Genomic DNA, 144,179 nt, shown 5'->3' with positions numbered 1-144,179 from the left:
CTCGAATGATTATCAACGATCATCTGCTTTTAATTACATACTGCCACCGGCAGTTTTAAATAACGCTTTACCAATCAAGGTAGTAGTCTACGTGAGGTTAATTAGACTGATTATACCTTTAATTAAAACTACATAAAATTAAAATATATATGCACAAGAAAATAAATGGGATAAAAATGTTCTATTATCAATCATATTAATTAATTAAGATTTACTGATATCATATCTAATCGCAAGTAATGGTGCGGAAACCAATCATCTTGGAGTAAAATTTTTAACCTAATCACTTCGATGCTTAAAGCACTAAATCAAAATTCATCTATACTCATCTAAAACTACTTAAAATTATGAATATAGTTTTTACCCAACGTGATATTTAGATAGCTATTTTTAATCATGGTGTATGAAACAATAGCTCTCGTAAATTTTTTTGTCTTAACACTAATGGTGATAATAGATTAGATATTAAGGCAGACCTTAACCTTATCATTGAATAAAAACTGAGCTCAGCCAACATTTTGTACACTGAGTTATGTATATCTAAAAGCAAGTAATGATGGGGAAAATTGATCAGTTTGGAGAGATGCTTTCATCTCATTCAATTTGACAATAAAATTGTTACCGCATTTATTAAAAAATCCGTCATTTTACAAAATTACTTGGCATTTTGTAAAATCACTAAATCAAAACTCATCAAAACTAAACTAAAACTGTCTAAAAATCTTAATATTTTTTCACCCTAAGCGATATCTCGATAGATATTTTTAATCCAGATGTAATTTAGCATGACTATCATAAACTTATCTATCTTACCACTAAAGATAAATTAAATATGAAGATTGGCTCTAATAAGAAGAAAAACTGAGCTTAGGCCACATTTTGTACACGGAATCACACGCTTAATCAATGGTGATAGGAACAAATAAATTAATAACATCGTTTGATCAACGCCGCCGCAAAAGTAAAGGTTTACCATCAGATCGATAAAAAATTAAATCTAAGTACTCGTATGTGCTGTCACAGAGAAATATCCATGAAAGACTAAAGATGGACGGTCTATTATTTGCAATGTAGGCCCATAACACGATGATTGGACATAGAATTACTATCCGATATCTAAATTCTTATTGATTTTAATTCGATTTATTGCATCAACGTGCTGTAGATACATCTAACCTTGTTTGTGAGAGTCAAATCAATAATATTAGCGTGCATAACAGTGAGCAAATAACATCTTCAATTATTTCCATGGTAACGTCTTGTCCACTCCTTCATCATAATGCCTCTTTATAGTCTCATTCCAACTTGATTATCTTATTAGTAAATCTACTTCTGCAACTGGCCGTCCAACCACACTGTTTAACTTTGAGGTTAGTCCAATATACTTACGTGATGAACTTTTTTTGTTCCGGTCCATGCAATCAAAGTTCTATCATGATAGGATTTTGATAAATGGATTGTCTTTTGAATTTAATTTAGCTAACTAAAGCAACCTGCGCATCATATCGATAACGCGACAGATTACTTTTTACAAGTTCAAATTGATCAATTTAAGAATAGAAATTTCTTATTCATCATGACTTTGATTAAAATGTTTACTTAGCTCATCTGTCAGTTATTTTTCAGGTCCTATGAGGCCTAACTTTTATTGAAAGAGTCGTGCATTAAACTCCCTCCAATTCCTATCTACTTGAAAGCACGTTACAGAGTAACATTAAAATGTAGAGTTCCATCTACTTTACTAACCATGTTATCCTACTATTCCTTGAATCGAGATTATAAAACTCTATAAAATAGATTGATTTTTTAAATCAAAATTAGCTTGCGAAACTGACCTATTTGAAAAACTGATTCAGTCTATATACACTTTTAATACATTACTAGTTGAAAGAATATCATTAATCTAAAGTGGATGTTCCTAGTTTGATGAAGTCAGATTTATCCTGAACTGAATAAAATGAAAATCACCCAAATTCGATATCATGTTCGTATAGAATTATCAAAACAATTTATGGCTATAACATTTTAAGGTTGAAGATACGAGCCATTCATAATTGCTTATTTTAGACATGAATAACCATCCTTTTCGGAGTATGATTACATAAAGGATTTTTGAAAGAAGCAATTTTCCTATATTATATCATCACCGTGCATGATGATCAAACTTTTGTAGATCATGTCCTTGATCATAGACCTTTTTTTACAAAAGAAATCCGTATTATTACGTGATGATCTGTGCTGGCGAGCAAAGTTAAGATAGCAGTGAAGATCTATTTTAGAGCGAATAGTCAAACGAGCCAAATTCTCTTTACATATACCTTGCTATGTTGAGGCAATACTATTTTACCTATAAGATATCATAAAGATAGTTTCCTCGAAATAATTCATTTTAAAATAGGAAAAATACATGAATCAATAGATCATGTTATCATAGCCTAGTTTTGAAGCAATGTTTTAAAAATAATCACTTTCCCTGATGACAGTTTCTGCCATTTAAAATGATATCAAGCTTATAGAAAGCTATAATGGCTTTCAATTAAAGTGTCAAAAATTTATCGTTGGCGTAAAATTTCAAGATAACATGTCTTTCTTAAAATTAGTTCCCAAATGTAAGATTACGGCGAATCTTTATTGATAGTAACATCGTTAATAATGAGGGAAACTAACCAGGAATACAATATTTTCGTATATTGATACTGCTAGAAATTTTTTATCAATTCTCATTACTTGGACTACAAAACATCGATAAAATCTTAGGGCAATAAGAAGTTAAAGTATTTCGATTATTTAGCGCTGCTTTTAATCCTATAAGTCGGATAATGTCTCTAACGCCTAGCTAACTTTAGAATACTTTTATCTTTCATTTCAATTTCATAGTCTTATTTCTAAGAAAGGTTTCCTATTCTGCTGGGAAATTGTTGCAACCAATCATGTATTTAATGTACTCGTGTATCACAAATTCGATACATCTGCAAATCTTTTTCCTATTTATTGATGATTAATAGATGTTAGTATTTGAGATAGTTTTCATTTTAAAATTAATAAAAAATCTTAGTCATTAATAATTAATTTAGGGTGATTCCTTCAGTCTTTACTAGCTTGTAGCCTATGCAATGAGAGCTTGATATAGATAACAGAATGATTAAAAATGTTGTTAGATACCAGCATAGTGCAAAATTAAATTGTGAAAGAGACTATACTAGTGGAATGGCCATTCTACTAGCTACAGTAAATTTTGGAAAATTAACGTGAAATCGATCGCGAATATTAGTAGTTGAAAATCTAGTAATGGCTATTTGGGCCGTCTAGAAAACGATTGCAAATTATTTTCATAATTACTATGGATGATTATCACAAATTTAATGACAGTTTCACGCCGCATTAGGCCAACATGATTTTTCTCAGCACTATTTTGAATCATAACAGTAAATCTATTCCGGCAATTCCGTTAGCAATCTTCAATTGTTGTTACTTAGTACTGATTTACTCTGGTAACACAATCTAAAAAGACCGCATGCAACAAAAGTAAAAGACATCGTTTCATCATTTTAAAGAGCAACTTCTATAACTGACAATCTCTAATTATACATATTTCTCTAATACTGTTTTTCTCAGGCACAACAATCTAAAAAACTAACAATCTAGAGACCCTATCCAATAAAAGAAAGGGCATTCTTCGTTATTTTAAAAATAATTTCTATTGCTGATGATGTAAACCCTAAATAAGGCCAAGGTATCCTATACCGGTGTCACAAAACAGCTTTGCAACAAGATAACGCAATATACGATCAATAAGTCAATTCCTTGAACCACGTATCAAGGAACGATATCTGCACTATCACGAACACTTTTGCTCTACTAGCAGATTACACAAAGACTTGAACGCCTCGTATTTTACGTTAAACACTAAGTTGGAGAAATTCTCTTTATTTCACGATATACTGTATTTATATACTACTCCTCAATAGTTCATGAGTCATAGTTAATACAATTAACATTGGAATCATTTACTGAATTAGATATTAATTTTAGCTACTGCTCCCTTAATGCAGACAACAGTATTTACGAATATAGACATGTAATGACTAATACAGAATAGTCAGATTACGATATGTCCTATCACGGAACATTTCCATGATAATTTACAGTCTACCATAAGTAAATTACAATCACAATGATTCGAATTGTAAGTAGATGATTTGCATTCCCTATTATAACTATTAATTTCAGTATGTGTATAAGTGTCACTGTCATAAAAAGTCAGTGCTATATTAAAACACAGTATACCCAAATTAGAAGTTAACTAAATAAGGATAGTCTAACAGAATTATCCTAACATAGATATTTCTACTGTAATACAGTATTTAACACTGTAACAACCGGCAATGGAAGAAAGTTTACTAAAGTAACGATATGAAGTATGTAGCTCGGTTTCAGTTATTTAAATCAAATAATTTGCCCTATGATTATGAATGCAATCAACTTTACTCATGCATAATCATCAAATTTGCTATTGAATCAATTCTATAATGAATTAGAGCTACAGTTTGATTATCCAGAGCAACCAATCCTTTCTGATTTCATTCTGACGCCCATCAATATCAAAATTTATTCTTTTTTACACAATGATTACATGGATTCTGTATCGTAACTCCGGCATTATTAAAATAGTCCACATTAAAACAAATGTATATTAAAAAAGTCCATAGCCAAGCATCTTTTCATGCATTGCCTGCAATGTACATTATTACCTCGTTCTAGATTTCCGTCTAAATCAAATTCCTTGCTATAAGATGATTATAAGAGCTGGAAGATGTCTTTGTAATTATTGCAATTGCTTCCTAACGGCAGTTTCACAATATGATGAAACAGTAGTTCTATATATATATATATGACATATATATAAAAATCATGCGTAGCTTTTGATTCTCCTATCTCGACCGACATGGGCTAGTGCCTGTAAGATGATCATTTTCAAATTTTTAGACGATTTGAATTTCAGTATTCCACAGTGATACTATTTATTAGTTAATACAACTATTTAATTAATTATTTCACCATCTACGTGATTCATTATAGATAGGCTTAAAATTATATATGCTTTAAGATTAATTTTTACATTTCTTACCTTTCAAATCCAGTATATACCTGTAGTGCGTGGATTTTGCAGCCCTTTAAGTTTGCAATTATCTAATCTAAACTGAATTGTTAAAATTGAGCTAATCTATACCGTGATACAAGATCAGGCAAACACCGTGTTTAATTTTAAAAGTATTGCTTATTAATAGAAGGCTTGACAAAAAAAGAATCCACGTTTCTTCCCTCGAAGTAACAGTCGTAAGCGGCTAAGATAAACCGCATAAACGACTTCATCTCCACGATAACAATTCCATTTTATCTAACAGTTATATCAAGACATTACATAAAAACATAATTTTATAAGTCGACTAGAGCGGCCTTACATACACATAGTACGATTGGTATAGGTGCACCGCTTCGTCATCAACAATCATAAAATTGCATTATAAGTATAGTATACACTATTCTACTTCTTAATGCTACCGTACTTCAATTACTGCTGTAATTAGCTGAAACTACTACAATACGTTAATTGAACATTGTCCTATCAAGTAGATAGAGTAAAAAGCGATCTGTAGTTGATATGCCATAGAAAATAAGCTGGAATCTCTATCATATGTTTGCTTCTAGAATAAGAGTTGCAACTTCGGTATGTTTGACTTGATATGCATTAACTAAATTTCTCTTTTAATTTTGGTAATACTCTAGCATAGACTAATTAGCAAGTATGACTGAAGAAAGTCCGAAGCCGTTCTTTTCTGATAGCAGCAATTTATTCAAAGCTGTTCTCTTACTGGTTCCTGTTATTCTTTTGGCTTTCTTTATTTCAGTATTCAATTCTTCTGCAGCGAAGGTTAGATAACACTCGAAATTTAAATTTTGTCTATTTTAATCTTGTATAAAATGTCATGATGCATCCTCCAGCTTCTAAAGTTGCTAATTTGTACTATATTTTTAAAGAAATAGCCATTTAGTCCTAAAATTTAAGATTAAATAAGCTCCAGATAAGCTAATTTTAATTGATTATTTTCACGAATAGCTGCCATCATGGTCTGTCTTCGAGGATGTTGCGTAATTCAGGATTAGATAGAAAATAGTCTCATTTACTTGACGAAAACCATCTTATAACATTACTAAAACTAGTTTATGATCAGACATAAGCTAGTATAATAAACAGAGCTATTCAATAGGAAAATAGATAAAATTTTGCAATTTGTGCATCATTATTTAAAATTATGGTGATGACTTACAGTATATGAGAAAAATTTACGGTGTCAATCAATAATAGCTCATCTTGATCAGTTTAAGTCATTCAATAAGACTAACCACTAAAACTTGAACATTTTCATTTCATAATCTTGTAGGATCGGCTACCCTTACCACCTTATTCTACATCTCCCTATCTACAATGCGTTGAACAGCAATTGCATTTGGCACTGTCAGAACAATTTCAAGAAGAATACAAGGGAGATTTTTATACCTTGGCTGAAAATTATCCACAGAAACTAAATGAAATAGTCAATGCAACCTTTATCAAGTGCAGTCCTTCCCTTGATGAATCGAATCAGCAAGCTAATAGCGATAACCAACCACCCGTATCAACAGAATTAAAAATATTGCTACGTCGTATGCAAACTATACGCCGTGAAATCAGTATAAAAAAAGCTAAAAGTTCTGGAAAGCGAAAAGCTGCAAAACGTGAAAATGAGGCTTTGAGAAAATTAAAAATGTATAACTTCCTCCTGTGGGCTAATGAAGACATTTTTGCTGGTAGTGACAATCAATTGAAAGAGCTTATTGAACTGATCAAAAAACAACAAACTTACTACCAGAAACAAAATCAGTTGGATCCTGAATTAACACTAGCTGTAGATAAATCATTTCAATCACTAGGCGTTCAATTAAGATCATGCTTATCGCCTCGATCGCGATATTCTAAGATTACCCATAGCTCTAATCCAATTATCAATTTTTTTATTTCAATCATTGATAGAATATTTAGAATGATATAATGATGATTCTATCAGGTTCCAAAGTAATTTCTGCTCTTTAATTTTATATAATGGTTTCCTTTTCCTTAAAATTCAGCGTAACATCTTTTCCGTTTTCAATATCAGCAAATTCTTTACCAAGTATCTCAATTTTTTCTTCAAATTTGTACTCATAGGCTAATGAATTATTATAAGATTATTGCATACTAACGCATCCAAAGTGCAAATTCTGTCCTCACGATCTTTTTGACAAGCAATTGCAATTAATCAACTTTCAAAATTTATTTCAGAATTTAAATTTCTTTCGATATTCATTGACGCAATGCAAGAATTCTACGAGTTTTATCGATATTAAACAGGCGTAAAACGGGAATGCTCTAATCAGCATTAAATAACTACTGCTATTCTACAAATACTCAATGGAAAAAAATTTTCCTTGCAAGTAATTCTTTAAACTATCGCTAGAGTTTTGCTAAGATTACGGAAATAAAGAGCCGTGATAACTGTTAAAAAATCATTCTCCCGCTGGCTTATTTATAAGTACTGTCTTGATTGCAGTCGAAAATTTTGATCATTAATTTCGAATTCGAGCTTAAGCATGCCACATTTAGAAATGGAAAAGTGACTCGAGCTTTTACCCAAGCATAGATAGAATTCGATTTATGCAATCTTAATGTCTTATGCTTGACAGTATTCTGTAGTAATAAGTACTAATTTCAGCCCTACAGTTTTCCAGTCACATAATGAAGTAAGCCCTCAAAGTAGCGGTTAAAAATAGTTTATTACCTCAAATGTAATTGCTGAATATTACAGTAGTAGAACTTAAGATAACACAACTACATACACAGCTAGCTCAAGGCTACTAACCTATCTTCCCTTCAAAGGAGTTGGCCTTTTATACATTCATAGAAAGGATTATTAACAAACATGTTGATTAAATTCCCGTTTCAGTCAATTTAAGTAAAATCCTACTTAATCTTCCCTGTACTATTCCTTACTCTACTTAGCGTTCAATATGGCTCCTGCAAGTGCAGGGCTCCTAGTTAGGGATGATTGTCATCCCTCACTTTTGTTTGTGATACCCATAACACAAAATAGGGTGTATCTAACACCGCTAATCTACTATATTATTAACCCGAGGTCTCAACATAATCTAGTTTTCCTACATTTGTATAAATAAGCCAAGAGGGTAACTATGTTCACCAATTCTCCTAGCCAAGATTTTTAAATGCTGAATAGCTTGCAACAAAAGTGGCTAATATGCAGGACAGCTAAATTTATATAGATAATTATATATTAATTATTAATGATGAAGTAAGATAGACCTATACTAGCCTACCGTTCTAGCCAATATTGTAATTTCCGAATAGCATGCAATAATAAAAGTTAATATGCACTACGGCTCAATTTGGGTAGTTAATTAATTATTACTGTTGAAGTAAATTAAATTTTGAACAGAGACAGCAGTTTACAAATATAGCTAGCATATCAATTTGGATTATCCCCATTTAAATGAATTTTATTACGTTTTTAAGTAAGCTACAGGCTTTACATAAATAGTCATTGTCATTTAATTATCACATGCTACGTTTTTAACATATCATAAAACTTGCTTTAGTCGACAAGACTAATCTAAATGAGAGCAATATGTTCTTTAACTGCAATAAGCACCATAAGTATTATCTGTTAACTTAGTCATTCGTACAGAAGATCGCATCGTTGAGATACTGCAAACCCGGGGTAAACTAGACCACTATCAAAATAAAGAAATGCGAATAGCTAAAGCAGATTAAAAATAGATAAATCTTAGCTCATATATTATTGAATTCAGATAGAATTATCTTAATCTGTTCTCTACAGATGCTTACTGTAAAGTAACCGTAGTTACAGTAAATTAAACAAAAATTTTTGTCTTACATATGGAGGCCGTAAAGCGAACGATAACAGTGTATAGAACTTAAATACCCAATTTAATGACTCCAAAATTTATTGCGCTAAGGCTTAAGCACTTATAATAATTTCTTCAGAAATGAAACGGCCATCGAAAAATTTAATATTAATCATTACATTTATTAAGCAAGAATATGACAACTATGAATCAAAAGACATCTGCGAAAAATTTAGAAGCTTCTTTTGTGAATTAGAGTAAATTTGACTCTTGAAATTCATTTATTAATCAAAACGTGCGATATCTGCTAGCATTACTCTATCATTATATAGTTCTAAGTGGTTCGAAAGCCCCTTTTATCTTAAATCTCATCTAAAATTTTCTCAAATTCTCTAGCAGATGAGGTAATTACATCTACTACATTGGAACTATACGGTTATAGAATACTTATTAGCAATATTTAATTTCCGGCGAATAAATCAAACTACAAATGCGTGGATCATAATATCTAGTACATCTATTTCTTAATATTTTCGATAGGATTACTCACTAGATGCTAAAATTATTGACCTGTAGGGTAAACTTGACGAGAGAGAGTAAAATTAACTTGCTTGGTAGCTCCGGAGGTAACTGTCACCGTTTTAGTGACACTAATATAACCAGGATAGGATACTGTAGCCTTATATGTTCCTGGAAGCAATAGTCTCCAATAGTCACCATACTCTGTAGCATAAATGATTTTATTTCTACCCTATTAGACACAAGAAATAGAAAAATGAGCCTAAGATGACTCCGAATTAAATTTTCCTAATTCTATAAAGCATCTTATACAGGCATGAAATATTTGAAATTTTATTCTTATTTCTTGGTATAATTTATAAATTAAAGCTAATGCATAGGATTTTTATGTAAGACAAGAAAAGTGCACGACATTTTTCAATATTTAAATAATTTATCAGTTTAACAATTTTAAGGAGTTAGGAGGATTACTGTACCACTTTATGCGCAATATTTGGAAATTAAAGTTATGCGCTATCGAATTTCTCTCTAGTTCAAACTTGGATACAGATTATCTTAACTAACCTGGATTACGAGAGAAGCTCCATAAATTCCTTGATTACTTGAATTAAGTATAAAACCTTTGATGCCACGATGTATTTGCTCGATATACTTTAATAAGGCATTTTTATGATTCAACCATTCTTTTTGTAGACTTGTTCCATAAGGATACTTTTGACAACCCGTTTCGATGGTAATTTCAAAGCAATTGGTAGTTAAATAATTTACATCTTGCATACCACCTAGACAGATGATAGTAAGTAAGAAAGTAATATTTTAAGCATTAATTAATACATGATATTAAAATTGATTATGCGATGCAGATCCATTTTATGAATTCTGTTGAAGCAATCTATCTTACCGGATATGGCATACCATGCAGCTCCATTGGTAATTCCGTTAGAGAAACTTTTATTCTGGTGACTACGAGAATTACGAGAACAACTTTGCCCTTTCCACATAGTAGGATGAGCATAGGAGTAAGTTTTAGCTAATGATCGAAAAACATCATCATCAGGGGTTGTACTATAGACACTTTGGCCAGACAACGTGTCATCTAAGGGATAGCTAGCTACCAATGCACCACCATGGAAATTTGCTGATAGAACAAATGGATAAGCATTCATCCAATTCATAACTAAGGTTGTTTCCTGCTGTCTTGCTTTATAATCAAAATAGTAGCGGCCTTGACGAATAACTATATCATGTAGTGTAGGAAAATCACGATTTAAATCTACCCCACGTGAATTATAACGGCCTGTAGTACCAGACCAATCGCCTTCTACTGCTTTTTCCCATCCATCAGGATTCATGGTCGGCATTATATGCATTCGAACCGAATTGATTAGCCGTGTAACACGAGAATCGATGTTATAATTGCTACAAAAGTATTCTATCAATAGTAATAGAATTTCGCGACCGGTGACTTCGTTGCCATGCATATTACCGACATACTTCATTTCTGGTTCTCCAGCTTCATGATTGCCCGGATGATCGGAAATTTCCATAACCCACAGTGTTCTACCTTGAAGAGACTTACCGATATCATATAAACGCATAATGGAAGGGCAGCGTGCTGCTTGCTGTTTCATAAATGATGTAAGCTGATTATAATTATGATGCTGGAAATGTGTCGGCTGTATAGCTCCATCACTAGCGGAAAGGATGGCAACTAGGAATAGAACGATCCAGTTCATTTTCTGCTTCAGTCAGTGTATATCAATAAAAATCAGAATCTCAACAATTATATAAACACTTCGTTCTTATTCTAAATCATCGATGTATTACTGCCTTTATATAATATTTTACGGACTAAATTTGTTGTCGTGAACTTATTTGTCAACATTCAATTTCATGAATGGATGCTCTTATATATACATACTCATGTAACCACTGTAAATTGATTACTTCATCATTTGAATAATACTCGTTATCAACAACGCATGATTTAGAATTCTGTAAACACTTTGAAACAAATTCATGTCAATATGATCACAACATCATAACCACACTGAATAGGATGATTTTTTAAATTTTCCCATGCAGCAAACATGCTAAACTTGAACTGACCTTGCAAATCTTGATTATTTACAAAATTGACAAAGTTTTCTAAATACCACAGGATTTTATGTCAACATCACGTCATTTTCACACCTTTCTCTTGAAATTCACTTGAATAGAGATGCTGCGTAAGTATGCATATCTGAATGGTTTTCTGATCCAATCAACGGTAGTAATAATGCTGTAAAGATGTTATAGGCTGAAGGCTAAATCGAGTTCTAAATTATAGCAGTAGAGTCACCGAATGAAAGCCTGTTTACCAATAAATGATGAAAACATTCCTTTTTATTATTTTTCCTAGAAAATTCATATCTTGAATGCAATTTGTTATATTGCTAAACAAAGTCTAATGATTAATACTATTTAAGAGTTTTGCTTTCTTTAAATTTAGGCATCAAAACTTATCAGTAGTAGATCCACTAATTTTTAATGTACACAACGTATGTATAGTCAGCACTAGGAAAGATTCATTTTAATCTACGCATTACTATAGAATTAAAATTCTCAGTGATCAAATTTCTTGAAAAATTATGTAGAAACTTGAATTAGAGAAGTAATTAATATATTTTTCAATACCTAGAATGGTGTTTTGAACGAGAGTTATATTGCGGTAACTGACCAACTAAGTAGAAAATCAAAGTACCATGCATGCTCCAAAAATAAAAATCTTTTGAAAACTAAAATGGATGCTTGTGCATAATAATTGAATGTTATTAAACTAAAGGATAATAATTAGAAAACATTAAAAATTCCACCACAACTCCTCAGAATTGAAACTTTAGGCTTAGACGCCTATTTAAGAGTTACTTTCTTTACAGAATATTACATCACTGATAAAAGGTTTTATAAATCCTCCATAGAAACTTAAAAAACAATTGTAAAGCAATGTGAAATTTTATGTGCTTGAGGATCAAACAGAAAAATAGATACTGTAAGTAAGAAAATTCAATTAATATTAATCTATGGTCAAAAATAGATCTAAATTCATAGCATTTAAACTAATACGGTTCTAGACTTATGAGTATCATTCCATATAATCGTCGAAAAGCATCTTGCTGTTTGAGGTGAGAAAGACTTAATTGTCACAAAATAGATGAGAGTAATAAATATGCAAATTCTGTTATATTCAATCTAATATAACACAATTTTCATCAAAGTTTTTAATATGAATTCTGATTTATAAATATCTCCGAAATTGAAAACAGAACAAAAAGCACTATTCCAATTAAAATTTAAGACTCATTATTATAAAACTCAAGTACATATATATCATTCTTAAATTAAATGAAATCTAATTTGAAAAATCACATTGGATAATTTACTGCAATTTCACTATATACCTTCGTAAGTATAACTCCAGCCTAACATAGTTTAATAACCAACGAAGTAAGATATACATGCACCTGCTATTTTATGTAAAACCGCTTCTAAATAAATAATTTGAATGACAAGCTGTTCATTACGACCATAATTTCCTGGGAAAGCAAATACCACCAACAACTTTATAGTTTAGTTTAAGCATGCATATGCTGACATGAATACATTATATAGCGTAGGGAATGATTAATATTTAATCTAGAATTTAAGTTATTCTATTATACGTTAGTTCCTTAAAGGTCTCAAATTTACTCTATTGTCGCTAATTCATATTGGTTAATGTACTACTTTCAGTATATAGCGCCTTAAACGAAAATAAACAATAATATTATGAAGCTGGAAAGGATTAATAGGTAAATAAAATAGTCATAAATTACTTACGAGGTAAATAATTTAATTACATTGGCAAGAATATCACAAAAAAGAAAATATTTCAACAATTTGAAGTATAAATCTTCCACGGTCGTGCTAGTTAATGACTTAAAATAACGGCAGAAAGCAATTATAATAGTTTCAATATTTACTACTATCTGGTTTCTGTACGGATATTCCGCTTTACTTTATCAGTGCTCCTCCTTTTTATATACGACATTATTGAATCTAATAAATATATTTTGGAAAGAAATATTATTTAATTTATGACGTTTCAAAAATTCGCACTATTAAATAATACCTCTACGAGCTACCGAATTCATAAACTCATGAATAATATCTATCAATTTTTAGAGAAGCTTTGTATCTTTTGCAGCAATCAGCAACTTTTACACATATTAAGTTATTGTCGAACCGACTCTTACTCTTGAATGCTGCGATTGAATATTTTCATAAATAATTCTAACTTGGAAAATTACCAGCGCAATACAATAGCCGATTTTGAAACAGATTATAATTGCATTAAAAATATCAGAAATTTGTTGGAATAATGGCTTAAGAAGAGACTTTCAGGGGGATGGATTTGACTCTCCAGTAAAAATTAACCTTTATTTTGTAATGACTTAAAATAGAAGACTGCTCAGGAAGCTCTTAAATTTTGATATTGACTAATTTTACTACGTAATTTCATCATAAATTATCTATCGTAAATTTTGCATTAATTATTGGCAAAATATTAATTTTTAATATTAATTTTAATATTATTGCCCAACCAAGTTAGTCGTCATGCAGTGGTAAATATAATCAGGAATTGTAGGCCATACAATGACGTATCCATGGCATACATTCTGATGTTTGTTTAAAATGTACTAAATCATCATTTAATTAGACTGCAATCTTATCGAAGTTGTCAGTATAACCCAAACCCTAACCCTAACCCATTAATCATTTAAGGAATATCTATGCTCTTATAAATTTGTCAGAAATACCTCTAAATCTATCCTAAAGTTTTGAATCCTCACAATCTCCATCAATTAAAGTTAAATAATTTGTAGTTTATTTGATCCATTTCTTTACTAACTTTATCAAATTATCAGCCAATTAGAATGTAATCTGTTAATGTAAATCAACGAGTAGATTGATTAATTTTACTGTCATCGGAATGAAAGCTACTATACAATTAAATAATATTACTAATGCGAATCTTATCCATCCATAAGTTAATAAAGCCTACTATATTTATTTATAAGGAAAAATGTAATTTTGAATTATTCGTTTGATATTTCAGGACTTCATTGTTACAGAATCAATACTCTAGAACATATAATAAGGCTAAGGTCACTTCAATTTAGCAGTAGAGTTAATACATACTATTATGGTAACCAATTTTGTTTATTCTTGGAACCTTCAGGATAGAAATACTAGCAACGATAATTTATGGCTGAATGTATAATATTGGTGAAATCATGTCAATCTAGCGGAGAAGCTAGAAGATTCCATAGCGATAGCAATTTTTACATTAGTTTATTTAACTCTGATAGCAGCCCCAGTATTTCTAATAAGACTGATATTAGTAATTCAATCTTGCTTCGGTGTTAAAGAATTGTTTGCTTTAATAATTTCTATATCATTTCTCTCAGCTGTAAAACCAAAATTGGACTACCAATATAACACGGTACCAGTATACCACAAGGCATTACTGGAGAACCGTTTTATAACTTTAGTATATCAGCCACTACTACGCCAAAGCCTTCCCCTTAAGGCTAACATTAATACAATACATGAGTATGAGTATCGTAGAAAATTCTATTGCAATCATAATTTTATATTATTCTCTTGATTTAAATAGAGCACTATTCTAAAAATTGATCAATTACTCTATAATATTTTACGATAACCCATTTTAAAATTTTGTTATAAATGCTATACCGTCATAATATAGCCCAAACCAAATTTCACAGGCAAAAGATTGGGACAGACTTATGATTTTGATGATGTGGAACATAAATTAGTGTTGGATTTTAGATTATTAGCCTTGTTTGGTACGATGCATGATAATGAAATTTTTCATACTTATGATAAGGCGTAATTAGCAGCTCATAATCATTCATATACTGCTATTGAAGATTCTATGTTAGAATATAAATGTACATTTGCAGTACGGTGTAGGGTCACTATTGATGCTAGAAGTAAAAATAAATATTCTATTCATATATAACGATATGCTTAGCTCATCGCACTTTATTCGGTATTCGTGTCTAATTCAATGCCGTAATTTTTACCATCTAGGACTATAGATGATCGTTATAAAATGTTATTACTAATAATAATCAGAATAATTGTAAAATAAGGTAAAATACTGATAAAGAATTGTAGCTACAAACGCTACGAAAAGTATTTAAGACGAAGTGAGCTTTAGACTATTTATCAGTTATGCCTACAAGTCTTCCCAATAGTTCTGCTGGGCTACAGTAGAGCTGTGTGTACAATATTTTGTAAGAAGATCGAATAAGGTTTTAATTTGCTTCAAATTTTGAGAATTTCACAATTAATAAATATTATACGATGATCCAAACTTTAATCTTCTGAATTCGATTAATTATTCAATTAAGAGTTCAAGTAAAATATTAGCTCATTGGTTCAATCGAACCAATTAAGCCTATCAAACAAAAATAGTTATTCTTCTATTCTATTATTATGAACATTTAGATAAATACAATTAAATCAGATTAGATGAATAGATGACGTCATAATAACAGTATTGATGAATAGATAATATGTTTTGGATAACTTCATTACGCCGCTGCATTGCCCTATAATGATTTGATCGTTATCTAAAATTATTAATAATAGGATTGATTATCTTGTTGCCATGGTTAACACTGACTCATGTCGTCCAGTGGAGTTTGATGACACTTCTAAGCAAGAGCAAATTAATTTACGATAAACAGTCTTCATATGAATATTGCTACCGATTAGAAATAATTTCAACTGGCATTACTTTAGACGGCTTTCAACTCCACAACTATCAAAATTATTATAATATATATGAAATCTTATTACTAACGGATCGAAATTGTGGCCACTACCATGGCTAAGGTTACCGAAGCTATTGCTGTTACTCAACAAAATAAACAAGGCGAAAGTATCAGGAGTAAATCTTATAAAAGAGAAGTCATAATGAAGAATGGAAATGATTCAAAGTAAGATTGATCATAAATAATATCATGCATCACCTTTCAAGGCTGGTATGCTATTCATCAATAACGTGTTAGAGTAATAGTTTACAGCTATTATTACTGATATAAGATCTGCTTTACCATTCCTTAATCCGTTATGAATACTTCCCTATCCTATTTAGCGATAGGCAAGACTTAACATAATCTAAAAAGGCGTATTAATCGTGCACTGATGATCAGTCTATCTAAATCTTATAATCAATATTCCGGTAGTAAGAGCAAAGAATTTAACGTTTTTGCTGTAGCTACCTAGATCTTTTTGATGATGCAATTGATCACAAGACTTGGAGTTGATAAATGGGTATCGATATCGTTAAATTATTGGCACTAAGATCCGAGTTTATCTATACCAACACGATAAAAATGACTCTCTGTGTGGAGTCAAGATAACTATCCACTCTGTCCTATTTCTTATAAGATATCTATGACAAATATTTATGGTTTAACTTTAGTTTTAGAGGTTAGAAAATGGACGATAACAGATTTTAAAATTTGAAATTTAATACTCTAAATCCTACAGCTAAATTTTACTGTAATAGTCGCAGCGATAACGAAAACGTTTAATCACATATAGATAAATTTGTCCAAGATCACCATTACGACGATATAAAGTGAATAAGAAAATTGCATTAGACAGCCCATTGCGCTAGCTTATGGGCATATCTATTTCAAAAGCAATTGCTTTTGAAGATCTTAATCCATAGATTCAGTATACTCTTAATGAATTACAAGTCGTGTGGGCGAGCTTTGGACAAATTTTTTATCAATTGAATTGATCGAAATGAGTTAATTGAATAGCATATCAAGTTCAGCATTAATCACATGTAGGTCATTCCAGAACAGAAAACGATGATGAAACGTGATTACGTAGGGAAGGCAAGCATAGAATAGAATGATTACGTAGTACACTTAACATCTAAATATTAGCCAATTGATATGTACACATATTAGTGTTGAACTCTATCAAACTTGTGCCATAAACTCTGTAATACCCAATAAGAATTAGAATTCATATTTTATTCTAACCATAAACTAAGTTATTACTATCTTTTCACCTCGTTTCTCCAATAAATTAGCAATAACAAAACTGACCTACTGCTAGTGTACTGTAGTTAGAAATGGAACTCATCCTTGATATAGATGATTTTTTGATGTCTCGAATTACTAGTGGTTAGCATACAAATTGGATACTGCAATAAATTAGAATCTCGTCACAAAGTATTTTCTTCTTATAATTCTTCTGCCCTTGAGTACAATTTAATTAATTTTGATCTAGAGATTAGCGATTTGCTCGTGCTAGTAATAATTCGACATCAGGCTTGGTTTGGAAGATCAGTTTCGAATAATTATCGTACCTCATAAAAATCACTCCTTAGCACTCGTACTTGTTCAAAATGATAAAAATTTAAACGCTCCGTTTATACTCTAATTTAATTTATAACTGGCAAGGTCTGAGTAATAAATTGACTCATCTAAGCATAGCGTTTTTGGCATAATTAATTAAAGACAGGTTCCAAAGAGATCATTTTAATACTCTAAAATTTAAAAAATGATCAGTTAATAACCAAAATCTTTCATGTGAGTATAGTCGTAGGAATCTATCCATAGTATAAATTACTGACTGACTTTGTCAAACCCTAGAAGTAAATTATGAAACCAACGGTAGCAATTTATTTCACCTTAAAACTGAAAGTTTACTACTTGCTACGACTTTCACATTAATCTAAAATAGATTTAGTAGTTGATACGACTCGAAGTAACATCTTATAGCTTAATGTTTATAGAAGAAATTAATAAAGATATACTTAGCTAATTTGGCCAGCCTAAGAGGCATTGACAAAATCTTAATTTCGACCATCATTTTACTTTATGGATGATAGTCGATCATAATTTTGATAAGGAGATTGATTTATTGTTGAAATTGGTAATATGGGAGAGCATTGATTATAAACAAGAGGTTTATAGCATGTCGAGTGATGGATTTAGATTTTGGCTATAGTTCCGGCGATATTTGGGCTATCATAACTGAAAGAGTATCCTTAATAGAAGAGTTTCACTGAATTGGTAGCAATTAAAAACTCTTGTTAATTACTAGAAGGAACTGTTAGCTTAAATGAAAAACAGCAGAATTTCTAGAAAATCTCATTTAGCATCTGTAATTATATACATTTGCATGAGACAATTTAAGCCTCATAAACAATTGATGGCTATCCTATTATAATTCGTTATTAAAAATAAAATAATTCCTTGATTCGGGGTATATCATCTATCCAAAACACTTTAATTGCATACGTTGTATTTCGATTCATGATCTGAAACTTTTATGGATTATGCCAATTTTAGATAGTTAGAAGAACAAATTTCGATTTCTAAAGAAATAAAACTATTTCAAGTCTTTAAATTTGTATTACGTTCTATCACTTAAATTTAAATCTTTAGATCGACTTGTCTGAATCATATACCCCAGACAAAGTGTAAACCATATAAATGCGAAATTGAACCAACTTTTCTACTTTAAGATCGTTCTCTTATTTATCCAATACTGGAACGTAAGACTAATGCCAAATTAATTTAACAGATGCTGCTTATATAATTTACTTTATAAAATTATTAATCAATTCATAATATTTATTGTTGCAAAAATTAATTAAATTAATCATCCAATCTACCTTTCGGAAGATCCAAAGTGATTTACAATTAGTTTATCGAAATTTCCTCTTCTTATATATATAAGAATTGAATTTAAAGTTAGTAATAGGCCATTTAAAACCATCATCGACGCTGTTTACGATCTTTTAGACATATTTTTGAGCGGACCATCTAACTATTTAAGGATTAGATCTATCATACTATCGTTGAAGATACAAAAGCTCATCAATTATCAATCTACAATTTTAAAACTGTACATTCATCTTTTATATAACATAATCAGACACTGGACTTGATGATTTAAGACAGTCTGCTAAAATTTCCAGACATAAAGAAATTATTGAAAAAATTTGAACCAATGTCTCATTTTCATATCACCTTCTGCCCTCCAATTAAATGGTTCAGATTCTAATCGGCTCAATGATACCTCTCCGATTAAAATAATCAACTACTTCAGAGTTTATTACAGCATGCTGCTCTACTGCAAATCTTCTCTCATTTACCCAAAATACGAACGCTAAAAATTGATTCTAATTTCATTCTTACGCTCTTGTATCCGTTGAAATGGCATTTAATCACTCTAGGTGAATTCATTAAATTCCTTGCCTTAAAGATAAATAAATTAAACAGTTATTATGCGATATCCGGCGAGATGAAATCAATGGATTGAATATTAATAGACGATCTTAGTTTCTGTTAATGATTCTTGGTGCTTAATTGACTATGCATGACTTTTATTATTTAATATTGACCTTATGTTAAGGACTGAATTTATTCGATCTTTATTCGTTATGAAAAAAATGATTCAAGAACAAGACTCATCTTTTATTTAAGGCAGGCTGGTTCAAAGCTATTGTTCATTAAAGTAAAGTCATGAATACTCAAGTAGCACCTTATCTTAATCTTGTTTATATACTTTGAGTTGCTCCAGACCCTATATAAACAGCCAAAATGAATCAAATGAAAACTTTACTGTTAATAATGAAAGCTAAATTGTTTATAAAGAAAAAATTGTCCTGATTTATCAGCCTTGATCTCATATAATAAATTCTGATGATTAATTTTATAAATTCATTTTGTCAGTATGAAGGACGCTGTCTTGTCATAGCGGGCCAAGCAAATTAACGTAGAGAGAATAAAATATTATTACTGATAAAAGTAATGATATATTGATATTGATAAATATTTAAAAAATGGAAATTTTCATCCATCATTAGCTTAAATTAAGAAATAGTCTTGAAATAGTAGGCTAGCTCGACTAAATAAATTGCGTTATCGATGAAGTTTTTGATGTCGATGTGATCTAATGTTTTAATTGACAAATTTGGAATTTATTACACATTTATGATAATTAATTTGAATTGTTCCTTCTATCTTATAGCCAACCTGACATGGCTGTTTATTCCGGAAGACTAGAAAAATTTTTCACTATCGAAGACTTACAAGCTATCGAAAAAGCTTTTAATGTATGTATTAATCAGTAAACTCCACAAATTCGTCTACTGCTGACTTTTACGGGAAAGGTTTATTAGCAGTTGCCATGGATCATACCTTTTCATTCTTGCATTCTAATAAATGTTAATAAGAAATTTTCAAGGATCGAAAAAGCTTTAATTAATGTTGTATCAACTATTAAATTCCATAAATTCGTCCATTGCAGATTTTTTGTGCGGTATATATTTTTTAACAGTGACGATAAGTTACAGCTTTTCATTTTTGCATTCTCGTAAATCTTGATATGAAACATTAAAAGCTATCGAAATAACTTTTAATGTTTGTATCAACTCGTAAAGTTTATGAATTCGTCTACTGTAGACTAATTCATGATAGTGTTATAAGCACGAAGATAGATTACAGCTTCCCATTCTTAGATTATCGTAATTCTTAAATTTGAAATTTTCATTAAAGTATTTTAGTCATGCTACTTGATCCTTTATATGGCAATTAGCACGCTTAGAGGTTTTACTCTTCTGTCAGTTTACTGATAGTAATATAAACAATATCTATTGACATTGAACTTTTAGGTAGACGGCTTAATGTGTACAGGCTTTAATAAACAAAACCTAAAGTTGATATGATTTGGGGATTTGCTTTAAAAATTAGTTTAGGTATATCTTATCCTGCAAGGGCTTGCTCATAACGCTGCAATTTGACCTATTTTTCATAAAACGATCATTTGCGATCAGTATTTATTAGCATATGCCATCCAATTATGTCTACTGTATAGAAGAGTAATACTGTATATAACATATATATAAATCTGCATAAGTCACAATAATTGTGTACTTCTGTAAGTAATCTTTTTATTTTTGTTCGCTTCCAATAATTAGCTGCTATAATTGCCGTGTAAAAACGTTTAGTAAAAAATAATGATTGTGTATATATATATATATATATTAGCAATTTTTCGTCAGTTCATTTACATTAGCAATAACTAGATCATTGCCAATACTGAAGACCAAAGCGATAGTATACTTTGATTCCGCTATCGTTGAAAGCCTTATTATCCGAATTTTTTTATCATAAAAAATATCGTAGTGAATTAGAAATTACGCAAATTCACAAATGTCAAATAGTTGTTGCGTAATTTCTTATGTTAAAGGCTTCTTTAATTGATCAGTAAGCTCATTTTAATATTCTCTCTTCGTAATAGGAGGATCAAACAGGAGGAAAGAGCTATCGTAAACTGCATCGAAATGAATTTTGTGAATTAATGAATAGAGTCTTTTCACATAAATGGTCTCGATCTGAGGTAATTTCTTTAATTCTTCAAGTATCTATTTTCAGCTGGTGATTAAGATGTTAACGCATCTGTAGTGAAATTCTAGCTGGTATTATTTTCATTAGGTCATCAAAAGCCCCCGATTTGGAATAATTTTATTTCATTTTGTGTAATAATATAGCTTTTGCGTTGCTGTTATCAATTTCGGAAATGCTAAGAAATTTTAATTTCTAGGCAGTTTTCTTACTAATTACCATACGAGCATTCATATTTCCGGAAGTAAACTCAGTTATTTTTCAAATCTATCTGAATGCTAGAATCGAAACTCATTAAAAAAATGATAGTCAATAATAACTTAGGAAGGCATGATTTTTAATATAGCTTTCATAAATTTAATTCGCTTCATAAATTAGCTAGATACGTAATTGAAATCTCTCAACCTCTACAGCAATTCATGAATCAAAGTAGTACTATTTGTAATCATCAAATTTCATTGGAGTATTTAATTTAAGTTAGCTTTAGCCTATAATACTTGTTTTTTAACATTAGATAAAGAAATTTCTAGTGCCAATCTTTTTTGATTACGATACACTCAAAGTCTAAAAATGTCAATCTACTTTGATAACCTATAATAGCATGGAAAGAATTAATTTCCACTTCGGCTTTTGCAAATCAAATTCGGAACTATAATTAGTTTAAAGCATCGCTAAATATTTTCACATTATTAAATAATTTTATGATCAAACTTCATTTAATTTTCAATCATCAATCTATGTTGGTTTCAGTATACTGAACTATTTAAAAATATCGACGTTCGACATGAAGGCTACGTTGATTTTGTAAGTTTAATTAAATAAGCTAATATTAAATTTGATTGTACTACAGAAATATGTTTAATCTATTAGTAAAATATTTGTCTAGTAATAATCCGTCAAATAGTTCTAGATTAATGTAACAAACGTACTTGCATTACAGTCAATATCTAAGGGGAAAATAACTATCTATTTTTTAATTTCAATTTTATAGGGCAAATTTTGCTCTTATATGATGCACGGGTTTTCAAAAAAGCATGAAAAAGAATTACGCACATCTCAGGTAAGACCACTATCGGTATTAAGTACATTCTAGATCATGTGCTAAAAAATAATGCAATACCTCAATACCACATCTGTAGCCATGAACTAAATTAACTTTTATTAATTAATATTCCATCAAAACTATAGATTCCCCGATGGAAAGATCCAAGAATTACGCCCAAGTCAGTTTATCAAAAATATTGTATAAAATACAGCAGTAACATAATATCGAAATCTATAGGCTAATAAATTTCTTCTGGCCTGCAAATTATACGTTGTACTCTGCCCAATAACTTAAGATTTTTACAATTTAATATTAGCATTCACAAAGATACGATTCAAAGAATTAACCCGATTTATGGATCAATGGCACGTTATATTACGGTTAGCAAGGTAAAAAAATAAATAGCTGGAAGTATTTTAATGGCTTATTATTAAAGCTAGTGCAAAGAATTAAACTAGTCATACAAAATATACTGCTATTACACAAGCTTGAATATTTTTCGATTTCTAAAGGAGGGAACATTAGGGTGCTGGAATTATAACGGAAAGCTGTTAAAGCAAGGAAAAGTAAGTTACACTAAAGCTATATACTTGTAGACAGAATACTGGTACGTCATTATTTATCGAATTAAAAATTGTTTACCAAATAGAAGTAATGTTAGTAGATTCGAATTTTTTTTATTTTGGTAAACTTCTCCTGGAATCATGAGAAAACGGAATGCAAAAAGTAGCAGCTACAATATAAAGCTCTACTCAAAACTGTTATTGAACAGATTATATTATCAAAAGGCTTTTCTTTATAAATTTCCAATAACCACCCAACTAGATTAACGCTAGTCAATAACAGAAAGAAATATATCAACCATGAGCTTTCTTAGACCCTTCTGCTACCAAATACGATATGGGCTTGTCATTATATTAGAGGGAATTATTGATACTCTTGCTATTAGAACTATAACTCACAAATAATATTGTACGACGGAAGTTAAGGTAGCAGATTACTTTATTTGGTACTTACAAGATTGCAATGAAAATATTGCACGATGTAGGACTTGCACGGAATCAAGATTGTAGATAATCACTAACAACGAATCTGAGCTAGCCTAGTAAATTCTGAGCTCTAATCCAAACTGATTTATATTTACGCACGCTACTACTGTATATAATGTGTATCACTAGATTTCGATTAATTTAGTAAAATTTCATTCCAAGCCAAATCACATCAGTATCGTAAAATTTTGATGTGGATAGCGAATACGTGGGTAGTCTGACATTCAACTTTAGTAGCTTACTAAGAAATTTAGCGGTAATTTATTTAAGATTATAAATGTTTTTCTTACTCTATAGATTGAAATGGATTACATTTCCGCTAAAAATTTATGGATTACCTGCTTTTGCGTCATACCCAACCTCAACAAGATCGTTATTGCTTTCACAAGTAAAGAAATAGGTAAAAATCTCAATCATTTGTCGCTTTGTCAGCGAATATGCAATTTAACTTCAAAACGAAATAGATTAATAATTCAACGATTACCAATCCATCATATGTAATAAAGACTGATAAAATTATGAAATATCACAAGTCTCATTACAAGCAGAGGGAATTCAATACTTTAAGTTCAATTGCAGTTATAACTTTTCTGCTAGATTATCTTACTACAGATATTATCCATTCTATTCTCCATTAATTAGGTTTTGACTTTATAATATTGAAATTTAAAATAATAAATTGGTAATTAAGCACTATCACTTATTTGTTCCATTTCAGCCATTTATAACTTTGATATTAGTGTCGCAGGCGATTTTTCGCTCTTATCAAGAATTACAGATCTACCAGCTATACCACTATGCATGAATACTTGGTAAATAGAATTTCAATCTTGTATGATAACTATCACTTCCATCAAGATAGAAACTGGTTAATTCTCTAAATCTCTTAGCTTGACCTACAATCTCTTCCATTAGGACTACCAACGATTTAGCTCATGATACCATGTTGATCTATGGTGATAACACAGGCATGGTTACTTCGATCAAATTTTCAGCTGCCTTACTGCCCTCGGTGGAATGGAGGCATTGGAGCGAAGGAAAAGATGGTGATTACAATTGATATTTAATCAACTTGTCAGTATTACCTAAAATAGGATCTACTCTTATATATTTCATTACGTACTATAGAATATATCAAAGTTTTCAAGCTTCCTGATGTTGTTAAAGAATACGATCACTTAAAACTTCAAACCATCCAAGCTCATAAAGAATGGGTCCGAGAAGGTAAAATAAACTAAAAAGTCATAGAAATATACATTTCCTAAAGTCTACTGAAAATTAAACTACACAATCAATCTAGTTTGCTAATACTTCTATGAAATTATAATTTTCGTTTGATGATCTCTCATCCTTACAATAGTGCGCTATATAGAAAAATTAGAGAGCTTCCTATCCTGTGCTACAACAGATACAAATTCTCTTGTTGTTATACCTGTTCGCCATGGAACATCCACAAATATGTGAGATTTTTCACCTTTTAGGGTGGCCAATTTAACAAAATTAGTCATTACTGAGGTAGTTTCGGAATAGTCTTAAAACATGTCCAGTTCAATTCTATCTTCCACAAACAAAGTGTAAAATATTTTACGATACTCTAGAATGTTTAGAAACACTTAAAAATTAGATTTTCGTAAATTAAAATAATGACTTCTGTTTCTATTTCGATATCAGGATTAGTTTTAATATCCTTCAAGGAGTTAATACATTTGATTATGACGATGAATTAAACATTATAGGTAAGGATCCAATTTTAGCCACTTGCATGATTTTAGACTTTGATCGAATTTGCTGCTCTGCAACTGTTCTCAGAACCACATTATAATTTTAAACTCCCAAATTTCTATACTTATAATATCGAAAAAGTGATCATTTCTCGTTTTTACAGCTACCGGAGGCGTAAATCATATGGTTCATCTATGGAATCCTTATGTTAATTCCAAACCAGTCGGTGTAAGTAGCGATTACCAAATAGAATATTTGAACTGAATAGGATCTATGCTAACTTATCATACTGCGTTATATTTGGCATATAGGTTCTGAGAGGACATTTAGCAAGTGTTATCTACACTCAATTTTATTCAGCTAAAGGTCAACTGATTAGTATGGGAAAGAATAGGGTTAGTTTGTGAATATTCGCATACAATATTAAGGCATGTAAGATAGTCCTTAATAGCAATCTGAATAAACAGAAATGCCGATTTATGTGATCAAAACAAAATTGATCATGATCATGGATAGCTGATAGCATAACTCGATGTTAAATTATGATGATACAATAAAGAAAGGAAATAATTTTATTTAGGTAATAAGAGTATGGGATGCAGAATTGCACGTATGCTTGCAGAGATTAAGTGGTCTTTTTATTAAAGGCCCAACAGGTTTGTTTAAGCTAATAGCAAATTGAAATTGCAGTTTAGCTCATTAGGGCGATTGATTTACCTTACTACCATGGTTATCCACATTCAATATCTTCCTCTATCAGACAGCCTGATTTTGATGACTTTAAAATCAATTTTAAAGCAATCCATTCTTTTTAAGTTCTAGAGCAAAGTTATGTCCTATCTTAATAGCAGTCAAAATGATTCTGTTTTCATTATAGTACACTGCAACTTATTTTTTGATGCTGATTATCGCCAAATTGTGGCGGCCATAAGTAAAGAGGTTCGCTATACGATCTTATGGAATCTTTTAAGATTTATTAAGTCTATTGAAATAGATGATAACATTAAGCTCAGTATTTCTAACTGTAGTTCAATTCTTATTTGATAATTAAAGCTAGTGTTTGTGGAAATGAAAGCGGAACTTTCGGATCATGTCTTAACTCACACAAAACCAGTATCATGTGTGATCTACAGCAGCAAGTGGAAAGAGGTGAGACGGGGCTAATTTCTCATATTTAAGATTTAGATTTTGATCTATTGCATCATGTGGCAGTTAGAAAATCGAATAGCCGTAACCAATTAATATTAAATATTAAATAATAGATTATTACTGCTGGAAAAGATTCTACCATAACCATGTGGCTCGTTGAAACTGGCCAAAGAGAAAGACAGGTACAGTCTATGTTCTCAATCGTCCATTCTATCTGCAATATCAGCATTAAGAATAAAAATTATTTTATAATATTTAAATGATTTTAGTTTGTCAATGCTCATGGTGAAGCAGAAATTACATGTTTAGCCCTTGATTCACGTCAAATTCAACTCTTTAGTGGCAGTGTTGATGGAACTGTCAAGGTAAGTTTATTCGTCCTCGTTAGATTATGTTTGACCTATGTGCTAAATGCACAAAGTTATACCGTGTGGTTTTCATCTGTGAATTTAATGAGGCGAGAGTTAACATTCTATATTGAAATGCTGGTCAAGGCTATCAAAAGGATAAGCCATTACAAAATCTATTTATCAATCGCCCATATTCCTCTTGTCGAATAGAAATATCTGAGATCGGCCACTAACTGCATGTCTAGTGCAATCTAAATATGGATTTAGAATGATTTATTAGATAGATGATGGTATAAAAATGATCAACCAGTTATAACATATTTAAAGAGAGGCTAGAAGTATGAATGACGATGACCTAACTAACCAAATGCTAGTGTAAAACTTTAAAATTATCAAGTAGGGAAAACTTTAAATTGCCTATACTTTAATTAATTACGTATCAGCATGTTAGAAATCGAATAAACAAAATTTCAAATTACTGTCTGTACGCTAAGCACATTAGTTACAAATATTTCCGTCTAAAGCAGAGAAATTCGGTCCCCCATACGCTTAGAATGATAATTTCTACCCTACTTTTGATTAAAAATGGTATCAGAATTCTTGAGAGCTATTTCAGCAGTCGATCTTTCTATCGCTGCGGTATTACTATAGAAAATAGATAAAAATAAAACTGTTGCGTCATATTTAGATTGTAAAACATTTAATCGAATCTTTTATCATCTTTCTTGTTCTAACTATTCTAATTTCTGTTCGTTGCATTTTTCCTTAAGATATGGGACATGAACGGGCATTGTCATCATACACTTGTGGTAGCAGATGGAAAGACAGTAGACATCAACCAAATACTAACGCTTAAACGTCAAATCTTTGTTGTTGGAGGAAATAAGTGAGCTTTTTTATTACTCTTATAGAATTAAATTAACTGAACCATGTATGCATTTTAATATAATTCATGAGAATAGGACATGAATTTTAATTTTTGTAGATCAATCTGTTGATATTTTGCTTTATTTACAATCTTATAACAAGGTATCCCTGCGTATTCCAATTTTCTGACATCAATGTCAACAGCAGTAGAATTTACCCTAATAAGTGGTCAGCTCAGGAGGTAAATAGAAAAATTACTTTTAAAATAATGAAAAGTCCCGGTATTAGTTATTGAAATGTTCAATGCATCAACTGAGTAAAAGTGCTTTATTTATCATACAAATCGATTGGCTATATTTTCATAAATAACTTAATCTCAATCCATCCCGTAACAAAAGGAGCATCAAGATGAAATTGTTTCTGTGGCTTACCATCCACCTTTTAAAATTGCTACTGCAAGCTTTGATGGAGAAATTATCACCTGGAGTCTAACAACTCAAAAGCCAACCAAAAAGTTTAAATTACGCGATAAATCAGCTAGTACCACAACATCAAGAGATGTACGTTAAAATGAGATAAATTAATTAAACTTATATTACCGACAAATAGTCTATACTCTACGATAATTGATTGCAATAGAGTAAGTCTACATCCAACTTGTCTTCAACGAACTCGAATATCAATTCAAAAGTAATTTACTATCAAGAAATTTATGTTACAATAGGATAAACATTTTAATCGTATAATGTCTGGAAATAGTCTATACTTTACGTTAATTGATTGCAATAGTTAGTCTACATCTTATTTGCCTGGTAGACTTCAATAAGCTTCAATATCAGTTCAAATATAAAACATTATCAAGAGACTTATATTAAAATAGGATAAGTTAATTAATTAATCATAAAAATCCTGGATATGGTCTCTACTTTGAATCAATTTTTTGCAATGGAGTTAGTTCACGTCTTATTTGCCTAGTAGTCTTCAATTAGCTCTAATTTCAATTCAAATTTAATATATTAGGGTGGCGATACACCAATTGGCTCACAAATTAGCCAAATTTTATATTTAGTTAAGCGAGAGAGCTCACTTTACACCTGCGATCTCGTCTCCTGCGGTGGTAAAGGAATGGTAAAGTTTTAAAAATAATTTTATGTTCGGCTTATTGATTACCGTAGATCATGTGGTAACGCCACAAATCTAGATATTATCTATTTGCACCTGCTTTTACTAACCATCGAACTCTTATTTGTCCACTAGGTTAGTTTTTGGAATACCTCTTCTATGCTACCTCATCCATCGGTCACATTTGTTGCCCATAATGAAGGTATTAAGTTGCAAATCAAGTTGATATTCCTATGTCAAGCCTTCATATTCTAATTGTAATTTAGTTTATCATTGACTGATCCTATCGATTCTTTTTCATACTAGTCAAGACAATTACTATGGCAGTAGATGAAAGAAATGATTATTTAATCACTGGTGATAGCGATGGAACTTTGAAAATATGGGATATCCAAGATTATTATAAAGCTACCACTGAAATCAAGCGACAAATGCCACCAGGTACAATAGTTTAATTCTCAAATTTTGCAAACATCCTACCTTCGAAAGGCGATACCCAGAGATTGTTTATTGGTTATACAATGAAACTTTCTGAAATTTAAATTAAATAATAGCTCATCTACTCCTGAAACTTTTCAACTCTGCTATAGCAATATTTACCCCTTTTAGTTTTTATTTCCTCTATCCAACTATATAAATAATAATATTTGTCTATATTCTTACAGCAATGGTAGCCTCCAGTCAGCCACATGCCGACGGAATTACTGCACTAGAAATTTGCGTTTACCAAAACGAGTTTTATATTCTAGCCGCGTCATTAGACTGGACAGTATCTATTAGCAATATCCGAGGTGTTAAAATTGGTGTGTTTGGACAGGTAATCTAGAAGTTGATCAAGCAACTACAATTGAAACTACTCCATTTCTAATAGAATTGATATTTAATAAATAAGGCGCAAAATTGGAAATTAGAAACATTAAAGGTAGAAATGGAGGAAAGCGAAGATAAACCATCATTGAATCGGGATGATAGCGATGCCATGAGTCAAGTAAGAGTTTCTCAATCGTCTTTCCTGTAGTACAATTTGAGATTTATGATAACGCTCTTCCGATATCGAGGAGAGCATTTTAATCTATATATGCTGATAAAGTTGAATCATGATTCAAAATGAGCTGAGCATTATATTTGTTATATCTTAAATGGCCATTCTATTTATTAAAGGACGATGAAGATCAATCCTTACAACCTGCTGGCGCTAGTAGTAGAAGCCTAAAGGAACTTAGAAAGCAATCAAACAAACTAAGTCATCAATCAGAGGATCAAGATGACGGAGGTAATAGCAAGAGCCACTTCGCGTCGTTATAATATAAAATCTAATTTCATTCTTCTAACTTTGCTCAACATTTTATCTTTCAATAGCTCATTTATCGTAATAAATGTATGTTAATAACTGCAGTTAATTATCCTATTCTATTACAGGAATAATTTTCCTGCCACCGATACCTAACAATGACTCCATAGAGGTATAAGGCCATGGTTTTAAAAGTAGCCAGATATGTAGTGTATAGCTAACATAAAATAATTTATTTTAAACTACTAAGGTAAATACTCTAGTATCACTGCTACAAATTTATATTTGATATTCATCGCATAGACCAAGCGGAAAAGTAAAGTTTCGAAGGATAGCCAAATAGGGCCGTTGCCATCTATTGGCAGCGCTCATAAAAGATCAAGTCTACGATCACGAGAATCTGCTAAAGGCAGATCAAGTAGAATGTCAGCTCATAGTCAATATAACGAACATTTTCATCCCTGGGATAGAACTATTCTAGGTTAGTATGGAGGACGTTAATACCACAACAACGTGCTATAGTTATAAAACCTCAAAAAGATTTTATAATTTTGCACATGTCATCATTTTATAGGTAAAACCTACCAAGAACACCACCAAAATAAGATCAAACGTCGATCTAAAATCATGAAGAGTTCCACTGTACCTGCACGACTTGCTCCTACAAGTAGTCTCAGCAACACAAGTTCTTATTTATATCATGTGAGTTTCTAACACTAAATTTATGTGTTCATAGGCCAATATTAATATGTCTGCAGCTATCAAAGCTCTTATATTCATTTTTATTCAAATTTGATATATTTAAATGCGCTGGCTCATTTATTGTACGGTAACATTTCTTATTTAGATGTAAAAATTCAGATATTTATAGAGGAATATTAAAATGACTTTAATATACGATATGACTCTTGAAAAGTTAAGATTATCATTTCTGAAGATATCAACTATTTTTTTACCGTTTCAATTGATGTGCAGTATAGTTTTATATTAAAGTGCAGAAATACAGGAACATTACATCGATGTTTACATCACGAGCAAACTTCAGTTAGATTATCAAGTGATAAGCTGCATGTAGCCAGAACTCAAAGATGAAAGTAGAAGAAATCTTAGAGTTTTTTACTTTAGCTAAGGATTAAAGTTAAACATGTTCCATTCAGAACTATATATTAAGTACACTTAGGCGATTATGTGTGTATACCAATGTTAAAGAATTCTCTCATAATTAGTATAATTCTTCATCAACTATTATGCACTTATGAACTATAAATAGTTTCTTTCACTGTTAGTCTTTAGATTGTTCTGCTGAACTAGAAGAAATTCCACAAATAAGACTACCTGATTTAAAAATAAGCACTAGAACTGCTAATTCAAGATATTACTCTCCAGGTAAATTTTTAAAGGCCTAATAGCCCTCTAGCATTTCTAAATCTTACGAATACTACCCAAAAACAAGAGCCCGTTGAAATTTAAAATTAGTTATCTGTTTCCAGCTATTGCTGCCTGACCACAGTCAGTAATCTCATCTTCTAACACCAAAGGCGAAACAGATTTTAATAAATGCTTCGATATTTGTATAGGTACAAGATCGCCCACGTTAATGCCAGCAACTAAATTTACGGAGAAAAATCTATTTCCAAAATATCTATTAGAATTTGAAAGCAAACTTAAGCATATTCAGAAAGGACAACTGCATCAGGTCTTCTCTAGACGTGGAAGGCAACATTGAAAATCAAACATAAACTATACCTTCAAATAAAGTTTATTTCTTACCGTCAAATGAGCCAAAAACTTAGAGCATTAGCATAATAATTCTTTCTGCCTACCGCTGGTGTTTAACACTAACAACACGAATAGTTACTGGAATATTCTGCCTGGATATATCCTATGCAGAAAATATTTACCGAATAGAGCATTAGCTACATTTATAAACATTACGAAGAATTTATATTTTATTTTTGTAAATATTATAATTATTATAAAAAGTCAATTAAAAGCATGAGCATTAGCCATCGTTATTAACAGACCTTATCATGTTATAATCCTGATTTATAATTATTTCGGTCTCGACTTGCGGAAATTTAATTTATATCCAATTGCCTATTTAAAATTTGCAATTCATGTTTAAATTAGCCGTGTAAATAAATATTCCTATTAGATTGTAGATCGAAATGAAAGCTTAAGTTATATCTATTGTTATAATGAAAGACTTTCTAGCTATTGATTTTCAAGTAAAATCGGTTCTTGTCGAATAATAAAATCATGTGGTCTTTTGATTTTAAAATGATAATTACTACATTATAAAATTATTCTAGTTTTACTGTTCATTGCCCAAAATTAAATTTTATCCATTATACCGAGTTAAGATGCCTGCTAGCGCTCATTTATTTAGGTAGAGACTGCCAGTGCTTAACAACGTATTTTTTCGCCTTCGTGTAAATTACTTTGTTATATGAAGAAAATATTTGATTATGTAGTCTCTAATGTAGTCTACTAGATGCTAACTATTGCAAGTTATTGAACTTGTCTGCTATTAACTATATCTTAAACGCGATCTTCGACGGTATAGTTTCATCGATCAACACAGTCTTCCTCAACAGTAAACTTAAAATCTAAACTCTATGTTATATATAAACTAGTATACACAACAGGAAGACAAGTGATCATCTACATGGCTAGGTGTGATTAACAAAAATATCTTCCTTTCTATATTAATTAATCCTGTAAATAAGGCCAGCATCCATAAAATACAAATTAGAAAAAATCTTAGATTTTAATTCCAAGATCAATTAGCAGCATAGCCGTGTAATGTAACTTAGTATTGTGATTGTAGACTGTTAGCCATGTTTAGTATAATGTACGGTATATATTTATCCTAAGAGATATTTGGTAGCTATAACTATAGACTGTTGTGGTAGAGACTCTATGCTAGAGTACAGATGACTATATACAGTAAGCTGTTGAGTTACTAATAAGGCTATAGATAAAAATAGAACTGTAAATCATATATTAGGATATGGTTAATTCATTGTACTTTGGCTGGTGTGAATAATGTCTACGTAAGTACTGTAGTCGTATCCATATTGGTTTAATGATGGTCCGCAGTAGAATAGTCTTACTAAGAATAAGTTAACTATGTGTAAAATAAGGTAAAAGATTGATATGCGGATTGTAGCTGCGAATGCTACGGAAAGTATAAAAGCATGCAACTTTAGATTATTCTGTTAGTTCGTTGTAGAAGTCTTTAGTAGTAGTATTCGGCTAGAGTAGAGCTGTGTGTAGTTAATCTTTGTATAAGATTCAATAAAGCCCTTATTTTTCTAAAATTTGGAATCTCGTGATTGGTATATATCACAAGCCGGTATAGCACAATGTAATTTAGAAATAACCCGTTTGCTTAATTATTCTGTCAACTGCAAACATAAGGTAGCAGCAAAAAGATGATATTGTGTAGTCACATTAAAATTAATTGAATAACGTAAATAAGTTTATATTCTGGAAAACGATCTAATTATAAATTAATTCTGGAATAAAACTACATTCATTAAGAAAATAGATTTAATTAGTAAAAACCATGTTCGCTTTACCGGAATTAATATAATTACATAAAATTCCGGGGTGATGGTCAAATAATCGTAAAAACTAGAAAATTATCGTCAATAAAGAATAGCAGTGTTAGCAGAATCATGAAAAGATAGTAACCTACATGTCATAAAAGATGCTAAGCGGATACTTGGCAACTAGAATTGTTTATTCATAAAACATTGTAGAAAGTAACGTCTACTTGAGGATTGCGCTTTGCTACATTAGTACCCTGTATTTACAATCATAATCGTGATGCCCTCAATTAATAATGACACAAATATACTATCTCTGAAATTATGTCTCCTTACGCTTATAAAATAGTGAAATCTAAACGTATGGGTGTTATAACCAAGTTTTAATTTTATCCATTCCCGGAGGGGGAGGGGAGGTATAAATAGCAAGCATAAAATGAAAGAATTACTTGAAAGTCGAAAGTTATTTTCTTTCTTATCCAACTGATAAAGGTTTAACGAATACAATAAACATATTTGGCTGTATTCTTGCATAGTTCTGGCCAATAGTAACCTTACTAAGCTGACATTATAATTATTAGGACAAGATACAATATCACATCGCCATTTTCGATTTTATCAATCGTGTTTTCTATATAGCCTTTCTATTTTATACGTAATTCTATCCACGATAACTTAATATGAATAATGAAATCCAAAATACAAATGCAGGGGTAAATATGCATTAACTTGAAGCGTATTCTGAGTTCAATATTATCGACAATTGTGTAGCATTTCTCGCATAAACTCAAGAGTCGCTTCGGCTAATTATTTATCAGATAGCACCGTATTGTCACCTAAATATAGCAAATATTAAATCTACCAAAAACGAACTATAGTACTAAATATAAGTGGAAATAGATTTAATGAATGAATATATATGACCGCAATCATTACTTTTTTTAAGCGGCTGAAGCAGGAGAGTTGTATCCTAATGCTTGTATAAAGAATTCGCTGTATAAATCAATCTTACTCTTAAAATGTCCTGTTCACAATTAATTCGATAGATAATGCCATGGCATATGATTTTGATAATTGAATAGTTTTTGAAAATATTTACTATGTGACTTTGACTTTTATTTATCAATATAAAATTATTTCTAAATTGCTGACGAAATTAATTTATATGGTTCCTGCTAGCTATCACTCTTGATTGATGGTAACATAAAGTAACTCTTACTTCTTAGTCTAGCTATTAACATAAGACAGTAGCTTCCGTAAGGAGTGATTAATAACTGAAACACATAAAATATAGATGGAAATAAAAACCCAATTTCTTTACCAGAATTAAGTAAAGACTACAGGCTTGATGATAGCTTTGGATTAATGTATTGAGAAAGATACCGAAAAGTATTTTCATTACATTTAATGTAAAGACAGAAATGCTACGAGAACAAATGCTAATCAATGTCGAGATGAGTAGAGTAGAAATCAATCAATCAGTAGCAAGACTACAGTTAAATATGGATCCACAATTTTTAGGTCAAAATTTTATAATGTACTAGCTGCAATACCCTTTCATCTTAGGAAATTTACATCACGTACAATTATAGCAGTTTATAGTAAGTAGTGTTAGCTAAATAAGATAGTTTAATGTTAGCAGATTTTAAGAATAGCTAAATTTAACAGAAATATTGCGGACATCTATACTTATAGTCAGTCTACGCCCACGTCGGTAACTTATGTATAATTCAATGAATATAAAATGGGTGGAGTTATTCCCCTCAGTCACATATTTTCTAACCCTAATATACCATATTCGATCTTTAATCGTTTAAATTGTGCCCAGTCGATTGTTAACCGACTACGAAACCAATAAATGGATAGTATATGACCGCGAGTTAGTGGTAGCGTAGTCATGATTTTGATGGTAGGATAAGTTATAGGAGTCAATCCATAGAACCTGTTTATGGTCAGCTAATTTAATGGTAAATTATTTGCTATCTTATTCGCATATTTGCTCACCTTTTTCTACCCTATCTAATCATCAAGTATTTAATTTAAACAAGTAAATGGCCACTTAGCAATAATATTCTATATACGCTTTTGGAGATAAATATATCTATCTTAATTGGCTGCTATCAGCAGCCGTTAAAACTACGTATAGTATAAAATTAATAGTGGTAAAGAAAATTGACATAAAGACGTAAGTCAACTTTAATTAACGTTCTATATTTACCAATTTAATTTGTTCTTAGCTAGACCGAGAACAAATGAAAATTCAATTTTGCATATTTAACGGAAACATAATCCATGCTTAACATACGCCGCCATTCGTTGTCTGATCTGGATCAGCAGATTGATAGTAAATTGAGAATTGACACGTGCATTTACCAGGTGAACTGAAACAAAATTAGATACTATCTCCTTTTACCTTCACATTTAAACCTGCAGGTTAATGCCAGTTAGTAAAATTTTTATGTAGGTGTATATATTAATCAATACATAATCCATTCCGATAATTGTATTAAGTATTGAATAAAAATTAATATATCTGATAGAATCATCAGGGACACTATTTACGTACGTAAACTGATCGTAGATAATAATATAAAAGTATTATAAGCATTAAGAGAACTGAACTAATGCTAATAAATTTTGTTTAATGGATTACAATTTTACTCATTTTTATTCATTCCATCCCTTTACCAGATATATATTTGATTGATACATTAGATAGATATTAAATGATGAAATTGACCATCTTTATTTTTAAAACATCAAAATCAATGCTAAATATCAGCTACTATTAGTTATCAATTTTTAGTTACAGATTCGGAATCTACGTATTATAAAAATTTCGTGTGTATTTATGGAGATATATATCCGTGCTGCACGCCTCCCATTGGCCTCAATTTATAAGAGTAGAAAATTGAAGTAAAGAAGGAATTCTATCGCTGTGTGTTAAGAGAAGTGAATTAAGGCTAAATATTAAAGATATTCTATCCTCCTCCGATTTAATTCATTCTGGTCGATTTATGAAAGCATAGGCGGAATTCTTTTCATGCCTGTAAAAAGATTAAATTAATGGTAATACATATATTCTAATTGATAGCACTATTACTACTTCCTTTGACCTTACTCAATCCTTAAATTTTGAGTTAATATCTCTCGATCGACGATAATTGCAATAAAAGTCTATCAGTCTACTTGAAAGAGGTTAAATCAATTATTTAAATAGCCTCGCCCATTCTAAACATATGGTTTAGCACTAATGAATAATAATATGGAGATAAAAGTATTTACTGATGGAAAACCGGTTTAAACGTTTCTATAAAGTACGCTTAAAAAATTCTCTCCTTTAACAATACTAAACTACTCTTTCAATGCTGTAATAGAACCACCTGTATCAGGCAGATCGAGCTAAATATTTTAACATATGTATAGTTTGCAGTATCATACGGTATTATAATATTCATTTTCTCATTGGAAAGAGTATCTAATTTTGAAGGCCAGTAACTTTACAGGGTATATCGCTCTGCAATATCTTCATCGTAACTATGCCATGTTCGTAGTTTAATGATCTTACAATCTTAGGCCGAATTAGATTCTATGCCAGCGGTAAAACGCTTAAGCTTCAAAAATTTCGGCGCAGTCTACAAGTTTTCAGTTCCAACTCTTAACACTTGGATAAGAGCGATTGTCTTACTTTACTATTTCATCATCAGCCACGGCCCACCAATATGCTTTATTCTATGCAAACCATTACACACCCATATTTCAAGGTCAAACCAAGAAAAAGGTTATTATTCCACGCAATTGCAAAAATGTTCTCTGAGTGTTAATACTATTAGGTTTCCAATCATATACGGAATTTTCAGGTATATATTTTCAAACGGAAGTACAGTAATACTAAAGATGAAGGATAGATAGCTCAATATAATGATTACTTCAAAGTCATGGCCTAGGAAATATCATTATTAAACCCAATTTCAAGAATATTCTATATCCTAGAAGTTTGTAATGTATACTAATCATGCGTAGGATTGGCCTTCTGATGCGATTATTCGAGTGAATTAGTATCCGATATTAAGCAGATTAATCTACGTGATCTATGCTTACACAGGCAATCTTGCAATCTGTTTTTATCAGCCGCCATATGTCAAATTGACTATATTTAAATTAGCGATAAACAATTAGAGGATGAACAATAATATATTAGTGTCATATTTAATAAAAGCTCAATGGCTATAATTCCTAGAACGAGAGCATTATGCCTAGTTTAATATTGTCGTAGAAGCCAATTATTCATTTCTAGACTATGATAGACATTCCATTGGTCGATCTTTAAATGGAGAACAATAACGAAACCTCTTTGGTCTTATTACGTGCTAACCTTTAATATTGCTTGCTAGGTTATCGAATAAATTAGTAGAGCATAGGTTGTAACTCGGCCTTCGTACTTACCTAAAAGATTAGTAGCTATTCCATCGGGTAAAGATAGAATATATTTCTCTCCGCAACATACTGGTTAAAAGTATGGACGACTTACAAGTTGAATCTACCGCAGCACCTACCAATACTACAACACATCCATATAATGTGGTTACTAATGAAAATTTAAATGAAGTGTTTCATGTCATCATTGGCATGATCGTTTTCTGTAAGTTGATGCATTAAGAACACATTTACAGTACAAACATGCTAATATTGATACCAGGTGAGCAAAATCAGTCGTATTATGTCGATGACTTAATAGTTGCAATAGAGACCACAGAACCTATAAAATTGAGATTCTAGAGATATCAAATGTATCATTCCGGGCGTTAGAAGATTCCTAGACAGTACATCAATCTACTTTCAGCGAGAGCTAGGATTAATATAATCCTGGCAATGGGCATTAAATTATTCTCTCCGTTTCTTTATCACCTTTTTAATGTCCAACTTTTTATCGAAAATGTCTGTAGATAGTTTTAATCCTGTAGCGTATGTGTCCTATGTTTTACTCTTAATTTTATTTCTCTTTCACAACAGTTTACATTCTACGGTATTTCTAACTAGGAAATTTGATGAAACAAACGGACCATAAGCTAAGATCCTGATTTTTACAAGCACTAAGCTAACATGAGCATAAAGTCTTCCTATAAACTTCCAATAGTCCCAAACTTATGGAGCTAAAAGCTCTCACAAAGCAATTAACGCTTCATATTAATTTAGCTTTATTAATTATTAATGATGATCGCCTCGCGAGCAGGCAAACAACAAGCATATAATATATTCTACTGATTAATATATGATACAGTATAGAGTGTTGTAATAGTTTATTATGAGATTACTGTAGTTCACTGAAAATTTTAGATGTTATTCACACATAAAACCTTATCCTTATAATGTGCAGTTTACTCGGCTCTGAGCTGGTCTTGGATATCAGCACATAATTTTCAATAAAATAATTTGTAACTATCTTGCTGTAGGAATTGACTAGTCTGTTGTAGATCAAATATTGCTATACCGTAATGCTGATCTAGTCGCATCTAGCGCCTTGATTTAGTACTTTTATTGCAAGCTGATTACGACACCCAAGCATAATTTAACCCAAATGTTATCTGTATCTCTTTAAAATATCAGAAGCAATTTTAGGTTCCACTAAGGAACTGAAACCACGCCGTTAATTAATGTTGATACAAATATATTAATCTTCTGTAAGTTATTCCCGATGTAGTCTGATCAAAAATTAAGTAAAAGTTAATGATTAGGGATTTAACGACATCATTAAGCGAAGCCTAGCTATCAGGGTGCCAAAAATTACTTTCTAGAGTACTTGCTATAATCAAAGCTTGACCAATAGCATGCAACGAATATCCTGTATTGCTAAAATAGAATTGAACTTCATTTCTTTTGTGAGAGAATTCAATCATGACCTAAATTTACAATTTGGGCTATCACAGCTCAAAGATCATTCAAGTTTGAGCCTAGCTGAGAAATAGACATGGCAATATGGTCATAGTCTACCAACTAAAATCCGTATTTAGGAAGTTATTTTATGATCAATGCCGTAGTATTGTTATACTAATTAATGTCTAAAATGATATAATTTTCAAACAAATGGAACTGGTTCGAGAAATCGATTGTCTAGAGTGCTTGTGGATCTACACTGTGTATAATATATATATACCAATCACGAGATTCCAAATTTTAGAAAAATAAGGGCTTTATTGAATCTTATACAAAGATTAACTACACACAACTCTACTCTAGTCGAATACTACTACTAAAGACTTCTACAACGAACTAACTGAATAATCTAAAGTTGCATGCTTTTATACTTTTCGTAGCATTTGCAGCTACAATCCGCATGGCAACCTTTTACATTATTTTACACATAGTTAAATTATTCTTAGAAAGACTATTCTACTGCGGACCATCATTAAACCAATATGAATACGACTACAGTACTTACGTAGACATTATTCACACCAGCCAAAGTACAATGAATTAACCATATCCTAATATATGATTTACAGTTCTATTTTTACCTATAGTCTTATTAGTAACTCAACAGCTTACTGTATATAGTCATCTGTACTCTATCATAGAGTCTACACCACTACAGTCTATAGTTACAGCTACCAAATATCTACCGTATTTTATATTAAACATGGCTAACAATCTATAATCACAATACTAGTTACATTACACACACATTGATCAAATTTAAGATCCTGTAGATATCGTATAATTTTTAGCTAACCTTGACATTTGTTCGATGGAAAATGAAAAATTTTCCATAGTTTATCGCCAAAAATTCGTATCAAACCGGTTTGTGTAACTTAATGTTAAAGGAATTTTTAATTTCCGGAAGTAAAATGTGCAGTACATATATTACGTAGCATATGAAGGAGAATTTTCATCAGTGAGCTTATGGAAAGAAATTAGCGAATTACAAAGAATAATATATGATAGTCTCTCAACATATTAACAAAATTCTTTGAGATAGTAATCCGGTTTCTTAATAATACTCAAACTTCCATAAAACTGATGTTATATCTATGATACTAGCTTTAATTTAATAACACTATTATCAATTCATATTATCAAATTAATACCATTTTATTTTTATTTTATCAAATTGAAATCAGTTATGCAAGCAGGATTTGCATTTCTAGAAGCTGGTTCAATTCGATCGAAGAATACCACCAATATTTTAGTCAAGAATTTAATGGATGTTTGTAAGTTATTCATCTCAATAAGAAATGCTCTTGAAAACTGTTATCATAGATATCTATAATGGTAGATATTTCTGTAAAATGATATAGAATTCCAGAACGTATGAGTAAGTTTTACATGGAAATTCTATCGTATTTATGTAATGTAAAATAGAGTGCAGATAATTGTAAAATGCAGATACAGATTTTAATAATTCAGAACCGTTACTTGAAGTAGATATTATAATAAATCGTAACAAGAAGTAAAAATAGTAGAGAACTAAAATAGTAGCTTGTCCTTTAAGAATTTGGAAACATTAGTAGATATGTTAGCTAAACCACAGTATTTATCAGTAGATGGCAACTATTTTAAATATTTCAATGAAACGTATACATTTTGTAAAGCTTATAAAATTAATATTACATGGAATAATTAAAATATTGGGCATTACTAATTTAAAAATGTAGATAACTGGATAAGCATCTTGAGTTTAGTGAATTTTGAAAATTAAGTTGAAGGCTAGCTACTATTTTACAAATTATGGACAAATGATCTGGATTTCAGAAAATTGATGCCATTACTATCATCTGACAGCTTATAAATAGTAAAGTAATTAAATACTATAGATTGGGAATCGTTGTGTTATTTAGCATACTACTTAAGCCGAATCGAAACTGCTAACATATAGATAGAAAATAATCCATTTTGATCTTGCATTGATAGTTATCGGTGCTGTGTCCTTTTGGGCTATTGGCTATGCTTTAGCATTCGGTAAAGGAACTCCATTTTTTGGTACCGAATATTTTTTTTTAATTGGCCTACCATTGACTGGATATTCTTATTGGTGGTATCATTATGTATATGCTGCTACTGCATCAACAATTGTGAGTGGTGCTGTGGCAGAAAGAACAGCTTTCGGTGGCTACTTGATATATTCTTCGATCATCACTGGTCTGTACTGTTTGTAATATCATATCCTTCAATAGAATCAAAATCTTGACAAGCTAAGAATGTTCCATTGCCAATTTAATAAGAATATTTTTACGTTAATATTAGCTTTCATCTATCCAATTGTGGTCCATTGGGCTTGGGATCCTCAAGGATGGTTGCTATATGGCGTAGGGAAGGTCCACTATGAGGTTAGTTTTGCTAATATTAAAATATCTTCTACCCGGTAGTTATCTTAGCATATGAACATCCAATAGCGGTTAAATTTAACCTGCTTCCAGTAATTAACAAACTATGCAATAGTTCATTTGGTGGCGAAATCTCAGGGTTGTAAATGCTTACAAGTTATGTATTCGTAAAATATACTGTATCGCAAATTTAATCACTATAAGGAAATAGTTGCTCTTATTAAAGCACGAAAATGAATCTATATAAGAAAATACTTTACAGTTACATTCTGGAGATCTATCTTTACAGTATCTGATAGACAAAAATTATTTATAATGCTTTTTTGAAACATCTTTATCCATATTAAAGGAAAGTACTTTCTTAACGGATATCTTTACTATAAAGTAAGAGCTACTTATTCTACTACTCGAAAAAATTATTTCTAGCATTTACTGTCCAGCAAATTTTAATCCTATTTTATAATTCGTTAATGACATTTGTAATTAGGAGGTAGAAAAAGTATGATACTTTTATAAAGCCAAATTCGCGATAACCTCAGGCTATAGCACCCATCCATACCTTACTTATTTTACCCTCTATCATTAAATTTATACAGTATTCGTATGTTAAGTTTACGCTAGAGATAAATGGACCAGATTTAGAGGATGCCGTCTTTTTTTAGCTCTACAATTCTAATTTGCACGTATCAGCTGTAAATAAAACTAATAAATACCTTCTCGGGAATTAGAAGCTTTGATGGCAGGCATATTCTGTCAAGCCAACAATAATTTCTTCTACAGATGCAATAAGTAGTAAATCTGGTATCTTTCGCTATGGAATCTTTAGTTTAAAGATTCTTTTCTTTACTGCTTGTAGGATTTTGCTGGTAGTAGTGTCGTTCATTGCGTCGGTGGTGTAACATCATTAACGGGAGCCTTCATCTTAGGACCTCGAATTGGCCGATTTGATGAAAATGGCAAGCCCAAGACGATACCTGGCCACACCGTTCCGGTGCGATTCTTTATTCATTATTTTATGCTTCCTTTAATTTAATTTATTTTAAAATCAATCTCTTCACTAAGCGCCAAAGTGTCCATACAATATCCACTGAGACAAATTAAAATGCGCACTTAAGTAATATTGGCTATAAGCTTGTTATAAATAATTGCGTAATTACCTCGTTGTAAAATTTACTTTCTTCTTCAATAGATCGATTGTCACAGTTAGATATTTTTAAAATCAATTTTGTCCCTACGCTCTAAAAAATCTATACTATATTTATCGAGACAAGTTAGAATACGTACTTTAGTAATATCAGCTACTGTACATACTTATAATTTATTGCATAGTTAGTAAAAGTTTACCCTCTAGCCCAACGGATCGGACCGATTGTCACAATTAGACTTTTTTAAATCAAGTTCTGCTCTGTGCTCCAAAGTATCTATACAATATCTATTGATATAAATCAAAATTCGTACTTTAGTAATATCGGCTATACTACATACTTACTATAACTAATTGTATAATTGGTAAGAATATGTCTTCTTCTCCAACTGACCGATTTTCACAATTAGATATTTTTTTAAAATCTGTTTCTGTGCTGTGTTCCAAAGTATCTATACAATCTCCTTCGAAGAGACTATATAGTTATGATTGATTGCATAATTGGCAAAAAAGTAGTTCTTTTTTCCATCAAATTGGTTGTCACACTCATACTTTTTTAAATCAATTTCCTCACTATGTAACGAAGAGTCTACAATTCCGATCGAAATAAGTTAAAATACGTACGATATTTATATCGGGTATATGTTCATAATTAATTACATAAATATTATTAGCAAAAATGATAATCTTCTGTACTGGACCGATTTTCACAATTAGACTTTATTTATAAGCGTATATAAATTAGTTAGCAAGTTTAATGTTTTTTAATAGCGATAACTTAAAAATAAGACTTCTACAGCAACTTTCAGTAAATATTTTTACGCCCTTTAGCGGTACTAAGATATGCAATGAGTTTAACTATTCTTCAATTTCATTTGAACAGCTTGTTGCCCTTGGTGGATTTATTCTTATTTTTGGATTATTTGGCTTCAATGTTGGTTCTCAATTCCGTGTTACTTTCTACGGTGGTGGCCCAGTTGCTGCTTTAATTGCTGTCAATACCGCTATGGCTTGCTCCGGTGGTGGTTTAACTGCCTTATTGATCAAACGATTACACCCAAAGATAGGTGGTAATAGCTGGAGTTTATTAGTGTGTTTGAATGGCAGCCTTGCTGGAATAGTAAGCAAATATATACGAAGATAACATGAACTGATTTCGTTCGCATTAAATCACGATATTAATTATTGGGATATGCTAATTTTTAGTACCGGGACCATATTTATTGAAGCGCTAGTTTATCACTTTCAGATGAAAAACTAAGGAAAGATTCGAACTGAAGATTAAAATTTAATTTTACAGGTATCCATCTGTGCATCATGTAATGCGGTTTATCCTTGGGCAGCTTTACTAATTGGTGCTATAGCTGCTACTGCTTATGTATGCTGGAGTGAGATATTTCTGAGATGCAAAATCGATGATCCATTAGATGCTGCAGCCGGTAAAATAACCGCTATCGAAGCATAATCATAGCTGATTGATGTCAATATTATTCGATATAACCATTTACTTATTCAATTTTTAGTGCATATGGGTGCTGGTATATGGGGTGTTATTGCTCAGCCTATCTTTAACTTTAAAACTAGCATATTTTATACTGGATTTACTGCTTTATCGTGGGCTCGATTTGGTTGGAACTTATTAGGATTAGGTTGTATTATTTTGTGGACTGGATTGACATCTGGTTTAATGTTTTACCTACTTAATAAATTTGGAATGTTCAGAGTATCGGAAGAAATTGAATTGAAAGGTATTGTCAAGAAAAAAGCTGTTATAACTGCATCACATCAAATTATGTGAGACAAGATTCAATTCTTAAAATTTTTCCTTGTCAATAATATGATAGGCTTAGATTTGCCAATTCATGGTGAACCTGCATATCCTAGAGCTGCTTATGGTTCAGGTTGGGGCATGGATGATGATTACGACGTTGAAGAATCTATCATATTGTTAAAACAGCGTAAAACATCAGTGCCAGAGCAGGACCAAGAGGAGAAGGAATAAGCAGCATCACAAGGAATGAAACTTACTCTCGAAAATCTGAATCGTTCGGATAGTTGATAATATCCAGAATTAATACCTATATGACAATCTTTCTTCAGTAAAGTACTCTTACTAGCTAATATTCTTTACGATTAATAGAGCTTTAATTGAAGTGATTTATGAGTACAATTTAAAACTCTGAAAATTTTTAATTATCCTGGCTTAGTTCTAATTGGGGTTGTAGTTGCTTATCGCGGTAGAGTTTGTTTTTTTCTCGAAAAACTAGAATGTATTGCATAGCAGTTATTGTAATAAATTGAAAAAGAATTAACATCAATATTTTAGGCAATTTTGATTCAGGTGTGATCAATTGTAGTAATATTACCTTAATATCGGTAAAGTAGTAGAGATAAGCTTACGATATATGTTTTTGACGTGATAAACCACGGATCATCTTGATTATAGCTTTAGATTTAAGAGTATTAATGGTCTAGATTAGTTTCTGATGCTATAGAATTTGTTAATAAATTGAACTGCCATCGAAATAGCGTATCAATACAGTAGTATATCTATATAGTTTCCAATTAATATTAATATACTTTATATTTCACTGTAGCGGTTGATCTATTTCTGGTTATTCCAATCCATACTTAGATATATGAATATTAGATCTAAATACTTGTCTAAACATTTATCGGTAAAGTATTAATGGTATAAGTGATGAATATTCAATTACACCATTACTCTTACACTTTCATTCGTTCCTACAGGTAAGTAGATAAATATTAGATTTAAATACTAGTCTAAATATTTATTGGTAAAGAAATTATCGATGATATATGGTAGATGGTAAATATTTAATTAAACCATTGCTTCTTACATTTTTAGTCGTTTCTGCAGTAAAACATCTTGTAACAATTAGCAACTCTAGATGCGTTGCCACTTTTGTACAACTAATAAGTTGTAGAGCGGCTAACTATCATTACTACCAATTAAAATATTCCATCTTTATCGATAATGCTTTAAAGAGCTTATATTTAATTTTAGCAATAAACCAATTAGGAGATCATCGCTTTTAAGCTATTTATCCGTGTCATATTTCATTATGGATCAATTCTAGTAATTCTACAAAGAAATTACTTCAATATTTGAACCAAATAAACAAAACCGTTTATGAGAAATAAGTTGATTGGTCAGTATTCCATGGCCAGTACAGTAGTCAATTTTGCCTCACAGCTAGCTAGCGATGTGTAATCAAAATATAATAAGACAGATCCCATCTGCTACTGAAATTTAATATTATAATATTCTATGGACGTCTTTTTATCCGCTTCTGAACAGTTTGAAATTAACGGTAACTCAATAATCTTAAAAATGCCAATTTTTGAATTACTACCAAAGATCGAGTATGGATCCTTGGAAAAAGTTTAAATTTTAAATAAACAGTAAAATCTCAAGATTAATTATCATTTCTTAGATTAGTAAAAATCTACAGCACGGCACTGAGACAATTAATTAATTATTGCGTCATCAATGATATAACTTTGGTGAGTAATGAATCATATTTTAACACCTAGCCATTAATTAACTACTATTAGATGTGATTGAAAGTGTGCTGCAATTCTTACTATATTCAGTATGTAGATTTGGCTATAAATTTATTATTGTTTTGCACCAACGAAGTTTGTGAGCTTATATAAAAGCCTCAAAGTTCTTAATTGAGAGAGTTGATAAGTTAGTCGATAATAGATGGTCATCAGTATTTAGTAGAAGATTGCAAGTTGCGAGCTTAATCGGCCACTTAATAAATAGCATTTAGAATAAAGTTTTGATTCTTAACTTGAGCATTTTATCGTCTAAAACTCAAATCTAGAATTGGTAGATTAAAGTGTGCTTACTGTTAGTTGCTTAGATAGTTAAGATTGCTTTAGAGGAAAAATCCCGCTAATTTTTGTGCTGCAATCTCGGTTGTGACAGACGTGTATGTTGTGAAATAAACTGATGATGGAAATCATTACTAGAAAGTATGATCCAACAGCAATGACCTGACAGGATGATCAGCAGGTATCTTGATCTCATAATTCTATTACAGACAATGAAATTGAAAGAATTAGGAAAATTATTACGAGGTAGTATAGCAGGAAATCTAATTTATCAAAGACAGAGCATTCGCAGTACATAATTTAATATGTAGTCGACAAAAAAAATGAATTAAGATTCTATTGCTAATAAGATGATCAAGTTCCTTATAAGATAAGCCGATAGTATAAAATGAGAAATAATGTCGTACTGCAATTCAGTTCAATCAGTCAACGGATTTATTTACACAAACAGATATTAATATTATTATGAAACAAGGCAATAGTGTATAGTCAAAATGGAAAGGAAGTAAGTGCTACGATAATTAACTGATGGGATGGATTAACAGATAGCTAATGTTCTACTCCATACCTTTATAATTAACGACATCAAGACAATTACCTATAATACCATAGGTAGACGAAGCAATTAACGCCAAATCTATTTGCAACTACCGGAATGGCAGTAAAAGTGTATAAAAATAATAATAATAAATCATCATAATTATCATCGCTAATATCTGTACGTGGAGATCCATAATCTGACCTTCGAATTTTTATTATAGAGGAGAAATAGATATCTTACTTCTATACGGTTACTATTTATTTTTATTAACATACATGCTTCATTCACATCTAGCAAATGACTTTTAATAACTATCTCAAATATTGTAGAACTAAGTTATTTAAATTCTGTCAGTAATTGTTTAAAATCTTACAATACACGTTTCTGGATACAGTAAATGAATGATGTAAATAAAGGCTTAGCAATCTAATATTACAGTATATGGAGGGCGAAGGTCTTTCCAATTGCTTACTGTTTGAAGTAACGCATGAAGATAATATCGATTGAATGGATACACTTGTAGTTTACTGCAACGAGTACCTTCAGTAATAAATTTATGAAGTTAAATACCTTTAGTAATAGTACAACTATTCAAGCTTACAGAATAAAGAGCCTAAGAGTACATTTAATTAAGAAAGGAGGACTGCTGATAAATCCAATCATCTAATATATAATTCGCGTATATATAAAGAGTCGATGAGAGTTCTTTGTGCTTGGTTACCATGGCCAAATCTGTAATCAAAAGTGTATTGATCAAGTTAACAATATAATAACCGCTGAATTCTGTACAAATAATAAATCAATAGTTGTATTATGTGATTTAAGATGATAAAATAGATGACAATGGCGGCTGGGTTAGCTTTGTTCTACTATTAAAAAGTAAATAGGTTAGGCTAGACCAACTGCTGATCATTGGAATATAGTCATTGCATGCATTTGTTTTAATATTTATGGAAGCGGCTCTAAATAAGATTGTATCATCATCTGCGACTGATTATGTATATCCAAAGGGAATTAAAGTTTGTGGATTCTGAATTCTTTACGTTATTCTAGTTTATCAATTTAAAATTAACGTGATAGTTGATTTAACTGTAGGGCGGTGATATGATAGTTTAGCTTTAAGCATAGCGGATTAAGTCTTAAGCTATTCGTTAATTTTACAAATTGATGAGCAACCATATCTAGCCTTAATCCACTGTAAGATGTCAACGAGTGGGATATTGATCGCTTCCAACGTAACATCGACAAAGAATCCGTGGCAATTAAATACGCTAGAATATAATGTAATAGGAATCTTTCACATCGTTACTGGCCTTATCGTTTTCTGTAAGTTAGTAGGAAATACATATTTAAAGCTTATTTTGACTTTGATATATAGAAATAACATATGGCATGCATTTGACTAGTTCGTACACTGTAGATAGAATTATATCGATCTTGCTGCTGGTTTTTAAGAAGTGATACAAACACCTTACATCAGTACAAATAACTTCAAAATCAGATACATTCGATTTAACGTATTTCAACAGGGATGTGGTCCGCTTTTTTCATTAATTTATATAGTATTTTATAGGTTTTCATAAGACTACGCGTATTCTCAAGGGAATACTGAATTGATGGACGCCGCCAGGCTGATTTTAATTTTTCCCTTAAATCTGTTCTACACTTATTTGATTTCATATCTGCATATATATATATTTAATGTTAGTTGGCATGTTTAGCTCAACTATATTTCATATTAAACTAGATGTTAATATAAATAAGAAAATACAAAATACGAATAGATGGACTAGGCAGACTGAAAAACGTTTTTTTAATCAAATATCATTTACGTAAAGCCTTCTTTATTTCATTCTTACCGCCAAGATTTTATCCTGTTTTACACCATATTGTCGTGTCATATTGTTAAAAACAGATCGGATAGTACAGATTTTAAAACCATCTATGAAAATTAATATACCTTTTTACTTGAACTTAATTGACTTGTTAGAATTTTCTTATTTACACTTTATCGTCAAACTATATTATATCCCTGAAGATAAATGAAGTAGCTGACTAGATATACGAATATAAAATGATAAATACTCCTAGATGAAGCTTGAGAGATAATTAAGCATGAATGTAAATAAATGCACGGAACTGTATGTATCTATATATGTAGATCATTGCAAAGAATGCGTTATATAGTTAAATAAGAGGAAATAGATTGATATGAATTCATATGTAGATGGATAGGTAAAATTTAAACAGACAGAAAATAGACAGATAAATTGAATTGCTAAACAATTTTCTGCAGTATGGTGCATTACATATGACACGGCTATTTTGGGGATAACAGAGACTGTATTTAAATTTCTACTCAATTAATTTGTGTATCCATACTTAATCAATCACTCATTTATTGTGATTGCGAACTATATGAGAAAAATAGGCTTTAAGGTATGCTTGAAACCGAAAACTTACATACATATACGATCGTGATATTGAAGTCATCAATATACGCTCAAGATACACTTCTATGTCTACAACTATATACTTATTCAGCGTATCGTAATATTAAGAATACATAAACTTTCATTGCAACTTAAAAACTGCTTTTCTGACTTTTAAATATACATAATTGAGTGTTCCTGGAATAGACTAAAATATTACGTTCAACGTTAAGGATGAGCATTTTGCGATAACCGTTCTTTTCCTTACTCAATAGTTATGCAAACGGGATTTGCCTTCTTAGAAGCTGGTTCCGTTCGATCTAAGAATACAACCAATATTCTTATTAAGAATGTAGTGGATATGCGTAAGTAGAAAATAGATATGAGATTTTATTGGTTATAACTATACCAAACTATCAATTTTAACGTAGTTATCGGAGCTATCTCATATTGGGCTGTTGGTTACGCGTTCGCTTTTGGAGATGGTAACACATTTATTGGCACAAAATACTTCCTACTCATTAATTTACCCGGGCCCGGCTATTCTTTTTGGTGGTGTAATTACGTTTATGCAGCTACTGCAGCTAGTATTGTCAGTGGAGCTGTTGCTGAAAGAATTAAATTTACATCTTATCTAGTCTATTCTGCTGTTATTACCTGTAAGTGCAAGTTCTATGGCTGCAGTTTTTTTGGATATGATTTATTTTAATGTTGATATTGCCATAGCCATCAATATTTCGAATAAGAAATGTAGAAGTAAGAGAATAAAATTCTAAAGTAGAGAAATACTACAACCGTCTTTAAAAGGATTATCTATTTGTCGTATAGCTTTCATCTATCCAATTGCTTCACACTGGGCATGGGATCCTCATGGATGGCTTATGATTGGCGTACCTGGAGCAAGTTACCAGGTTAGACTACAAATTAATGAAACTTGCTGTAATAATTTATTATCTATTACATTATATGCAAACAAATTTACTATAACCATTCTTCTTTTGAATCTAACGATTATCACGAAGGATTTTTCTGGCAGCTCTTTAATACATGGAGTTGGAGGTATGTGCGCTTTAATTGGAGCTCTATTTCTGGGTCCACGACTTGGGCGATTCGATAAAAATGGCAATCCTAAAAATTTGCCTGGCCATACTGTTCCAGTTAGTCTTAATAATGATTCTTTCTATGTTTATAAATAATTTCTAATCTAGTTGCTATCTTTAGGAACTAATAGCGCTATAATGATTTATCTAGCTTATGTTTTGGGAGTTAATCTTTTCAGTGTCGGATAGATCCATAGGAGAAATCGATGATACTTCATATAAATATAGCGATATAAAAGTAATTATATCACGAATTATTTATCCTTTCACCGTTTTGAATACTATAGTTTGTTGCTCTGGGTGGGTTTATTCTGGCTTTTGGATTGATAACTTTCAATGTTAGCTCTTACTTTCGCGTAAATGGCTCTCTTGACGCTCCTAAAATTGCACTGATTGGTATCAATTCTATATTAGCTGGTTCTGGTGGCGCCATTGTTGCTTTATTCACTAAGCGACTCCATCCAAAACTATCGAACCATTGGAGTTTGCTAACTTGTATCAATGGACTGATAACAGGGATTGTAAGTTAGAATCGCGAGCTAAATATTTTGCTAGATTGCATATTTAGCTATTTTATGACTAAATTTCAAGCATAGAGTAATCGTTCGAAATTTTTAATCTATGTACTCTTGTTCATTAGGATCTAATACCTAGATAAATTTAGATCTTCACTTAGGATAGATTGAATCTGATCAAAGAGCTGATGAAAAATTAAATAATGTTAATGTGCACTTCATTTAGGCATCTGTCTGTGCATCATGTAATAGCATCTATCCATGGGCCGCTCTACTCATCGGAGCAATTGCTGGACTAACATTTATGGTTTGGAGTTGGGCAATATTAAAATTTCGGATTGACGATCCTTTGGATGCTATCTCAGGTAAGCTTTTACGGCTATCTATAGTAGGAGTATTTAAATACAGATAATTTTATTGAAAGTCTGAAACCTTCAGTACTGTGAATGAAATTATGCTATTTAACAAACTATTATATGCAAATTTCTCGATTTCTTGACAATTGTAAAATATGGAAATGGATTATAAAACCAACGTTTAATATTTTTAGTTCACTTAAATGCTGGAATATGGGGAATGATCGCTCAGTCTTTATTCAACTTTAAAACTGGCCTATTTTATAGACATATGGATAAAACGTCATGGTTACAATTTGGTTGGAACATGTTAGGATTACTTGCTATCCTCACATGGACCTCAGCAACATCTGGATTGATGTTTTTAATCTTGAAAAAGACGGGTTATTTACGTGTTAGCGAAGAGATAGAAATTAAAGGTAAAGATATGTTATTCACCGTTTTTATGCTATTATACTTCTTGTTTATCCCTATTATACCCTATTAAAAGCCGAACGACAACTGAAAGTCATGCTAGTTTAGTAAGTGTTTTGATAGTGTAGTTCACCAGTTATGCATATAATCAAACGATTATTTTAGGCTGCTTAAACTATTTTAAAAAATTAGTCAAATTTGCATGTGATCGATGTGGTTAAAGTACAGTTGCCATTTATATAGTAGGACTGAGTTGAATATATTGTGTTAGTAATGTCACGATAGTTGTATATTAATGTATAATTAGTAATCAAAGTATCGGATAATTATCGATAGCACATGCTATCGTCTATTTATTGATATATACATTTTGTGATTTTATCACGAGTAGGTTTGGATGTACCAATCCACGGAGAGCCAGCTTACCCCAGAATTAGCTACGGCTCCGGCTGGGGTATAGAAAGCGACGTCGAAATGGACACCTCAGTGCTCATGCTTTTGCCAAGCGATAACGAAGACAATGAAGCTCGAGTAGTAAAATCTCAAAATTAATTTCGAATTTGCCCTCTTTATATTCAATATCAGAAATTAATTTATTTATCTAAATGATGATTATCATACAGAACTTTGCAATAGACATTTATATTTGAGGATTTTCGCTCTAACGGCCTCATATTGAAAACTGGTAATCGTTTTAACGATTCATTGGGCTTTAAAATATGCAATATTTTTGCACTCTCAGTGATTCTAATACATGGCTAAAGATCAATCAGTTCATGTATTGGCAAAAAAATTACTTAATCAATAACGCTTTTTACATTTCGTTATAACATTTTATGATGATATTTTTCAGATACTGACTGTGCATAACTATGATTCGATACGAATTACTAGTGATAACATTCATAATTTGCTATCCCTATCTAAGTGAAATTTGATATATAATTCTTATTTCATCAGCAGAAAGGTAACAAGGCAGCATAAGACAATTATAATAAACTTACTGGATGGCCTGTTACTTTGATATTGGTATTAATTGAATCTGTTACCATCATTTCTAAGATCTTCTTGATAATACTACCTAGTCACAATTTGGCAAGTCACCGTAATTCGCTGTCGATATACTGTAGCTGGTATATGTTACATATTTTTAATATCGAAGGAAAAATTAAAAACTTTATGATATAAAGTGTAGTTATAATATCGATACAGCACTGCAGTGCATGAAGATAGCAATCATTTATACAATTAGCTCCACTCAAAACGGAATCATTAACACTTTTACATTTAAAAAAATATACAATCATTTATATACGGCATGTTTAAAGCTAGAAGTTGTATTGTATCCCTAACCCAATTACGTTTCTTCCGGATTATTTTTTTCTGTAACCTTAACTGTATTAAAATCACATAGCATCACAAATGTTAAGATCGGTAAAGGATGATTATATGATTGACAAGTCAATACGTGTATTATCATTATCGGCCATAGGATGCACTTACTGTCTGACTTTGGCTTCAAAACGGCCTCTGTTGCATGAAGTATTTTGGCTGTAGTAGATATGTGGCGATGCTGTTTGTCATCTAAGTTACCATTTGAAATTTGGATTAAATATTCATTTTCAAAGCATGAAATTGTCATGATAACGAAATTACAATGAATACTTACATTGATCTTGTTCGAATATTAAATTGGTACCTGTAGAATCTAATAATAGTGCAGAATATTCAAAGAGTGTAACTATGCATATTAGTTTGGATATAAAAGTATATGCTTGTACATTAAAATAGATGGTTTAATTTAACGATATTTATAAGTCAAGTCTAAAATAGTAGTAAGTACTAAAGGTAAGGCAGTAGCTTATCACATTGATATCATGTTTGTTAACCAAGTGTATAAAAATATTGTATTACGAGTTTGGCTAAGCAATTCCTAAAAAGCATGTTTGAGGATACTTACTTTTATATTCTCCAACGTACAGGTTAGACATGTGTTGTAGTGTAGGCTGACTAGTTTGGATGCCCTATTCATAAATAGATAGCACAGTAATTGATCCTTAGCAAATCATTGCTTTTTCCTTAACCAATACCGTTGATATTATCGATGAGACAGTATTCATAGTAGCTAGTCGAATTAAAGAAAGGGTGGATGGTAAAGTATCATAGGATGAAAATTACAAAATGACTTTTTTGATATTATCATCAACTACTAAAAATAATTGAACACGCTAAATATTCAGTTTTAATAGCATACAGAGACGCGTAAGGTATCACCAGCCACGGCGGAATCAGGCAATTGTAAGACGACATAATACTCCTAAATCAAGGGGAAAAGATTAGGCGTTCGCTTTTGGTCAATCAGACCACAACATCTAGCTAACTATCGCATTATGTCTGCAAAGATTGCATTTGTTGAGGGCGCATGTAAAAAGGAAAAAGTTAGGACTTTCCTGTTGATAAAATAAGGTAAGACAGACGGCTACGCTTACGTAAAGTACAGTTACTCGGGATATAAGGATAAAATGGAAATAGTTAAGATTGATTGTAGATAAGATAAGTTAAGACCATATTATACTATCAGGCTCACTAAGAGATTGTATGTGCAAAGATTGGAATCGAAAATGATAAATTAATCCATTGAATGGACAAATTTGAGAAAGTAAATGCAATGGTTGTATCCCGATACTGCTTTTATGTAAGGTTCACAAGGTAACGTAAGCCTAATCCTAATATTTTGGATTGTCATTACTAGCTAGAGAGTAAAGTTATCCATTCAATGAAATGCGATTGAACAAACATTTTCATCATTCGAGGGGTTGTCCGAGTTTTGTGCCATGGATGCACTACGTCAAAGAGAGTTGATCCAAATGAATAAGTCAAGAGATTGAGACAAGCTGCATTCGTATCCTTTAGTGGATATTCACTTGAAGAAAGTCTCGTTGTCTACCTGCGCAAAAACCTACCTAAAAAATTGAATCAACTCATTAGCATCACGAAAATGTCAATAGCATAGGGCCATTATTCGATATCAGAACATGGTAACAGCTGTATGACTTGTTATTCATTAAAACTTGAAGAAAAATTCACTTCTCTGCAACTTAGTGTCTAGTGTACGTACAGTATATCATTGATGGTGGCACTCTGAATATACAACTGTACAAGACGTACCGCCATGCTAGCATTACATCATCACAGCAATTGATTGATAATTTGCATACTAAGTGATATGAGTCTGTTTGTCCTTATTGATTTAACTGTTCACTCATTCTTATTTTGATTCCTTCCTATTTCATTTAAATAGCGAACCTGTGTCCAATATTTGTACTCTACGCTTCCATTCGTTCCAGCTAAGGTAAAATGAAGACGATCTGTCGACTGATTGAATGCATCATTATCATTGAAGGCAGTGATACCTAGTCTAACCTGTTCAAGTCTGCTGGAGATCCAACGCTAGCTGTACTTTGATTCAATCCAGATAGACCTCATGTAAATCATATCCAATTCTACTAGAATTAATTGAATTGCATAGAGGAAAACATGAAGAGAATTTCGGATTGCGTGCGTGCTGGTAACCATAGCTATCAGCCTCATCTAGCGCTGGCTTGCTGGATCGTATTGGTTCCAATGTCTCTCATCGTCCAGTAGTCAAAAGACTGCATCGTTGACTACAATACTATACAGTACAGTACTTACAGTACTACAATTCGACAGTATTACAGTATAGTCATGGACTTGGAACATTCTACAGTATACAGTGTACAGTACCTAGCCTGTACTGTACTGTACACTGTACAGTATTCAATGGAGTGGAAAGAGAGTGCGTAGTTCGTTTATATTACTACAGTATACACCGTACTGAGTGGGCTCAGTACAGTACTTAGTATACCGTACTGTACAGTACAGTGTATACTGTAGTGTACTGTACAGTACAGTATTCGATGGAGGAGAAAGAGAGTGCGTACTGTAGTTCGTTCGTATTACTACAGTACTGTACACTGTGTACAGTACTGTAGTTCTGCATGAACACTTAAAATAATACAGTACAGTACAGTACAATACACCGTAATGTACACTGTACTGTAGGGTGGGTGAAAAATTTTAAATTTTCTCTCTTGTATGTCCGCGCCAAAAAATAATAATCTCCTGCTCTGGCCTCTAGATTGGAATTGTCGTGTATGCAACAGTACTGAAATAGACAGAGTTCTGATACACTGACCACAAGCAAACGGCTTGAACTTCACTCCAACGATCTTTCAAACTTGTCTTGTCTTTCACCCTAACCGAACCTTTCACACACGACACACATGACACAACGGACTGCGGTCATCTCGCTTTCAAGTCAACACCCTCGATTGACATCATCACCTTGACTACCACCTGTTGAAGGATACCCTACCCTCATCCCTTACGACCGTAGCCAACACCACTTGAAGAACGCAATCGACTAGCTCAATCATCCGCCATTAGCTGGTCCATTTCCATCAAGATTCATCCATTATCGACTAGCAAACCATTGATTCTATTCCTAAAGTCATGACAGCATTGGTAAGGTATTTTTTATAGCGATGATGATGATGATGATTGATTCCATGACATAGATCATGAGAATGGTAGCAGATCAGCATCAATCGTCTTTCAAAACGTAGGCATGGACAATGGGTCAGGGTTGCCTCTCTCCAACTAGATAGATAAAATCAGACATCATTTTGTACATTTTCCTTACTGCTATTAGTATACAGAGGATGCAAGTGATTCTCTTTACAACCACCTATAGTATCAACAGAAATGATTGATTTCAATCGACACATTGTTCATACTTTGATCAATTGAAATCAATGTTTATATCAACACGTAGGAGGATCCCACGTTGGAGCGCCATTTCAAGGGCCATCGAGATACCGTAACTTGCATCGATTTTAATCCAAATATGAAGCAACTTGGTAAGTCCAACTATCGTTCTGCCTTATCAATCGAACTAACGCAATATCGAGTAGACAAATCGATACTTATTTCTGACAATGGAGTCAGTGGTGAAGCTTCAGTACAATCGTATACCAAATACAGTATAGCCTAGTCTAGTGAATACTTGAATAGGAGTAGTCAAACTCTTCGTTCATAAAGTATACAGTCAATGATTTACTGTATTAGATCATCGGAAACAGTGTTCATCATCGATATTCCTAATGCTTTGCTTAATAATATCCAAATGGTAGATTGTCCTTGATGCACTGTTATTGATATGCCATTAATCAACTATCTGAGCAACATAGTATGACGATCAGATTATGTATATGAGTGTCCTAGGCTTTCCACAGTACTTTTTGCAAGCTGTAGAATGTTTACAATGTTGATCATCGATATTCCCAATGCTTTGCTTAATAATATCCAAATAGTAGATTGTCCTGGATGCACTGGTATTGATATGCCATTGATCAACTATCTGAGCAACACAGTATGACGATCAGATTATGTATATCAGTATCCTAGGCTTTCCACAGTACTTTTTGCAAACTGTAGATGTGCCCAATGTTTACTCAAGTCTCATCCACCGGTTAATTATTTTTTATCCTTTATACTATAATTTTGCAAAGTTAAAAGGATGTACGCGTAGACTCCATCACTGTACATGAGATTGAAATCGATAGTCAAGAAATTACCATAGATAGATATTAGTTTCAAAAATTCTAGCTTAAATGAGTGTAACTTAAGTTTCTGTTTAGAAAGTACGGCTTGATTGCTATAATACTTTTATACGACATCTATATTATAAATAAGATCGTCCTACAAATGCATATGCTAAAAATTACTATTGAATCGTAAATACATACTCAAATAGATTCCACTTGCTTAGATATGCTCTAATGTTAAAAGACTTGGCATAGCAGTAAACGTAAATCGACTGTAGATCTTATTCCTAGAGGAAACTGAAGTTCCTTGCTAGTGTTTACTGATCTATCCTATTGAAAATAATTTACCTGATAATAGCAACCGGCTCGATGGACTCAAGTCTAATGATATGGAATTTCAAGGCACATACCAGAGCATACCGATTCATTGGTCACAAGGTAAATCGGTAGTATACTTTGATACAAATACAATCCAAATATTGAATAAATTCTCGACTTATTCTTTTAACAGGACGCTGTTATGCACGTTCAATTTTCCCCGTCAGGCCATTTAGTTGCGTCTGCTTCTCGAGATAAAACTGTCCGCTTGTGGATACCCAGCGTGTAAGAAACTTATTTCATCAATGCAAACCTGCCTTGATAATCTATAGATTACATCACCTAGCTGATATTCGCTAAGCATTACTAACAGCACTCTTATCTCTTTGAAACATTCATAGAAAAGGGGAATCAACTGTGTTTAAAGCTCATACTGGGACTGTCAGATGTGTCGATTTTTCAAATGATGGTCAGTCCTTACTAACCGCATCTGATGATAAAACAATAAAGGTATTGACGTAAACTTGATGTGCAAAGCATGGACACAAATTAAAGTCCTTATCTAATGACTTGTGCCCTTGCATTCTATCAATCCAATTAAAATTCATCATAGCTATGGACTGTACATCGCCAAAAATTTCAATTTACTCTCAATGCACATCTCAACTGGGTCAGACGAGCTAGATTTTCACCCGACGGTAGACTTATCGTGTCTGGTAGTGATGATAAGACGGTCAAGTTATGGGATAGATCCAGTAAAGAATGTATTCACACTTTCTATGAGCATTCTGGGTAATTCAATCATTCTTACTTAATTATTAGAACAAAAATTATAAAGATCAGCTTACCTTTTTATTGCCATCTTTAATTGACATTAGTAAAGCAATACATTTGAAGACTTCTTTTCGTAAACACGCTATATTGACTTGCTTCTATTATTGACATACCTGACTAATAATCTAGAATGGTTAATGATGTTGCTTTTCATCCCAATGGAACTTGTATTGCAGCGGCAGGAACGGACAATACTGTTAAGGTAATTTCTTACTTGTATCTTTCACTGAAATGTGTCACACTGTTTAAACTGAGGTATTAATCGTGTTGTATAAGTAGTCATGTAGTCATGCTTAATAGTGAATTTGCACTTTCATTTCTCATCAAATTTTATCAGATATGGGACATTAGAATCAATAAACTTCTTCAGCATTACCAAAGTGAGTATATTTATGCATTGCTAGTTTGACGATGAAACATTAACCCTGTGTTATTCGATCATGACGAATGTAATCAAACTATTCCTTACCTAAAATTAGTCCATTCCAATGCTATAAACAGCATTTCTTTCCATCCTTCCGGCAACTTCTTAATTACTTCATCAAGTGATACCACACTGAAGGTAATTTCTATGTCTCGATACTTGTAGGGCCTGCTGCTAAGATTCTATTCTACAAACGCAATCAATAACATATATTTATGCTTATTTTTGTCTTCTTTTGTAAGATACTCGATTTGCTAGAAGGGCGACTATTTTATACGTTGCACGGCCATCAGGTAACATTCTAAATCGATAATGTAAACTGTATATGAAATATTATGATGAATTAAACAACCTATTATGGTAGGGCCCTGCTACAGCGGTAACATTCTCACCGACAGGAGAATACTTTGCGTCTGGCGGTGCTGATGAGCAGGTATGATGCTTAGCACATGTAATTGTGATATTTTACAGTTGAGGTTCTTATTTTTAACTTTAATGATCGGATTATAGGTGATGGTATGGAAGACAAATTTCGATACGGTTGATTACAGTGAATGTAAGTAGCAATGATCATTACCGCACGTGTATATCCAATACTATACAAAATTACATGTGGTTCATCGGTAAGAATCTTATGATATTACAGTAGCAAGTATCCACGGTAAACAATCATCAAACGTTCAACCAAAAAAGACTTTTAGACCCCCTACTCAGGTTCGTGCATTTCTAATGTAATTAGATTTTTACCATTTGAACTCACACTGATGCTAAAATTATCACAGCTGGATGTTAAAAGAACTCCCAAAGATCTATCTGATCGTCCGCCAGAAGTTACCGATGTAGCTCCTGCAATGTTTTCTATTCCGAAGGTAAGATAATGCTGTCGTAAGAAATTTTCTTAATTGCTAACATTTCTGCAGATGTTTAAAAATGTTCATTTCAAATTATTGTAGAAGTCAAGTAAGATCGATACTCTCATGGCCGATCACGGATATCTGGAAAAGGAGGCTGCTACTGAAGATGTTACAGCCGCAAATGGTGCTGAAACTAGTCCATTAGAACCGCGTGATATCCCACCACAGTTATCGCGAACTTTAGAACATATTGTCAGCCAATTAGATGTACTAACACAGGTAATTAAATTTCTTAAGAAGGGAATCTTAATAGCTAAGTATCGTTAACACATTATCTATTGCATCTAAAATAAAAACCACCACTTCATTTTTTAGACTGTTTCTATTTTAGAGCAACGGCTAACAATGACCGAAGACAAGCTTAGGGAGTGTCTCGATAATCAGCAAAAAATTACGTTACAAATTAAACCTAATGATTAACTTAGTATTATGTTGTCAATTATATCCTCTTGTAGTTAAAATTTTAATTTTAATCCTTTCGAATTGGAAACGATGTAATGCCAAAATATTGAGCGTGTAGCCTATCACGAAATTTAAATCTTATCGCGTATTCTTGCGTTTCCATGTGAATAGTAATATACTCATTAGCGCTTAATTATCTCATTGTAAATATTTATGCCAAATAACTAGGATATTAGCAATTACTAATTTTTTACACTTTTATATACATTATAATGTTGATTTAAAGTTGATCATGAATATATGCTTTGCCGCATCTTGTGCGCGATTCTTTCTTACTTTTCAGTTCCATTATAATCCACTATTGGACTCTGGTACTGTACTACGGATATTTTAGTAAATAGATAGCATCAACGTTACACTATAACTGAACGCTATTACTATTTTTCAAGATTAGTAGCCGTGATGTTGAACACCTTATACTGGCTGACCAACGCTTATATTAGCGTTTGGAGATATTTAATCTGTAAATAAAGCGTTCTGTTGTCGAATTTTGAAATTGTTATGCTTTCGGCCAAAAATGTATTGGACAGATAGTTGAAAGTAAATAATTCGATCGCAATTGCCCAGTATTTTCTGATTCGCCTTCCTTAGAAGTTGTTAATAAATATCTAATTAGCTAGGTGAAATAACATATTAGGTATATTTGTATACCTTTCTGCTTTATTTAATTGGTAGTAATTCCTTTAATATTTCATTAAAGTCACCCTATACCTGCAGCTAATTATATTAATTAGTCATAGCTGTATCGGTAAAAGCTTGTGATCGTATCTTTAGAGTACATCCTAATATTAAAGACGATTGCATCTCGTTCATCGATTCGACAGTAGTACTTTAGTTTACTGTAAAGAAGACAGGTTTTGAACAGATCGACATCTTCAGATTGCGAAATAAGCAATAGCACCAAATGATCAAGGCTACCTAAAAACACGACGGTGTTAAATCTCACATTTGACACCTACCAGATATAAAAGTAATAACAGTACAGTAACCGAAATAGATTGCGAATTCTCTCTGGAAAAGATTATATACTTCATTCATCTTAGCTAAACCGTATATAATTTCTCTTTCCTTCAGTAGAATTGATAATGGCTTTCACTACAAATTCATTGATCGTACTTGCTTTTGCAGTCAGTTTTGCTGCAGGTAAAATTAAAATTAAAATAGTCCATTTATTAATTTCAAACTAATTTCTTTATAATTATGCAATCGCTTTTTTAGCATCGTCTTACGCAAAGCTACCGGAATATTGCGGTCATCATCAGCATCGATGTCTATCTGGAAAGTGTATCGATATAACTCTAGTTTGCGATAACGTCAAAGATTGTAAAGATGGATCTGATGAGCAAACATGTCAATGCCCCGATGAACGATTTGGACTTTTCTGCCGAGAGAAATGTTTCTGCTCAAATAATGCAACATGTCATGCAATCACTGGAAACTGTACTTGCCTTCCAGGATGGATCGGCCCGCGTTGTAATCTACCTTGTCCAATTGGACATTATGGTCGACACTGTGCAGAAGTATGCAGCTGTAGCAGTAATGGTCTTTGCGATCATATCACTGGTGAATGCAGATGCAATGAAGGTTGGACAGGTCCTCGATGCGAAAAGCCATGCTCCGCTTCCATTGCAAGATCATTTGGCTTGTCATGCAGATCCATTTGTAACTGTGCCAATAATGCAAGCTGCGATTCTATCTCTGGTTATTGCCAATGTGATTCCATTCTTGGCTATACTGGTGAATTTTGCGAGCAACCATGTAAAGAAGGACATTGGGGACCAAATTGTAATTCTACCTGTTTCGATTGCAGACATGGATCTCATTGTGATCGATTTACTGGTCGATGTATCTGCACTCCAGGCTACATTGGGCCTAAATGTGAGCAACGTTGCCCACGCGGTCGTTGGGGACTTGACTGCTCGCAGAAATGCAACTGTCAAAATGATGGCCAATGTAATCACATTGATGGCAAATGTATCTGTCTGCCAGGCCAAGTAGGTGGTCAATGTGAACGCTCATGTGGTGAGGACCGATTTGGCATCGATTGCTTTTCACAATGTCAATGTGAACCAGCTCTTGGCGATCACTGTGATATTGCTACTGGCCGTTGTCGATGTCGAGCAGGTTTTACTGGAGAAAAATGTGATCAGCCTTGTTCTAATGATAAATTTGGGCCCAATTGCCAATACGATTGTCGATGTAAATTTGGTGTTTGTAATAAGGAAACAGGCGCTTGCGATTGCCAGTATGGATGGTATGGACCAACATGTTCTATGAAAAGAGAGATACAGCGAATATTTCTGTACAAGCCACTCCCGAAAGTTTCCTTCTTGCCTAAGAAAGGGTCCTATTAAGCAGTATGATATGTGATCCAGATACTAAAGTATATGTAATTAATGACGGTTTAAACTTACTAAAAGGAATGATTAAATTAATACTGTGAATTTGTGATTTTGCTAGCTGGATGTTAAAATTCGTATGATAAGCTTTACATCTCATTTGATTCTATCAATGACAGGAGAAACTATATCCAATCCTAGCTTATGATAATTGAATTATGTTCATTCAAATACTCTGCAACTATATTGTAGGTTGTAATTTACTCGCGAGCAAATTCATAAATAAAGAAAATTGATTAAAAATACGAATTATTTATTGACGTGTTAGTCTAAAATGAGGCGACCATTTTTTAAATCTGTAAACTTAAAACTGTAAGCAAAATATTGAAAAATGGTGACATGCAGTCCATGTCGATAAATTTTGAAAAACATGCCAAAATATCTATGGCACTAGTTATTACCTGATGCTAAAACCTTTACAGATTGAGGGGGTATTTATGATAACATTTGCTTAGTGCTAACTATAATACGTAAGCACTGGCATCAAGCAGATGTTAAGGTTTGCAAATATACATCAATGTAATTGCGAATACTTAGCTCATGTTTATTATTCTTTCATTAAATAGCGGAAACTTTCTTCGTTCAAACATTTAGTTTTTTTAAAATATAATTTATTGTGCGCTGTCATGATGGTAGTTCAAATAAGGCCCTTATCCGTCAAAGCCGTCTTATGAAGTAACTAGTCATCTCTGATAAATTATGCAGTGCCAATAAACTCCTTATAAAGAACAGGTTTTTCATTTCTATACAGGCGTTCAATTTTACAGCACAATTACATCCTATTATTCTGTAATAGCAATTAATGATAAAAAAGTAAATCAGCAGAATTCTTAATTTTGAGATGTCATAACTTATTAACCTATACCTGTAATATATTAGGCGAACATGATTCTTATAATAAACCAAACCATCCAAAAGCAACTAGTTTACCAATGCAACATATTGAGCAACAGATTACAAAATAAAATAACAGAAACGCACATCTTATATACATTACAAATTTGGTAGATTTACTACATCAAACACAAAGCTTGTCAATAAGCTGATAACTAGCGCAGCTATAGAACATCAATATATAATAAAATGTCAGAATTGATCAATAGGAACAAATGTAATCCGCTGACTAACTTACCAATATAAAATTTCATGCATACGCATGGCATACATTGAACTAGAAACATATGTAAATCTGCCTCATACAGGAGGGCGATGACGTTGAGCAATGCTTAATACACTACAATACTTGCTGTTATAATGATCGGACTTTCGTCCAGGAAATAAAATACTAAATAGAAGGCCTATCCAATACTGTAATATTGTCAGCATGTTTCTAATACTGCAGTAAGTTTGGTTGAAAGCAAATATATTCTCCAAATTAATAGGATCTTAAATAAATAGATAGTCTGCAATAACTTACGACCCTCCTGATAAGTAATCTAGTATATTGGCCGTTTGCCTTCTACTAAAACTAGATAGCCGGAGTGTATGAGTATCAAAGTAGGATCGTTCTGGTCTTAAGCATCGCAAATGATAATATTTGTTGTTATTGCCATGTAAGGATGAAGCCGTCCATCGAATAGCTCCAACAGTAATAACTTGTCCGCACTTGTTGCAATTAGTCCGGGATGTCGGTGAATAACGGAGATGTAGAATAACATGACTTGGTATAATATCGAATGTTACAGCACCAGTTTCGTACATAACAAAGGGATCATTATTTATTGTCGCATTTCCTGAACTAATGTCTTCGTCGTTCTCATTATCAAAGTCAACTTCAAAGTCTTCGTCATCGGTGTCGCTATAGTCATCATCATCATCATCATCATCATCATCATCATCATCATCATCATCGTCATCGTCATCGTCATCGTCATCGTCATCGTCATCTTCATCGTCATCGTCTTCTTCATCATCTTCATCGTCTAACTCGTATTCTTCCTGTCGTCTCGCTATTGGCCTTTTATGTGCATTCTCTTTGCCAGAAAGAGACTTTAAATTAAACTTAGAGACGTCGTTCCAACGGGATTTCCAATCTGCTAGTTCACCTTCATTTAAAAATTTTTCCGCCATAACTGCAATAGCATTATCAACGACTTTTTCCGCTACTAGTTGAGATAGACGAGAACGCTTTCGACATGTTGGACATGTAGAATGATTAGATAGCCAAGTATAAATACATTCTTTGCAAAAACTGTGAGAACAAGGCAATAAATGGGCAGCAACTAAAAGTGATTGGCATATACTACAAGTAAATTCTTCACCAATTTTACTAAAATTTTCCTCGTTATGTGATTGTTTTTCATTATTATTATCATCTTGTTTCTTCTGGCTATCTAATGAGGTATTTTCACAGACAAAATCAATCAAATCCGACAAAGAATCTTGGTTATAGTTACTGCTCTCTTTCTCTAGTGACTTCTTTTCTGTTGAGGTTGATGAATCCTGGCTATTGGCGCGTTTACGTTTGGAATGCATAACTGTTTGCGCTTGTTCTCCAACGTATTGATCAATATCATCATCAACAAGATGTACAGTAGGGCTATCAACAGTACAACTAGCTTCGCCTAATGTATATTGGCAAAATCGATAGACCAATTCTGATAGAGTAGATTGCACTTCTTGGCCAACCACAGCACCATTTCCCGCACCACCAAAAACGATAATGTCTCCATGAGATAAATTGCAACTCTTGATACATTTACTATTGACCAACAGTCCATTTAAGCCATGATTTTCAATGCTGAAGTAGCCACTTTCGTTTCGAGTGATTGTGGCATGAAGTCGACTAATTAATAATGAATGATTTGAATTAATGACCACATCAACCATCTCAGCTTGCCTTCCTAATCTTGTTTTTCCTTTAAGTATAATCTTTTCAGGAATGAGGTGATGCTTTGGTCGTTGCGAAGCAGGCATTAACGTCAGCATGATTCTATGTGCATTACATATGTAGGTAGCAAATGCAATAATAGGTAGGTAGACATAACATACAATTCTACATTCCAAGAGACGAGTAGCTTGCTAACAACCTATCCCGCAGCCAGATGGGCTGACCATTGCCCTAATCATGTAAAATACTAAATACGATCACTTGACTTGAGCTATTAATACGAGAAGATTTATTGCGCAGTTCTTGACTTAGTCAAACAAAATGTACTTTGTTTACCAATGTAGCAAAATCTCTACAGTTAAAAAGTACTGAGAACTAAAGCGAAATTGTTTAACGTTCCCTTTAGCCAAGTTAACCCACCAATAAACGGATTAAGCTGACCCCAGATCAATTTATTCCTTACGCAAGTTTGAAATAATTCACTCTAATTTACCAGCCTAGCCAATCCAAAAAAATCTCTGCGAGGAACTAAACTGAAATTGTTACAAGTTCCCTCAATTCAACTCCAACCTACGAGTAAACTGATCTAGATTCAGTTATTCCTTGATTTAATAACTCTTTTTTATATATCTTTAGAGATTTGGCTAGCACAGAAGATTAATTCAATCCTTTAACCTAGACCTAACCTGAAGAAACCCACAATGTCCACTGATCTAGCTAATCCATAAAACCTCTGCTGTTGAAGTTGCTGAAAATTTAATTGAACTTGTTGTCACTTGTCTCCTTCAATTCTAACCTACAAATAAGCTGGTTCAAATCAATCGATTCCCTGATTCAATAACTATCGACTGTATCTATTTTAAAACTGTGCTTGGTTTGCTGACCTAGTCAACAATGGTCATTCCACAATGATCACAACTAAGAATGAAACTAAAGATGGACTATGATGCTCATTTTCAAGTTAATCCTCACTTACACGTTTGCATCAATCCAATATTAACTTTTTTTCTTGATTCTTTAACTAACCAATCTAGTAGGAACTCTCTCTGTGCAGATTTTAGTCAGCAACTTTGCTAAGAATATCTCGCCACTAGCTGATTTCCAATGCAAACTCGATCCTCCTTTTCTGCTCACGAATAGCTTGCAATGGTGTCCAAATCGATCCAAATTCAGCTTATTCCTTGCCTCTTGCACTCCTTGAACCGTCCAGTAAAGGTTACTTTAGATTTATGCGGCCACTATGTTGAATTCCGTTCGTTACAACAGATGAAAGTCCAAACTAGCAGCTAGAAACTCCTTTTTAGATGGTGTTGGCAATGATTTTCTGCTGCTGCTTGGATACTATGTCCGTTACATAGGAACGCTATTGGCGGCAGTTTACAGCCGATTTTCATACACATTCCAATTGTTGGCCATACGTAGTTTGTACGGTACCCAATGAGCATAGTACAACATACGGTATTGTCATCCAATGCTAATGCATTGTATTGTGTGTATATGATGATTTTCGACACATGACTCAAGGCACTAACTACGAACTGAAACAGTATATAATGCATGTATCGAGTATTTACGCTACATAGTAGTGATCTAAAATTAGGCGAAAATGGTTCAAATTCATCAATTTAATTAATTGCTGAATGATTGCAAATTACAATTTTAACTTAATACAGTTAGTTAGACTTGAAGAGAGTGAATGCTAATTGCAGCTGTATCTTTTTTTTTTCAGTATAAAGTTTCTATATAGTGATACAGATCAAAAAATACTGATGGGAGCAGTTCTTGATATGTTTATAGTGTTGCCTATCATGATCATCCACACATAAAATCTTGTGGAAAGTGTTGCATGCGCTGCTTGAAGTATAGAGACTAAGAGTTTGTTTGTACATAGTGATACAAATCGAAAAATTCTGAAGGGAGCAATGCTGAATATGTTTAAAGTATTGCCTATCATGATCATCCACACATAAAACCTAGTGGAAAGTGTTGCATGCGCTGCTTGAGGTATAGAGATTAGAAACTAAGAGTTTGTTTGTACATAGTGATACAAATCGAAAAATTCTGAAGGGAGCAATTCTTGATATGTTTATAGTGTTGCCTATCACGATCATCCTCATATAAAATCTAGTGGAAAGTGTTGCACGCGCTGCTTGAGGTATAGAGATTAGAAACTAAGAGTTTGTTTGTACATAGTGATACAAATCGAAAAATTCTGAAGGGAGCAATGCTGAATATGTTTAAAGTATTGCCTATCATGATCATCCACACATAAAACCTAGTGGAAAGTGTTGCACGCGCTGCTTGAGGTATAGAGATTAGAAACTAAGAGTTTGTTTGTACATAGTGATACAAATCGAAAAATTCTAATGGGAGCAATTCTTGATATGTTTATAGTGTTGCCTATCACGATCATCCTCATATAAAATCTAGTGGAAAGTGTTGCATGCGCTGCTTGAGGTATAGAGATTAGAAACTAAGAGTTTGTTTGTACATAGTGATACAAATCGAAAAATTCTGATGGGAGCAATGCTGAATATGTTTAAAGTATTGCCTATCATGATCATCCACACATAAAACCTAGTGGAAAGTGTTGCATGCGCTGCTTGAGGTATAGAGATTAGAAACTAAGAGTTTGTTTGTACATAGTGATACAAATCGAAAAATTCTGATGGGAGCAATGCTGAATATGTTTATAGCGTTGCCTATCATGATCATCCACACATAAAACGTAATGGAAAAGTGTTGCATGCGCTGCTAAAGGTATAGAGAATAAGAGTTTGGTTGTACTGATATAAAATATCAAAAGCTCCATGATTTAGAATATAGTATTGGTATATGCATATGCTGTACACTTATATCACCATTTAGAATATCGATTAATATAATACATCAAAGTTTTTGCAGATCCTAACGGATAAATTGGTATACTCATCAATCAATTTAATTTATTTACTACTAGATATATTTGAATTGAAACACTCCGATTGAGCAAATAAATTTTGAAAATTTTTCCTTAAAGAAGCGATTTATTTCTATTTATCAATCAAAGCGTACGTAAATATCGCTGCTTGCATCAATATCCTATTTTAGTACTTACTATCAGTTAGTGAAATCAACCAGAGTTAATCGACTAATTATTTACCAAAGCGAGTTGTGGAAAAAAGTGCAATGGTGAAGACACTTACACTATCTTAGCAACAATCACTAATACGATTGCAGCTATCTTCCTGTGTACGTGTAAACAGGATTTAAATCGATTTACGGCATAGTTAAAAGACGCTCTAAGTAACGTTATGCAATCGTTTATTTTAGCATGGCCTCATCATTAAACCGCTCTGATTTCAATTGTTTCATTCATGCTATACGAGTATCTAAACTTTCAAAAAGTATCCCTAACTTTAAAAGTCTATAGGATAAATATCATCAAAGATACGCCAGTAGTATAATGATCGTAGATTTAAACAAATCTAGGGTGCAAAAGCATGTAAAATGGAACCTACGAATATACTCAAGAAAGACTGCAGTATCTGTCGACAATACAAATATCGATTGCTATATCCCGTGGATATCGCAGTTAGCAGGTTTAATTAAGTAATAAAGACGAGTACTACAACATACTATAGAATGATCATTTTACACAATAGGTAGATTAAACGTGGAACTATATAAAACAATGGCAAGAAAATATATCTATCAAATATATTTTAAAAGATGTTTTAGTTGTAATATCAGAACCAATTAATTATGGGGGAAACTTTTGTATCAATACGAATGATATCCGAACATATAACTTACAACGCATAGAATTGAGATATCGTTCATAACATTAATTGCTACAGCACTAGAATAATTATAATCGATGATCAACGACCACATAACTTAAATTAAAAGTAGTTATCAACTAGTATTCATGATCATATTGTGAATCTTCATCGACACTTTCAATGCCGATTTCTTCATAGTCTTTCTCTAGTGCTGCCAAATCTTCTCGAGCTTCTGTAAATTCTCCTTCTTCCATTCCTTCGCCAACATACCAGTGAACAAACGCTCGTTTAGCAAACATAAGGTCAAATTTATGATTAAGACACGACCAAGCTTCAGCAATAGCAGTATTGTTAGAAAGCATACAAACGGCACGGGAAATTTGGGCCAAATCACTTCCAGGAACTGTAGTAGGAGGTTGATAATTGATACCAATTTTAAATCCAGTTGGACACCAATCAACAAACTGAATATGTTTTTTCGATTTCATATTAACAATAGCAGCATTAACGTCCTTTGGAACAACGTCGCCACGATATAATAGGCAACAAGCAATATACTTTCCAAGGCGAGGATTACATTTTACCATCAAATTACTGGTATGAAAACAGCTCTCAGTAATTTCCTGAATGCTTAATCTCTCATGATAGGCTCTTTCTGGTGATATAATAGGTGCATAGGAGACAAGTGGAAAGTGGATTCGAGGATAGGGAACTAAATTAGTTTCAAATTCTTTCAAGTCAACATTTAGTGCTCCTTCAAATCGTAACGATGCTGACATGGATGATATAATTTGGCATATTAGTCGATTAAGACTAGTATACGTTGGAAGATCCTTATCTAACTTCTTCATGCATATATCATAAATGGCTTCATTATCCATGAGAAAAACAACATCAGAATTATCGAAGCAGCTATGTGTTGTTAAGACAGCGTTATAGGGTTCAACAACAGACGTAGAAACACGCGGCGAGGGTGATACAGCGTACTGTAGTTTAGTACATTTACCATAATCAGCAGTAATTCTTTCAAGAATAAGGCTAGATAAACCTGAGCCAGTCCCACCACTTAAGGAGTTGAATAATACGAAGCCTTGTAATGCACTACATTGATCACACTATAAATTTGAAATTAATTGGGATAAATTGTAATTAGTAACTCAACCGCTAATTAGTCGAGGATTCAAAGCGAAAATCGATTCAATTTCGAATTACTCATAAAATTTTCTATCAGCGTAAGGCTATTGCGGATAATAATTTTTACTAGTCGTACAGTACATCATTTTGCATTAATAGTTATTGCAATTACAAACAAACGCTAACATGACTAAAGTACTTTTATGCATAGCCAATCTATCAAACTACACATTGATTATACTATAAATTACACCAATATGGTAGCGACAAAAAATTACCACTTTGCGGATCCTATCCATAAAAACGTCGATAATTTCACCTCCAATTGTGTAATGGCCTCGTGCATAATTGTTAGCAGCATCTTCTTTTCCGGTTAACATTTGATCGGGATGAAACAACTGTTTGTAAGGACCAGTTCGGATTTCATCTGTAATTAATGCATGAAGATCAATCATTCCATTTGTGTTACGAGCAAAACACAACGCAATAGTCTGTACCGTAAGTGATTCATTTAACATTTAGTATGACAGTCAAAAGTTAGCAACATCACGATACAGTAGCCGAAAGAAAGAGTTAGGAACTTCCGTGGTTATTAATCAATTTTATGTATGTGCACACTAAATGATTGAACACCCATCCCTGTTTACGGAATATGTCACTTGTAGACAACAGTTTCATGATGTAACTAAAGCCACAGTATATGATTCATTCTATCTGGTTTGTGCATTGGAAAAATTCTTACCTATAACAGTTGGTTCCAGATCAACAAAAACCGCCCTAGGGACATACCGTCCTCGACCCGTTTCGTTAAAGAATGTGCTAAAGGATTCACCCGAAAACCAGTGTTTGTGCTGTTTATTGGTCGTTCCCTCACAGCGCTGACCATTAGGTAGAATTCCATGTTCTAAGCAATACAATTCCCAACAAGCATTACCAATTTGTACACCAGCTTGACCAATATGAATGGAGACAATCTCGCGCTATAAACCACAAGAAAAGACGTACCGATCATGTTAAAAATTATTTATCCATTTAATTAAGTCAAAATCACACTAATTTATTATTTAAGTTATCAAGTTGAATACTACAGCATTTTGTTAAGATGAAAAATAATCGTTGTTTTATCTAAACAAAGTATACGAGCGCACAACCGAACAGCTATCCAATTTAACATTACCCAATTTTAAAGATTAGACACAACTATCCTTGTCTATTGATTAAGTATAGTATTCAAATTAAATGTCATATCGTATTGTAATTGTGAGATATTTTAATTAAGCATCGTGTAATTTATTAGGTATGCATTACAGGTAAGGGCAAACGCATATACTAATAGAATTGCTATCCTACTTGGAAATGGATCACGGGGAAATAGAAGTGTCGCGCTCTATGCCCAGTGGCAAAGAACGGAAATGGGATTGGGGCAATACGGTAAATAACAAGGTTACAAAATATATTATTTGGCTATTATACACTATAATGTGATTTCTATTTCATGAAATGTTTCGGGGCATCACAGGCTGAGTTATTAACAATAGAGGACGGCGCCTTCTAAATTCAATTGATAGTATTGCGGATAGAAAATGCTAGATGTGTTGGGTATTTGTATCACAAGACCTGTGCGCGATGACAAGTGGATATGGAAGACCGCTATCATATTGCAAATCATTGGAACTCATACAAAGATGATTGTACACTGACTACTTGTAGAAGATGACCGATTTTAAGCGCGATAAGGTAGATTAATTTTGAGAACTACGTCGATTAGCCATGCAATGTAAATTGATATCATCGAGTTGGACGAGTGAAGGTGGAGAAATTGAATATCTACAGAATTATTTCTTGACTGTGACACCATTGCATGCCATTGGTTTCATCGATTAGTCCTTGGACGGGTAGTTGGAGATGGTATCCATGAAAAGTCTGCAACCTGGCGTCATTTAATAACGATTTAGCATCCATTGATCTTCTTTAATATCCAGTAGCGTTAGTATGGCGATAGCAAGAACTACTAGTTTGAATGTGGAATTAACGGCGGTATAGCAGTATTCAAAGATCTGGATGGGTAGGTCGATATCAATTGTATTTTTTAATACCTATAGTATAAAATCTTACCATTTTTGCTAGCTGCTGTACTCGTTGGCAGTTTCACAGGGTGAATGCCAATCTTATGATTGAATTTTAACCAATATTGCAATAGTAATTTTGGGGGGGTTTAACTCTTCCTTAATGTTCGTTTAATCGAGCTCTCGATACAAGCTGCACTACTTTATACCGTCTTTCGTCTGCCTTGTATCAATTGCAAGCCTAGTACTTGTATCTTCTACTGATTCGTATAGGCACAATACTGATGTTTGGAAAGGATTTTCGATCTTATAATTCTTTCATCCTCAGTCCTGTTGGCGCGCTATGATGAAGTTTTGCTGATTACTACGTCGGCTGCCGATGAAACATGTGTTTACGATTAGAAGCTAGCACTGCCACAATTAGACTGCAACTGGCGATGCACAGTATAACTTTTGTGCCTCGATATCCCACATCAACCTGGCCGCTGATTGCTATGGAATGGGTAACTAGACCCCATTGGCATTTCATCTCCTCCTCCTTTTTGATTGCATCATATGGTGGCAATCAATCAATGTTGTCAGCAGTGGGCGGATAGATTTTGCAACATTTTAAAATCAGATTGTATGAATGTTGAATGATGGATGATACCTTGTAATTCATGTCTACAAGATGAAAAGTGTTGAAAGAGCTCATGACAGCTGGTGCCCCATCGTCAGCTCCATAGACTATGAATGGACTATGAGCGTGTAAATTAATTTCCACCACTGTTCTGGTGCAGTAATGTGCCAGTTGGCTTTTATAGTAAGCAATATCAAGACTTGTGGTTTCCAGGTTCAAGATTGTTATCCATAAGCTAAAATAAAAGCTTAGGGTTTATCAATCAGTATTTATCCATCACTATTGTCATGATACGCTCCTACTTGTTGATCTACCCAATGTTACCCTCTGTTAAGATCTTGGCATTCTTACGCCATTTAGATTAGCATTCAGTACTAATACGGCAGCAAATTATCGTGGAGAAATAAGTCGAGCGTAAAAATGCTTTACTTGAAAGGGAATCATCACTTTGAGCCATGGACTGTAGGCACTGTACTGTATTTTTCTAGAAGTCCAATCAAATTGGTCCATCCATAATTGGCAATCATGTCCAACTCGAATACCCAAGGATTTTATTCCCTCGATATTATCAACTTTCAATATCATGCATATGCACCGATATCTCATATTGTCGAAGGGCGTCCAAGAAAAGAAAAAACCATAGCTTGAGATGCTTAAGTAGTTGATTACTTTTTCAACTCCACTTCATCCACTATCCTGAGTAGATGTACTTTTGTGGAAAATAAGCTTCATCATCATCTTTTCCATGGTGTAATGTGCAACCCTCGATATTATCAACTTTCAATATCATGCATATCACCGAAATCTCAAACTGTCGATGTGCGTCCAAGAAAAGACAAAACCATAGCTTGAGTTACTTAAGTCGTTGATTACTTTTTCAACTCTACTTCATCCACTATCCTGAGTAGATGTACTTTTGTGGAAAATAAGCTTCATCATCATCTTTTCCATGGTGTAATGTGCAACCCTCAATATTATCAACTTTCAATATCATGCATATCACCGAAATCTCAAACTGTCGATGTGCGTCCAAGAAAAGACAAAACCATAGCTTGAGTTACTTAAGTCGTTGATTACTTTTTCAACTCTACTTCATCCACTATCCTGAGTGGATGTACTTTTGTGGAAAATAAGCTTCATCGTCATCTTTTCCATCGTGTTATGTGCAATATCCCCCGCGTTTACCGCGATATTATTGTACCCTTATACCGTACACTAGAGACCGTTTATGTGTACCGTATAGCGTAAGCAAAGATTGACTGGTTCGACTTGTACAAGTATTGACTGTAACGATTGATGGTAGACTTGTAGTATCATCCATTTTGCTCGATAGAAACAGGCATGGACTTCTAGAAATAGAACTTGTTCTTCTAGTAGTCTATGAAGCAGTTCATTTTATCATCTCTTGCATTTGCACTATTGATCTTGCTAGCGATTTTGCTATCACGATACCTAAAATGAACCATTTTTGTGGGATAATCAATCCATCCGTAGCAATCTTTCTACGTCCGTCTGTCCGCGAGGGTGTGTACAGTGCACAGTACAAAGCACTTTTTGAAGTTTGAATTGTACTGTACTGTACACTGTACAGTGCCGCACTAGAGTGATTTGTACTGTAGATTCTCAACATTTCCAGTACAGTACAGTACTGTACTGTCGACATTTTCCATTTTGACTACTGTAAATGTTTAGAAACGTCTCACATGTTTGAGACGTTTCACTATACTGTACAGTACAAATCACTGTAATGCGGTACAGTACATACACTACTGTACACTGTACAGTACTGTAGTTTCTTCCCTTTACCTTAGTACGCATGACCGAATTGTTCTTCACCATGCTGCCAGTGACGTCACTGGCATGCTGAAAGCCTATACTGTACAGTGTATAGTACTGCAGGACTTGAAAATTGCTCCACGGCCATGCGCACCATTGGCGTTCGTCGACCTACCCTTTAATCATTCTTCTAGATCTATATAGGCAAAGGCACACTTTGATACGCTGATACCATCAGAATCTCCACATGGACCCAAGTTGGCCAGTGCAAGCCAGCAGCTTTTGGACTAATCTGGCGTAGAGCCATCCAGTTCATCATGTCATAAATCAAGCTACCCATTCCAACGTTAATCTTATCGTATCTATTGAAAGCATACAGATTGTAACTTCTTGATGACTTGTAGGAAAGGCGTCATGAACATTTTAAACCGGAGATGGTATGGGCTAATGAGCCGAATGCAAAGGCAATACTCTATCGATGGCAAGCCATCATCATATCAATTCAAAGCACTGTCGACATTTTTTACCCATTATTCCAATGATCATGCTTTAGCCAATAAGGAATACGATCATATCAATTTATCCCAATCACTGGGTATTCGTAAAAGTAAGGAAAAGTATAGTAGTCCTCAAAGATTTCTTGCTGAGGTCATCCGTAATCGGACGGCCAATATTATGCAAGCATGTCAGTTGAGTCAAGAAGACGCTAGCCAAATTGCCTGTTTATATTCACCACTTTTTGCATTCAATGATCAAGCCATGGACATGATTCGTTTTCTATCAAAGTATGACTGCAATATTAAGACCATTGTAGCGCAGCACCCAGTTATATTGGGTTTAGACGTTAAACAGGTCAGTGCTGCTGCTGCTGCTAAATCCAGTTCCACTATTAGAATTAGAATTGACCAATTTTGAATCATAGCAAGAATGAATAACGACGAGCATTGCACAATAAACCTCCCAGTTTGATGTTGTTGTTAATCAGTCACACTACTACGCGTATACTGGCTAATTAGCCAGACAGTAGTTTTAGTTACATCGTTGTCCTATTCTATCAATTGCTTATAATTTTCTTATGCTGTCCATTGCTGAATCTCAGCCCAATGGTAACCCAACTGGAGGCTATTGTGTTTTACGGAATGTGAAGATAAATGTTGTTGTAGCGAAGATACCTCTATGCAGTATTGTTAGTTACATCACCTTTCTATCCTATCGAGTGCTCAACATTTTGCAAGCTGTCTGTGAAAACTGTAAATAGAAGCAAGGTTGTAATTTAGATGTAGTCGATTGCTGTCGGCTAACATAGTGTGTTTCTTTTTTTCCAGTGTGAAGCCAAGATTGACAAATTACGTAGTACGATCTCAGATCAACATTTCGATCCAGTACAATTAAATTTATTGGGTAAGTGGATTTAGGATAGCTGTACTTTCAAAGCATAGTAATGTACAGATAACTTACAAACTGTGCTTACCTCAGTCATTTCTTACTGCTGAAACTACATGTTACTAACGTGCTGCATGTGATACAAATTTCCTCTATTCCTTTTTAAACGATAAAATACACTAATGCCAATCATTTGATCTGCAAGTTGGAGAAATTATAACCAAAAATCCAACCATACTTGCTTTATCCATAGATAACTTTACGTCAGCACTGTTATCTAAATTTGCTGTAAGTATATACCATGTGTGATAGGGAAATATCAAATAATTGCACCATTTTAATAAAGTGTAACTTAAATATCGGATATCAATATTATTATTCAGCATTATGATTTAAAATCAACTTGGATATTAAAAGAAATGATGAATGGTGGTAGTGAATCAATTCTCAATCACTTTCCAACGTCTGAAACAAATCCCGATAACGTTAAGAAAATTGTCCGTTTTTTCTACGAAATAAATGTTATGCCGGAGGCAGTGCTAAATACTGCGCCTGCCGTCTTCAATTTATCATGTAAGTTTACTTCTTTCAAGTACCGTATATTACATGCGTATATCAGCATATAAATCTGCAGTTGATAATAGTGACCCAGACTTAAAATGATATCTAGCCAGCTAAACAATTTTGCCATAAATACTCGTATATTGTAACCATTTCTGTAAAGTGCTAGTTTTGAAAAGTCCACTACCAGTTAGATGAAATGATAGAAATAGACTAAGCAAAGTGACGGCATTCATTTATTTGCCCATATCACCGACATGCTTCTAACTGTACATTTGCTTTCACTATCCAGATGACAGAATAAATGCCATTTACCTGAAGTTTACTTCAAAACCGTTGTATTTTAAAAATAAAGATGTAAAAAATTTATTTGAGAATCACGGATTAGTCTTATCAAATCTCGATTTAGTAAGTATTGCTATTCTACTACAAACTTTAGTGCAAATTCGCCAACACCAGAAGCGACAATAATTAATCATAAATAGATATAATTAATATTTGCTACCATTGATTTTCTGATCGGATATACGTATATATATACTCTATAGGATTTTATTGAAGATCAGTACCTACGATTGGTTGAACTTATCAGTCATCGACGTGATGAAAATTTGGTTTATTTAATGGTAAATTGTGCCTCATATTAGCTAATATATAATCTTTCTTTATATGGATCAGAATTTTTACCCGTATTATATTCATTGTATATGTAGATTGCTAAAATGCCCGAGTTCTTGTTACACGAATCTGATACGCGGCCTAGAGTGAACTTTCTTCAATCTTTTGGTTTTACGCTAGAAAATATATGTAAGTTATATTATCTGAATATTCGCATTCCCTTGGAAGTAATCTATGTTTAGATCAACTTTCATTACTAAAGGCTTTTGTAACTCTCTATCTTTCGCTATAATCCATAGCAACTTTGTATACAAAATTGTACAGATCGAAAACCTTAAGTCTCCCCATTGAAGAGAATTTAAAACCTATTCTGAGGTAAAACTATATTCTGTCTATGCAAAAGGGATGTAATACAATATTTATTCTTATTTAACTGGTATCATTTTAGCTGTTTACTAGGTTATAACGATATTACAATAACGGACATTTTGAAATCACCAAAGTATTATTTTATATTATATCTGCGTACTCAAACTTCAACTCGATACTAATCCCATACTACTCACGACCACTTTACAGAATTTTATCAACGGCTCATCGTAGAGTTAAAATTAGAGTCGAATTTCTGCGAGCTAGGAATGTAAGTCGAATTCTATTTCTTTTCATTACAAAGTATATTTCTGTCCTAAGGCACTGTGTCGACTGCTGTTAGTATCTTAATATGATTACAATGTAAGTGCTTAAGAAATTGGATAATTTATCATTGCAGCCGCAAATTTTAATTAACGAAGATTTAAGATTATTAGTCAACTGTTCTAATAATGCCTTTATGGAAATGGTAAGTGGACTGATGGGAATTTGATTATTAGGAAATTAGCAAGCATATTGCTTTTTACGACATATATGCATTTCTACAGGATATAAGCGTATTGTCGTTTCATTCAGAATTCTGATTGCAATGTAATTGAAACAACCTTTATTATTGTTCCTACAGTGCCGATTTAGTGATGAAGAAATTGCCGAATATAATAGTCTATTTGATAATTCTCAATGATGCCGGTGTATGAAAAGAAACGATAGGCTGTACTTGTCCGTTATTTACAAGCTGTAGTATTTCTTTACTCTGACGAATTATATCTTGCTTTGTATGAAATGTTAGTTTATATTAACATAATTTTTTACCTGCTGTAGTACTTTTACACGCTAATGAATCATATCCTGGTATTTTTATGATTTAACTGTTTAATTACGTTAAATTATTTTGTATTTATCGATTAAGAGTGATTTGGAATAGAAGCTACAATTTATTGCTGTTTCATTCATAACAACTACAGTAAAATGAAAGTTCCAATTGCACTGTATTTATTCCTGGGATTGTTCTTTTGCAATAGGCATTTACAGTACGGTATATCGGCAGTTCTCTAAGTAACTCGATACACTTTTGATTGAAAGAGTGCTGCGTCTGGGTATAATTTAAAATTAACCTAAAGACATCAATATCACTACAGTATTCCTCTTTCTATAATATAATTGACAAGCATCATGTCCTTACTCAATTGATTCACAGTTTTTCATACGCTTATGGATTAATGAGCAGAATTATACGATTCATGCAGTCTAGGATACTTTAATATTTTATACCAGAGTTTTGCATTCAATGCGTACAGCTTCATGCATATCACTAATAACTATGATAGTAAAGTACCATCAGTACCAACCCCAATGTTTGAATAAGTAGTACTGCAACACTACATTCGTTTATAAAAAAACATTGATAGCTTTCATAACAATTACCCGGTGCAATTAAGAAGTATCCATTCTACATTTTCGCTACCTCAATCCGAACCACAACGTTGTACCTAGGGTGTCTAAATATACTACCCTACATGCTTGGTCGTTTAACACTACACTATTCACAAGAAGATGATTGCCGGGTCATTGTAAATCTTCTACACTAATTTATTGATATCATTTCGAGAACATTGTTTATTCCTGCTTAGGATGCCGTTTGTTGTGTTTCTTGGCAAATCGTAAGTTTCGTAGGAATTTAGGGTCGACCTATATAAACAACAAGTAGTAAAGTAAAAGTTGATCAATTGACGTTGCACAGTATGCAAAACTTTCTCGCTGATGCAATGTACGTTTAGCATCCATAATCTGTAATAACTAGAACAGCGCCTCCAAAAAATGACTTAATCCAACATTTATGAACTACATTAAAGCATTTCTAGCACTTCCATTGCGTAGTGGTATCACTAAATACAGTATTGTGCATAGTACTCGGCAGATTTCATTTCATTTTGAGAGAGAAACACTAACATTTAAAGGAGACATCTATATGATATACGCTATAGTGACGTTGCACATAGACTGCATAAATAAAAACTATCCAAAGACATTAAGAATAAATCTCGATTTACCCCTTTCAAAGATGGATAACGGTTGGTTTTCGGGCGTTTGATACCGTTCCTATGATTTTTAAATCCTATAATCAAAGGATAATTCAAAAGCGTTAAGCAATATTATCACACCGCAGTCCATAATGTTACTAGTCTCTTGCATTCACATAGCGATTGGATGAGAAGTATAATTAATCCAAGGGGTACAGTACAGTCACAGTCATATGCAAACTACCGTATTTCTTAATTGTTCTGCTTTCAAATCAATCTTATTCAATTTTTCATGTAAGTGTTCGTGTACAGTACTACCGGTAACGTGTCTACTATAACTATTCACAATAGGGAAAATTGATAATTTCTTAATTTTCCCTTTATTAGATCAGGAGTTGCACTCCAGAATGATCAGGCATCGAAGACGTAACGGTAACCTCCGAAAAAGCAGCATACATAGATTTTAATGAAATAATTCAATAAGCTAACCTTGATTATGATTGGTATGATTCTTGCTCTTAGCCATGATAGTCGAACAGTTTTCTGTACGTTATACAACAATTTGGTTATACACCTAGTTATCAATAATACGTATCCACTTTAAGGCGATATTCTCTGGCATTCATGAAACACGTATAATTTAAAGTAGGAATTTAGCAAGATCCAATTAGATCCATTTAATGCAAGATCAGACTAATTAGTATCCATTTAATATACTGTATAGTATATATATATATATAATATCTATACAATCGGCTCATGATCACTACCATTTCACTTGAAAGTGCCGTTTCATCAAATCGTATTTCAATGATTAAAATTGTTGACAATTAGAACAAGCAACGTTAAACTAGCAGAACATCGCTGATGCACGAATCTATACCATTCCAAGTTTATCAACTGAATTTTAAAAGCAACCGTTCTAATCTACGTATTCAGGTTGATGACAAAGTATAAACACCTCTGCATCACTACTACTCGATACTGCAGTATGGATTTGAATGATCAGACGTAATATCTATTAACGATATCTAACGTTGAAATACTCCTACTCGATACAGGATGATGATGATGGCGGAGCAATGAACTAAGGTATCTACAGTTAGTGCAAGCAGTTTTCGATCATCCTCGTTGCAGTAGTACAGTAACAACACTACAACTGAATTCGAGAGCGGAGTGTAATGTAGCCAATGATGATGGCGGAGCAATGAACTAAGGTATCTACAGTAAGTGCAAGCAGTTTTTCGATCATCCTCGTTGCAGTAGTACAGTAACAACACTACAACTGAATTCGACAGCGGAGTGTAATGTAGCCAATGATGATGGCGTAGCAATGAACTAAGGTATCTACAGTAAGTGCGAGCAGTTTTTCGATCATCCTCGTTGCAGTAATACAGTAACAACACAACAACTGAATTCCAGAGCGGAGTGTAATGCAGCAAACGATGATTTGCAAAAGTGATCAACACTAAAAGTATCATCAAACACAAGATCATCATTTAAAAAATTGGCAAAAACTACACCAACATAAACATTGGATTGTACTAAAATAGTAGACACAAGTTAAGAACGATGATTGCTAAGGATGAAGACGATGCCAGATGGATATCATTCGGCATTGCTAACTTACCGTGGCGTCCTTCACCTTGCTTTGATGGAAAGGAAGTCGTTAACATGGACTATCAGCAATCAGGGTTGCAGTCATACCATAAAATGGTAGAGAACGACACAATAGAGTCTTGTCCTATACTGTCCTCTAGTACAGCGGATATGTTCAGAGCAGTACAGTCAATGCTGTGACGAATAACAGTGTACCGTACAGTGTACAGTGCACAGTGACAAGCGCGATGCATTGTAGCAAAACTGTGTACTGTACCGTACCCAGACCTGAGAAAGGTTCGGTTCGGGTCAAACCGTTATGATCTACAGTATACAGTGTATGTCTGTACCGTACGGTACAATACGCACAGTGTTCAGTGTACAGTACTGTACAGAACAACGCGATTAACGTCGATAGCAAGATGGCGTCGAAAACTTCAAGTTGTTATTTGTCGACACTCGTGTTCAAAATCGATAGGTACTGTGCGTACTTTGGGCTTGATTTAGCCTCCACGGTTTATGTTCCTTAGTTTCGCCCAAGTTAATCGTGCTGTACAGTGTCCAGTACATGCGGTGCAGTACTGGATGAGTGTACAGTACTATATGTACAGTATACAGTACTGTAGGCTTACAGTCATGGACCACTAGATAATAGTAGATATACTGTATACCTGGGCGGACAGGTGGACGGACTTTTCATAGCAGATGCCTCCGAAAATGTCCAAAAATACTTACTCGGTATGGATCTTCCATGTCTGTTTTCTAAATCAACTCGTATTAATTGAAGTAACTTTTAAATTTATAATCTATAGCTACTGCTTCCAAGCAGAGCTTCGTAACAGGCAATAGAATACAATGTAATATTACTTACTGTCTATTCAGGAAAAAATCAGTCAATTCACAATCGACTGGCTGCGTATTAAAGTACAGTGCTGTCATCAACACAATTTGTTGACCAAAGTTGGCCAGATGTCTGTCCATCCACAGAGTGTCCAGTTCAAGTATTCTTCTATTCTTCTGCCGTAGTACTGTGTACAATAGAGGGTCTCTAGTGGACAGTGTACTGTACAATAAGCAAGTGCCATACATTCACTTTGCCTTTTGTCTATTACACTGTTGTATTGTGTAAAAATGTTAAGAATAACAATGATATCTTCGGTATACTTATTGTCATGAAGATTCATTAATGAGAGACTAAGTATGGTTACCAAGTTACGAGAATGATAGTAAATAGGAACAGTATAGGAAATCAGAGTTTCGGTAAGCGACGTTGAGAGGGAAATTTGGGTTGAGTAGTTCCTGATAGCACCCACTAAAATTGAACCAACCCTGCGAAAGACAAGTAGCGATCCTTAGGTTGCACTAGAAAGAAACCGTGGCATTTCTATGATGCGATATTATCCGACTAACAGTAACGTAAGTGGGCTTGGTGAAATGGCTATGAGGTTATTGAGCTCAAAAGCAATCAACCAATTGAATGTTCATTCCAGTTGTTAGGTAACGAACGTTCCATGTTATGAACGGTAACACCTGTTTACTTACCAGCTGAAACACAGCAGTATATTCAGCCAATAGAGTTTTATCTCGATCCTACTACTAGTTTTATAACATTGACAGTACTATACTATTATGTGCTATACATCACACCTATTAATTATAATATATAATCAATTGTTATTATTCTTAAGATGTATATCTCCAAAAATGTACCGCTATTATCAGCTGCATAGTACATTTATGCATCATTAGTGCAATAAAGTTGTATGGTTAGATAGATAGACTAGTATTATAGCAGTTATCCTGATCTAGTGATGGCAATTCAAATAGGTAAGATATTAAGGTAGTATTATAACTGTAGTCTGTAATAAATGTCACCATCGATTAATGATGTTAAAGATCTCAAACAGATTTACCACTGAATCTACATATATCTTATTGTATTGCTTTGATTTCTTAATATTCATTTTTGCTTAAAATTCATTACCAGAATTGTTATCAATTTTGAAGGACAGCGAACCTTATTAGAAATAATATTTCAGCTAGAAAAAACTTTAGAAGCAGCGGATTTTTTCCGGCTCTTTCATTGACTACTCCAGTAATAAAGATTTTACGTATCACTTTCAGATGAAGAAGTAATATTTGATCCAATAAAATCACAAAAATAGATTACTTCAGCCAATAAAACATTTCAATAAAGCTATCACAATTTGAATCCATCCTAAATGAAAAATCCCAATCCAAGAAGTGTCCTTTACACCGTGTCATAATGTGCACTTTTTTTAAAATAATGTCACCAGCATTGTATTTCGTCGGATAATAAAATTTGAAATTACGGTCTCAATCGGATGGTGTATACTTTTTCGTTTGTATTCTCATGACCAATTTGCTGATACTGGGCATTATTTGCTCTAAGCGATCGCTTCGGAATAAAACCAGTTTATTGGTCGGCAGCTTATGCTTAGCCAACATAGCTTATGGCTTTATTTTTGTGTTGGCCGCTAAAGTACTAACTATACGTAATTCGATCCACACTTTCATTAACATCTATTGCCTGATAGTACCAGCAATTATACAATTTGTTTTCGTATGCTGTATGAATTTTCACATTTGTATTCCATTAGCTTAGAGAACTTCATTACCATAACATTGCCGTTCTGGTATAACCGAATTAGTACTTATAAATCAGCAATGTTTGCAGTTATCCTTCTTGGGTGTTGGATTTTACCTACTTTTATCGCATTCTTACCGTTAATAATTGGATAGTGGAGAATTTGTCCCAACTTTTGCCTGCTATCCGAAGCAATAGAAAATCGTTATCAAAGTTTACAAGCATGGCACATCTCTTGTCCATGTTTAATGTCTATATTCCAAAGACTAGTAATGATTGTATTCTACGCTCAAATATATTTAGTAGCTCGTGATCATGCAAGAAGAATTCAACGTACTAGTACAGGTATCCAATCAACTGCGGCTTTGAAGGCAACCAAAGCTATATCAATTATATTATTGTTGGAGTGTACATTATTCTGCTAAGACCATACAACATAACGAAATTCATCATTATTATTATCCTAATTATCGTGTCATACCCAGAGAGTTTCGCTATTTGCTTAATGAATGGCTAGCTTATATTGCTTCTTGGAATTCAGTTGCTAGCCCTATAATTTACGGTTTTTATAATAAGAATTTGCGCAGTAGCATTATAGCCTTTGTACGTCGTTATACATGTGCATTGTGCTCCCTTTCGAAATGTTAAACAAAACGCCTCTGCTACCAAATAATCGATTAGCCAAGCAGGCAACTTCAAGAACAACGAGAATAAGATTATTTGGTTTGATGTCAAAAAATAGCTTGATTTCAAATCTAAGCCAAAGAAGTAAAATTAAACTAAACTAAAAATCGGATTTATCACGCCTTTATATCCAGCTATCTGTAGTATGTAAAAATATAAGCGATAAAGCAACATGATCAACCCGTTATGTGCTATTCAAATTTATACACTGTATATGTCAAGTTCATACTCCAAACGGATGTATATGCTATATCCTTAATTAAAGTAGGATAGTGTCCTGGTATGGTGCTAAACTACCTCGAGTAGCTAATTGTATATAATAGTAGATTTAGATTAATTAGTGGATGGCGATTACCGTCTAGATTCTGATGTTATTCTACCACTAAATACGACGTCAATACATACTGTGGGGCTACTGATCGGATATACAAGTATTAATGTTTACGTTATAAGCGTTGTAATCTTAGGCAGATAGATTTTATTTGAAATGATAATAATTCCTAAATTTAGGGACGAATTCCCGAATCGAAAATACCGATGTTAGGAACTAGTTTAGCGGATACCCACTGTTATCTGCCAACGTGTAATAAACCTGAAACATGATTAGAAACTTGCATATTGTTACGGAACTACAGTATGTTCCGTAACAATAAGTTACACTGATATTTTTGTAATAATGACTTAATTCGTTTAGAATTGCTATGAAGTATTTTAGAAGACGATAATATTGCATTTATTTGCAACTAGTAACGATTGTTTACGTCTGTACGCTTATTGACAAAACACTAATGCTGCTTTGTTGACGGACGTACTGTTGTAGTATGGAGTCAATTTAAAGTAGTGTATTTATCACCTGGTGATACACACGTATATTAACTTATATACACCTATACGTATATTAGGTTGTTTTCGTGCCGACCTCGTATGCTCTAATCGGTTTATTAACGAGCTAATTTTAATTAGAGTTGTCTACAACTTAAGTTTGTATTCAGTATATAAATAAATATGATAATTGTGTATTATTCACTATCAGTGTCCTACATTTGACGAAAAACTTTGTTCATTCAAAATTCTGATGAAAGTAGTATTATATGTAAACTGTGGTAGGCTCATTTGCTTGATATGTATATACAATGATTTTCTTAGTTCCTTTTAAACTAGTGTGAAAGTTACCAGTGACTAGATTGCTAGAGTAAAACTACTTAAATATAAAGTGATAGTACCCTAAATGGATTTAGTCGTTTTAATATCGTGGTATATATATATTCAAGAAAATCAATCTTCCCTCAGTACACTTTCTAAGTTGGTTGGAGGCTGTAAAATAAGTATCATATCAACTTTGGGGCCGTTAATGAATTTAAATTTGTAATCTATATATATTTCAAATGTTCTTGATTAAAATCTCATATTCAATATGTTAAATAGAATGTGAGGATATCAAGAATTTCCCCATATTAGACCCGTAGTCAACAGAACTAAACGACTGATCAAAGCAGAACGTCTCCGCGATATTGATGTAATAAAAATTCAAATCTGCCCAATCCTCCTTTAGTACTGTATACAGAAAGACTACTACTGTACACGCTGCTAATAGCAGTATTAACCAAATGTAGATCAATTGATGAATTAATTAACTAACAGCTTGCCACATTAATATCAAGCAGACAACCGTTGAATTCAATATAAGATATTATAACGATTTTATTATAATCAGGATAAATTGGACAAGGATGCCTTGAACTATAAATAAAATAGATCGAAAAATAACGTGATAATGTTATGATTTCAAGTAAAATACGGCACAATAATGATATTAAAATATGCCCGCTAGAAAATGTAAGAGCTAAATTACATGTACACTAGTCGTAGGTTATAAATAATGACTACAGCCAACTGTAGGAGTATAATTAATCATGACTAGTTAATCAATAAACCTTTCAGCAATCAAGTCTGCCATCTTTTACAAGTTTAGTACATTGATGGATGATACGGGTACTTGATGTGTGAAATACAGGTTATAAATTAATCAATTCTTTACATTACAAGTAGTGATCATCGATACATGGACCAATAAGCAAATCAAAACATCAATATCAAATGAAAAACCCGTATTTTTGCCTTGATATTCCATAACTTATAATAAATACATTTTAAAAGTATTTTGTAGCAGAATGATAGGCAATCTAAATAGGTTGATAAATTGCAAATCATGATAGCAGTATAGACTGTTTAGTTAACTTACTATTATGTCATTCAGGCAGAGTTAATATTCACGGAAGCTGAATCTTAATGCTGAAAAGCTCTATTTACAATGGTGAAATAAATAAAAACATTGAAACTGTATTATCTCGATGGCGATTTTAACCATTACAACAGGCTACAAATTCTCTCCAATCGGTCCAGGGAACCTCGATTCGAGAATTCTTTTCAGTGTGTCTGACTGATTGAGCAAAGAAATCCGTACTGCCCTGCTTAGTATTATTTTGATCGACAGGAGTCGATCTTATTTCTACTTCTTGTTCATGATGAACTGCAGTAGTATTACCTACAGTAACAAAATCAATATAAGTTATAAAAATTATTCGTATCCAATAGATCAATTTCTAGTTCACTACTTTCGCTGTGATTAAACTAAAACGAATTACTACCATTTAACTCACTGTTAGCTGTCGATGCTTTTTCCATAGCCATTCGAGTCGTTCCTTGCTTGATAAATGACATAATGTTTTTTTTCGATGGTTTCTTAAAGTAATGACGATTGAAATTCTTTCACGGCCGAGAGTAAACCTTTTATAAAATAAAATGGATTATAAACTGGTTTATCTATTTGTTCGATCTACTGCATTTCCTTTTACCAATCAACAAATGCTGCATAATAAAATGGTCAAATAGGCATTTTTTCTTTACTAACCTGATGAGCTAAGCAAAATGATAGCGTAGATCTTTTCAATACTAATGAAATAGGATAGAATGTAGGGAATGAAAACAATCTAGAAAGAAAACTCAATATATTCAAGTCTCCGGTTGATGAAATTGTCATCAAAGACGAATCGATCACGTACGCACTTAATCAATGAACCTACGTCAGAAGTCTGTTATTATTTATTTTCAGATCATCTTGTCTTTTCTCATTGATTATGAACAAATAAATATTACAGTTATAGTAATGGAAATGCCAATTAATTTACTCAATATCAACAAGTAATGGACTGGATCCTTTTCTTTGTCATACAAATGATATTACCAATATAACAGCAAGGTACAGAGCACAGCCTAACAATTTTTAAATGATTGCTTTGTTCTATCAATGCCAATCGAATAGCGATGACAACGATGAATACCATTAATCCAACGCCCCTTCTATTTATTATAGACTAAACCTGCCTAAATTGAAATAAATTGAAAGAGTAGAAAGAATTTCGTTTATGGTCTTTATCATGGATAATGTTAGTTAATCCTTACTGATGTCTGTCAGCCTAGATAGAACAACTATATTTATTGTTCAATATCATAATTTATTTTTTCGATAGTTGTTAGTGCACGTAATTTGATGAAAGAGCCTAAAATTCTATGAGAAATCACTTCTATATCGTCATTGGTTGGAATAGGAAGTAAAAGCCTTGCTTGCAAGGATGACTTGTTGATGTTTCATTAGGTATAGATTCTCAACCTACCTTACGACCTTGTTTCTTCTAATGGATGCGTATTGTATACTAATACTGCAGCATTTTTTATAGTTAATATTATAGGATCAAAAATCTAGCTATTAACGGTAACTGACAGTATAGCATTCTGCCCAAGGACAGCTATCAGAATTCTTAACCTTATCTACTATTTACACTTGGGATGAAATGGGCAAAAATTGATGAGTACAGCATACACTAATTTCTCTCATCATTTCTTCATTTCGTCACATTGGTGTGCAAAAAGATATAATCTGCATTGAGTAGAGTACCTTTCAAAGGTCAGAAAAATCAATTAGTTGTCAATAACAAGAAATATATGACTATATCGCTGATGTCAAAGTAGCATATCATTCCTGTGATGCAAAATCGAAAATGTTTATAGTACATTAACAGGCAAGAGTTGAAAAATTCCCTAAATTTATTACTATACTTCTCTAGCTCCATCTACAGTACTCTACTCAGAGTATTGAAAAGTGAATAAAGTGCAACAACCGAAATTATTTTTAATTGTCCTTTAGTTAATAAATTATTTACAGATTTCAAGACGACACCATAGCGAGACAAATTAATTTTATTATATAGGACACAAAAAGGAAAAATTTTCATCACGTATTAGGGCATCAATGAATGGAAAATAACTTCGACACTACGACAGATGAAAAGAGGAAATCTAGTCACTTCCTCTCTAGCTCCAGAGAAGATAGAAAATAACTTGTTCTAAAATTAGCCTTTCCAATAATTAATTAATAGATACAATAAAAAATCTTACTTTCTACATCTACCAAGTACTAGTAATGAACTATCAATCCTTTTAGGAAATTAAGATCAATATTGAAGCAGATGAAAGTCATGCAAGATGATATCCAATAATTTCATATAACCTAATTCTGAAAATTTATCGTTACATTCGACCATTCTTAGAACAGAAAGGACTTCCCAAGATTAATCAACAAGACGGGAAATAATAAAATCAGTTTATTTGCTAAATTACAAGGATGATTTCTATTCGTTTACTTTTGATGTTTACTTTGAAGTACATTCCGCAAGACTCTTAATGAGATACTATACAAAATTTTTTAAATATTTAACTTCGTAACAACGTAACAACAACTTCTTTTTTAGCATCACTACAGCACTCCATTTGCCTCAATGATGCTAGTATCGATAGATAAGAATTATCTTCATTTGATGTACATGGTCATCATACAGTTTTGCAACTCCATAATATTCTATACGGAAGCTAGTTTTTTCTCTCTATAAAGTAAACCTTGAAAATATTAGCAAAAAACTGCCGGAGCAAATTAACCTCAACCATATTGTTAGTTACGGCTAGATGACTACTAAAAATGAATTTTAAGTATATACTATATAAGGTCGTAGCTGATAACCATATTAAGTAATGTTATTAAGCAATGTACTAATGTGATTGATGAATACTATGTAGAGGAGCAATTAATGATAATTTGTATAAGTTGTATAGAATTGTTATCGAGGAGGTTAAGTCGCTTATCTGGTTTATCTTAGCCATTTTCGACTGTTATTATGAGGGGAAGAAATTGGAATTCTCCTTCTTCGGTGGACGATACACAGACGTTAATAAACTTAACTGTTATAGATTGTCAGCAACTCTAATGTAATGAAATGAAAAGTGTAGAGATCAAGCTACGAAACTTTAACAAACTTTGATTCTACTTTCGTTGCACTCCGGTCGACTTAACGCTAATACTTTGACACCAAAGTCAATTATATGGTGTTGACTATTTTGTGTTACATTAGGGATTCGCTCGATTTTAACAACTCAGAATTTTGAGTTGACGGATTACGAACCTAGGGCTAACAACCCGTCTACTACGGAAACTTTGATCAAAATCTTTAATAATTGAAACTGTTAGTTAAAGAAAATTTCACTAAGAAAGTATATGAGACGTTTCAAAGTTTATAAATTTAGTAGACCTGAACTAAAACGTGATCCACAATCAGATCTTTCCTGTTTCTAAGCTAAAATTATTAATATTGGTGTGATATATACCAATCACGAAATTCTAAATTTTAGAAAAATAAGGCCTTTATTGAATCTTATACAAAGATCAACTACACACTGCTCTACTTTAGCCGAATACTACTACTAAAGACTTCTACAACGAACTAACAGAATAATCTAAAGTTGCATGCTTTATACTTTTCGTAGCATTCGCAGCTACAATCCGCATGGCAACCTTTTACCTTATTTTACACATAGTTAAATTATTCTTAGTAAGACTATTCTACTGCGGATCATCATTAATCCAATATGGATACGACTACAGTACTTACGTAGACATTATTCACACCAGCCAAAGTACAATGAATTAACCTTATCCTAATATATGATTTACAGTTCTATTTTTACCTATAACCTTATTAGTAACTCAACAGCTTACTGTATATAGTCATCTGTACTCTAGCATAGAGTCTATACCACTACAGTCTATAGTTATAGCTACCAGATATCTCTTATGATAAATATCTACCGTACATTATAATAAACATAGCTAACAGTCTACAATCACAATTCTAAGTTACATAACAATTGGCTTCCCTTGTCCCATTTTTTTTTCGCATCAATATCTGTTAACATTTGTCGAAGTTTTAAAGTAAGGGAAATAGTTTACTTCTGCTATGGGGTAATGCTTGGAGGTAACATACTATATCCATCATCTATAACCTAGTAGCTAACAGCTCACTATATGGTAGCTTAGCATAAAGTAGAAGTAGAAGCTGTCTCGAGTTTCTATATACTGTATATCGTAATAATAATACTGTATTAAGTATATAGTATATCTATCATTGATAAGTTTTAGGCTGCATCTAATAATGATGAAATTTATCACAAACTTAACATTTTTTAATACCGCTAGATTCTTACTAATACAGTCTATCATGGATTATCTCGTCGATCATAAAGCAAACCCCCAAAAGTCAGTTTAACCAATACCCAAAAATATATCAAAACAAACTTAATAGTATTGCAATCAATGCAATTGTGCAGCTAGTTGAATGTTTATTGTAAATTGCAGTAAAAGACGGACTTGAAAGAGAAACGATCTCAGCAAGTTCTTGGTAAAAATAACATGAAAAGATAAAATAGTCAGTATATTTGGTACAGCATTTCTGCTAGCAAAGGCTATCATGACAGGAAGGTATATTGCAAAAAGAAAATCGTCTTACCATATTGTCCATGTTGTCTTCCACTTTTTCCCGACCCCAAAGGTGAGATTGCCTGCTTTCATTCTGTTTCTCACCTTGCTATTCACAGTTTACAAGGTGAAATAGTGATTTCAGTTAGAACCAAGAAAGGTTGATGGCGAGCATTCAGTAAGCAGCGTGCCTAGTGTGGGTAGTTGGCACATTTTTGGTATTACCATATTTAGTGTGCGTCGTTAGCACATTTTTGGTAATACCATATTTAAATTGCCTTCATGATTTATGGCTAAAAATGATTAAATGTTAATTCGAACTCTGTACCTCTCCAAATACCTATATTCGACACGAACTCATATAAATTGATAGTGATAAAAGAGAAACATGCTATTACTTGTTGAACAATAGATGCCAGTATATCCACCAGGACAAATACAAGAATAGCCGCTAATTTTATCATATAAACAAGCCCCAAATGAACATGGTGAAGAAAGGCATGGATCTATTGAATGGAACGGAAAATAATAACTCTTATTACCAGTAAAGAAAGCGGTGTTCAACCCGGAGAAAGCTACGATTATGATTCACAAGCGCATTAAATCTATTGCAAATATCTAAATTAAATTTTACGGCATTTTTTACCAAAGTATTGACATGAAGGACCGTAGTATGTCAATGAACAGGTGCATTCGTAAGTCAAAGAGGTTGAATTCTGAGCAGAAGTTGAAATTCGGCAGCTGCCTTGATTTTGACGTCGATTACTATAGCAAGGATCGGTACACGGTTCTAAAGATGGCAAGCCAGCAAAATTCTTAGTTATTACCATGTGCTTACGAATTATGCTGGATTCATTATTCAGATTTTGCTCAAATATCAATTACTTATAGTCATTCCCATCTATCGTATATGCAGGGTTAATTTTTTAAGAGATGCCGTAATGAGGAAATTTAGTACGCTCAACTTATTTTAATTGCTACTGATCAACTAATGTAACCTACATGATCTTAGATGATTAATATTGATATTTCATAGTGAATTGGCACTGGTAAATAATGATTGAAAATGCAACTAACATTGAGTTAATTTTACATATTTTAAGCAACGGGTCTAGTTAATGATATGTTTCGCGATATGCGTATTAACATGTGATTGTGTTTTTAAACGTATTTGTAGTTTTGTAAGTTTCATAAATTATAGCATTCAAGCAAATTCATCTGTGAATAATATATTATCAAATTTACCTCGATGACATTCGCTTTCACCGTTAAAATATGAATCATTGACCTTGCAATAACAAATATAAGCGGCTTTTCCATTTTTGCAAAAAGTATCCAAGCAATGACCTTGAGGACAAGGGCTGCTAGAACAAGCAAGTTGGCTGGTTTCTTTAGTAACTGGAAATATGAGGATACGTAGATTAGAAATTTGCCTAGTTGATGCGTGATTAAGTATCATATCAAGCAAAGTGATAATATTACCTTCATCGCAAGAATTTCCTAGGTAGCCTTGATAGCACAAGCGAATACTCACGTTGTCGTTGTCAATGCATAGGCCATGGAAACACTTCATGTTTGCACATGATTGATCTAGCATTTTCAATAGTTTTAGGAATATCAAACTATGCTATTAAACTTTCAGCGACATTACATACAGTTTAACAAGTGCAATAATAGAAATCCTAACCCTACCCCTATGACTGCCTTGATAGCACAAGCAAATACTCACGTTGTCGTTATCGATGCAAAGGCCACGAAAACATTTTATATTTGCACATGATGATTGATCTAGCATATTTAATAGTTTTAGGAATATCAAACTACAAATATTAAACTTTCAGCGACTTTACGTACAGTTTAATAAGTGCGAGAATAGAAATCCTAACCCTTCCCCCATGACTTGTACTAAAGCCTTTACGTTTAATGAAAATACGAAATTAAGGTGAAATATTTTGACAAAGGTAAGAGATTGCTTAGCTAACAATTCACGATATTTAAATTTTACCATTATATAAGTGCATAAATTTGACTGAAACGGAATAATTTGAACAATTTATTACATCAGTGGAAGCCTAGCTTACATATTAATTATTACTCCAGTAACTTCATTGAATATATGCCGTCACTAAAACCAAGATTTGAAATTGACTACTGCCATACTACTTTACAATAGCTAATAACTAAAGAACATCGAAAATAGTGAACGCATGATTTAGGCAAAGTACAGTAATACACATCTAGTCTACATTAGAGCTCAATTTACGACAATATTGAGAATTTAGACCAACCGTTAAAAATAAAATAAAAGCTATCATCATTGACATCCGAGAGGTTTTAAAAAATAGACCTTCCATCATTTCAGCCTGTAAAGTTTAAACTTGAATCGTAATCAAATGAGAATAACTAGTAGCAAGATAAATTTTCAAGTGAGCTCGACCGCATGCAGACGATTACTGTGATGATTCGAAATTACTGTAGATCTTAAAGTGTTAATGATAACGTAAGTTTTTGCAAACTATAATTAGAATTGCAAACTGAACTAATTTTATTCCATCCTTATATAGCATGTCACTACCTATCTTGGTCATAAGTATTCTGAACTGACTACAGATCGTAAAAGTTCCGAATGTTTATTTAGGCTGCGATGAAGTCCATATTAAGAGGTCTACATGTAGGTTAAAATATTATAGACAAAAATTGCCCCTCATTTCTAATATGCGAGATTAAGGTCATGGCTATCAACTGATGTTACCAGTACATTTAGTCTACCAAATAGACTTGTATAGTGCTACTGCTTTTACTGACATTTTGAAAGTGCTGAGACTAATTCACTACCTATAATACACAATTGCTATGTTAGCATCATTAGGAAGAACCTTTATGGTTAGGACTGTCAGACTTACATTACTACTTATACTAATCCTACGCACCCTCCCTTTAAACGAGCAGCGCGGATATTTATACTGCTGTTAGATGACTTTGATTATTGGTTCATTTCAATAGATCAGTATAAGATTCTTATAGTACTTTTTACCTCAAGATTTCTTCATGTAAAACGAATAGCTCTATGGTAGTAATTTCCGCAGAATACTGATTTTTAAAATAGTATTCTTTATATCGCTAAGGGTGGCCACTGGGCCTTTAAATTTAGATTTGATGTAATACTCTGACGAAAATTGAATAAGCATAGAATCTTTATAGAGCTTTCTACACAGCCATTTTGATTGGTACATTTTCTTATAACGGTTGTTATCGACAGAGCAAGCTTTATTTGCATACTCAAGCAATCCTTAGACACATTATCATGATCGGTAAACTGTAGATTTGACCACAGTACTAAGGACATTGTACCGCACTGTAGATATCTTACAGTACCTGCTAATCTTAACTTGGTATGTCCATCACCGTACATTAGTTATCATAATGTGCTTTGGATTATTAACTAATCTTAATATAGCATAGTACATTACTATTACCGGGATATATACTTAACTCTTTTAGTATTCCTGGTGTAATAACTATCTGATGAATAGCACCCACTAGGATCGACCCTGAAATGGGAATGGAGATAATAACGCCGATAGCAATTCCATAAGATGGAGCAGGTTTTTGAAGATAAAGTATTTGAGCTCTAGTTGCTATACTGGCTAAAAATAAGAACTAAAGACGAAATAAGAGTAAAATTTGAGTCTGCAGCCATCTCTGTAAATTGGTCTTAATAACAAGATTTAATTCCACTTTATAGGTAGATCTATAAATCACTAAAGAGACTATAATCCTTCGCTATAGTTAATAATTAATTATTATTACACTAATTGTAGTGTCAATTGTTATGCTGGCATACAATTGATCTTAATTCAAATTTCAGCGCAATCGTGCTTTGCCAAGGATTCAAGGTATCAAATAAATTAGCAGGTGCCAAAAATGAAGAAAGTATCAAATTCTAGCATACCCGCATTTTGTGTAACAGAAATGAGATCCAAGATCCCATTCGGTTTAACTATTATATTTTACTTGACTTGACAGGAAAAGGGATTTGATAAAAATGTTTATTAATAAGCCTTTTAAAAATGTGTAAAAGGCCTACTCTTTTGGAAAGGAGAAGAGTCGATAGGCTTTGAGCTAGCTGTGTGTGGTTGCGTAATCGGAAGTTCTACTACTGTGATATTCAACAGTAAAATTCTAAGTAATAGACTAGTTCTAACCGCTTCATCGAGGACTTACTTCATTGGGTAACTAGATATCGTAAGGATAAAGGTAGGACTTATTGCAAGACCTTATATTAATTTAATCTCAATTATAATAGGCTAAAGCATGGGCACTTTCTCATTTCTAAGCTAATATATCAATATGGACTGCTATTAGCGTTTTCTTGTAACAACGATAGGTTAACAATATATCAGTGTTTTAAAATCTAATAACTTTATTTCACAAGCGAGGTAATCATAGACTGCATACTGTTTCCTGTATCTACACTTCTATAGCTTTATCGCTATCCGTATCCTATACGGCATACAGTTTCAAAGATAGAAATAGGTCCTATTTCCAAATTTTATGTATAGTAGCAATAATTTAAAGAAGGTAATGAGTTTTTTAGAGGCTATAGATATTGCATAATAATAAAGAGAGATGTTCTAAACTTAGCACGTATTTAGTATTATCTCATTGACACTTCGTAACAGAAACTGACTTCAACAGCAATCTTGAATATTGCCATTATGACTGCAAGCGGTCACCATTTCCGAATATTAAATTATAATCAATATGCCATTTAAGCAAGGAGGGTAATTAAAAAATAGGAATATGCTACTTATAAGTCCATACTATCAATCATTCAACACCTAGAATACAAATAGTAAAATTTAAATTGACCAGATTGGTAAACTAAAACGTTTATAATATTACAGGGTAACTACGTGGAAGCAAAGTAATGCAGTAAATGAGACTGATGATCAAGCAGAAAAAATATCAAAATGTCAATCCTCTAGCGCAGGTGAAATAAATCAAATGATAAAGTATTGCAATATTTCAAACGTTGACATGACTAATGTCATTCGTAGTCACTTTAAAAAATATAAGTGGACGTTGGACGATCATTTAATTCTACTTTGGTCATTGATTGATCTCTGCTCTTCTTATTTTGGAATTGCAGGTCCAAAAATCCTTGACGAGGAGAGAAAGATTTCACCAATCGCTAAGGAATAAGAAAAGATAAACTAATCAATCGATATAGACGACCAATAAATCTCAGCTAGTAATATCCTTGGAGGTGTAAACTATACAGCAATCAGCTGTATACAGAATTCGTTAGCGGAAAGATGATTGAGCTATCCTATTTTCCCCTATTTCACAACGCCAGCTTTAATTGAATTAATTATTTCTTAGTTACCTGTTTGAATGTTCCCGGTGTGATTACAATCTGATGGATCGCACCGACTAAAATCCATATTAAAACGAGACTGGAGATCAGAGCGCCGATACCAATTCCGTATGCTGGAACATCCTTAGATAGGTAATGCATTTGACCTCTCGTTGCCAAGCTAGCTATAAATAAGAACTTGAGACGAAATAAAAGCAAAATTTAGCTGACTATATTGGCAGAATACTATACATACTTGCAAAGACAAAATTTAATTTTAGCTTATAATTATTTTCGTCAATAACCAATTAGGCTTTAATTAATTATTAACATCATTTATCTGATTTTATGGGATGCAGTGCAACATGAATTGTCATCTTGACAGGTAATGATATATGCCTGGCCAATATGGAATATATTTTAATTATTAACATGGCCAATGGTGTACGGTAACTATTATCAAATTTGCCTCATAATAGGTTTGAAAAATAAATATCCAACTGGGCTTAATAAATATAATGATATATCAGGCTTGATTTGAGCGTTCACGAATTACAATAATCCAAATTTATCTGCTGCACCACAAATTTATATCGGCATTCAATTATTTTGGATACGATCTCTTTAAATATATTTTCAATTCAAAATGGAACTGTTCATTCCTATTAGTTCATCGGCATCAGCTCACCATATTGCATCAATAAAAATTGAACGGGAATTATGGTATTTGATGATAATTATTCAATTTTGTGAGATAGCAAGTTAATATTCTATATCAATTTTATTAGAACTAATCGTCCTCATCAGTTCATTGACATTATATCACCATATGGGATCAACAAAATTTAAATGGAAATTAGTTGATGATGATCAGGTTTCTCAGGATAGCAAGTCAATATTCGATGTCAATTTTATTAGAAACTGTTATTGGAATATCGAATCACGCTGAATATCGCTGATGATACAGAACTAGTTATCGGATAGGGTAGGATTGATTTAAATTTAAATACTCAAATAGAACTTAAAACAACCATAAAAATACTTACAGTACAACCGAGTGGGCAAATAAACTTCCAGGTTATGATCCAGTAGTAATTAGGCCTAATTCCAGTCATATCTTCTACATTATCCGCTAATCGATCAGCACCTGCAATATAGTCAAGAATGAATTGTAGCTCTGCATATTTAAAACCCAAGGAAGTTTTCATCTTTTTAACTCTATGTCACGATCCAATGAACTTAACATTGCTTGACTACTGTAGAATTGTAGATGACTACAGCAATAGAATAGATAAAAGTACTTTATGATATTACTAAACACGATACAAACTAAAAGAAGTCTTTGAAAGTTACCGTAACATAGCGAAACAGCGAGTACTTCAAATAATGTTAACCCAAGTACTATCGGCCCAGAATTATTAGTATCAACGACGATAAGCCAAAATAAGCCTGCCTTCAAATAAAAATAGATCGAAACGACAGAGTAAATCTTGGCGAACTAATTTATTAAAACGAATGACTGAAATGAGGACTATGTCGGAATCAGAATTGAAACTAATATAAACTTTATCTTCTTGATTAAAATAAAATAAATAAATTATAAATTAACTTACTCTTGTAGCAAAAAGAAGGCCAACAAGATAAAGAACGATTGCAATCCCTGCCATAACGAACGGTTTCTTATTATCTAGTTTACCCCGGGATAATCGTACGACGGATGTGATCATGACTTCGACCATACCGTACTAATAAATCAAATAATAGATTAAAAACCAGTTATTTGTGATCATTTTAATCAATATATCCAGTAGAGGTAATTATATCAAAGATGACTTACAATGCTATCCATACCAAGCAAAAGTAACATGAAGAAGAAGGCAATAGCCCAAAAATGAGGGCTAGGCAATTGAGCAATAGCTTCTGGATAAGCAATAAATGCCAAGACAATTTCTGTTATAGAAAAAAGTTACAGATCGTTATGACTTGAGGTTTTCATATTCAGCATTAATGAATTTAGAAGAACTTTGTATCATGTTAAAAGTTTTAAATATAGGAATTGTAGTAGAATTTTCATACTCCATATCGATAGAACGAAGGAAAATTTCAATTTTTATGTATATAGAACTGTGTATATTATATTGAATCGATCAGGTAGTGGATGGTATAGTTTCATACCTTCTTGAACCAGGGATTTAATTGGAGTTCCTGTAATTTTCGACATATATCCAAGTACAGCGAAACATATAATACCTGATAATATACTTGTACAACTTGTAATACAGCAGATATAAACGGCATCTCTAGAAGATAACATTAAAGAAATTAGTCCAATTTAATTAAAACATTTACCTTAATATCATTTCAATCAATCATATGCGTCAATAACAAGGTTTTAATGATATTCATATATCATGGTTGAAATGGCACAATTTATCTTGGAGGTATTTGTTGCTTCTAGCAAAGCTTTAAATTATTTGTCAACTGATGCCTATTTCGTGTAAAATAGTATCATTTAGTTCTTAAGGTATTTACTACTTCTAGTAAAGTATTATCTGTCAACTAATGTAGAAAAAATTTTTAATACTCGAATATCAAAGAATTTAAAGGAGATTCTTTTTTGGCTCAATAATGTGATTCGAAATTTTACAGTATTGTTACCCATTATTGAATAAGCTCTAATTCATAATTTAAAAAATAGTTCTGGGAATTGTCGAGAATGACCACTAACAATTGCTACTAACTGATTGTTTACGCATAATATTATATGATGCTTGATATTCATTAAAATAATATTTAAATCATCGGCAATACCTGTGGACTTTATTATCACGACGATTGTAACTTCCTAAGGTGATAATAGCACCATAACCTATACCAATCGCAGATAAGACCTGCCCTAATGCGTCTACCCATGGCTAGTGTGAGCATCCATTTCAGAAAAGTAATAAAATCCAATGGTTAATAATTGGAATGGGCTATTTTACTGCTATCCTTTAAATTCTTACAGAAGTTACTACTACCGGTGTTTATTGACATAAAGAATGGCTTATATAATTTTATACTGACCAATAATGTCCCTAACTTCTTCCATTCGGGAACGAATAACTGTTTTATACCAACATCGGCACCTGGCAATGTTAAGGCTCGAACGAGCAATGCAATTAACATAACATAGGGCACTGTTGCACTGAAGTAGACAACCTGAAATATATCATTATAGCCATCAATTTACTTCATCATCTACAGATCCGAATAATACTGCTCATCTCTGTCATCTTCAATCAATTCTAAAAGTGAGCTATGATGCCGTTCAATTTTCATTATTCCATTTACTGAGTGTTATTATGATTGTCACGAAACAAGTTATCATGACGATTTATTAAATTAGTATAGTTGAGTTTTAACTATAATAACCTCTGTTTCATTTTGCATTCAAATTCATTTCTATTTTAATTACTGTTTTCACATGTTATGATAGATTTTTCGTGTCTAATGTAAAGCGATTCTAATAATTAATGTACTTTCATGACAACGATGCATCCTCGAAAGTATCTTATTCCTGCCAGACGCTGATAACTAGTACTTCATATTCCGCTTAATTAATAAACTCCGAACATACCCTATTAGCGGAATGCCACTATTTATCTATTGTTTTCTGGCTAGATAAGAATGCCTTATTTATTGTATTTTGATGGTTCTATAGATATGCGATGAAGCAACTATTGCTAGTGTTGTATTCAGTATGAAGTTTATAATGTATTTTTCTCGTTTTTGGTTGCTTGATGAAGTTGCTAAAACATAATATACTAGCGTTATGAAAGAGCTATTTTGTGAATCTTTCTAAACAATTCGTGCCGTATTTAAAACTGCTATTTTTACTCTAAGTGTTACATAATCACGATTTTTGATAATGATACTAAGCGGATTGTTAAATGATAATCAGCTCTACCTTTCCTGAAGATTCAATTCCCATGCACATAGCAAAGTAAGTGATAACCCAGCCAATTAACAGCGTTATTGCCAGATGTGGAACAATATCGTAATGAAGTAAGCCGCTTACATCAATATTGAATGCCCTATAGCTAAGAAATACAAATAAAAGATCAAACTAGGTTACCAAATTGAATTATTGTTGGGTTGAAGAGTTCGACCTTATTATTGGTATTATATGAAAACTAACTGATGTTGATTATACTTTCCGTTGCCAAATCTTGAATTATTAATTTTACAATGTTAGTCATATTATGTAGAAATACTTCAAAAATGGCAACATTAAGTAAAATAAAAAACTAGAATCATTCTTATAGTTTCATATTGTAAAAGGGTTAAAGAGAATAACGAACTATAGGTCATAAATCAAAAGCCTGTAGATAAATCTTCTTAATCAATAAATAAGTTAGTTACTTTAAAAATTCAATGGAAGCTGGAACGCCACCAGCAATTGTGTTATTGGTGCCTGCTACATAGCAGAGAGCAGTGTTCCAAGTGTTATTGCATTCTGCCCATGGAAGTATAGGAAAGAAGCTGCTATAAAAGTAGTAAAGCGACCAGGCAATAACGATATGGAAATAGATTACAATAACAATACAAGAGGCAATCATTGCAAAACCAAGACCTGTGAACATACGGTAAAAATGAGCAAATTAATAATTACAGAGGATTAATTTCATGCATTTTTTTGTAATATCGAGAAATACGTTATACAATTTTGATATAAATGTAGAACTAAAAATTTTGTTCCATTGGTGATAGTTCGAGTTACATAAGAAGTTCTATTGCAAATCAGGGTAGCAATACAGAATTTCATTTATAATAAATAAAAACTAGATAGGTGACTAACAAACCAACCCTTAACATTCTTGAGTCAAATGCATATAATATATTATGAAATGATCTAATTATGTAAATGTATCCAGTCTAACTTGAGCTTATAATTCTAGTTTACTAGATTAAAGTACACAGTACAATAATCTTAACTTCCCGATTTGGATATGAATCGTAGATTAATGTAAGAGCTCATGCTTTCAGTGTTTATCATTTCTGATTTAGAGTGCAATATCTTTACCTATAATTTTACAGGATTATCAATTATTACTTAGGAATTTACAAATCGTTTGCTAATTTATAATAGATGGATAATAGGGACGAAATTGATCATACCTTTAAACATAGGACATATATTCTTCCATAGTGTACCAGGACCCATTCTTGAATACTGTCCTAAGGCAAGCTCCATATGAAGTGTTGGAATACCAATAAGTATGACAGATACAAAGTATGGGATTATAAATGCGCCTAAAGACAGAATAAATCGAAAGGATATTTAAATTATAATAGTCATAGGAAAAAACATTTCAAATAATCTGGTTGAGTTAATCTGCACTAGCAATGACAGAGAACAATTTTTGTATCTATTGAAACGTTAGTAATTTTATCTATCATGGCTAACAGACTTCTCTAAGATCCTCCTCGTGAGTTGCAGCGAATAATTCTAATTCAGTTGTGAACAGTATTCAAATTTAATAATTATTACCGTTGATTAATAGTTTAAAGTCAAGCTGATTCAAATCTTATGCTATCGTTTAGATTTAGGATCAATTTATAAGTTGAAACACCTTAAATCTATCCTCCATATAAGTAATTTTACGAATAACTATGCAAGCAATTATTTAAAATAGTTTATTTCCATTTCGAATGAAAATATTGCAATTTGATAAGGATTAGGAGTAAAGTCGTCATAAATTTCAAGTTTCGCATATTTGAATATTCACCATATCTTAAAGTTCATCTAATGCTATCATTCTAAAATTGTTATTAACTTTATGTTAGGGTTACGCCAATTTGATGAAAATCGGGCGTAAAACTTGTCATGAATTTTAACATCCATCTAATGCTTTCAATGTTAAATTTATTATTAATTCACTTAAATTCGAGTAAAATACTTTTATGTGAATCTAATTGATTCATCAAAACATGCATACTTTAATTTTACAAATATCCAAGAGATATATCTAACATATGTTCACGAATTGAATAATTTTTTCAATGCATTCATTCTGAAATGGATATCAACTCATCAATTATTATGTAAATTATATAAGGTAATCTATGATATCCCTAACTAAATTATAATCGATTCATTTCGTTGACTTCTTAGAGATTTTTAGCATGTATGAACATTTAAAAGTTGTTAAAAAATTCTTTCAATAATCTAGAAATTTTCCTCAGATCACCCATAACTAATGTTTATCTTATTCGGAAAATCCAATATTTTTATAAATTTTGACGGTTTATCCTGTAAGGAGGTGTACACTTAGTATGGAAATCATTTCTTAATACTTTCCTTAAGAAACGGCTAAAATTTAAATTGTTTAATGTTATTTAGATTATTGTTGATGAGCTACTCTATATTTAGAAACTAATCACATTAATTTGATACGTACCTCCCTACTATAACTATAACAGTTAAATTGACCAATCTATTTGGTCAATTTGTTTAGATTAGCTTTAATGCCGCACCTAATAAATAATGTTTTACTTTACCTAAGTAATTGATATTGCAACCAGTAAATTCTCCGAAGAAGCATTTTATAACAAAAGAATTTATCAGAGTTCCCATAGATAATAACAATGAATTACAGCAAGACTTCTATTTAAAAGAGTCTGGGTCATGCCTTACTCTTAAATTAAACCCGAAGGGATAATTCAGCAATTGTATTCATATCGTAGGAATGAATACTTTATTGATCTAGCGGCTACTACAATCAAATATTTCCCTGTAGATGTTAGAATTACAAGTATATCAACATGGTACATAGTCTACGTAAATTAATATATTGTAAGTGCACAGATTTCCTACATTTTACGGTGTTGGTTATTAATTAATATAAGAGTATCTATATCTTAGGCAGATCGATTTTCACGGTAGAATTTGTTAAATATCTACTGGAGGCAAGTTTTTTCATTTATGAATTGAATTATGATTGCATATAACCTTGTTAATGCCGACAAATAGAACCAAAATCATTCTAAAACTACTATACAGATAGAATATCGTGATTCATTCTAACGATATAATATTAATTTTTAATAAAATCCGTCTTGTCTTTGTAATTGATTTCGTTGGAACTAAATTCCTTCAGACTACATAGACTAGTTGGTTAGATTATTACAGCGCTTGCATAAACTTATTGCGATGATGAACTTCTTAGAATTCTGTGCGCAAATGTCATGAATAAGACAGGAGGGAGGATGTTTAATAATTTCTAACAGTGAAGATAGTGGCAATAATAAACGATCGCATTTCACTATTGATAGAAGACAGAATTACAATGAAGAATTATCATTACAATAATACTCTTCCACTATATTTTTCAAAACTTGTTTGTTTTTTGTTCGCTTGCTTGCCTTCATAAGAAACAGCATGGGTCGACGTTATTATATCGAATAGCAACCCTGTGCTAGGTACCACTGCTCTCCCGACTAGTCTAAACTATAAACTAGCAATTTCGCTTCTATTTCTTGAAATCATTCTAGAACTATTAGCGTATATAAACCTGATCAAGATTATTATAATTATCTTTATAACTAGCAGTGTTCTTGTTGTCTATCCAATTCACGCAATATGACGGTGTAAATTGTTTGATTCTTCTATTAATATGAACTTTTTAATATTGCTAAAATCAAAGAAGTCTATTCAAGTGATTTAATTTATTATAAGAAGCAAGTCTTTCATTTTGTCTTGTCTTCACTATGCTGTATTTTTTCTATCCTGGTCCTTGGAATCCAGAATCAGCTCTAGGACTGAGCTTAATCTAATTTATAAGCGTATTCTTATAATACTATCTAAACGATCACTGATTAATTTAAGCTTTTACTGTTCTGAAAGTTCTCGAATTTTTGATTTGGCAGTTTTCTTATTTATTCCAATCAATATCCATTGCATAAAATTGAATCGATCAGGACTAGATCAAATTGACAGTCAACAGAACATACGTCTATAAACGTCAATTGATCATCAATGGAACAATCTATTCAAATCATTCTGCGATAAAAAGTATCCACACTATTACTGAACCTTACTTTAACATTTGAATCTTTCATAGAACACGGAAGAATGATTTTGCACTTAAATAGCGTAACCCATCCAGGCACCCCTCTAAGACCTGCACTATACTATCGAATTGATGCTTAATAATGCGGTCGTCAGTAGATATATTGTTCTTCATCTTTTGTTAATCTAAGCAAGACTTCTAACTTAAATTGTTTATAAAAATAAATTATGGAAAAAATTTTGAACTTTGATCTAGTGGTAATTAAATTAATAGGATAAAAATGTAGTTCTTTATTATTGGATGTAATGTAAGTCTCTAAGTATGTTATTTTGTTTGATTAAGAAGAGTGAGACAGGATAGCATTATTGGTGTCCCATCTCATTGCTGTTTTTATCCAAGAATAAATATGACTACGTAAGAGAAATTATCCGATATAGCAAGAATAGGAAAAGGTGTTTCAATTAGGGAAATGATTAGAATATAATCAAATATCAGGTAGTGGTAATAGACATATTTTAGGTATAGGTTTCCTTAAATTAAAATTACGATAACGGGAAAACTTAAAATATTAATGGACGGTCTAGCTACACGTTCTCGCCGGCGCACTAAATTTCATAGATATCTAATGGTTGAAAATCTTTACCTTCAAAAGATATTAGATTTAAAGCTTTGATTAAAATACGCGTGATATAGCCCGATTGATCCCAGTCAAAAAAGTCAATGCGCTACTAATGCATTAGTAATTAACTCTAATTAATAAAGTACAAATGAAGAATAATTCTTTCAATAGGCTGCCTACGTCGCCTTTTAACTAAGCCTAGTCTGGATATACTATTGTGAAATTGTCTAGTTACGGATATAGGTGCCTCTATATGAATACAACATATATCTGGTTCGCTTGGAATGGATAAAGATTGATTAATTATCATGACTATGTATCGATAGATTATTTCTCCTAGTAAGGGCGAACCACTGGTTGTTACTGAACGTAGTCGATCGTAGCTGCGAGAAGAAATAACAGATAGATCCTTAGAAATAAGCATGCCTATGCTACTGACTTCAGAAGTGAAACTAAGGCATATGTTCTCTTCATTTTCTCGCCAAATAAATAGAAATAAAAAGATTAAAAATTCATAAACCGAAGGAGAAAATGAGGATTGCAGAGTCGCTACCGATGTACTGCAGTGCTGTCTATAGGATGATTTTATAAATTAAGTAAATAAAAAAGACTGATATTAGCAAATCAATTCGTATCTTCAAATTAAGGAAGGAACCGTTAAAAAAATTGGCTATGGGAAAGATGTTTAAGAGTTTAATCAAGGCATGTCTACCAATATTGTTGGCACTTCGTTTAGTTGGCTTATTATTTTAGAAAATAGTATAATGTTGGATAAAAGCACCTTGATTATTAATAAGGTGTCTAAAGTTTACTAGCCAACAGAATCATATATGATATCAAGCAGGTAGTAACGTCTAGAAATGATTTTACCTCCTCCATGCTTGTAGCAGATATAAGGAAAACGAAGTACATTGCTGTAGCCGACAGCGTATCCAACACATGACAAAATAAATTCAAACCAGTTGCCCCAATAAATTTGATTTTGATCGTTTTTAACATCTTCTATTTCACTGGATAAAGCATCATCTAACTCTTTCTTTTCAGATTTTTCAGGTTGTTTTTCCGGATCTAAGGCATGATAGGTTATTATACAGGAAAAATCGAAGCAAGAAAAATTACGAAAGCACATTAAGCATCGAAAAGCAATTTACTCTTCAATCCGATCACACTCAGTATAAAGTAGAAATGATGTTGAAAATTTTTCTACGATTAATAAATATAAAAATTAGCCTTACCTTGGACAGGACCTTCGACTGGTCGCATCTCCATCTTGCTAACTACGTTCTCAGCTTTATTTACCAAATTTGAATTTTAAGAACTTTATATATTCAACAGATGTCAAGAANATGATGAATTGCTTATATCGATGTCTTTATGCAGTAAAACTTGATAGAGAGTGCATCATTATGATAAAAGATTAATTTTACAAATGCGTTAGGCAGTCTCTTCAATAGCAAATTACTAAGTCAAGGCTTACCTTTAGCATATTACAGTATCGACTAATTAGCATCTTCCTTGTTTTTTTCAATAGTGGCCATCTTTATTTGCAACCTATTATCTTACTCCTAATATAATATTCAAAAGAGCATGAATCTATAGCCAGACAAATTCACAGTTAATTATTCACGCACAAATAAATCTTTCGAGGTAAAATCAATAGCAGTACTCTATTGTTCCGTTGGTTCATTAATCAATTTTATATTAATCTTTTATGTACCGGCATTAATGTCATCATAAAATTATAGTAAAGATGATATTTTAGCTAACTGCTCAAACAAAGTCATTGAATTCATTTTCCTACTGTAGCTTGGATGAATGTGTATGTCGATTAATTCTTGATTTTGTCAGATGCATCAATAAAGTCAATTTTAGCAGATACAGTAACAACTTGCAATCGATCAACAAAGTTTGCCTATACTTTTATTTATTAGTCCAAGAAATCGATGCTAACGTTTAAATAACATAAGCCACTTGTTGCATCACCACTTATAATTATTATATATCGTAGCTACATTTCAGATAGTTGTAACCACTAGAACGATGATAAAATTCCATTTGCGTAGATTAAATCTATCATAAAGTTAATGTGAAGATCATAAATTTTCGAACAGTATTAATCCGACGTTATCTAACATTTTATACCCTTATTTTGAATAAAATATTGAATGATCTCAATCTTAATGCTTGATAGACATCCAATAAGATTTCATAAGTGTCTACCTCTAAATTAAATGCAAATTAATTAGTATAATTCAGTGTTAATTTAATTTTATAGTAAGAATACTAGTAGTAATTAGTCAAAGTTGGTTGCGGCAAATGGCTATTAACTCATGAAAGCAATGGACAACTTATTACGGACTGATTAAATTAACAATCTTTACCATAGATTTTAAGGAATCCGAATCATTCCTTCCTTAGCCTAAAGCCATCGTAAAGTTGGAGTGACAATAAAGGGTTTCCCAGCCGTTCTACATGTACTTATTTGTTCCATTTCCCATACTACTTTCATTTGGATAAAAAAATAGATGACTTTCGTTTCTGTCCCGGATTGACGGATCCCCACTTTACTACCGTACAAAAAATCGATCTTGTTGACGAGATTAGACAAATTTAATTTACTTCAAGAATGAAAATGAAATACTTGGAAATGACCCTCTTTGTTATAAGTTCCTTAGGTAGCCCTAGCATATCAATCTAGTTATCAGGATTAGACAATCTTAATTTATTTCATAAATAAGAAATGCTTAGGAGTGACAGTGTTTGATGTTGGTCTATTGGCTTACCTTGCACTATCAATCTGGTTGACGGAATTAGACAATTTTGATTTATTTTATGAATAAGAAATGCTTAGGAATGACGCTGTTGGATATTAGCCCTTTAGCTTACTATGCAATATCAGTCTTGTTGACGGAATTAGACAATTTTAATTTATTTCATGAATAAGAAATTGCTTAAGAATGACGCTATTTGATATTAGTCCCTTAGTTTACTATGCATTATCAACCTTGTTAACGGGATTTGACAATTTTAATTTGTTTCATGAATAAAAAATGATTAGGAATAATACTGCTTAATATTAGTCTCCTAGCTCGCCCTGCAATATTTTGATGATTTATTTGGCTGGATTGGATATTCTTAATTTATTTCATGAATAATCAATGCTTAGGAATGGTACTGTTGATGTTTGTCCCTTAGCTTACCATGTAGCATCAATCTTGTTTGACGGGATAAGACAATTTTTAATTTATTTTACTGCCGCGGTGTGAAAGACAACCGTTAAGAAATAAGAATAAATACACTATATTGATTATGATACAGTATGGTTAATAACTTGTTGTTAGATTACGAGTATATGTAATACTAATTCAATTTATTGTTAAAACAAGTCAATTAGTTACATATCTAATTTGTAAGAGAGCTCAAAGGTCAGATAGTGTTCAGACCATGACTGCCTCATGCTATAAGCGTGCTCTAACGTATTATGAAATAGAGCATAAAGTAATACAAATTTAGGTCTGAGAATACATGATAGCCGATATCGTTTTTTAGTATTCATTTCAAAGTATCGAATCAGCAACTGCTCCAGAATATCGATAGAAGGTATAAATGTAGGTTACTTTTACTATAAAGTGTTTATTATTTTATCGCTTTCGCGCAAGGAGAAGGTCTATACCGTTTGTATCGTGAAACTTAAGGAAAAAGTTCATAGTTATCTCGGGAAATTAAACTTGATAAGTAGTTCGAGATAGAAGAAGACCCGAAAATATCTCTGGTGTATTTATGTCACAAGAATACATATAAATGCGTATTGGTGGCCTTCATGCATAAAATGTTTACAAACGACACTGTTTGATGTTGGTCCCATATCTTGCCCTATAGTTTCAATCTTGCTAGCGGAATAAGACAATATTAGTTTATTTCATGAATAAAAAATTGCTTAGGAATGACCTTGTTTGATGTTAGTCTCCTAACTTTCCATGTGATATCAATCTAGTTGACGAGATTAGACAATTTCAATATACTTCATAAATAAACAATAATTAGGATACTGTTAGATGTTAATCCCTTGATGGGCCCTGTATTATCAATCTTGTTGACGGCATTGAACAGTCTTAATTTAATTCATGAATAAGAAATGCTTTGGAATGACTCTGTTTGATATTAGTCCTTTAGTTTACTATGTAATATCAATCTTGTTGACGGGATTAGACAGTTTTGATTTAGTCCATGAATAAGAAATGCTAAAGAGTGACACTGGTCAATATTAGTTATTGGCGTACTATATGAAATCAATCTTGTTGACAGAATTAGACAATTTTAATTTATTTCACGAGTAAAAAATTACATAAGGATAATACTGGTTGATATTAGTTAGAGCCGTAGTTTGATTCAGGAACCAATTACTTTTTAAAATAATGGCTCATTCTTGAATCCTAACCTAGTTTGATGCTACTGGAAGAAATAGCAAAATATCTTATTTACTCCACTAGGTTTATCTGGATTTAGTTAATAATTTCATATCTGATATGATAATTAGCTTTATTTGTAGGATTATGTACCAATTTAAGAAAACGTTTTTTTAGAAATGTCGATTACTGTAATTATTGGATGGTCTATTTATACTATACTTTCGCAAGGAAATATAACGCGTCAATATTTTGGTTCATACTCTCGCGTGGTAGCCTTTAAAGTTGAATAGTTATAAGTTAGAACTGGCCTAAAAACTCCATCTAGCTTTACGGATTTCTCATAATACACATCGCATTAATTAAGTATAATATTTTAAATCAGTAATAAGTTCTCAATGTATTCCATGCACAAGCGCAGGTCATTATTTCGTAGTCTGACAGGGCATTATGTTCACAAACAGCGTTATCGTTATATAACGGTTAATTTCATGGCAACCACAAGATATTGCGGCGTCTAACAGCGAAACAACTATAAACTTCTTTAATTTATGCATCCATAGAAAATCTACTATATAAATATGAGCTTGAGACATTTGGATTTTTTCCTTTATTAATAGATGAAAACGTATTTTAAAAAATAAATAAGATAAAATGACTTGGTAGGAGGCACAGGTTCATATTGATTGAAATATAATTAAAAAAAATAGCAATAGATGATAATAAATTGAAACTCATAATGAATTAAAATAACATTTTACTACACTACATGCTCACTTCAGCATCCAATCTTCTACGTGCCTCAAAATAATAACAATATACTAAAATTACAGAAGCGTAATAGTAATTATATGTCTCTCTTAATTTTCCCCTACACATGCTCCTTCACAGCCTACAAATAGGATCATCCATTAGAGTAATCGACGCGTAGATAATGCTACAAAATCAGCCCTATCAGATTTTAATCTTAGCTGAAATTATGTAAAACAAGTACATTCTTTTGATGATCCACAAAGTAATTTAGTAGCCTAAAATAACGCTATCTACTTAAATTACAGAGTAAAAATGAGTTACTTAATCTAGATTGGCCTTGAAGCCTGGAAGAATGAAATTATACTTTTCTTACTAAGGAAAATTAATTATTGAAAATAATTTTATAAAGTGGACGAATATTAAGGAATGCATAAAATATAATTTTCAACTGAAAGTTGAATTTCTAGTTATGAAGCATTCTTCTTATTACGATCCATTGCAATGGCAAACGTAAGCTCAATGGCATTTTGGAGTTTTATCTCTCCCTTAAATTTAATAGACCACATTAACAAATCTTTTGATTTGATTAAGATAGTCGATCTAATTTGTATTCGAGATCAGAGCAAATCGGAATAATTGGGAGATTCTCTTATATCTTGATAGTCAAAATGGATACAGTTGTTTAATGGAAATAAATGAAAAGGCTAAGAAAAGCGTCCAAGCAAAGGTTTTAGTATACTAGCAAACCAATATTGTTAGCATTCTACATGCCAAAGTTGAGGCTCAGAATTGCTATAATGATTGATGATTATGGCTATCTTATGTGCCTTATCGAATATTGCCACTGCAAGCTCTATCCTCTCTTACTATTAACCATCTTAAACCTAAAGATAGACTGCTAATGTTGTTTTATTCCTATATAGATTAATATGGCTTATTCAACTGGAATAGCTTGGACGATAAAAAATCAATATATTCTTCAAGCTAAACTGAAGCATGGCTGATTTTATCCTTTGAATTTACATAATCCTTATAGTAAATTAGCATATGGCTTTTGACCCATCCCATATAAGAATAAAATCATACGATTTGATGTATTCAATTGAATTGAAGAGCTAATTGCTTAGAATTATTTATTTTATTAAATTAATTTTTAAAACAAACTAGCAGTGATTGTTTTTTGCAATCCCGTAGCGATAAAGCTACGGTGAAGAAAATACAAAATGTATTGCAATCATGATTGCTGTGGCTACCGTTGCAAAATATGAGGCAGTATCCAACAGTTGTATTTCATATGTGAAATGAATCACTTGCAGTTATTAAAAGCCATCTTTTGACAGGATAAAGTGGATGAGAGGCTCAAATTTTAGCTAGATTGCTACTGCTAAGTATCTTCTAAATCTTCTTGACTTGATTTAATTGAAATGAACATGCTGAGAAAGAACAATCTTGAATTATGCGCGACGTCAGATTCTGTGGATAAATAAAGTTATCTGCAGGCAAACTATCACGGATAGCATTAAAAATTAATCAACTTGAACTATTTAAGCAAATATAAGCTATCATTGTATTGATATTCGTTAATCGAACAAGCAGAATAGAGTTGATTTCATGTAAAATCGATCCTTAGAAATAAAAGGACGGAGGTTGCAAAGTTAAGCTATGTTTATACAAATATACTTCAGAATATTATGCAATTAGAATTAGCTTTAAAAGCTAAAATAATTGATTTCCTGGAATGCCATCACAGGTGGTAAAATCACTAATCCTTTCGTTAAAGTTTATTTATACCGATATGATTTAGGACACCTATCCAATAAATAGACAAAGCTTTATTTCAAGGAACAATTAAATTTGAGATTGAAAAGGGTTAGATATTTTTATAAAAGTTCCACCTTTCCCTTATTATTCGAATTAAATACTATGCAAACGGAATGCATTTTTTGTAAACACGTGAAATATAGGCTTATACAGTATTAATTACTGGTATACTACGCAAATGGGAGATACTTTAAAATCCGATCTGTGCTCTTGCAGATATCATGCTGAGGAAGAAAATTCCTTTTTTCAATAATGTCTAGTAGAAAGTCAAGATCTTCAAGTCGTTCTTCTATAGATGAGCTTATACAATTCCAATCAGATACTGAGCATATGAAATATATTTGTGTAAGCGCGTGAAATCTAGGTTTCAAACAAATATTATTTACTTTAATTAAAAATGCGATATAGTGAAAACCCAATTTGTGCTCTTACAGATCTTATAGCATGAAAAGAAATTTCTTTTTTAATATCCAGTAGAAAGTCAAGAAATACAACTTGTTTTTCTAGCAATGAGTTCATATAATTTTTAAGCAGATATCAAGCGAATGAAATATGTTTGTGCAAGCATGAGAAATCTAGTTTATACAATAATAATTACGCTACGTAATTATTAGAGGTGATGTAAAATCCGATTTGGGCTATTGCAGATATCATACTAAGAACATAAATTTTCATTTTCAATAACTTGTAGAAGTCAAGATCTATAAGTCACTTTGAAGTAGCAAGCTTATTAAGATCGGATTGCAATTTTTAACAGAATTGAAATAATGTAGCTTTTCATCTCTACTCTAATTCCTAAAGTTGTACAATGCCTACGTCTTATTCTGTACAGTTATTAGAATCTACAGTTTACTATATAAATTTATAGCTTTTTTCAGTATATCTGTAGAAAGAAGTAGCAATTACAATCAGATGTCAAAGGTTATTTGATTGCCTTGATAGAATATTTTATTCCACAATATAGCACTGCAAGATTAATTTTCATGAAAAATTGTAATATCCTATATACCAGAGTAATACAAATAAGCAAATTGATTTGACGCTCACGTTAGAATAAAATTTCAAACTGTAAATTAATTCTTAAAGTTTAGAGAGAAATAAAATGAAGAGTACAATTTATAATATCACTTTGCTATTACTGTTGTAATGTGTTAATTAAGTAGGCTAGATTGCGACTGAAAATAGGAAATATCCTTTATGTAAGAAAAGTATAGAAATTTAAGAATATACTTGTTGGACTATAGTATCATTAAATTATGATCCTATTGGACTACTGTAAGTATAATGCACTGACTACGACAGAGTTTTCCATCGCTCACTATATTGTAGAAACATAGTTGCATTCCATTTTAGAAGGCTCCGTTAGGATCTTTGTTAAAATAACGCTATCCACTTGCTTACGTTTGGTTTTATGGGTTGATCGAGGCGAAAAGGAAGTTGCAAATTTCTATATGATAAATAAAAAAATGTCAAAAAAATAAATTGAACTAAAGTACAGAATAAAGCAATGTAAGCTGTAGTTGATTCATTGATAAATTTATAAGCCTTCAAATCTTACAACCACTACAGAATAGCTGCTTAAATGCTTAACCTGTTTAAGGCTGCCTTCAGCGGTATAAAGTTGATAAATGGCTCCTAGAGGAATCCAAATTAAAACTAATAATGTCAAGAGGATGCCAATTCCAACTCCCCAAGGTTCAACAGGTTTCCCAAGATATTCCATTGGTTCAGTTTTAGCCAAACTGACCACAAAATTAAACTAAAGAATTTACAAATTAGATTTGCAATGAAACCCGGATCATATCCAGGTTTAAATTAATCATAACTGCTTATAGCTTAAAGATACGAAATGCAAAATCGCTAAGCTAAGTCTTAAGAGTTATGAGCTTATTTCACAGTAGATGTGCTTAGGCTTATTGAACTATTTTGGCCAAGGTGCATTCAATACGACAATATAATACTTACACCTGCACCGATTGGACAGACGTATTTCCATGTCAAGATCCAATAGCTATTTGGTCGAGATCCGGTCATGTCTTTGACGTTTTGACCTAATCGATCAGCGCCTGAAATGGATACAACATTCAATAAGCTATAAATATCTGTTCCTAGACTACATAAATGAAATGCTAATTTTGAGGCAAAAATATACATGATTTTATCTTCTTTAGGCTCTCTATATTTACTGTAAATCAGCAACAGCAACTTAATACTTTATATATTAAGGATATTAATAAAATGATTTCTATAAATTTATTAGTAATGGATGCCATTTTTCTTTGCTAATGTCATAAAATTATGCTAACTATCGCTAATAGAATTGTTAAACTTATTTTAGCATAACAAGGACGATATATCATGCACTGTAGTAAAGTGGACAATAAACTTATATGCATAATATCCATTTCAAAATTTTCAATATTTTATCAGCAGCAGTAGCTTCGATTTAATATTTCTTATATGGGATATATCGGTAAACAGATTTTAAAATAGGATTTGATGTGCAATCCAGCCTTTACTTTATATTTGCCATTTTCAATTGGGTGAGGATTAGCGCAAATTTTAAAGTAAGATTACATATGCAGCAAATTCTTTACTTTATATTTAGCATTTTCAATTGAAAGGTGATTTAGCGTACTTTTTAAAATAGCATTAAATATGCAGAAAAGCCTTTGCTTTATATTCAGCATTTTCTATTTGTTTCGGATTTGGTGTACTTTTTAAAATACGATTACATGTGCAATAAAGCCTTTACTTTATATGTAGCATTTGCTATTTCCTTCAGATTTAGTACGCTTTTCAAAATGCGATTCCATATGCAATAAGTCTGTACTTTATGTTTTAGCATTTTCTATTTGGTCAGGATTTAGTCCACTCTTACCGTATACAAATGAAACTGCCAAGACCTCAAATAAGGTCAAACCAAGTACAATTGGACCAGCATTATTGGTATCTACAACGATAAGCCAAAAGAGACCAGACTAGAAATAAAAATGAAGGATCTAAAATTATATGATTATAATCATATCCACTTTGACTATGATCACACTTATAGAATCAGTCTCAAATTACATATGTGGTGGTTTATAAACCTCTCAAATCTAGCGGCTTTATAATGCTTTTGAAACAGCTAAGCTACAGCTTATTTTAGTTTACCAAATAGGGCTAGTTTTAAATGATAACTTTACCCCGTAGTGTTTTACATGTGAATTATGCTAATTTTAGTTAAAGAAATATACGAACAGAAACGTAGACAATGTAGACCATGATCTATTCATGTTAACTTACCCTAGTAGTAAATATTAAACCTATTGTAAAAAGACCTGCACAAATAAAAAATGTCACCATGGGCTTTCTATTCTCCCACCTCCCTTTCGAAAATCGAACTGCTGTGGTAATTAATGTCTCTATCATACCATACTAGTATTGATAATAGGAGAATAAAATAGATTTAAGTCAATTCCTACATAACTCTCTCCATCATCTAATTATCAAGGTTGTGATTTAAGTTATAAGAATAAGAATTTTCCACATACGATGCTGTCCATTCCTAATAGAAGTAACATAAAGAAAAAGGCTATGGCCCAAAAGTGTGGACTTGGTAATTTTGCAATAGCTTCTGGATAGGCAATAAAGGCAATTACGATCTCTGTGCCAACAGGAAGTGAAATTCAATTAATCAGAAATCGGTAAGATCTCTAAGCAAATTTCAATCGTAATGATCAGCAGCTCTACAATTTTTCTAGCTGTAATGAGTATTAATGTAGCCATAGAACAGACAAAAAGCACAAGCTATAACAATGAAAGGTAGAAGGAAATACTTGTGATGTAACGGGTAAGATATCTAAATTACTACAGAGTAAAGTACAGGATTCTTTATCGTAGGTAAAAATCCTTTTACTGGTGATAACTTAGTATGGCTAAACATGTTTATTCTAATACGATATTATCCCTGATTGAAATCCTTGGTCGCTCCGTAACAGAAAATCCTAATCATTCATCAACTTATTAATTGAATGGATTTGAGGATTTTACAACGTTTTCATACCTTCGCTAATCAAATCATCAATAGGTTTACCAGTAATACGAGACAAATAGCCGAGAACAGCAAAGCACACAAGACCAGCGGTTATACTTGTAAAACTTGTAATGGTGCAAATGTAAGCACTATCTCTATAAAATCAAACAGTAGGTTGTATTCAAATCCAACAATTTTGTCAAACCGATTTCCTATTATGACCTAAGGGCTCATGAATACTGTAAACGAAATAAAAGAAATTACCTGCCACATTTGTTATCACGGCGGTTATAACTTCCTAATGTTATAATTGCACCAAATCCAATTCCAATTGCTGAAAGTACCTGCCCTAAAGCATCAGCCCAAGGCTAATGCAAACAACGTTTCAATTCAATTTATTCACTTTCATCTTACAGTATTTCCGTTTGCATTCTATCATATTTTTATGTGCAAATAAATAAGACATTTTTTTGGTTTGCTATAACATGAACTTACATCTAGCGTTCCCAGCTTACTAAAATCCGGCACTAGAAATTGAATAATGCCTTGAGTAGCACCCGGTAGTGTAACCGCTCTTATTAATAAGGAGAATAACATAACATAAGGAGCTGTGGCGGTGAAGTAAACCACCTAGAATGAAGAAAGGGATACGTAAATTGAATGAGAACAAGGTCCAATTACTGTATAATCTCTTCTTTTAGTTTATTTCTACACAAACTATATCCTTGATTAGAATATTCAACCTTTCCGGAAGATTCGATACCCATGCACATTGCACAGTAGGTAATTGTCCAGGCGATCAAAAGTGTGATTACCAAGTGTGGCACTAAATCATAATACAAAGCTCCACCTTCGTCGATCCTTAGAGTTTCTAGACTAAAATTTAAAATATGTCATTTGATTTATAGCTGAAAGATACAAAATAAATCGTATCGACTCCACGTTGACATAAGATGATTGCACATAGTGTATATTATGATAGATTAAAAATCAGTAAAGGATATTGTAAAAAATATTTAATATAGTATAACCAGGCTAACAAGATATGAAATTAAAATTAGAGACATTAAGCATGGATCTCCTATAATTGGTAAATAATATAAATCTACTTGTATTATATGAAAAGCCGCTATGTACTATCACAGAGACAATTAGGACAGAATTTGTGGTGAGCAATTAGGGTAATTACGGCAATGCGAAAAGGAAACTTGTGCGACTAATATATAATTATTTATTGATTTTAGAAGACATTATAACATCAGTGACATTGATACACTGAGAAAAATCGATTAATCTGTCAATATATAAGCATACGCGTATGAAAGACTTAGAATAAATGACGATCAAAAATTAAGCAATTAAGAATTTATAAAGGTTTATAAATCAAAGTATTATCTACAGCTTATTACGGCAATGAAATGTTATTTGCGGTATCTTAGATTGGAATGCTAATAGTCGGTAGATTTTCGATGTTTTTTGAAGGAAGTTTACGAAAAATCATAGCTAGAGAGAATTTCCTTACTCCCGGTGCAACGAAATTAAATATTCAGTAATTTGTGACGATTAACTTACTCTAAGAACTCAACGGAAGCCGCTTTTCCGCTAACGTTTCCAAATACATCCCCAGTAACATAGCATTCGTGAGTATTCCAGGTATTATTACACGATGCCCAGGGCAATTGAGGAAAGAAACTGGCGTAAAAGTAAAAGAGTGACCATGCCAAGACGATATGAAAGTAAACCACATTTAAAATGCAAGAAACTATCATGGCAATACCCAAGCCTAAATATTATTTTAAGTATGTGGACAGGCATTAATATCAAATCAGATATTTCCGCAATATTATAAGTGAAAACAAATAGGCCTCTGCGCTTAATTGAATAACTATAGTTAATATCCGGTAATGTAAGCCTATTGTTCAAGAATAGCATCTGCCATTTTAATAATTTAGCAGCAAGATCTTAATTTCAACACTTTACTTAGATTGCTTATAGTAAGAAATCCAATCGAAATTTTTTTTGTATTTTTTAACCGCTAACATTACTATGTAAGAAATGAATATTTATCGTACCTTTAAGAACAGGACAGACATGTTTCCATAGTGTGCCAGGACCCATTCTCATATATTGGCCAAGAGCTAACTCCATATGTAACGTCGGTACTCCAACCAACAATACAGAAACAAAATAAGGAATGAGAAAAGCGCCTAAAAGGTCCAATTACAATCAAATTAAGATGTTGTAAGTGAAGGTATAAAAGCTATACGATTTATAATATTTTCAAGCCATCATTTAAATATTCAAAACAGTAATATTGGTGCATTAATTCATTCGGTCTTTTATATTTTAATCGCCTATCTTCCATTTGTATGTCAGATCTTTTAACCTTTCTACACTAAAATTTAGCCGGTAAGAATCTGCTTAGACGTTTGCTCGCTATAAATTGTATAATATCGTAGGAAATCGTAAAATTGTCCACTAATTCTAATAATCTGTAAATACGAGTATTTGTAAGTGCCTTGTTTGTTATTATACGAGTATTACTGATTGAATTGAAACCAGGAAATATCTAAATTGGTATAAATTTCAGCGAGAAGAAATAAGTAATCAAGCAATCAACCTCAACTAACCTCCACCATGCTTATAGCAGATGTACGGAAACCTCAAGACATTACTATAGCCGACAGCGTAACCAATGCAAGACAGAAGGAATTCCATCCAGTTGCCCCAATAAATTTCATTTTGATCGTCTTTCATTTCTTGGTCAATTTCTTCCTCTTCCTCTATACTTTCATCTTTATCTTCCTCGTCTAATATTTTTTTTTCTTTTTCGCTAACTTGTCTTGGCTCTTTCTTGCCATTTTCAACGTCAGCTGTCAAGTATTGTTATAAGAAGAAGAAAAGAATTACATTTCATTTCTTATTTTCTTCATAAGATCATTTATAAAAGCTAGATTTTATCAACGTCAGCATCACTCTAAGCTTAATATGGAATAGAGAGGGGAATGTTGATTTTTACTCAACAGATGATTAATGAATTAATAACATCTATTGAATATCAAGTGCATCCCAAGCTCACTGTTGCTATGCGAAATTTCATGAAACATCTGTGATTAATGTGATTAATCAACAAAATGGTCAAATGTATTACACTATGTTGCTGCACGACTAATGGAATATCACTTGAAACATTTCTAGATCAGTGAAAAATATAAAAACTTACGAATAAATCAATGAACATTAATATAATATAATCCGACAAAAATATTGGGATCAATCTCATGTTTTGCCTTATTAATAAGGGTATTCGTCACTGATTTTATAGTGACAAAGAAGAGATGATGTAAAGCTAATTTACGCTATGATTATTCGAAAATTAATAGATATTCCCTAATAGATAATCAGATTTATTAAGAAGATACCATAGTTAAATATTCAATATAATCTAGTCCGTAGGGACTATGATTGCAGCGTTTAGTCCTCTATAGAGCAGAGTAATTCATATTTTCTGCTCTGTTTAGAGCAATTTTCTAAAGCAAAATGTAATTTAACCACACTTGTCATTTATATCGTGTTTCTATTCTGCCTTCAAGACTTTTTTCTCGATGATATTAGATATTTAAGAGTTTAATAGTACGATCATATACGTGTCTTAGCATAAGTTGTTAGACATCAAACATGATAAAGATTTTCATGCTAACTGCACTGCTAAAATATACAGTAGTAGACCGGTACAGAATGCTAGAAAATAAAGATATCGTGTCTGCTTAAAGTTGATTACTACTAAGAAATTACTTGGCTAGTGAACTATTACAGGGCAATTCTTAAGTAGTAAAAAACAAATTATATGGCCAGTTGGGAGCTATTTAAGGAATGTAAAATTTGAGGTGTTCAATCTTGATGCTTGATAAGACTTACAGCATCTTCAATTTCCATTTAGATACTTTAACTAGGAAAAATGTAACTAAAACTAAGGTGCAACTACGTTCAGCAGTTTAAATCGGTCAATAAAAGCCATCCTTCCTTGGATATCGACAAATTTATTCTGGGTTTTCAAAGGCAAATTATATTTTATACGTAATTAAAAGATTTGTTGAGACATTGTAGAAGTTTAACAATTGAAATTTTAAATGGAAATGAAAAAAATATTCAATTTTATATACTGGTATACTAAAGAAATGACTAGGATACACTTTTCGTCAAATGATGCTACATTTAACGTAATAAGGTAAGCAATAAATTATTTTATACTATTAACTCGATGAAACTTTCCTTTTACAAGACACTTTCAGCATTATAAGCCTTTTACGAGAAAAACTTCTTTACTTAAATTTTATAGAAATATGTTAATATCAATCTGATTGACACATTCAACTACGTTGTCGAATAAATAATTTCTCACTTTAAACTTGTTCGACGCCGTATAAACAGGAGGAAACAATAAAGCTGTAATCATGCAGTGCTAACTATTGGGATGATCAACTGATGATATTATTCTTCATTCAGTACGATATCATTATACTCTCACGACTGAATTTGGTACTAATAACTATCGAGCGTTATTTAAAATCTATATAACAGTAAAATTATTTTCGATATTGTAATCGAATACTTGCTTCATACTACGTAAACACTTGGCGTTATACCTTTTGAGCCACATAAATATAATATCACAATATTAATGTAATTTCATCAGACGATATTGCAATATATATCGATGTTATATGTTCAAATCTAGGCTAAATAGAACCCTGATCTACCCCATCTGCAAATTACTATGGAGAAAAATCAATCAATCATTTTCTAGGTCTTGAAATTTCGTGATCAAACGCTTCATTAGTGGCATGAAAATAGTGGGAAGTAAATTGCAATAGTATCGTGCAGTTAGTGATAATGATTATTTAAACGATTTCAATTTGATACGATCAAACGGAAGGTAAATAGAATTTCTTTCAGACGAATTGATTGCTAATTTAAGGTCAAGATAAAGAATCATTTTCTGTTGATATCATGATCAAAGAGTTGGCCTCAATATCACTGAAACAGTAATCGTAGTTAATCTCTATTTTAAAATGATTAGGATACTATTATCCTTAGAGAAAGATCGAAATGATAATTTAAAGCAATTGGATGAATAATGAAAGCAAAAAAAGTTTTTCCTGACAATAAACGTAGCGTTATCATAGCCATCTCCAAAGTCAAAAAAAACCAAGAATGAAAAGATCGAATTACCCTTACCTCTTCCTTCGGTTGAAATCTCTTGATTGTATTGAGCTACGGCATAGCTTTTAGATTTCATTTTCTTCAATTCTTGACTACAACATTTAATTAGACGATAATTGTTAAGAAACAAACACTATTTGATGTTGGATGAATTTGAATTGATGCCGCTCTTAATTGAATATTATCCAATACGTAAAGTTAAGCAGTAATCAGCATTGAAATCTGCCCATCCTTTAAAAATTTTTTTAATATAGCGCTTATTTGAAACTTTTTTACCTAGTAAAAACTTACCTGTTCAGTTGATTTTTTTTTTCAAGTATGGCGATGATTTCGCCACTGCCTGTCGTAATGGCCTTGTCTTTTGCAAGAAAATATTTTGGCTAGGTTACTGCTTGGATCTCTTCCCCAATTCCTGGCTAGCAAATACACGTTGCAACCTAGGATAAGATCCTAAAGGCCAAATCAAGGATAAAGTAGTGGAAAAAATTAATTATAATTACAACTTATTAATTAACTCCTAAAGGCAGATTGCTAAGCACAGCCTGCAGCAGTGTTAAGCTAATAAATACTATTGGGCCAAGTATTGTTCTCTTGAAGATGCTATTCAATCTGCTTAAATATAGCTATCAATCACTTTACTAGTTATATTAGGGATATTATACTAATTTGTAAAGGTTGAATCTATTCTTCATCGACTCTCTGTTACAGTTATTGCGATAAATTCAATACATGAGTAAATAACTCGGTCAATGTAGGCGTGGGCATTATTATACATTGGCTCCATGTTCAATAAACAGCATAAAAGGTACTTGGTAATGACAATGAGTAGAGTGGTTTAAACAAGGTTCTGATATAAGTTTATACTTATTTATCTTATTATATTAAGCTGATGGCCATAAAACCATGATAGCCTTAAGCTAAAAGATGCATGATTTATGGAGTGAAATGAAGGAAGCAAGTGATGTTGGCTATAGCACAACAGAACTATTGTTGAATTCTTGACATCGATCGTTTTTAAATTGTATTCTATTGCATCTGAGTAATGTTTAAATGGGACTGCTTTATTTGCTTTGATTATTTGTGATTTGATTTGCCATTCCCTTTAATATGGTTGATCTACAGGCGATCTAAAGTGCCGATATCGATAGATTGAATGTACTTTGATCTGTAAACTGTTTTCAATTTAACATTATACTTGCTTGGCTGCACCTTAAGCAAGCGTCGATGTGGATAATCAATAGGCAATAAGCATAATTCTATAGTATAAATAATTATAAGTCATATCTGAAGCTCTTTTATTGGCAGCAATGACAATCAATATTGCTGGTACATAAAATTTAGATAAATTAGCATTAAGAAAATAGGTAATGTAGAATAAATATTTAAAACTTTGCATACACAAGCGATCCTTAGACACAATATCATGATTGGTATAGAATTGACCACAGTACTAAGGACATTGTACCGCACTGTCGATATCTTCCAGTACCTGCTAATCTTAACTTGGTATGTCCATCACCGTGCAATAGTTATCATAATGCATTTTGGACCATTAACTAATCTTAATATAGCATTTTATAGCATTTCATCCGTGAATGCATTATTGAAAAGCAGTATTCTAGAAGCATAGCTGTGAATATAGTAGTGTCTGGCTATTACCGGGATATATATAATGTCGAATGGTAATACTATCTGTTAATTATTAATAAATGGGTACATTATCGTAAACCGTCAGCAAAGCGACGTGAGTTTGTACTAGTGTTGCTGTAAATTGAATCGAACCGATTGAACCAGTTCAAAAATGGTAAAATAGGTTCGGTTCAGGTTTGATTGATGTCAAAGCGGTTCAGATTCAGGTTCTTATATAGATCATAACGGTTTTGAGCCGAACCGAACCTTTCTCAGGTCTAGTCGCAGCCTATCCGCTAGTTTAAGAGTCAAATAGTTTGGGCTGTTGCGGTAAAAAAGATGTTTTATCATAGGCTGCAACACTAAAACACTAATACTGGACTAATTCCACTTTTATCGGCCATAACACTAAATACTAATATTGGACTGGACTAATTCCACTTTCACAGGCCGCAACACCAAACACTAATACTTGACTAATTCCACTTTCATAGGACATAACATTAAACATTAATTCTAGACTAATTGCACTTTCATAGGCCACAACACTAAGGATGAATATTGGACCAATTCTATTTTCATAGGCCACAACACTAAACGCTAACATTGGGCTAATTCCACTTTCATAGGCCGCAACTTTAAGTACTAATTCCACTTTCATAGGCCGCTACACTAAACGCGAATACTGGACTAATTCCACTTTTAAAGGCCACAACACTAAACACTAATATTGAAGTGATTCCACTGGTGAATATCTGGACTACTGGGTGATTCTACTGTCGAAGAGGAGAGAAAGTCAAAGTAGAGCAACTACACTACATACTAGAGTTTTGCAGTTTTACGCCAGCTTTGATGGTATGCGATGACGATCATCGACAAATTCCTGCCTCTTCTTGCTACCAATATAGCATTCACAGTTACAATTTGGCGCTATTTACAGTACTGACGAAGGGGAGAGAATAGTCCAAGCTTCTATTTCTTTCGCTACGAGCAAACAGTCATAGCTACAGTTTTACGGTAGATACTGCCTACCAGAGTACCTACTTTAAGTTGAGAGAAAAGTGAAAGTATGATGACTGAGTGAGTAGCATTGGCTACACTAGCCGCTATAATTGACTCCTGTTGATATCAATATTGCTAATACTAGTAATTACAAACATACTCACCAACAGTCAATGATGGACATTATACAGACATTGGTTAGAACTTGATAGTCTTGTTCAAGTTACAGATATTGCCTCAAATAAGACTCTAGTCTGACCAAATGATTACCCTGATTTTATATTATTCTACAAGGTGGAAAATGTGGCTTGTAATGATATGACTTTCATCGCTGAGATCGACATTATAGTGCTTCAAATTAAGATTTAAAATTATGCCAATAGGAATAAAATTCATAAATCGCTCCTACGCTGTACGACAATAAAAATTAAAAATTATTGGTAGCAAGATGTTGCAACACATTTCTTGTCAGTCAAATGACATAGTGAGATCAATAGAGGATTGGACTAGACACGATAGTGAACGTCTTGAATATTATTTTAGCGCAGCTACTTTTACCAATTAAAATTCTATCCTTCAATTCGCCTTATTTCATTGCATACAACCATGCAAATGGATAGAATGAATTTATAAGATTGGAATACCATTTCAGCTATTCAATAGCGTAAGGCAAAATTGAAAGTATTGCGTGATTTAAACTTAGTTATAGTATACGGTTCTATTAATTATCATAATGAAGGAGATCCCGTTTCTCTGCACAGTACCACCTATCATACTTTGCTTAAAAAAGCTGGGCGATTTACAAGCATCACCCTGTGAGTGATTCTTTATTTTTTCCACCATGTTTTGGCTTCCTTTAGCCGTAATAGATGACGCAATTTGTTACCGTTTGCATCAGTCTTATCAGTGTACGGAAGACTCAATTTCACTGTAGTTTCTTATACAAAATACTGTAAAATGGGGATTTTACAACATATAACGGTACACGCTATAAATCAATTTTTCTTATGTTAGGTCCTTTATTCATATGAATTATTGCAATAGTAATATTTACTGAACCTTCGTCTACCAGCACATATAATATTGAGTCATTTCAATCGCAATGAAGGAAGTCGATTTTTGACATGGAAATTCTAAAACTACGGTACACTATGCATCTACTGTACTGTACTCAGTAGAAAGGACGATGGTGAGGTAAGAACTTGGTTTAGCCATGGAAACAGATAGTACAGACAGAAAGACGAGAAGTGAACATTCAGTACAGATCATTTGAAGTTTTGAACTGCTCATTCTACAGTACAGTGTACTGTAGTGTACGCTACTATGGAAAGCAAACAAAGCCGTCCAGTACAGTACTGTACTGTACAGTGTACAGTAGGTCATCGGAGGACAATCGTAGACAGTCACACACTGACAGTTCTGTCGTGATTGATGTTTTAGTTGAAATGACCAACAACATACTGTAGTGCGATCTTAAAGGATTAGTATACTGTGCAGAGCGATCGATCCATTTGCTATTCCCCCTCTTTCTTTTACCATCAATGACTAAAATGGAGGTCGATGGACTAGCCAAAAATGATACACTAGTCAAAATAATTCAGCCGTGGCGTTTGGAGTAGTACAGTGTAGCGTTTTCCGTCCGTCTCTTTCTTACTTCAGTATCGCTGGCTTACCACACGGTATGGACTGACAGCACGTTTTTCTTCACGTCACTCTCTCCTTGATAGTCAACAGGGTGACGCCATAGGACCACGGTCTGATATCGCTTTTCATAATACCGATACAGTACCTGCAATGGAATACTATAGAATGACCGATACACTTTAGATCGATGCTGCCAAGGCGTAGACAGTCCAGTTACAGAACTGTACTGGACTATCGACCAGGACAGTACTGCACACTTGCAGGTAGGTAACAGTCAGTCAGTGATTCACTTTCGATCGATACTACCAAGGCGTCGACAGTACAGTACAGTACTGGATTATCGACCAGTGCAGTACTGTACACTGTACAGTGTACACCTGTAGGTAGGTGACAGTCAGTCAGTGATAGACTATCGATCGATACTACCAAGGCGTCGACAGTACAGTACAGTACTTTACACTGTACACCTGTTGGTAGGTGACACTCTGTGACAGTCAGTCAGTGATACACTATCGATCGATACTACCAAGGCGTCGACAATACAGTACAAAACTGTACTGGATTATCGACCAGTACAGTACTTTACACTGTACACCTGTAGGTAGGTGACACTCTGTGACAGTCAGTCAGTGATACACTATCGATTGATACTACCAAGGCGTCGACAGTACAGTACAGTACTGTACACTCTGTACATCTATAGGTACAGTACTGTAGATGACACTCTGTGACAGTGAGTCAGCGATACACTATCGATCGATACTTGCATGGCGTCGACAGTACCGTACAGTAGACCTGTAGCCTGTAGGTGACACTCCGTGACAGCCGGTCAGTGATACACTTTAGATCGTTACTACCAAAGGCGTCGACGGTACAGAACTACATGTATACTGAGCTATCGACCAGTACTGTACACTGTGTACAGTACGCCTGTAGGTGACACTCCGTGACAGTCGGTCAGTGATACACTTTAGATCGTTACTACCAAAGGCGTCGACGGTACAGAACTACATGTATACTGAGCTATCGACCAGTACTGTACACTGTGTACAGTACAGTATGCACAGTACACCTGCAGGTAGGTGACAGTCAGTCAGTGATCCACTTTTGATCGATACTACCAAGACGTCGGACATTACGGTACAGTTCACCTGTAAGTAGGTGACAGTCAGTCATTGATCCACTTTCGATCGATACTACCAAGGCGTTGACTGTATTGGACTATCGACCAGTACACTGAGTACAGTACTGCACCTGTAGGTAGGTGACTGTCAGTCCGTGACCATCGATAAAGAAAGAAACAGTGTCGCTTTACATTCAAAGCCAATCCAATCAGATTGAGACGCGCGTCACGTTATTATGCTGCCAGCCAATCATCATTAGCCACGCTACGCCAGTGCACGCTGCAACAATTCAGTCACCATCGTTCACCACCACTTGTGTGTGTTGTCTACAGTGTACAGTACAATACTCTACAGTATACTGTAGGCAAGGGACAGACTGCAATAGATGATGGCGTGCTATGGCTTGCTACAGTATGCACACCAGAGTGTCCGTAGGGACTACTGTACTTTTTGTACTTGGGTCCCGTCCAAAAAGTCAAGTCCACTACAGTACATAGTACCCTAGTAGCCTCACCTTCCTGGGCTTGACTCTTTTAATTGTTGGACTCTTGCTCCCTCTTGTACATTCCATTCAAGACCGGTTGATTCTCATCACCATTTCTTCAGAGGTGGTCATCCATTACTCCTTGCTATTTTATCCATCATGACCTGGAAATACTATCTCTTAATTGCTCTACTCTGTCTGGCTTTAACGCGTAAGTTACCAGTATTTTTGCGGAATATTTTTTGCCTTTGCGCCACACATGTTAAGCGATTGGAAATTCCATCCAATTGAAAATGATTTCTTCTTCATTTTCGCTCATGTTTCTACTGGCTCATTGGATCATCATGTCGACATGATGGTCATTGATGACATGATAAAAAGTTTAAAAAAAATAGCTAGAGATCATTTACAATGGCATTAGTAGTAAGATAGACACGTAAAGGGTGCAATAGTTTATGTCAAAATGGTGACTGAGCGTGTAGAAAGAAGTCAACAGCGTGGTTCATTGTACAAGAGTACCATGCAATCAAGCGTGCCCAACACGTTGGTGCAAAATGGCATTGCTTCTGTTTGGAGCAACCTTAAAATGTTCATAGAACAAGAGTAGAAAGAATACTTAGAAAAGCAGTCTTGTCCTCTGTCCAATACATGTCTATCGATCATCTATTGGATTGAGTTTTCCGAAAATGACCGTGCTCTAGCGGTGCATAACTTCTTCACTCAATGCTAATTTCATATTATAGTACAAGACGATATGGATGCATACTGGCTTGCATCGATATACCTTCTTCACTATTTCACCTTGGCCCATCTTCAATGAATGCGCAAGATGCAAGCATTTGCTAGTCATTTTGGGAATAGCTATCAATGTTAAGTAAGACTCCCCAATCCTGTCCATATCTAGTAGATGGATTTGGATGAGAAGCCACTCACGTCATCGATTCCAAGGGAGCTTCTTAAAGTAGAAATCGCTGAAAATGCTTGCATGGATACCGAAGCATCCGATTTGTTGTTAATCACGCTTAGTAGATAGTGTCGATGTTGACAAACTTGCTCTTGTTAAACAACCCGTTTATATGCACTAGGTTTAGTAAGAAATCGAATTTAAATATTTATATATGGTTGAACACCCTATAACTTATTCAATACAGTACATGCGTGACTATGTTCATATAGTCTCGGATTTCATGTATGTACAGAAATGGCTTGTACTTGCAGTGAAATAGAGTGCTTAAACTATAAATCATGTTATTACTGTAGCGGAACAAAAGTAGTCTTTTGCAAACAAGCTATTTCCATTATCCATTCTAGACAACTGAATTCGATTGATTCGGTAATAGTATGCTCTTTACTGCTTTTAAAGCCATCATATCATCGACCAAGATGACAATCACTTCAGTGCAGTTACGAGCTTCTTGAATTTAGCACTATCACACGGTAGTAGATTTGAAAGAAACAAGTGAATATGCAACGCTTGAGAGAAATAACACCCGGGCAATCATCCATGCTTTTGTTTTCAATTTAAGACGGTTATTTTCATATCCTTCAACGTATTATGATCATGTGTACAAAGTAATTACATGATGTTGTTTTTTTCTCCCATACCATCAATGCCTCACTCACCGGTTATGACTCCTTTAAAATGGATAAGAAATGAATTGTTGATGTATTCACGACAAATTTAAAACAATAATAGTCAACGTGGCTAACTTTCACTGGTTGTTGCAGATTGCGCTAATAGCCCTAGACCGATCGATGCTACCACAAAATTATTAATATCACGCTTTCAATACCTTGATCTTGATCTGGTGGTAATCATGCTAAACGATAACAATAGATAAATAGTCTATTGCTCATGTGAAAAAAAAATAACAATTTCTTTATTATAGACTCTTCTTCTCTGAGACACTAGAGGTAGACTGAGTTATCCTAGGCGAATCGACAACATGGTTATTCATAAAATGATGATACAACAACTTGGATGAAATTATTGTCATCGTCCAGATCGATAACAAGATTATAAATAAAGTGTTATCCTTATCTACTATAGTCTACAGTTCGAGCAATACGTTAAAAATACAACTTTTATGATGAATGATGCTCTCTCTGTAAAACCATCGGTAGACTAATTGATCCCTAGAACGATCGGTCAGCATTGGTAATATCACGATGCAACAATTTAAATGAGTTCGTATTTATCTGATTATCACTTAGATGTTGCTTTAGTCGACCTGTGTATTTCACCCAAAAGAGTACAATTTTTTTGATAAATATTTTCCTGTGGCTATTATTGGCAGCTAAGCGTATTTATAATTTTTAGACTATTTAATTATACGAGACAAACACTGTTATTCAAATAATATTGATGTTCTCGTATCTATTACACAATTTTCATGTTGTTCTCTTATTCTACTGCATCGCGTTATATTTAATTAATTCATTAAGATAGACATGTACGGCTTAAAAAAAAATGAAACTTTTCAACAATCATTTAGTAAATAATGTTAGTAAGTCCACCAAATATTCAGTATTCTACTCCAACGGTATACGTAATGCAGATATTAGTACAGTGCTAATATTGATAGTAATGACATTATGAAGTGATTGTATTTTGTTGCGCAAGTTGCATTTTCTTTACCTTGTATAACATAAGAATGTGTTCAAAGTAACAACTATTTCCGACATAATTCCAATTTACAATACCTCTACTAGAAAATATATATCAACATGATTCAATTTTAGAGGCACACTGTAGTACTGTAATAAATGCGTATAGTTTCCACTTCTTCTACTTAGCTAGTCTAAGCAATGCCCCCTAATAGTAAGTTTTACATTGTTTATAGCAACCTGCAGAGCTGAGGACGACGAAAAACCAGCTGCAACTGTAGAAGAGGACATTGGTAAATCTCGTGATGCATCAAAGACCGATGACGAAGCTGTTGCACGGTATTATGAATAATAGCGATGCGAATCATTGCTGTTTTATACTTGTCTTGCTTAAGTGATTCAAATAGTAATTACAAGTTGTCTACTCTACTTAAATATCGACTTATGTATTCTTTTGCATATAACAATTCTGGTACGGTATCTACTTGTTAATGGTACAGGGAAGAGGAAGCCATTAAGGTAGATTAGCTGCTTTACTATTCGTATTACAGCATTCATTGTACGCGTACACTAGTGTATAGGTGCCAATATTTTGCAACGACGATTAGATGATATACTGTATATATAACATTATTATAATTCTGTCAATTCTGTAAAAAATGTAAAATAATGATGCTATTGTCTACACTGTTCTAAGTAGCATATTTTTTTACTCGCAGATTGATGGTTTGAACGTTGCACAAATGAAAGAATTGAGAGAAAAGGGTGAAAAGAGTGAATTTCAAGCAGAAGTTAGCAGGATGATGAAGCTGATTATTAATTCCTTGTACAGGAATAAAGAGGTATGTCCTAAGAATTTCGGCTTGTAATAGTGAATTTACATATGGTTGTAATTATTGTAGTAATGTCAATTTACATTAAAAAAAATGAGAATTAAGCAATTTCTTAATCTCGTGTAGATTTTCCTTCGCGAACTCATTTCCAATTCCTCTGATGCCTTAGACAAGATTCGTTTTATGTCACTTACTGATAAGGAAGTATTAGGCAATAACCCGGAACTCGAAATCAAAATTAAGGTAAATAGATGTACCATATTCCATTTGCAAGTTACATGGTTGATTAGAGCTTTTGCTTACTACTTTGAAACCTGATATTGTTAACTGGAAAAAAATAATTTTGTCAATATCAGGTTGATAAAGAAAATCGTGTTCTACATATCACCGATACTGGTATTGGAATGACAAAACAAGATTTGATTAAAAATCTTGGTACTATTGCTAAATCTGGAACAAATGAATTTTTCAAAAAGATGCAGGTAACTTTATTAATTTAAATCTTAACAGTCTAGAGCTAGAGACTGTTTAATGCCTTCTATCCTCACTTATTCATTATTTGGCATTTTACATATAGTAACTTAGCTGTTATTAATGAAGAGGATATTGCTATTACAATATTGTAGAGATCCATCTTTACTTAATACTTTGTCTATTGCCAATCTTTACAGGAATCTGGTGAAGAAAGCAAACAGGCTAGCGATCTCATCGGACAATTTGGTGTTGGTTTTTATTCTGCTTTCCTTGGTTTGTAAAAATACTTTACTATCTACTTATCGGCGCAACAATCGTTCTGCACATAATCCTTAGATCGCGTCGTCAGTAAGAAATAATAATCGACTAAAAATGTAATTTTGTAACTGTTATTTGCAGTCGCTGATAGAGTTGTTGTTACAAGTAAGCATAACGACGACATACAGCATATATGGCAATCAGATTCCATCCAATTCTCTGTTGCCGAAGATCCACGTGGCAATACTCTTGGACGTGGTACTACTGTCAGTCTGTATCTTAAGGAAGAAGCTCAAGAATACTTAGAACAAGAAACTTTAAAAACTATTATTAAAAAATACAGTCAGTTTATTAACTTCAACATTTACTTATGGGCAAGTAAGGTAAGATAATTATTTTCCACTCGTACACTCGATAATTATAAATATGTTACTAACATCGTGCAATAAATGTTGCAATGTATGCAAATTCAGTAAATGTCAAATTAAAATTGATTTAACAAGGTTGAAACTGTAGAAGAACCAATCGAAGATGAAGATGCAAAGAAAGATGAAAAAAAAGATGAAGAAGCAAAGGAAGAAAAGAAAGATGAAGAGGTAGAAGTTGAAGAAGAAAAAGAAGAAAAAAAACCTAAAACTAGAAAAGTAGACAAAACGGTTTGGGACTGGGAATTGATGAACGGAAATAAACCGATTTGGACGAGAAGTCCTAAAGATGTAGAAGAAACCGATTATGATGAATTTTATAAACAATTCTCGAAAGACACTGAATCACCATTAACCAAAACTCACTTTGTTGCTGAGGGAGAAGTTACTTTCCGTTCAATCCTATTCGTTCCCCAGAAAGCTCCCTATAACTTTTATCAAGAATTCGGCAAACATCTTGACAACATTAAGTTATATGTACGCCGAGTTTTTATCACCGATGACTTTCAGGATATGATGCCTCGCTACCTGTCCTTTATTCGTGGTGTAGTTGATTCAGATGATTTACCCTTGAACGTTTCTAGAGAGACGCTTCAACAACATAAGCTTCTCAAAGTAATCAAAAAGAAGTTGGTTCGTAAGGTCAGTTATTACCTTTCTTGAATTGATACCTATTTAATTATTCTTACGCTTCTGATATACTAAGAATAAATTAACTTTATTACCGTTGTAATAGGCCTTAGATATGATTAAAAAAATGAACCCCGTTGATTTTGATAAATTCTGGAAAGAATTTGGCACTAGTTTAAAATTGGGTATAATGGACTGTTGATGAATATGCACTTCAGGTATAACTTTTAGGTTTAATATCTAGTAAATTAACTTTGGAATCTTAAAGTACTTATGCTATCAATTATACTTCTATAAATTTAGTCGTTACCAGAATTTGAGGGCAAAAAATTCCAAAACGTTGCAAAAGAAGGATTAAAAATTGGTGAAGATACCGATAAAAAGAAGGACAGGCAAAAATCTTTGGAAACCAAATTCAAACCATTGACTGATTGGTTGAAAGACAAAGGTCTTAAAGATCTCATTGAAAAAGTGGCAATATCGCAACGTCTTTCTGAATCACCTTGTGCACTTGTTGCAAGTAGTTTTGCATGGTACGTGATATGGTTGATAATGGTAATTACCTACACACCTATATCTAACATTCTTCTTGATATTTGATTGAAATACACTTATATAGGTCAGGTAATATGGAAAGAATTATGAAAGCTCAAGCGTATGCTAAACAGGACGACGCCAATACCAAGTAAGTCACTGTAAAATAATTGTAATCATTCCGAGGAGAATGTTATACTTGAATGATTATACGAATAGTAAATGAAATACTGTAAACTCTAAGTAGATGTATTCTAATGAAGTATATGTAATACTATTTTTTTACTGTATTTTTAAAACCAGGTTCTTCACAAAGCAAAAGAAACACCTTGAAATTAATCCCTACCATCCTTTAATAAAGGAATTGTTAAATCGTGTTGAAGTACGTATTAAAGGCTTTAGCATAAGTTAACACAAATACAGTTGATACATTAACCTTTGCTGTGGCATAAAATTAAGTTGATATTAACGCTATTTTATCGTAACATCTTTAGAATAGCCCAGATGATCACACTGCTAAGGACATCGCACGTGTTATGTTTGATACTGCCATGTTGCGTTCTGGATTTGCATTAGATGTATGTAGGCTAAGTTGATTCAAATTTATTATTGGACTGTCACTGAGCGCTACATTATTATTTTTTTTTTAGCAAACATCGGATTTCGCCAGTCGCATTGAAAGGATGTTACGTCTAAGCGCTAACATCGATCCTGAGGCTAAGGTTAGTTGTTAGGTTTTATTGATGTTTGCTGTACAAGGAAGATTGTATTTAATGTTTGGTTAGCATTGATAATAATGTTTGTAAACAATAGGTCGAACACGAAGATGATCTTGATGAAGAAGAACAACCGGCCGAAGCTCCTAAGGAGGAAGTAAGTTAATTACTTAGTAACATTTCATCAACACTTGCAATGATGAGATAGATAATATCTTAAGACAGACAATATTATGCACTTTCGTTTTGCTTTAACTGTTCAACTGTCCTTCTAATCATTTGTATATCAATGTCACTATCTAGGAGGTCGATGATAATGAAGAGGATACCAAAGAAAAAGATGAATTATAGATTGTTTATTGATTAGCGTTATTTAATAGAGCTCTATGTCGTATAATTGCATGGTGTAGTTCCATTATTCGCCTTCTTGGGACTTTAGTAAAATAATTTACTAAAATAGTTCCTAATATGCCGGATTTTGCTGATTTCAGGTGCCTTTTTTTTGACATTGATATTTTACACTGTAAACGTTTTCATAGATACGACTCGTGATCTAAAAGAATCCTCCTTTAGCTAATTAGCAAGTAGTAGATAAGATCTATGCTTACAATCGTTTAAATGTTACTGCTTGTAAGGAATGCTGTATTAGATGCTGAATGATTTTCATATTGTAGCTGTAATACAAAATCTGTTTTATGGCTTTGTGGTACTGATCAAATTGACCATGTGATTGCAAGCTTCTAATGTCTCCTAATATTAGATTTCTCTGTATATCGCTAATAATGTGGCCGATATTTATAATTATTATTATTATCAAATCGGCTTCCTATCAATTCTGTTCCACAATCACCTTGAATAAATACCCTAACATTAACTTCTAATTCTGATGGTGAGTTTTCCTGTATTCGTAAGCGATGTTCATAACTGACAAATTGATATATTTATTTATTTTTATACTACAATTGGTGTATGTTCTGACAAACGAATTTAGCCAATTGACACCGTGGAAGTATCTTTTTGTAGTTATCATAACATACACTGCTAAGGCATTAGCAAAATTTATGAAATACTATTGAAAACGCCACCGTTGATTAACCTACAAGGGTTCCTTATATCGTGCTCTATGTTAGAATAATGGCTTTAATTTTAATCAGCAACACGTTGATACGTATTCAGCATAGCTTAGACGATACTGAAGACTTCGTAAATCGTGGTTGATTTGACCTAGTCTATATTTATCAATGAATTTTCATTTATGATAAACATTTACCAATTCATTTTCTGCATGTAGAAGGAATAACCGCCTTTAGTCTACATACAATTGCCCTATAGGTGCTCTTATTCGATGATTCAGGCGTTGATGTGGCTTTATGATGAGTTAAGTGCAGGCTGTTAGCTAAATTTAAAGCATGTTTAGATGATAAACCGTTTCGTCCTTATTGCACAGGACATGTTAACTTCATAAAGCAGTTTATATAAGATCAAGTATTTACAGATAGTATTTACTGAATATAATCAACTACTTTAATGTACTTTTGATTAAGGTTCAGGATGCGATTCATATTGCTTAGGGCTGGTATTACTGTAAGCTGCCAGAAAGTGCCCTTCTACTCCAATTTTTTACAGTATATGTTGTAATATTTTATCCACATTATACTGTGCTAATGTAGGATTATTTAATTTGTTATATGGAGCAGTAGATTAAAGATATTCGTACATATGTAACGGAGTATAATACCCACTAGGCTCGAGATCTTGTCTGTATGCTTGTAATTAACTTGCGCTTACTGACGGGTAATAGAAATCAGTACTGGGTATATAAGTATCTGTAATTTGAAAACATCACTTTTTCAATTCCACTTACGCCTTGCAGTTCTTACTAAGCCTTTCACAGTAAGTAAAGCAAATACATAACACATGGAATGAGGATAATGGATGAGCTGCCGATTAAATGTGACAAGATCAATATCTCAGTTTTCAATTTAATTTCTAAATGGGCACGGCCGAAATTTTTAACTAATTTAATTGTACTGATGCTGCAATGTTATTACTGTAGGATTCAAAATAAACAGAACAACAGACTTATAACAAGTTTATCTTAGAGGCAGCATTTGCTAGGGAAGAATGAGGATAACTTTAGATGTACCATAGATCCTCTGATCGGATTTGAGATGCTCCCGTAGTACAAGTATATTAGAAATTTTTATTATTGAAAGAATATTAGTGTAGACTATATTATTAAAATTTAAAGTGTTTACTCTATGATAATACTACACCCTAGCAATCAGTAGATGGACTGCTTACTTAACAATTCTAGGAATTTTCCAACTACGAGCTGATTGTACAGCGTACAGTAGATGAGTTCCAACGCATTTTTAGTTTGTTAATGTAGGAATGAACACATAATTTATAGGATTACTGACATTCCTATCGTTGTGAGAGTACAATTATGTCACTGTTTCAAAAGCTTTTAAATTGGACTTAACACTAGTGTTACGGAGCCATGCTCCGAAATATTAATTGCTAAGTTAATTAAAATATCTCATTTAAATTATTGTTTGCTCCAGTAGCTTATTAGATATTAATGTTTATTAATAAGTACGTGTTCAATATTGTTGACATCTCGGAGCTAACACGCTTAGTCTGTAAACGTTAATTAATAACACCTTAAGTGTAAGATCAATTACTTTGCAGAGCCTTGAGGCTCTAGTTGCTATACTAGGATATGTATATTGTACAGTGTAAGCCGCTATTTCATGAATATTCACAAGTGTACCATCGGCGAGACTATAAAAAGCGGAGTACTAGCTTAGCTTCTCAGTTCCAGTTAGTCATTTGTAGGATCTTGTGACTATTATTGCTAAGAATATTCTTACGTTTTTCTTTAGTACATTTTACGACTAAGGTTAACGAAAATAAAGTAAAGTATTTAAACCTATTACTCAATAGTAGTTTTTTTGTGTAGCTGAGAGTTCAATTACGATAGGTCCCTAAGTTAGTTGGGAATACAAGTACTAGTGAAGATAGTGTTTAAGACCCGGTTTCTTATTACAAAGAAGAAGATTTGTAACAACTAGTAATAAAGCTTAGGAGTATTACATCGTATTTCTCGTTCAATTGAATTTAACGCTAGTTCTGTAAAGCAAATTAATTTCCTTTCTTTATTAAAATCTATAAAAATCAACACCAGAAAGCGATTAAATATTCATTGTCTAGGATTAGCTACGGTAGAAAAAGTACTCCCTACTATATCAAAGTTAAATCCATTCTTGTGTAATTAAATTATTCACAATTCTATTTCCTGAATTAGATAAAACTATTGCAACATCTAGATTCTAAAAGTTTACTCATAAAACTGTTGTAATAGCCTAATAGAATTGCAGTAGATCCACTTGCATTGATCGCATTTTAAACAAACATGAAAGTATTGTCGAATAACCATATTACCCCGTATTTGTATCGTAGACCTTTTAATACAGACTATACTATTTTTAAACATGACATATGAGCGTAATTGGACCTTATAATCAATTCTATGTGTGTAAAAATTCAAGTAACTTCTATTTAATAAGTCCTATAATATGTTCTACATAGCAGATCCATTTTGATTGTTATAGGAATAAAAGGCTGGTCTTTCCCATTTCAAAGTCTTAGCTCCTCATATCTTTCCGCCAATCCACCAATTAGTTGTACTCTGTGGAGTACTACTGCATGTAAATTTAGGATTATATGACTGGTAATAACCGAAATTATCTTCTCCGCCAACGGAATTAGGATAACATACCTTACCATCACAGCAACGCGTTGTAGAAGAATCTGTATGAAGATGAGAATTCGAAGAAGCCCAGAAAGCCCTGTTACAATTTCTGCATTTATGTCCACGAATATCCATATAATCGACTTGAAAGCACTGGCCCTGACTAACATAATTTAAAATATTAAACTGTCGAAAATAGCCACGCATATAATTGAGTGGCGACTGGGAATATCTTGTTTCTGGCTTGAAGTTGCACGTTGCTCGCCACATTGGGTCACTTAATTGATGATCATTTTCATATGAAAATTTTATTTGAGCTAAACTTAGACGGAAATTGGACCAATCCATACCTTGCGGGAGTCTACCATTATTTACACCACTACTATATGGGAATGCCGTGTTGAATTTTTTATCAGATCGCTGATCAAACGAGAACGATTCGATTAATGTCCAGGCATAACCAGGCTCAGAACTAAAATCGCAATAAACTCTCCAAGCCTGCGGTACTCCAGCGGTTTCCGAACATGAATGATAGAGGTATTTCAATCCACTTGGTGGTATCAACGGTACCTTTTTCTAGCAATTTCCAGACAGGAACTTAAAGTTGGGCATTGCCCTAAATAATAGACAACGACGATTAGTTAAGGGTATCGTTTAATGCTCTTAAAGTCAATTAGTGTAATTGAAATTTGACGAGTAATCGAACTTCTTATATGCATAAAGACTTATGACAGTAAGTAAGAAATTAACTGCAAAACGATTAAGCTCATCATGCCAAATAGTATAATCTATATACATCCATTACTGTTTAGATATTATATCTAAATACCCGCATTATCTTTATCTTGATATCTTGCAGAGCAAATAATATTGATCAAGGTCATATTAGTTCATACTTTGTATACTTAGATTGAATGTATGATTAAATTTCTTACACAGGTTCAAAGTCATGATATTAAGATAGAAATTATTTACTAAACAATAAGCTTCGTCGTGCAAGATTGAATAATCTATAAATCCATCTTGTCTGGGCATGATATCTAAATTTGTGTATTATCTTTATCTTGATATCTTGCAGGATAAATAAAATAATCAAGACCATACTAGTTCATACTTTTAGTTCTATTAAACTTCTTATACACGTACATTTTGAGAGTTCGATATTAAGAGAGAAATAAACTACTAAACGATTAAGCTTGTCGCACAAGTTGAAATAATTGATAAATCTATCATTGTCTAGATGGGATATCTATATTCCAGCATTATCTTTATCTTGATATCTTTTAAGACAAAATAGAAGACATTGAGATCATACTAGATTCGCAGTGAATCCCCGTATATTGAGCAAAGCATTGGCATCTATAGCCTTTGACGTCGTCAGGAACACAGTCACCATTATGGCAGGGATTACTTTCTCTACTGCATTTGCCTAAGTAATACAAAGATAGCCTGATTAGTGAAGAGAGTAATACTTATTACAAATTATTATACTATACAATAATACGAGTAGAACCTATAATCGTGATACTTAGCGTACAGTATACAGTCTGTATGTATGTACATTGTACATATACTTTTTACTTTATATTATGTCTGCTACATTCCTACTATGGATAATATATTGCTAGGGTGTGTCTTCTATATAGCCTGTCGTAGTACAGTTTCCGCAAATAACTTATTTTTTTTATAGATAATTGCATCGTTGTATAATGCTATCTATAACGTGATAAATAATGAAAATGTAGATTTACTATCAATTGACTGATTTCTCAATAAAGTTCGGGTTTAGTTTTGTCGAAGAGAGACTAGTGGTATTAAGATATGTACAGCTACGATCAATGTTCAATTACGATGAAACTAGAAGTAGGATATTTATGGGTTGATTTCTCTTATTCAAAGTTAAGCCAGTTTTCGAATTTTCATTTTTCTTGTTGGAAATGGTTTCAGCAATAGCATGTAGCCGAAATTAAGCTTACATGTATATCTGTGGTATATTTTATGTGGTAAAGATGTTTCCTCTTATTAAGAAATCTTCTCACTGGAACTACGCGCATTAATTAGGTTATAATTTACAGATAAAACTAATAAATGCTGACTATTGTATTCCTAAAATATTTTGAATTGAAGCTACTCTGAAGGTATGAGCAATTCGTCGATAATTAATTAAATGTGTTATATATATACTGAGAGGTACGAACTTGCTTCACAGTTCAAACCATGATAGCCAGGATTGCATCGACACTGATATCCACCATTATTCATCGTCAAGCATTTACCACCATTAATACAAGGATTAGAATTACAAGCACCTATTCCATATTAAACATTATTACATGATACAAAGTATTGAATTGAAACAGTTTTACTCCGCTGACATTTGCTACATAAAATAGTATTTCTCTATAAATACTTTTTCATTTTATTGAATAAATATAGGTACATGTAGTGGAATAGATTATAACTTTATCTTATAGTACTTATCATCATGTACGGTATTATCAAATTCTAGAATAAATTCGTTAGAGTGCAAAATTGATATTAATTTTTGTTTCGCTTCTTCCTAACATCTTTTTTTTAATTCTGGAGTAAACTGGAGTAGATTATTTTTACTAAAGCTATTTTTCAGGAGCAGCTACTTATTCGACAATGTTTTTTCATCTTAAAATATATGATTGAGGCGGTTGAGATTTACTCTACATTATCACTTACTTATTTCACAGTGTGCACCGCTAAAGCCTGGTCTACATCGACATCGATATCCAAATACTGTAGGCACACAATTACCATTTTGGCAAGGATTTGATTGGCATTTACCTATTTTAAAATACTTGTTTAGATTAAAATGCGACAAGAACAACGTAATATAAAGCCTTTGAACTAGTTTTCTTACTTAACTGACAGTAAAGACCGTAGTCACCGGCATCGCAGAGACATTTAAAACCGTACTGAAGCATGCTACATGCTCCACGACGGCAAGGATCAGAAGCACAATCATCTATCGTTGACAATTATCAAAGTATAAAATCAGTACGAGAATTAAGACCATCATTTAGTAATACGACAGTTGCATTTATGTTTTAAAGGAGTCTCTCTCTAGTAAATATATTACCTTGCACTTTACTACAACGATTCAGAAAGCAAGATGCATAGCCATCAGCTTCGTAAACATTGTATCCTTGACATTTTTTTTGCTCTCACAGTTGTTATGTAGTCGCAAGGACGGGACCTAAGTTTCAAACATATACTAATTGTTTCTGTTTCTTCATCGTTCTTAACTGTAAAGAAATAAATTGATTACCGTCATAATTTTAAGAAATGTAACATTAAATGCCTAGTTGAATATCAAAATTGAAATTATTTTGATTAAGGAATGCAATAAGTTAATTAAATTCAGGCTACAGGGGTTATTATTTTAATGACAATTTGTATCGTACTCCAGGCGTGATCAATTTTTGTCTTTATCATATCAATTGCTAATCAAAACTTCCTGTGACAATCAATTAATTATTGTGTCATCAATGATATAATTTCGTTGAGTCAAGAATCATATGTTAAGACCTAGCCATTAATTAACTATTATTAAATGTCATAGGAAGTGTGTTGTGATTCTTGCTATATTCAGCATGTAGACTTCGCGATAAATTTATTATTGTTTTGCACCAACGAAGTTTATGAGCCTATATAAAAGCCTCAAAGTTCTTAATTTGGAGAAGTTGATAAGCTAGCTGATAACAGATGGCTATCAGTGGTTAGTAGTAGATTGTAAGTTGTTAGTTCGATCGGTTATTTTAATAAAGCTTTGATTCTTATTGAAGGTATTCATTCTATCGTATAAGACTCGATTCTAAGTTTGGGAGACTAAAGAGTGCTTAGAGTTAGTTGGTTAGATAGTTAAGACTACTTTAGAGGAAAAAGAATCCCGTTAATTTTTGTGTTGCAATCTCGGTTATGACACTACCTCTTATACCTTAACGATCATTTAAATCTTAATTATCAGCTAAGGTGGAGTAAAACGAAGCTTTATGATCAAATTGAGGCTTATTATAACATACTTTAGAGCACTGCAATATCTATTCAATGCGGCTAGCATGTTATTGCAGTTAGCTTAGGTAGAGTTTCTCATCGCTCCTCGTAGCTTTTGCAAAATGGATCCCATTGTATTATGTAATTTTATGCAATTTTCAGTAATCGCTGGATAGTTATACAATTCTGTAAACTTGTTCAAATAATTCTACTAACACCCTCACAGTCTTTACTATCACATCATTAGAAATCTATTAGCTACTGCATTATGGCATTACCTATGTGTTTAATACCAAACCTCCTGGCTATACTTGAACAATTGCTACCGTAGTTAGCTCGATACCATTTCCTATCGTCCAATAAAGCATGCCAATATGGGCAGTTTCTTTCCAAATTGGCATTCTGATCTTGGTAATTGGATGAATTTACTGATGTATCATTTAGTACTACAGCTGAAGCAGGACATGGATCTAAGGGGTAACGAGGATCAAGTTAAATAAAATATGAAAATTCTTAGGATCTAAATCATCTATTTATTTGTATGCTAGTAAAGAGATGAAAGAATATTACGTAGATTTATACCGATACAGGTATGGCGATCAATCCCCAATATTTTATCGTTAGGACAACTGCATTCATGGCCAGGAATTAAATCATGGCATTTATGGCTACAACCACCTTTATTTGTAGCACATTCATTAATGCCTAAAGGTAATTTTAAGATAGCTGATTGAGTAAATATCAAGACAAGTGTATTTATAGAATGGAAATTTGACTATAAATAGATTATATCACCCAGATGACAATTTACGCCAGTCATTCCTTTTGGGCAAATACACACGTATTCGTTGACAAGATCTATACAGGTTCCTTCTGAACAAGGATTAGACTGACATTCATTGATCTCTGTATCGTGTGGAAGAATAAGTTTGCATAGTATTAAGATTAGAATGGACAAAATCAATGATAGCTTGGCAGAAATTCAACACGAGATAGTTTGATATTATACCTAATTTACAAATACATTGGCATTAATTAATTAAAGAGAGTGTAAGGAATAGGTCATCAAATCACTCTATTTTATGAATTTCAATACCTTTTTCACAT

General features: G+C 32.7%; 15 protein-coding genes across 15 annotated transcripts in view; 8 read left to right on the top strand and 7 right to left on the bottom strand.

Moving 5' to 3' along the window:
- Positions 1-5,806: 5,806 nt before the first annotated feature.
- TRIADDRAFT_61881 (uncharacterized protein) lies at positions 5,807-7,091 on the top strand (the record flags this gene model as incomplete). Its single annotated transcript, XM_002117818.1, has 2 exons — positions 5,807-5,932; positions 6,444-7,091. The coding sequence occupies 2 exons, from the start codon at positions 5,807-5,809 to the stop codon at positions 7,089-7,091; spliced, it is 774 nt and encodes a 257-aa protein (XP_002117854.1).
- Positions 7,092-9,520: 2,429 nt separating this feature from the next.
- TRIADDRAFT_33120 (uncharacterized protein) lies at positions 9,521-11,213 on the bottom strand (the record flags this gene model as incomplete). Its single annotated transcript, XM_002117799.1, has 3 exons — positions 9,521-9,709; positions 10,042-10,259; positions 10,379-11,213. 3 exons carry the CDS (start codon positions 11,211-11,213, stop codon positions 9,521-9,523), a joined length of 1,242 nt encoding a protein of 413 aa, XP_002117835.1.
- Positions 11,214-20,605: 9,392 nt separating this feature from the next.
- On the top strand, positions 20,606-32,292 carry TRIADDRAFT_61879 (uncharacterized protein; the record flags this gene model as incomplete). The annotated part of the gene is made up of 34 exons (XM_002117817.1): positions 20,606-20,680; positions 21,868-21,966; positions 22,722-22,775; positions 22,963-23,031; positions 23,160-23,194; positions 23,333-23,405; positions 23,529-23,582; positions 24,363-24,465; positions 24,784-24,877; positions 24,981-25,111; positions 25,194-25,289; positions 25,426-25,525; positions 25,737-25,801; positions 25,951-26,015; positions 26,099-26,182; positions 26,368-26,443; positions 26,665-26,726; positions 26,841-26,936; positions 27,050-27,118; positions 27,206-27,301; positions 28,057-28,172; positions 28,316-28,394; positions 28,552-28,713; positions 29,174-29,281; positions 29,411-29,477; positions 29,582-29,716; positions 29,941-30,092; positions 30,168-30,263; positions 30,437-30,548; positions 30,695-30,738; positions 30,870-31,047; positions 31,141-31,268; positions 31,853-31,952; positions 32,144-32,292. 34 exons carry the CDS (start codon positions 20,606-20,608, stop codon positions 32,290-32,292), a joined length of 3,222 nt encoding a protein of 1,073 aa, XP_002117853.1.
- A 6,346-nt stretch (positions 32,293-38,638) lies between these two features.
- Positions 38,639-45,587, top strand: TRIADDRAFT_33117 (uncharacterized protein; the record flags this gene model as incomplete). The annotated part of the gene is made up of 9 exons (XM_002117816.1): positions 38,639-38,762; positions 41,239-41,328; positions 42,029-42,256; positions 42,362-42,432; positions 43,298-43,432; positions 44,469-44,705; positions 44,886-45,024; positions 45,109-45,333; positions 45,430-45,587. The coding sequence occupies 9 exons, from the start codon at positions 38,639-38,641 to the stop codon at positions 45,585-45,587; spliced, it is 1,407 nt and encodes a 468-aa protein (XP_002117852.1).
- Positions 45,588-49,192: 3,605 nt separating this feature from the next.
- On the top strand, positions 49,193-53,359 carry TRIADDRAFT_61877 (uncharacterized protein; the record flags this gene model as incomplete). Its single annotated transcript, XM_002117815.1, has 9 exons — positions 49,193-49,316; positions 50,698-50,787; positions 50,854-51,081; positions 51,251-51,333; positions 51,445-51,579; positions 51,810-52,043; positions 52,264-52,402; positions 52,588-52,812; positions 53,199-53,359. 9 exons carry the CDS (start codon positions 49,193-49,195, stop codon positions 53,357-53,359), a joined length of 1,419 nt encoding a protein of 472 aa, XP_002117851.1.
- Positions 53,360-58,818: 5,459 nt separating this feature from the next.
- TRIADDRAFT_51125 (uncharacterized protein) lies at positions 58,819-61,344 on the top strand (the record flags this gene model as incomplete). The annotated part of the gene is made up of 13 exons (XM_002117814.1): positions 58,819-58,872; positions 58,946-59,037; positions 59,154-59,262; positions 59,366-59,544; positions 59,716-59,788; positions 59,924-59,966; positions 60,066-60,148; positions 60,253-60,303; positions 60,375-60,443; positions 60,521-60,566; positions 60,818-60,879; positions 60,964-61,143; positions 61,240-61,344. The coding sequence occupies 13 exons, from the start codon at positions 58,819-58,821 to the stop codon at positions 61,342-61,344; spliced, it is 1,146 nt and encodes a 381-aa protein (XP_002117850.1).
- A 1,397-nt stretch (positions 61,345-62,741) lies between these two features.
- Positions 62,742-63,656, top strand: TRIADDRAFT_13460 (uncharacterized protein; the record flags this gene model as incomplete). The annotated part of the gene is made up of 1 exon (XM_002117813.1): positions 62,742-63,656. A coding segment is annotated over one exon (915 nt), but the record flags the coding sequence as incomplete, so codon positions are not given.
- Positions 63,657-64,442: 786 nt separating this feature from the next.
- On the bottom strand, positions 64,443-66,713 carry TRIADDRAFT_61874 (uncharacterized protein; the record flags this gene model as incomplete). The annotated part of the gene is made up of 2 exons (XM_002117798.1): positions 64,443-64,572; positions 65,713-66,713. 2 exons carry the CDS (start codon positions 66,711-66,713, stop codon positions 64,443-64,445), a joined length of 1,131 nt encoding a protein of 376 aa, XP_002117834.1.
- A 3,803-nt stretch (positions 66,714-70,516) lies between these two features.
- On the bottom strand, positions 70,517-73,631 carry TRIADDRAFT_61873 (uncharacterized protein; the record flags this gene model as incomplete). The annotated part of the gene is made up of 4 exons (XM_002117797.1): positions 70,517-71,494; positions 71,792-71,940; positions 72,256-72,493; positions 73,629-73,631. 4 exons carry the CDS (start codon positions 73,629-73,631, stop codon positions 70,517-70,519), a joined length of 1,368 nt encoding a protein of 455 aa, XP_002117833.1.
- Positions 73,632-76,388: 2,757 nt separating this feature from the next.
- Positions 76,389-79,590, top strand: TRIADDRAFT_61872 (uncharacterized protein; the record flags this gene model as incomplete). Its single annotated transcript, XM_002117812.1, has 11 exons — positions 76,389-76,826; positions 77,300-77,375; positions 77,563-77,645; positions 77,741-77,930; positions 78,211-78,326; positions 78,467-78,544; positions 78,632-78,725; positions 78,836-78,911; positions 79,116-79,176; positions 79,306-79,374; positions 79,531-79,590. The coding sequence occupies 11 exons, from the start codon at positions 76,389-76,391 to the stop codon at positions 79,588-79,590; spliced, it is 1,341 nt and encodes a 446-aa protein (XP_002117848.1).
- Positions 79,591-80,477: 887 nt separating this feature from the next.
- TRIADDRAFT_38495 (expressed hypothetical protein) lies at positions 80,478-82,587 on the bottom strand. Its single transcript, XM_002117796.1, has 4 exons — positions 82,557-82,587; positions 81,416-81,500; positions 80,957-81,021; positions 80,478-80,594 (listed from the first exon to the last, which is right to left on the bottom strand). Exons 2-4 carry the CDS (start codon positions 81,450-81,452, stop codon positions 80,523-80,525), a joined length of 174 nt encoding a protein of 57 aa, XP_002117832.1. The 5' UTR covers positions 81,453-81,500; positions 82,557-82,587; the 3' UTR covers positions 80,478-80,522.
- Positions 82,588-99,048: 16,461 nt separating this feature from the next.
- Positions 99,049-107,840, bottom strand: TRIADDRAFT_33097 (uncharacterized protein; the record flags this gene model as incomplete). Its single annotated transcript, XM_002117795.1, has 11 exons — positions 99,049-99,185; positions 99,392-99,491; positions 99,652-99,783; positions 99,876-99,988; positions 100,214-100,338; positions 100,850-100,953; positions 101,105-101,239; positions 101,988-102,120; positions 102,443-102,653; positions 103,199-103,333; positions 107,582-107,840. The coding sequence occupies 11 exons, from the start codon at positions 107,838-107,840 to the stop codon at positions 99,049-99,051; spliced, it is 1,584 nt and encodes a 527-aa protein (XP_002117831.1).
- A 7,388-nt stretch (positions 107,841-115,228) lies between these two features.
- On the bottom strand, positions 115,229-120,466 carry TRIADDRAFT_33106 (uncharacterized protein; the record flags this gene model as incomplete). The annotated part of the gene is made up of 12 exons (XM_002117794.1): positions 115,229-115,450; positions 115,657-115,757; positions 116,573-116,672; positions 116,980-117,111; positions 117,228-117,340; positions 117,740-117,864; positions 117,974-118,077; positions 118,205-118,339; positions 118,453-118,585; positions 119,282-119,492; positions 119,782-119,916; positions 120,340-120,466. The coding sequence occupies 12 exons, from the start codon at positions 120,464-120,466 to the stop codon at positions 115,229-115,231; spliced, it is 1,638 nt and encodes a 545-aa protein (XP_002117830.1).
- An 11,157-nt stretch (positions 120,467-131,623) lies between these two features.
- On the top strand, positions 131,624-135,935 carry TRIADDRAFT_64388 (uncharacterized protein; the record flags this gene model as incomplete). The annotated part of the gene is made up of 16 exons (XM_002117811.1): positions 131,624-131,636; positions 131,671-131,761; positions 131,923-131,941; positions 132,142-132,264; positions 132,382-132,498; positions 132,612-132,737; positions 132,927-133,002; positions 133,129-133,370; positions 133,491-134,054; positions 134,346-134,575; positions 134,662-134,727; positions 134,880-134,958; positions 135,071-135,154; positions 135,227-135,298; positions 135,390-135,449; positions 135,596-135,935. The coding sequence occupies 16 exons, from the start codon at positions 131,624-131,626 to the stop codon at positions 135,641-135,643; spliced, it is 2,010 nt and encodes a 669-aa protein (XP_002117847.1). The 3' UTR covers positions 135,644-135,935.
- Positions 135,936-138,950: 3,015 nt separating this feature from the next.
- TRIADDRAFT_64387 (uncharacterized protein) overlaps positions 138,951-144,179 on the bottom strand; it is a gene marked incomplete at both ends in the record, with an annotated part of 13,212 nt that continues 7,983 nt past the window's right edge. The window contains 9 exons of the mRNA XM_002117793.1: positions 138,951-139,599; positions 140,352-140,478; positions 141,248-141,358; positions 141,759-141,863; positions 141,940-142,044; positions 143,351-143,542; positions 143,655-143,777; positions 143,868-143,978; positions 144,169-144,179. The exon at positions 144,169-144,179 is cut by the window's right edge and continues 100 nt beyond it. Of these exons, the coding sequence (XP_002117829.1) occupies positions 138,951-139,599; positions 140,352-140,478; positions 141,248-141,358; positions 141,759-141,863; positions 141,940-142,044; positions 143,351-143,542; positions 143,655-143,777; positions 143,868-143,978; positions 144,169-144,179 (1,534 nt within the window). The remainder of the gene's footprint in view (positions 139,600-140,351; positions 140,479-141,247; positions 141,359-141,758; positions 141,864-141,939; positions 142,045-143,350; positions 143,543-143,654; positions 143,778-143,867; positions 143,979-144,168) is intronic.

The sequence above is a fragment of the Trichoplax adhaerens genome, genomic scaffold (genome assembly GCF_000150275.1).
Source record: "Trichoplax adhaerens TRIADscaffold_30 genomic scaffold, whole genome shotgun sequence".
Lineage (NCBI taxonomy): Eukaryota > Metazoa > Placozoa > Uniplacotomia > Trichoplacea > Trichoplacidae > Trichoplax > Trichoplax adhaerens.
Note: the sequence above shows the minus strand (reverse complement) of the source record. Positions and strands in the feature narration are given on the sequence as shown.

Bases quoted from the DNA above. Each gene is read 5' to 3' on its own strand.
- TRIADDRAFT_38495 (XM_002117796.1), bottom strand. From the start codon at position 81,452: ATGGCTAAGAGCAAGAATCATACCAATCATAATCAAG. The intron at 81,022-81,415 runs GTTAGCTTATTG...CTTTGATTATAG, and splicing joins TCATACCAATCATAATCAAG to GATTTAAAAATCATAGGAAC. The intron at 80,595-80,956 runs GTAAATCGAGAT...TTGTTTATATAG, and splicing joins GTTATCCATCTTTGAAAGGG to GTCGACCCTAAATTCCTACG.